We start from the raw sequence: 133,819 nt of genomic DNA, 5'->3' as shown, positions 1-133,819 counted from the left end.
TTTTGACATTTTTTTTTTTAATTTGTATTGAATGAAAGCAAAAAATGTTGAAAATAGCATCAAATTTTAGAATAAGCTTAGGTTTGTTCGAATTGGCCACCCTTTGGCACGAATTTTGGCCTTCAAACGGCCAATGAAACCGTCACACGATCTGCGGTATTTTGGACCATTCCCGGCGAAACGCTTGCTTGAGGCGATCGACACTTTGGTATTTTTTAGTGCCAACCTCGCTTTCCAAAATACTCCACACACAATAGTCCAACGGATTGGTATCCGGAGATTTTGGTGGCCATTGTACGCTGGAAATGAAGCGAGGAACCTCATTTTCTAACCATTCTTGGGTGGCGCGTGCTGAGTCCTGTTGGAATGTCCTTGGTCTACGGCCAAAATGTTTATTACACCCTCCCGAATATTTTCGAGATAATATTCGGCATTTATTCGCCCGACCGGGACGATTAATACAAGCGACCATCGGCTGCTATGGCGGCCCACATCATTACCATGACCGGCGCTTGAGTTCTCGTGCACATTTTCAGCTGACCTCTTTCACTACTTTTGGCCAAGCGTTGCAACTCGTTAGCTCTTTTGAGTATATTTTTTTTCTCTTGCGATGTAAGTTCTTGCACTTTTTTGAATTTCAATGGTTTTACCTCGAGCTCATTTTTCAATATTTGCCGAATGGAATATTGCGATATGTTCAGCTCTCGAACCATTTTTCGGCGACTGCGCGGGTTTCGATCAAGTCGAACCATTTCTGCTGATGTTGCTGTTTTCTTCCGTCCACTTCACGGTAACGTCATAATAATAATGAGCTGTCACTAATAATAATTTAATAATTTGGCCAAGAAATGACAGCAGTCTGAAATTGGTTGCAGTTTTTTCATCCCACTCCTTGCCATATTAAATTTATCAAATGAGTTTACCTTTATTGTTCTGGGATACCTTTCAAGGGGAATTTGTTTTATATTCTCAATATTTCTCAGTTTTCTGTTTAAACACCTTTGATTTCACTCCATTACAAGTATGCAAATTACGATCGACTAAATTTTCTCTTGCCGTCGAAACTTAAGTGCTACGAAAATTTTCCAAAGAGCTATTGGACAAACTCCTGCTTGAATCAATAATTGATAATAGTCATACGCACTGTGGTACTTGGAAGCAGAACAATTTTTAATGATAATAAATTATTCGTAATAATTTTAAGTTAAATAAATTTCAATGAAGGTCATTTATTACATTCTATAAATTGAACATAAAAACTATAAGTTTTGTAAATTAAACACACAAATAATTGTTCAAGTCAACAAAATTTCCTTTAGTGTTCATCCAAATCAGTCCTGGTCAGATTGGTTTGTTATGGATAATAGAATGAAGTTGAATGACGCTTAAAATACCATTTCAATATTAATTTGTAACTTTAATCTTTATTGTCTCTATAATAAAAAATAATAATACAAAATAAAAAAACTTTCAAAGAATAATAGATCATTAAATTCTGGAGGTTTAAAATATTAAAAATTTTGTTATACTTCTAAACTTTTTTAAAATTTTCCTTGAAATTCCGTCATGTTCCACTTAAAAAGGTGCACAAACATACAACCACTTGTTTTATCTTACATTTGTCATCTAAACTAAGTCTCTACGACAATTTTTCAAAGAGATATTGAATAAAACCTCGTTTTACCCAATAATTAATATTATTCATACGCAATGTGGTACAGGAAATATGTTTCCAAAATACAAACATTTTTCCTAAATAATTTGAAAAAAAAAAACCTCATGTTTTATTTTTAAACATTTAAATCGTTAGTCTTATCTTTTATTTGCCAACAAATCTAAGTCTCTACAACAATTTTCCAGAGGGCTATTGGTCATTTTAGCCAATAATTAATATTAGTTATACGCCACGTGGTTCAAGGGGTTTATTATTATAATACAACACAGGTTGTCAAATAATTTGAAATAAGATAATTTATACATTAAGTAACTACAGTTTTTATGTTGCATAGCGTATATCACTTCTCATTGAATTTTTTTGACATATATAGTTTATACAAATAAGTCCTGGTCACACTTTTTTTGTAATGAATAATATATGAAATTTTAATGAAAGTTGAGATGCTTTGTGACTTTAATATTAATTTTTTTCCATATTATAAAAAAAAATTATCAACAACAGTAGGTACTACAATTCTGGGGACTTAAAAAATAAAAATTTAATATTCATCAATTTATTTTTCTATTTTTTTTTTTCTGAAAAAAATCCTCATGATTTGCTTGAAAGGAAATAGAAATATTATAAACACCAGTCTTATCTTTTATTTGCCATCAAAATCAAGTTTCTATGGCAATTTTTTAAAAAACTATTTTATAAAAAGTCATTGTACCCAATAATTAATATTAGTTATACGCCCTATGGTCCAAGAAATTTATTTTTTAAATTCAACGCAAGTTCTCAGATAATATGAGTTTAAATAATGTTTACATGCAATCTATAAAGTTCTTTATTTGTTTAGCTACATTAAAATTTGAGAATTCGCGTAACATTACATATGTCAGCACTCATCATATTCCTGAAATAAGTTGTTCATCCAAATCAGTCCTGGTCAGATTTTTTTGTAATGAATAATGAAATTAATGAAAGATGAGACACTTTTTCAACACATATTTGAAACTTTAATCTTTATTTTTTTTCCTATATTGTAATTAAAAACACAATTATCAAAGAATAATAGATTATAAAATTCTGGAGGTTAAAAAAATAAAAAATTTCCATTCTTTAATTTCATTTTAATTTTTCTGTTAAATTTCCTCATGATTAGCTTGAAAAGAAGAAGAAACATTATAACCACTAGTCCAATCTTTCATTTGCCAAGAAAATCAAGTTTCTACAGCAATTTTCCAAGGAACTATCAAATTAAAAGTCATTGTACCCAATAATTAATATTAGTTATACGCCATATAGTCCAGACCATTATTTTATAAATACAACACACCTTCTCAAATATTTAAATATTTGATAAATAACGTGTTTTATGAAACTACATTTAAAATTTAATTATTAGTGTTAGATAGAGTATGCCAGCACTTATTAAATTCCAGAAATAAATATTGTTCATCCAAATCAGTCCTGGTCAGACTTTTTGTTATGAATTATAAAAAGAAATTTTAATAAAAGTTGGGATACTTTTTCAACACTAATTTGCAATTATTATTTCTACTTTCCAAATATTGCTACTAAAAACAATTACCAAACAATAGCAGGTACCAAAATTCTCCGGGTATAAAAAATATAACATTTTGTTGCTCTTCAATTTTTTTTTTTTTTTTTTAATTTTTTTAGTAAAATTCCCTCATGTTTTCCTTGAAAAGAAACATTACAACCACTAGTCTTATCTATTTTATTTGCCAGGAAAATCTTCTCAAATATTTTGAATTTAAATAATTAAACATCTGATAAATAACATTTTTTATGTAACTACATTTAAAATTTGATTATAAGTGTTAGATAGAGTATATCAGCACTCAAAAAATTGCTGACATAAATATTGTTCAGCCAAATCAGTCCTGGTCAGACTTTTTTGTAATGAATAATAGAAAGAAATCTAATGAAAGTTGAGATACTTTTTCAAACCTAATTTGTAAGATTTATTTTTTATTTTTTCTCATATTGCTACTAAAAAAATAATTATCAAAAATTCCGGAGGTTTTAATTTTTTCTTCAATTTAATATTAATTTTTCGGTAAAATTCCCTCATGCTTTGTTTAAAAAAGGTAGGGACGTTGTAAACACTACTCTTATCTTTCATTTGCCATCTAAACTAAGTCTCTACAACAATTTTCCAAATAGTTATTGGTTAAAAAGTTAAATTACCAATAATTAATGTTATTTATACGCCATATAGTCCCAGAAATGTATTTTTATAAATCAAGAAAACTTCTCAGATGGTATGAATTCTAATAATGTATTCATACAATCAATAAACCTTATTTTTTACTAATATTCCAAATATTAGTGATAGATAGATTATACCACTTTTCATTAAATTCCTAGAATACATAGTTCATCCAATTCAGTCCTGGTCAGACTTTTTTGTTATGAATTATAGAAAGAAATTTTAATGAAAGTTGGGATACTTTATCCACACTAGTTTGAAACTTTAATCTCTTATTTTTCCAATATTGTTATTGGAGAAAAACAATTATAATACAATAGGTGGTTTTAAAATTCTGGTGGCTTAAAAAAATATAAATTTGTTATTCTTTAATTTTATTTTGATTTTTCGGTAAATTTCCCTCATGATTTGTTTGAAAAAAGTTAAAAATATTATAACCACTATTCCTATCTTTGGTTTGCCATCCAAATCAAGTTTCGACGACAATTTACCAAAGAGTTATTGGATAAACAGTCGATTTACCCAATAATTAATAATAATTATACGCCATATAGTCCCAGAAATTTATTTAAAAAATACAAGAAAACTTCTCAAGTAATTTGATTTTAAATAGTTAAATATGTGATTAATCGAGTCTTTTGTGTGTTTGAATTTAAAATTTGAGTGTTGGTGTTAGATAGAGTATATCAGAACTCACTAAATTCCTGAAATAAGTATGGTTCATCCAAATCAGTCCTGGTCAGACTTTTTTGTTATAAATATTAGAAAACAAATTAAAGAGGCTTTTTCAGCCATAATTTGTACCTTTGATTGAGATTTTTCTAGGGCTTCCAATTTACAAAATGGTATTGCAAAAAGTCTAGTCTATCACTTCTCACTGAATTTTCCAAAAAAGTTCAAACAAATCATTCCTGGTCAGAATTATTTGCTATGAATTATATAAGGATATACAATGAGATATGATGATATGCTTTTGCCATAAGTTTGAATGTGTATTTTCTCAAATTTCGGTCAACCAATAACAAATATTTGCCAGCAAAAAAAAATTATAAAATCATGGTTAATGTAAATATATATACATATTATTATATCATTAAGTAGAAAACTTAGAATTTGTGTTGGACAAAGTTAACCTGGAACTCTGGGCTAAAGTCCAATGTCATTGATTACGCTAATATTTACAAACTTTTTTCAATAACATTTTTTTAATTCACTTGATTTTTGGACTTTCCTCTTTACTTTTATGAACTGGTCACCCGTTTTCCTCCTTTCTCCTTAAGAATAAAAGGCCTTTCTTTCAACATAAAGAGGCTTTAAATCGTTTTTTTAAATAACATAAACTAAGGCTCAAATTGTAATAGAACAAAAAAATTTAAAATTGACAACAACAACAAAATGTACAACATTTTTAAAGGAAAAGAACCAAAAAAAATATTTAAATAAAAACGTTAAAGAAAACAGTAAAGTTTGATAAACTAGAACTGCAATTTAAAAAATAAACAAAAAAAAACAACTGCTAGACATTATACATTAAGTTATGCTCAAGAATATATATTTACCATAGAAGCAATATAGATTTACATATATAAAAAATTTATATACAACTAGAATTGATTAGATTTTATAACAGAATTAGCAAAACAAAAAACATTTTACTCCTGCGGCCATTTGAAAAGATAGAAACTTTAACTAAAAACAACAACAACAAACGATATAATTTATATAAAATATATAATTATATATTGGTGCTTTATTATTGTAAACAAAAAATAACTAGAATTTAAAATAACTATTAAAGCAGCAATACAAATTAAAAACAAACAATGCTCAGTTTTAGATTTAAAAAAGTAATGAAAATAAAAAAAAAACAGAAAAATGGTTCCTTTTAAGCTAAACGCAAAATGTAGTAAAACAAAAACTTAAAAAAGGAATAAAAATAAAATAAAAGCCTAAATCAAAAAGAAAATGCTTTTTTACATACATTTATGAACAACAAATATTTACGGGAAAATTGAGAAAAATCCAAACAAAACTATAAAATGGTTACTAAACTGCAAGAAATTTGTACATTTGTTAACAACCACAACAAAATATTAGGAATCTTAGGACTACAAAAACTAATTTATAAACAAATATGAACTATTTAAACAACATTAGGTTTAGAACACAAAAGCAACAATACATACATAACAATGAATACATATATACATAAATAATAAAATAAATAAAGAAAAAAAACAAAACTTGAAAAAGGCAGAAATCCCTAAAAGATAGTAAACAGACAATAGTAGTTTTTAAAGCAACAAAACAACAACAACAACAAAACCAATTAGTTACTATTTATATATAAATATATATACATACCTAATAACAAGAATAAAACAACAACATACATTAATAATAATAATAATAAAACCAATAACAAACAGACATATATAAATAAAAAATATATATATATTTATATTGAATATATACATACATACCTATCTATATATACAAGAACGGCAACAACAACAACAAGAACAAAATTACCATATAGAACTTATATGTATATCATAAATCAAGCAAGGCATGTAATTTTTACATGATTATATACATATACTACTATACATAAAATAAAATGAAAATGAAAATAAAAATATTGATAATAACAACCAAATAACTTATACAAACACTTGGAGTATTTCGAAATTGAACACAACTCCATCAAAAATTATGAAAGAATGAAAAAATCGTAGAGAGACATTTTTGAAAACAAATAGAAATAAACAACACAACTACAACTACAGGTTATTCAAAACAAGTTAACCCCATTTTTTATTATTTTTGAGTTTTTGTTTTAAGCACCAACTTTTCGGATTTCCAATACAAAGGAGTTTGCATCGAAGAAAAACTGAGTTTTTGAGAGAGAGTAATTAAAAAAAGTTTTTCTTTTAGAAATGTTTCATACTCTGAGACTCGAGTTAATTATCCAATGGAAATTACATTACTATTGTTAAGTAAACATAAACAATTACAGTACAGTGGAGGAGAGGAGAGAAGAACTCAAAATTCAAAGAGAAATAATATATATTTTTATACCCTCCACCTTGTAAAGGAGGGTATATTAAGTTTGTTATTCCGTTTGTAACATCCCTAAATATCCGTCGTGGACCCCATAAAGTATATATATTCATAATCAGCATAAAATTCTATGTCGATTTAACAATGTCCGTCTGTCTGTTGAAATCACGATACAGCTCACATAATTTGACATAGAGCGTCAAAATTTAGCAGAACAATTTATATTGTTTCTAGGATGGTCGGTATTGAAAATGAGATATATCGGTCCACGTTTTAGTATAGCCCCCTTAAAAGGTCATCTTCCAATATTCGGTATTTTGACGATTTTTTCTACATTTTTTCACGGATTTGTCTGAAAATTGGTATTTGTAGGTCACAATGGGTCCTAGTTCGTGTGGTGAAACATTGTATGTATAGGTCCACGTTTTGGTATAGTCCCCATACAATGGTGCCTCCCGATATTCGGTATTTTTATGATTTTTGACACATTTTCCCACGGATTTGTCTGAAAATTGGTATTTGTAGGTCATAATGGGTCCTAGTTCGTGTGGCGAAACATTGTATGCATAGATCCACGTTTTGGTATAGTCCCCATACAATGGTACATCCCGATATTCGGTATTTTGGTGGTTTTTTGTCACATTTTTTCACGGATTTGTCTGAAAATTGGTATTTGTAGGTCATAATGGGCCCTATTTCGTGTGGCGAAACATTGTATGCATAGGTCCACGCTGTGGTATAGTCCCCATACAATGGTACCTCCCGATATTCGGTATATTTATGATTTTTGACGCATTTTCCCACGGATTTGTCTGAAAATTGGTATTTGTAGATCATAATGGGCCCTAGTTCGTGTGGCGAAACATTGTATGCATAGGTCCACGCTGTGGTATAGTCCCCATATATTGGTACCTCCCGATATTCGGTATTTTTATGATTTTTGGCACATTTTCCCACGGTTTTTGTCTAAAAATTGGTATTTGTTGGGCATAATTGGTTCTAGCTCCGGTGGCGAAACATTGCATATATAGATTCTATTTTATGGGATTATTGTCAAATCTCATGCGTAATGTCATTCTATGGCGTAATTTTAATGTCCCCCTTTAAGACCGGCTGATTACCAAATTAAATGTTAAAATGCATTATTGTTAGATTATGCACTCTCCACTTACCCAGTTGCATTCGACGCTTTTCGGGATAAGATTTATGAACTTTGTTTATACCAGTCAGGCCCGTAGTTTTAGTATTTAATAGCATAAACATTTTCAGCCAGAGGTTTTGATTTGAGAGTTTAAAACCTATTAAATCACATGTATTAAAATGTATACATTAACTGTTTTTAATAGCCATCTACCCCCAAATTTGCCTTAACACACTTTTTAGGCGAAATCGATTCGAAAATATGATCAAAAAAATTTTCGCGAAGAGGTCTTCTACCCCCTTAGAAGCTAAGATGCCAAATAAGGGGAAAATCAGTTGAAAAATGGGACCAAGACCCTGGAAATTGCCGAAATCAGCGGAAACTTTCATATAAGGGTTATACCAAAACATGGTCCTATTCTTATAATTATTTGAAAAAATTTGTTGTTCTTCCTAAATTCTCAAATTACCAACATTTGAGGAATTTGAAAGGGGCTACATTATTTGAGGGACTACATCAATTTAGACCGACCTGATATATATTTTGAACAATTTGTCCCCTAGGACAAATTTAAAACTCTATCGTAACTTTTGCGATGTATAGAGCAAAATATTTGAGGCCCTTTGTGTTTGGTTAAGCTATATAAAATGGACCCTAAAAATGTTTGACCCGAATCCCCTTTTTGGTATTTTTATCTACCAATCAAACAATTTTCCAAGTGTAATTTCCCACAGTGTAATTACTGATGATAGCGCATCGTTACATGAAAGTTAAGGTTACTTTTAACGTTTCCGAAGACTTTTCCGAGGATATGAATTCTTTTCTTTCTAAATTTTCAATTTGCTCCACTGTTTTGTATAGTCCGCATATAACAGTGCTCTTTATATTCGGTATTTCACTGATTGCAGTCCCAATGAATTTTGCATTTTAAGTTCTAATTGGATGGATTATTTCCATATCTAGTCAATTTCCATTGAATTTTTTTTTTTTTAGATTTTTCCCGATTTTTCCCGATTTGAGAATTTTTTCCATGAGATCTCTTTTTTCGTGTTTTTTTTTTTAGCGATTTTGAAAAAGTAATTATCTTTTAACTTTGGTGCGACCGCGTTAAGTTATTTCGATATCATCTGACTGACTTCCATGCAACCCGCCATCAATTTCAGTTCTCAAGAAATCAAGTCAATTAAATAAATTGGTATTAATATTCGAATTTAAAAAAAAAAACACTACAAATGTACATTAGAAAAAAGTAAGTCAAAATGGAAAAAAATCATGCAAAATAAAACATTACTATTGTAAATTTCAAAAGTCAAAATGAAAATGTTAATCTATCACATTTTTACGCGATTTTTTTGAATATTATCCTTTTCCGAAAAGAGACAATTCCGAATTTGTATGAATCGTTAAAATCAGTTCAACGGTTCTTGAGTTATAAGCGTAGTAACTAACACAACTTACATTTATATATATAGATGACAAGGAACGACACCTAGATGTATTTTTCTAGACTTCCTTAAATATTAAATATAGATGCTGATGAACATTATGTCCAATTCTACCGTCGCTAAAACTTCAACTAGTTGGCGTAAGTTTACGAAGACTGATATATCCCTACTAAGCTCTCTTTTATCGGGTTCTATGTGATGCATCAAAGGAGACATTGATTAATGTGTTTCTAGATTTTTGAACAGGTTATGATTGGTTGACCAATCTTTAAATGCCGATTTTTTTCAGCCTACATTTACTTTTACTCATCGCTAAGTTGAATAATTGCCCCTGCATTATATAAATTAAGACAAAGTCTTAAATGACGGCGTTCCAAATTATATCTTAAAATCTTGTGCTAGAAAAATATACTTACCTTTAGCAAAAATATTTAATTACTCCTTGAATATAGGTTATTTTCCAAGCTTCTGAAGATCGAGTTTGGTTATTCAACTTCATAAATCGGGCAATACGTTTCATACATAAATTAAAGGGCAGCACACAACGAATAGTACGAACTCTGTTATTTTCGACACACTGACTTTGTCCACTCAATCATGTGCTAAGTATTTGATCGTCATTGACACCCAACAACAACCTCCATTTTGAATCATGTCTATCACTGTCAAAAGTTCGATCGTGGCATGATCGACTCGACCATTTGCATGGTGTTCTCCAATAAAAGCTGTATGTCGACGATGTCAGCAAACCATGTCATCGATGTAATTGTGTGTCATTTGTGTATGTATGTTTAAATTGTGTGTGTGTATTACTCCGACGGTAGAGTAATTTGTGTGTGCGTTGTAAAGGGCGGCAAATGTGACATATATCTCTATTTATGCCATGGAGAGAAAAAGCTCGTCATATTATGCCCTGTTTGATCAAACGCATAACAGTACGTGACATCCAACCAAATGTTCGATGTCTCGTCATGTCGGTCAGACTCAAACCCATCTTCATAACATGTAATGACCACTTAAAGGGGATGTTGAATGGTGTGTCACACAAAAATGTTCTATCAAAAAATACCAACAATAATGAAACAATTCTCAATGAAAAAGACACACAAGTAATGAAGGCAAATCGCAATTGCTACCTGTTTTTCCGACATATGAAAAAATACATTTTTTGTAATAAAGTATTTCTTGGCGAATACTAACATACTTCAGGTACTTCGAATTGGTCTACACAAAATTTGCACCTTTCGTGGTTATTGACGAAACAATCCAAAATGTAAATTTTTATTAAAAAATAACAATGCCCTGGCAAATTTTCTAAATAAAAACACGGTTTGGTTTTTCTTATTTTGATTATAATTTCATACATTTTTGTCTCCGGTACTGAGGTTTAAATGAAAATTAGTGCTACTTCAAATCACGTAAAAAAACACTATATACTTCCATTGTTTTATTCAGTGCATATTCTGTTATTGAGTCAGAGTCATATCTCTGCCCACATACTTTCATATTATTTTACATACATACATATTATTTTATGACCAAAAATTGAGATTGTCCAATATATTTTCAATTTTTTTATTCGTTTGTTGATTTCTTTGCATATTTTGTTATGTCATCTCACCCTCATCTATTAATAATAAGAATCATTTTTATACCCTCCACCTTGGAAAGGAGGGTATATTAACTTTGTCATTCCGTTTGTAACATCCTTAAATATTCGTCGTAGACCCTATAAAGTATATATATTCATAAACAGCAAAAAAATTTAAGTCGATTTAACGATGTCCGTCTGTCTGTTGAAATCACGATACAGCCCACATTATTTGACGTAGAGCGTCAAAATTTAGAAGAGCAATTTGTATTGTGTCTACCACGTTCTGGTATAGTCCCCATATAACGGTACCTCCCGATATTCGGTATTTTGATGATTTATGCCACATTTTTTCACGGACTTATCTGAAAATTGGTATTTGTAGGTCATAACGGGTCCCTGTGCGTGTGGAAAAACATTGCTTGTATAGGTCCACGTTTTGGTATAACCCCCATATAAAGATACCTCCCGATATTCGGTATTTTAATGTTTTTGCCACATTTTTTCACTGATTTGTCTAAAAATTGGTATTTGTGGATCATAATGGGTCCTAGTCGTGTGGCGAAACATTGTTATTATAGGTCCACGTTTCTGTATAGCCCCATATAACGGTACCTCCCGATATGCGGTATTTTAATGGTTTTTGCCACAGTTCTTCTAATGTTTCCTTTACCCTAAGGTGAAGGGTATTAAACGTTTGGCCCGGCCGAACTTAATGTTTTTTTACTTGTTCATAATTGGTTTGGTACTCAATTTTATATTTATGCCGTGTTTGTTACTTCAAAATTACAGCAAACACAAAAACACATCCTCACCATCGAAAGTAACACACACACACACATTCTCAATTTAAGCACACGGTCACAAATGACACACAATTATGACCACGACATGGTTCGATGTCATTGTCGACATGCTGCATTTATGGAGAACACCATGCAAATATTCGAGTCAGCCATGCCACGATCGAACCTTAGACAATGGCACACATGAATCAAAATGGCGGATGTTGTTGGTTGTCATTGCCCATCAAATACATAGCACAGGATTGACTAGACAAAGTCAGTGTGTCGAAAAAAGCATAATTCATACAATTCGTCTTGTGCTGGCCTTTAGTGCGTTGTTATTGTGAAGCAATAAACATTTTGAAATATGTAAAATGAAGTACAAGTTTATATTTTTCTTGTAAACTTGCATATTCTTGTAATTTTTGGAGAGAGATCTGACACTCACTGAAGAAAAAATGCTGAAAATATCAATTTTGTTGCCATCTTTATAAAATACTGATCATAAAACAGTTGAAGTCATTTTTTTCATTGCTACTCTGTGAATCTTCTTATTTAACTGAATTGAAGTAGATTTCTTTTTAATTTGTACCAGAGGTATACGTTTCGTCAAATGCTCTGTTCCAGAACCTGCAAGAATCTACTAATTTTGCAATTTTGTTGATAATAGCTTTTTCACTAAGAATTCATAGCGCGATCTATAAGCAGGTGGCGTTGGTTTCCCTCCTCATTATGTGAATGACCGTTTTCAATGCTAATTGTCGCTAGAAAGAACACATTTGTATGACACACTATTCAACAAACAAAAAAGAAAATTCAAAGTTCAAAAGAGAATGACAAAAATTGCTGCGATTAAACGCTTCTAGTCTAAATCAGGACTAAGTACAGAAATTGTTATTATTAATTATTTTCAGTTTCATATAAATTATTTGTGATGGTTCTTGAGTAAGTGTACACAAAATAAAAATAATTAATAATCGAGTAATTCATAATGAAGACAACCTTCTCGGACAACTTGAATTATGTTTGCGATAATTGATTGCCCGATTTTTAAATTGAAATCAGGCATAGATCTAAAAAAATCATATTTCCGAATATATATTTATGTATATGCCAATAGCAGTTGTCAGTTTATCTAAAACTTCTTCCAAAAATCGCCAAATTAAAAATTAAGTTGCCACACGCAATGAAAAATCACCACCTTTGGCGAGAAAACGCCATATCTGCATTTGGTTGGATGTCATGTACTTTTGATCAAACAGGACATAAGATGAGCGTTTTCTCTCCACGGCATAAACAGAGAAATATGTCGCATTAGCAGCCCTTTAACATAAATATAGATATATTGCTGAGTTAAGTGTCATTCCTAAATTCTTTGAACTTTTAGTTATACAACGGGTGTCACAATTTATAACAAGTTAAAAATCAGTAAGTTCGGCCGGGCCGAACTTTGAATACCCTCCACCATTTGGAACGAATTTGGAAATTTTCAAAAAATAAAATCCTTAAAAAATTCTGTTAAAATTTGAAAAATACCGAATATAGCCATTATATTTGGGTCTATACGACGTGGACCTACATAGGCATTGTTTGCCATTAGCCATTACCATATTTTAATTCGAAACTTGAAAAAAACGGTGAATAATTTAACTAAAAACATCAAAATATCATATATGGCCCAGCATAGACAATTTTCTATCACAGGCTATAGCATCCATTACTAATGTCAAATATGATATCTCAAACAATTTCGGTGGGTATTGTAAATAAACTCGTCAAAATACCGAATAAAGAGAGGTAATGATATATGAGGCCTATACGAAGACCTGGACCTGCATAGGCAAATTTCTGTCACAGACTGTAGTTACCATTACGAGCTCCAAATACGTAAATTGAAACAATTCCGGTGAATAATGACGCTAAAATCATCAAAATACCGAATTTTGGGGGCTATACGAAGACGTGGACCTGCACCGACAAATTTTGGCCTTATGCTGTAGTATTCATTACGAACTTCAAATACCAAATTTAAAACAATTCCGGTGAATATGTCGCTAAAATCATCACAATACCGAATATCGGGAGGTACCGTTATATGGGGGCTATATGAAAACGTGGACCTACATGACCCATTTACGAACTTAACCTGCCTACTGGAAAAATAAACACGTGTGCAAAATTTTAGCCTTCTATCTCAATTCGTTCGAAAGATAGCGTGATTACAACAGACAGACGGACATGACTAACATCTTATTTAGAGGGTTGTATCCATTTAGTTCATTTCAGTGATTCGTTTTCCAATAATATTGTTGTTTCCTCTGGTGTACCACAGGGTAGTCATTTGGGTCCTTTACTTTTTGTTCTGTATCTCAATGATCTCCCTCCCGGATCACATTCGATTCTTCAAAATACTAACGTTTGCAGATAAAGTGAAGCTTTATTGGCATTGACATTCCCTTGATGATTTAAATGTCTTAGAGTACGATTTACATTCCCTTGTGAACCGGTGCAGGGCAATATGCCAAAAATGTTCCTTCTTTAGATCCCAGCCAATATACTCTAACTACTTTAACTACTCATTGACCTCGGCGTTCTCTTAGATCCTAAACTACGTTTTCATTTACACACTGACTAGTGTTTTAATAAAGCCAAGACTTTATTAGGATTATTTTTACGCTGGTCTAAGTAGTTCGATGATCTTCATATCACCAAAAGATTATTTGTTAGCTTAGTATTAGAACACAGATGAATTCTGAAGAGTTCTTTTCACAAATACTATTCGGATAAAATCGATTTTTAATTTTTGATCTACAGAGCTTTAACTGGAACCCTTCAGAATTACTTCCTCAGTGTGAGAGTTGCTGAGAGTCGAGACGATTAAAAGATTTAATACGCGGTTTGATTGATGCTCCTTTCCCATAAAATCAATACGTTAACCTTTAACTGACGAGGTGAAATTTTAGGTCGTATTTTATGACGTAGTGTTCATTTATTTTGATACTCTCCACCATGCTATGGAGGGTATATTAACTTTGTCATTCCGTTTGTAACTCCTCGCAATACTCATGTCAGACCCAACAAAGTATATATATTCTTGATCAGCGTAAATGAAGCGAGGAACCTAATTTTGTAACCATTCTTGGGTAGCGCGTGCTGAGTGCGATGGTGCTGAATTCTGTTGGAATGTCCAAGGACTGCAGCCAAAATATTTGGCTTTAATACACCCTCCGGAATACATTCGCGATAATATTCGGCATTTATTCTGATGTCATTAATACGCGCGGAGAGCGACCATCGGCTGTTATGGCCAACCGAAGGTGCACATTTTCAGCTGACCTCTTTGGCAAGTAAACACAGTCATTTTGCTTGTTTACAAACTGCTGGAAAACGAATGTTTTCTCATCGATGAAAACCAAATTCGGCAGTTCACCACTTTCGGCCAAGAGAAGCTCTTTTGAGTCTATTTTCTTTCTGTTGTGGTGTAAGTTCTTGCGCTTTTTGGATTTTCAATGACTTTACCCCGAACTCAGTTTTCAAAATTTGCCGAAAGAAATATTGCGATATGTTCAGCCACTGCGACACGGGTTTCGATCAAGTCGCTTCTTTACTTTTCGAACCATTTTTGCTGATGTTGGCGTTTTCTTCCGTCCACTTCCTTCACGTCGGGCTACTCTACCAGTATCACGGTAACGACATAAAAGATTACGGGACATAAAAGATTTTTTTCACATTTTAATGATGGAGCTTTCGGACGAGTGGCTTAGAAATGACAGCAGTCTGAAGTTGTTTACAGTTTTTTATCTCAGCCTGTACGTATAGCCTTTTAAACTGTTTCTTCTGCGACGGAACTTACTCAATTTATATTCATTTTAATTTAGAAACTTGTAATTGGACTTCCATTCTGTTACCCTGTTTAATTCTTCTCCACAGTACTGGACACCTAATAGATCCGAATTTTTTCAACCTATATATTTGGTTTTAAATTTATTACACACAAACATAAACAAATAATAATATATATAATAATACCTAATAAAAATAATTGAACAAAAAACATATATTGTTAGGGTGTTAATGTGCCTAAGTTTTAAAAACAAAACAAAAAAAAACGAATCTAAAAATGAAAAAAGTTAATAAAAATACATTAATTGATAAATAGAAAATAAGTTATACACACAACATAAGCGAATGAATAAGAATAAGATAAAATATAACATCAACATAACTAAAAATTATTAACTAAACATGAATTAGTGAACATAAAAAAAAAACAAAACAAAATACAAACTGCAATTGTTTAGAGTCAAATTAATTGGAGACAGTAGCATTTTCAATGAAAAAAATCTATCCTTACATACATACATATTTTACAAAACATAAACATTTTTACAACGAAAAGAATTGAATTCTTTGAAATCTGAAAAAGGAGATATTTCTTAGTTCTTATTAGGACTTATTTATGGCTTCAATTTATAATTTCGTAAAGAATTTGCAGGTTATTTCAGCTTCGTTGAAGTAATAATATAATGATATATGTACAGCCTTTCTGATATCTTCTATAGAGCAAAACTTCGCGTGGGAAATTGTGTTTCAGAATCTCCGTGTTTTTTGTCGAAACTGTTTTCGAAATATTGGCAAATCCTTTAAGAGATTTCCTGTTATTTCCAAATACGATTGGGAACGTGGACCTGGGTAGTACCGTTATACTGGGAATATAGACAAAAAATATACCTATGTTGCAATTTGTCTGTAGATTAACCAACTGGGTTTACTAAATTCGAAACGTAAAAAAAGAAATCGATCAATAATGTAGCTAAAATCATCAAAATACCGAACATAGGGTGGTACCATTATATGGGGGCTATACCAAAACGTGGACCTGCACAAACAATTTTCTGTCATAGGCTGTAGTATCCATTACAAACTTCAAATACCAAATTTGAAACAATTCCGGTGAATAATGTCGCTGAGATCATCAAAATACCGAATATCGGGAGGTACTATACGAAGACGTGGACCTGCACGGACATTTTTCTGTCATAGGCTGTAACATCCGTTACGAACTTCCAATACGAAATTTGACAAGGTAAATTACAGAAAATGCAGAGCTGGGAATGCTAATTTGAAATGGTGTTACCTTTATTTCATTGTACCATGCTTTTAGGCTTTCTTGCTACTTCTAATTAACTTATTATTCGGATTTTCGTCCAAACAACTTCTTCGAGCAACACCCATTGTAAAAAGGTAAATAATAAACCGACAATTTATAATTTGAAAAAAAAATAATTTGCAACAACAAAATTATTTATTTTCCTTTTTTATATTCACTGCTTCGCAAAAGCGAAGCCTTCTCGGAGCTTATTCAAATTCTTTCCCAAAGTTCAATTAAAATCCCTTCTCTAGCTGGTGACCTACGTTAATGTTTAATCGTTTACTATTAATATTTATTTAAAGGCATAATGTTCTTTCTTTTCTACATCCATGTTATATAGGGTGAGATAAAAAAATGCAACAAAGTCAAACGCCATAATTTTTATTTTTTTTTTTTTAATTTTATTGAATAAAAGCAAAAAAATGTCGAAATAGCATCAGATTTTAGAACAAGTTTAGATTTGTTCCAATTGGTCACCTTTGGCACGAATTATGGTCTTCAAACGGCCAATGAAACCGTCATTTTTTACTGCCAACCATGTTTTCCAAAATACTCTAGACACAATAGTCCAAAGGATTGGTATCCGGAGATTTTGGTGGCCATTGTGGGCTGGAAATTAAGCGAGGAACCTTATTTTGTAACTATTCTTGGGTGGCGCGTGCTCAGTGCGATGGTGCTTAGTCCTGTTGGACTCCAACAGTTGAAGTGTCCAAGGTCTGCGGCCAAAATGTTTGCGTGCCCAAGGCTTTAATACACCCTCCAGAATTTTTTCGCGATAATTTTTGATATATACGAGCGGAGAGCGACCTTTGGCTGTTATGTCGGCCCACACCATCACCATGGCCGGCCCTTGAGTTCTGGTGGTCAACCGAAGGTGCATATTTTCATCTGACCTCTTTGGCATGTAAACATGATCATTTTGTTTGTTTACAAACTGCTGGACAACGAATCAATTATCGGAGAAACCCAAATTCGCCAGTTCACCACTTTCTGTCAAGCGAAGCAACTCTTTAGCTCTTTTGAGTCTAATTTCTTTCTGTTGCGGTGTAAGTTCTTGCACTTTTTGCAATTTCAATGGCTTTATCCCGAGCAATATAATTAGTCGTCACTGGAATAATTTTAACATCTGTCGGACGAGTAGAAACATTTTAAAAGCAATCATTGCCACAAACACCTCTTTTATCTAAACCCCTTGAAAGAACCTGCAAATTTATATTTACTATTTATATGTTATTATTTTAAAATTATAGATAATTTTTTTGTCTCTACTGGTGTAAAATTAAAACAAATTCTTTTATTAACCATTTTATCACAAAAATATATTGTATTGCATAAACTGGTCGCTTGTGCAAAAATAATATAAAGATTTTTTTACTCGAATACGAAACATAAAATTGTAATATAATTTTATAAAAAATTGGCTGTGAATACTTTATTTAAAAAGTAAAAAATATTAAGCGAAAAATAACAGTGAAAACCTAAATAAATAAAAACAAAAATAAGACGCTAACAGGCATTACCTAAACAATTAGCAAAAAATAACCTCAAAATAATTCGTAAAGATGAAAAATTCAAAATGCTAATATTTATAAGACAAACAATAATATTTAATAATTTATGATTTTAGTTTACATAAAAAGGCCCCATACAAAACAAGCGCAATAGTTAAAAATACAAGCTTTAATATAATTTTATGTAAACAAAATAGAAATAACAGCAGAAATATATTTTTCAAGGAAAATAAATAAGAAACAGATGAAAAAGAAGAACAAGCTAAATAATTATAAAAAATATTCTCATTTTTTTTTTTTTTTTTTTTTTTGTGGAGCTCTAAAAATATGATTTTTCATAAACTCATAGTAACTCTTTACAACTGGTCATTGCAAAGATTTATTGAGTTTCCCCGTTGAATAAAAAAATAAATCACATATTTATGGCTCCACTATCATTTTTTTCTTTAATTTTTCATACCTGAAAAACTTTTTACAAAAGCAATTGGTTTCAAAATATACATCACTAAACTCCATTTCTATAAATCAAACGAAAATAATTTACTGGCTTCCTTTTCAATTTCCTTCTATATATTCGATATATTCTAGTACTTTTATTTAGTTATCTTAGTTTACTTGTATATTTTTTTAATTAATCGTTAAATACATTAAGCAACTACTAAACACACACAAAATGCTGTACAATGTGCAATAAAACTCATTTAAATTACAAAACAAAATAATGAAGAAAATTACGACTTATTGAAATCTCCATTAAATGCAGAGTTGCATTGGAAAGATTTTTCTCGAACAACAACTCTGTTTTTATTGGAGATTTAAAACCGAAAAAAACAACAATAATAAAAAATAAATAAAATCAAACAAAAAAAAACTTTTTACATTGCTACTTTCAAGGTTAAACGTTTGATGAAGGTAAGTAGGAACAAGTAACAAGTAAATATGCTGTAAGTTTGGCCGGGCCTATCTTTGAATACCCTCCACCATTTGGAACGATTTTGGCAATTTTCAAAAAATAAAATCCTTTAAAAATTCTTTTTAAATCTTAAAAATACCGAATTTAGCCGTTATATTAGGGTCTATACGTCGACGTGGGTATAGGTATATAGTATATAGGCGAGATACTCGAAAGAATTCCACAAGATATTGTGACAAATAATAAAAGAAACCCATAAGGTTTCGTTCTCTAATTTTCGAATAATATCAACTTAAAGTAATTTGCTCATTTCCAATTTATCGGTAGATATTGCACGTAAATGGTCTTCCTAGATCTGGAACCAAGATTTCCCAAAGACCTATAATCTCTCAGAAGTGGCAAAAGATTAACATTTATTATTGGTTTTTGACTGAAACGCATCTATATGAGATACAGACATTTGACTATATTCTTCAACGAAATTAGCGTTAACGAAATAGTCGGAAGTGCGTCTTTTCTGTATTTGTGAATTCTCCAAAAAGTCACTGGAATGGACATTTTCGTATTTTGTCTACAAAAGTTGGCAAACTATTCACACATTGAATATTTTTGGATGGCCATCCGAAACTGCTTGGCTTTTGCAATGTGCGGTAACCCCCATTCAAATGTGCGTGAGGATCGGCCGATAATTACGACCTGCTGAAAATTGTGCAGTTTTTTGGTCCATTTCAACCCCTAAATATATGGCGATCATCTCCAAAAAGAGTAGGCATCTATTCTGATCTTCATCTTATCTCCATGGAAAATTTCGTAAGGATCGGGCCATAAATGCGATGTGTATATGATATCCTGATATCCTAACTACTTAGTTTTGTTAGCTGTAGAAATATTACCAAATGTTTAATTCAAAATGAAAATATGCCAAAAATATGACAAAATTGAAAAAATATGAGAAAATGTTACAAAATCAATATTTTCATCTTTAGAGAGATATTTTTATGCGATTTTTTAGACGTTTTTTGTTTCCTGCCAAGAGGCCATTCTGAATTAATGAGAACTGTCGAAATCAGTTCAGCCGTTCTCGACATATAAGAGATCTTTCAAGCATATCTTCTTTGATAGACATATATATCACACATATCTTGCTATATATCCGATTTGTTGGATGTTAACATCAATGTAAAGGACAGAAGTAACCTTGTCATGGCTTCGTGATTTCGCCGGGATTTAAAATATTCGCGGTTTAATGAAAAATGTTGAATTTTTTCAACACAAAAGATATGGTCTATTTTACCCGCCAAATATTATCCGATGACCACCCTAATTAGTAGGCTTCTTCCCGCCCTAAACTCTAGCTACATACGACATTTTGCGTCGATTGGTCTATAATTGCGACCTGTATAGCTACTGCAAAATCCGATATTTTTCAGTATTTGGTCCATTTCAACCCCTAAACATTTGGCGATCATCTCCAAAAGAAATAGGCTTCTATTCTAACCCTAACACCACCTCCATTTTCAATTTCGTGAGGATCGGACCATAATTGCGACCTGTAGAGTGATTACAAATTAACATGGACAGACGGAAAGACGGACGGACGGGCATACATAGCTAGATCGACTAAGCTCGGCGAGCTAGGAAGATCCATATATACTCTCCTATATGGAAAACTATATTTCGAGGTGTTACATAAATTCTGGCCCAATCAAACTTATAATACCCCCAACACATAGTGTTGTAGGGTATAAAAATGGCATTTTCTTTGCATTTCTTTCTTTACTTCTTCCGAACTTTTTATGATTTTGACATTTCATATCGTTTCTTTATTGTAATTTTTGATGCGTTTCTTTTATTGTGATGTGATGTGTATAGTGAATTATATGAAAATTAATTGGACGTTTTAAAAAGTAAACAAAGAAAGTTAAAATAAAAGTTAATAATTTTAATAAATATGTGGACCAGATCGACAATAAAGCTCATGTTGGTGCTGTATGTGCAGCATGAAAATCTTTACAATGTTCGGCACCCACATTATAAAGACCGCGTAAAGCGATGTACCTCGCTGTTTGCCATACACAACAAAAATGAAGACACATCGGACGACAGCTCTCTCATTAGCAAGGAAAATGATCCTCTGTTCTGTCGCTCCTGCCTCCATGTTTTTATCCACTGCTTCCTTTGGTTTTTATAAGCATATTGGCCACTGTTTCACAACACTCTAATAGCCCCAAAACAATGCCGACATCAAGCTCATTACTGAAATCTGAGCTTTCCACTGCAATATTTAACACCTCAATAACTTTTTCCATTATTTCTTCTTTAGATTCACACATTTAATTTTAAATCACTTATTTATAAATATCTGTTACAAACAATTAGCACAACAATACAGATCTATACAAAATACTGAATAAAATAAAATGTCAGAAAAAATGCCAAGCACTAATATCGTAAAATGCCACCGTGTAAAGCGCAAAGATTTACGCAGTAATTTTAAAAGAGAATTGATAAAAATGCCATCTAAAAATGCCACCGTGTAAAGGCAGTGTTAGTTTGAATTTGTTCAAATTGGTCACCTTTGGCATTCACACGGCCAATGAAACCGTCACACGCTGCCCGAATGTTGCTCTGCGGGTTTTGGCCCATTCCCGGCGAAGCGCTTGCTTGAGATGATCCACACTTTGGTATTTTTTAGTACCAAACTTTCTTTCCAAAATACTCCAGACACAATGGTCCAACGGATTGGTATCCGGCGATTTTGGTGACCATTGTGCGCTGGAAATGAAGCGAGGAACCTCATTTTGTAACTATTCTTGGGTGGCGCGTGCTGAGTGCGATGGTGCTGAATCCTGTTGGAATGTCCAAGGTCTACGGCCCAAATCTTTAATATACCCTCCAGAATATGTTCGCGATAATATTCACCATTTATTCTGATGCCACGGTCGATTGATACGAGCGGAGATCGACCATCGGCTGTTATGGCGGCCCACACCATCACTATAGCCGGCGCTTTTGTTCTGGTGGCCATCCGAAGGTGCACATTTACAGTTGGTCTCTTTGGCAAATAAACACGATCATTTTGTTTGTTTACAAACTGCTGGACAACGAATGTTTTCTCATCGGAGAAAATCAAAATCGGCAGTTCACCACTTTCGGCTAAGCGAAGCAACTCTTTAGCTCTTTTGAGTCTATTTTCGTTCTGTGGCGGTGTAAGTTCTTACACTTTTTGGAATTTCAATGGCTCTACCCCGAGCTCATTTCTCATTATTTGCTGAATGGAATATTGCGATATGTTCAGCTCACAAGCCATTTTTCGGCCACTGTGACGCGGGTGTCAATCAAGCCACTTCTTTACTTTTCGAACCATTTCTGCTCATAACCATTTCTAACGGTAACGAGACTACTAATGGTACGAGACACAAAAGATTTATTCACATTTAAATGCTGGAGTGCTCTAACGATAGCCACTTGTGGTTTTCCAGCCAAATATAAAGAAATCACACTATCACGCTTGAAATCCACCGCGAATAACTTTTTTGCTGGAAAATTCTCACCAAAATGCATTTGTACACTTGTTAACAATATAATGAGCTTTCACTGGAACTTAATTTTAACAGCTGACGGACGAGTGGCTTAGAAATGACAACAGTCTAAAGTTGGTTGAAGTTTTTTCATCCCACCCTGTATATATATAAAAGAAAGTTGTGCTACGCTTATAACTCTAGAATCGCTGGCCTGCTTTTAACGATTCAGACAAATACGCAATTGTCTCTTGGCAGAATAGGATAAAATCGAAAAAAAAACGCTTAAAAATGTGAAATTTGAAAATTTTTATTTTGACTTTTGAAATGTACAGATGTAATGTTTTATATTGCATGATTTTTTTTTTTTTTCATTTTCACTTACTATTTTCGAATGTACATTTGTAGTGTTTTTTTTTTCTTTTCGAATGCAAATATAATGTGTAGTCTTTTTTGGGCAGTATTAATAAACAATGGACAAAAGTGATATTTTATAGATTTTAGGTATTTATTGGGTAAGTGGAGGATAAGATATGAACAACATCAATTGATTGTTGAATTGACTCGATTTTTTGAGAACGGAAATTGCAGGTGGTTTACATTGAGGTGTATTACCGAATTATGTGGTGGCGAAACTGAATAGATGATGTCGAAATAATTTAACGCGGACCAAAGTTAAAGGATAGTTACTATTTTAAAATCGCTAGAAAATCACAAAATTGCAAAAATTCTAAAATCAGTGAGCAAATCGAGAAAATTCTTTCAATGGAATCGAATTACTATTGGCAAACTTCGTAAGAACCTTTAAACATTTGCTGTAAAAAATGAGTTTTGAATTCTGAATGAAAGATGAAGAAATGAAGGTGCACAATACGATATTAAATGGACCTACATCGTGTTTCAGCTGGAAGATGCGAACACATTCAAACATACGTGAACCTACTTCTTTCATGTGACAATAATCCGTACAATGAGAACTCCAAATGCAAAATTAATGGGTACTGCAATCAGTCACATACCGAATATACAAAATGGTAGAGGGGGAATTCTAAATGGATAGCATTCGGTTAGCAAATAAAATCCCAAAAGGGTTTTGGGTTTTCAGGCCACACTTTTTAGGGTCCATTATATAGCCTTCACCAAAGGCTAAAGGATCTCAAATATTTTGCTTTATGCTTCGCAAAATTTACGAGATGATTTAAATTTGATACAGTCTAAATATGGGTCATGTCGGTCTACGATTTGTTATAACCCCCATAAATTGAATGCCCCGATTTCAAGTTTATTCCTATATATAAAAGAACATTGCATTAGTTACTACGCTTATAATTCAAGAACGGCTGATCTGATTTTGACGATTCAGATCAATCCAATTCAAAATAAAATCCAAATCCAATCGCGTAAAATGTAAAATTTTTAATATTTCCTTTTGACTTTTGGAATGTATGTTTTATTTTGCAAGAATTTTTTCATTTTGATTTACTATTTTTGAATGTGCATTTGTGTCTTTTTTTATTCTAATGCAATGGTAGTTGTGTGTGTGTGTGATTTTTTTTTTTTTTTTTTTTTGTATAAAGCTGCAATGGACAAAACTTTTATTTGTAGATTTATATATATAAAATAAAGTTATGTTAATTACTACCCTTAAAACTCGAGAACAGATTTTGACAATTCACACCATTTTAAAATACCATTTTCTGTCTTATTCAGTATTTTGATGATTTTAGCGACATTATTCACCGGAATTGTTTCAAATTTGGTATTTGAAGTTCGAAATGGATACTACAGCATTTCGAACTTCAAATACCAAATTTGAAACATATCGTATAGCCCCCATATAACGGTACCCCCCGTTATATGGGGGCTATACGATATCGTGGACCTGTATAGACAATTCTCTCTCAGGGGGTAAAGTACTCACAAGGAACTACTTGTGTGGATTTTAAGACAATTCCATTGAAAAGTGTGGCTAAGATCATCAAAATACCGAATATCGGGGGGTACAGTTGTATGGGGGATATACGATATCGTGGACCTATAGACAATTCTTTTTGAGGAGGTAAAATGCCCACAAGGGACTCTTTTTGTGGAATTTCAGACAATTCCGTTGAAAAATGTGGATAAAATCATCAAAATACCAAATATCGGGGGTACCGTTATTGGGGGCTATACGATATCGTGGACCTATATAGATAATTCTCTGCCGAGGTATAAAGTACCCACAAGGAATTACTTGTGTGGATTTTCAGAAATTTCCATTGAAAAAGGTGGCTAACATCATCAAAAAACCGAATATCGGGGGTACCTTTACATGGGGGCTATACGATATCGTGGACCGATATACCCCATCTTCGAACTTAACCTGCCTGCAGACAAAAGAGAGATCTGTGCAAAATTTTAGCTTCCTATCTTAATTCGTTTAGACTGTAGCGTTATTACAACAGACGGACAGACGGATGGACAGGACTAAAACGTCTTAAAATTTTACGCTAATCAAGAATATATATATACTTTGTTGGGTCTAAAATGATTATTTCGATGAGTTACAAACGGAATGACGAACTTAATATACCCTCCATACTTTTTGATGGAGGGTATAAAATGCTACTCAGAGCAACATAATACTTAAAATCTGCAGATACCGTTATACTGAGGTTGTGCCTAAAAGAAAACCATTGCACCGAATTAGTCTGGTAAGTTTTCAAATACTTTGTTTGAAAAAAAATATATATTTTTTTGTCTTTTGGGACCGCCGAAATAGTCGGCTACATCGGTGAGCCAATGTTACACAATTATTGAGGAAACAGATTTCTAAAATCCAAATGTGACATAAATACTTGGAAATACCAATTTAAAGTACCAGTAAGCAACATTTTTATTCAATACTAAAATAGCCTACGAACAATTTTCTTCAATGGGAAGATTGTATTTGGTTTTTACTTTTTGTCATTATAGGCTAAGCATCAGTTTTATTATTGGCTCCTGAAATTGGTTATGTATTCTATTTGACTTTTTGAAGTTTTTCCTCTCTTTTTGGAAATAGATAAATAGACCTTTTCTGCTCTTGGTTTTCAAATACAATCATATTTACTGTTCTTAAAAAAATCTCCCACAAAAGTATTTTGTTTAGAACGCTAGATTTTGTTTGTGAATTGCTAAATGTCGGATTATTTTACAAGTTAATTTAAATATATTAACTTGACATAAATTCACAAATTCTTCGTCGCGAAGAAGTATTTCCCATAAATGGGAAATACTAAAACTAAGGGCCAGCAACGTTGGCCGGGTCAGCTAGTTATTTATATACCGATTTACATCATTTAGAAATACATTTTTCAAGCTTTAGCTGCAACTCAAACATTACCAAATTCAAGTGGATATCGTTCATAATTGTTACCTTCTCGAAAATACGTTCTTGCATGTGTTATCCTTTTTCTTTCGGTGATATTGGAAACTCTGTTGAATTAATTCTTTCGGACTCATTTTCTGTCTAGAGTATTTGGTAAATGCTATTCTTTAATGTTTATATGTTATATGTCTCGTCAAGTCCAGAGTTTGTTTTGGTTTAAGGATGCGCCGCTACACGCTCGGCAACCTTCGATCCATTGTGTTCATTTTGGAAGAGGAACGTTGTTGAGATAGGCAAGATATAGAAGAAGAAGAAAGAAAAACAAGTAAAAAAGCTGTAAGTTCGGCCGGGCCGACGAACGAATTGGCAATTTTCAAAAAAAAAAACCGTTAAACCGTTAAATTCTTTTAAAATCTAAAAAATATCAAATGTAGCCGTCACATTAGGGTCTAAACGACGATGTGGACCTGCATAGGCAACTTTTACTACAAGCCATTACAATATTCAAATGCGGAACTTAAAAAGAATTGGTGACTAATGTAGCTAAAATCATCAATATAGGGAGGTACTATTATATGGGGGCTATACAAAAATGTGGACGTGCACAGAGAATTTTCTGCCTTATGCTGCAGTATCCATTAGGAACTTCAAATACCAAATTTGAGACAATTCCGGTGAATAAAGTCGCTAAAATCATCAAAATACCGAATATTGGGAGGTACCGTCATATGGGGGCTATAGAAATACGTGGACGTGCGCACAAAATTTTTGTCTTAGGCTGTAGTATTCATTACGAACTTCAAATACCAAATTTGAAACAATTCCGGTTAATAATGTCGCTAAAATCAACAAAATGCCGAATATCGGGACGAACCGTTATATGGGGGCTTTAAGAAGACGTGGACCTACAATACCAAAAGTCCTGCGACATGATATACATTTGAAGAAAAATTTTTCAATCTGCTTCATTTCGTTCGGAAGCTAGAGTGATCTCCACAGACGGATAGATGGACGGACATTGTTAAATCGACATAGAATTTTATGCTGATCAAGAATATATATACTTTGTGGGGTCAAAAATGTATATTTCGAGGTGCTACAAACGGAATGACAAACTTAAAAAAAAGGATTTGTAGAGAGATGTATAGTTAGCAGGGTGTTCTGCCTAGCCAAAAAATATATGTGCATTTATATTTAAACGAATCTCCAGGTCCAGTAACCTTTTTATGGTCTTCACCACACAGGGAGGGAGGCTAGTCGGTCTGCAGTCTTTAGGTAATGTGTGACTAGGTTCCCCGACTTTGGAAAGCACAACAAGCCTTTAAAGTCTTCTGTAAGATAGTCAACACTTACTCAGATGCATTTAGCAACAATACTCATATAATCGCATTAGGATCAGGATACTTGAAGGGGTGAAAGGTGTTGATCGACAATAAAAAATTGAGGTACCTTATTATCCTTTCTGAAAGTCTCTTATCTTTTGCTGTGCAATGATTACTTACTATCACCTACATCGGGAAACCTGAGACCAGAGTTAGTTCATGTACCATCATCTCCCTGGGATCCTTAGACAGTATTTTACGAAATCTAGGTGTATTATCAACTCCCTATACCACACACTCACAATAGCTTTTCCAAAATTTATCTCACTTTCCTCCCAGGGTAGGTGATTAAACAACATTTCGCATGGCTTTTACGAAGGACACATATGACAACATTCACTGCTCTCTCTACATGGATGACCTAAAATTGTTTCCCAGTCTGTCCTCCTTAAGTTCCTATCAGATTTCTGTCTGACACCGCATCTAGCGACGTAGAAGATGATCTTTAGGTCTGAGAAGGAGCCGGTACCTTCCAATTGGTAATAGTAGAGTAGCCATATTGAAGAGGATGCTGTCAATCACTTTCCCTTTACACTTTTCTGAAATGTCGAAATACCCTTATTTCATATTCTAAGATTATTGTTGAGAATTAAAATGAATACTGAATCACCTCTAACATTCTTATCAATGCTCCCCCAGTAAAAGCGATGGGCGATTGCGTTAGATTCTAGGATGATATCGCATGCACTTCTCATTGCCTTTTAGGTTCATGATATCCTTGTGTGGAGGGTCCGGATCTTCATAAGGCATGTAGACCTCTACCATCCAATCTATTGAATTAATTGTGTTATTATCGTTTACTAACCTCTTCGATTTAAAAACTTGCAAAACCATCTAGCTCAACCAATCTTTCTTCAACAGTGCTGAGGACGTCAACTATTAGTGGGATGGTTCCTATTCCGGATATCTCCTTTTTCAAATTTTTAAGTTTGGTCAACGCTTTTGATTTTATGTCTTTTCTCTGTTGAATCTTTTGTTCTCAATATAGAGTAGCCAATACAAAAACATTTTATTTATCTGAACTTGATTGCTTCACCTAAATTCCTGTCCTCCAGGATCATTTGCAAACACTACAACAGCTCCCACGGCGGCCGGTTCTATGTACCGGATTGACTCGGAGGCACATTTCTCCGACCAGGGGCCGCCAACCCAGCAAATACATGTTCGTGTTCGTCCATTTTTCTGATGTGGGAGCAACATTACCCGGAATGTTTGCTCCGTATTCTCTTGGTCCGAGCCGGGATCGAGACCAACCCCGGACCATGGTTCTGCTCCGTTTGTCGTAATCGCATCCACCACAGATCGGTTTCGGTGAGATGCAACGGATGCATGGAGTGGGTGCATTTCCGGAATTGTTCCGGCCTAAACCGGATACAGGAGTATAGCGATAGGGACTACATTGCTTCCTGCTGCGTCAATGTAGACCCCAGTGAGTCTTCATCTTCGGCGTCCTCATCGTCGTCGCAATATGAGACTCCCCCGCAATCTCCTCAACAGCAATCTACGCAGCAGTTGACGCCACACATTGCTGTTCAGGTTCCGGATAATGCATCATTTCTCCAATTTAATTGTGATGGTCTCAGAGGTAAGATCAACGAAATTGTAAGCTTTATGAGTCGGAAGAATATCAAGGTCGCAGCGATCCAGGAGACGACGCTGAGTACCACCTGCACGCTTCAAAGTTGTGATGGATACAACGTACTGAGGAAGGATCGCTCTAGAGGTGGAGGTGGAGGTGGAGGATTAGCGTTCCTATTGCACCACTCTGTCCAGTACAGACCTATCTCGCCTGAGCTTGACTCTAGTGACCCGTACATGGAATGTATGGGGGTAGCGGTCAAGTGTGGAACCGCCGAGGTAGAGGTGCTCAACGTGTACATTCCGCCGTTAAATAGCTGTGCCCCACGTTATATGCCTAATATCAGTTCACTACTGGTAGACAATAACCGTCTGGTGCTAGGGGATTTCAATGCCCATCATGAATTATGGCATTCCGTCCTAGGTAATGACCAGAGAGGCATGGCGATGGCTGAGCAAATCGATAGCTCCACGTTTTGCACAGTGAATGAGGACGCGCCCACCAGAATAAGGGGAGACTGCCACAGTTCTCCGGACATATCCATCGTATCCCCAAGAATGCCAGCAAAAGTGATGCATACAGGCCGATATCACTTTTGTCACCAGTAGCAAAGACGCTTGAGGCTTTACTCCTCCCCAGCATAAGAGAGTGTTTCCCAGTAGCCGATCATCAACACGGATTCCGGAAATTGCATAGCACAACAACAGCTTTACACGCCATTTCCACACATGTCAGTAGAGGTCTCAACCAGAACAGGCCGTGCGATAGAACAGTTATGGTGGCACTTGATTTATCAAAAGCCTTTGATACAGTCAATCATGCCACACTGTTCGAGGACATTGAACGCACCACCCTCCGGCCAAGTTTGAAACGTTGGATAGTAAACTACATGTGTGGACGCCAGTCGTACGTGGAATTCAGAAACAAGAAGTGGAGCATCCGTAGAGTCAAACAGGGAGTTCCCCAAGGTGGGGTGAGTACTTGGGGAGCAGTACTTGGGGAGCAGCTAAGGAAACCTTGTTGACCTCTTACAACGCGATAGGCCGGTCTGTGGTAAACTTTGCGGCTCCGGTGTGGTCCGCTAACGTCAGTGCTACGCAGTGGAAAAATGTTCAGTCCTGCCAGAATGCCGCCCTTAGAACCGCAACAGGGTGCCTTCTCATGACACCTGTCGATTACATGAGGAGGCGAAGGTCTTACCGGTGCGACAGCATAACAAAATGCTGTCAATGCAATACCTGCTTGGGTGTTATAGACAAAGCCATCCAAATCACCATCTTGTGGATAGGCAACCTCCGCCCAGGCACGTTAGGAAAGACCTTCATGATCTAGAGAGAGAGGTACAGAGGTATAAGAGAGAGCCTCTAGTTCACCAGGCCTATCAAGCGGGACTGAATAGTATTCACTCTAACGCGGTCTCAGAGGCCATTGAAGGATATAGAGTGAATACTGTGCTAGGAAACCATCCCCCTCCCGTCGCAGCTGAAGAACGAGAGCTACCCCGACAAACCCGAGTAGTCTTGGCTCAATTACGATCCGGATGGTGCAGCCGCCTAAATTCCTATTGGGCCCGGATCAACGGTGACGTGCAGAACATCTGCCCAGCATGTGGCACAGGCCCACATGACACGCTGCACTTATTTCGCTGCCCAGCCAAGCCTACTCACCTAACTCCAGTCTCGTTATGGACACAACCCATACAGGTTGCATCCTTTTTGAGACTGGACTTAGAGGCAGAACCCGATTGAACTGAGTCAGAAAATGGAAACCGAACGAACACAGATGTATGAGCTGCTACAACAACAACAACAGCTCCCAACAACTCAAAAGCAAAATATTAATATATCACAAAAAATTTAAATTTAAATTAACAAGAGCAACATTTGATTGGATTTGACAAGTTTAAAACCATATGATTGTCAAATAACCCTATCGTTCGACTATTATTATTTATTAACATTTAAAGTTTATTATAATTGTAGTACAAAAAAGGTTTAGTTATAAACTAATGGGGACTGGTTTTTGTATGACGATACGAAAGTAAAACTGCAGAAAAACACCATCACCACCAACACCATAAGTTTTATGTATTTGTTTTTTTTTTTCACTTAAGCCCAATTTGGAATGGAGTTTGTCTTTCACATTCGTCATACAAAAACCAGGACTTCATATGTACTTATATCTTATTTGATTTAAAAAGACATAAATAACATATATTGTTCTTATTCTCCATTCAACTACCAATAAAAGGATTTGATGCTGTATCGGCATTATTTCGGTGCGTTCTCAAATGCTGCGTAACACCAATTCTATTTTTAAACATTTTACCGCAAAGTGTACATGGATGATTGCGGCTATCTTCATGTATTGTTTCGTGGGCTCGCATTGTTTTTTTAGTTTTAAAGGCCTTTCCACAGATGTTGCAAACGAAACTTCTCGAATTTGAATGTGTTAACAGATGCATATTTAATCTTCGTTTGCTAAAGAACGCCTTGGAACAAATTGAACAATGTTCTTTATTTTGGGCACTGTGTCGCTTCTTGTGTTCGGTCAATGACGATGGCATAGTAAACGAAGAGCCACATATTTCACAGAAATATGGCTTAATGCCATTGTGTCCACGCATGTGGGCTGTAAGATCTACAACTTTTATAAATGTTTTCCCACAAACTCTACACACTTCACTGGTATCGTTCATATGTCGTCGGGCATGAAATGTATAAGCCTGAACATTGGTATAGGTTTTGACACAGAGAGGACACTTTAAAGGTTCCAGACCATGTGACAGAGATTCATGTACTTTTAACTGCAGAGGATTCTTATGTTTTTTGCCACACTCCGAACAATAGAAGGGGCCAACATGCTCATCTAAAAACAACATATGCTCGTAATATATCGATATGTCTTTGGGCGATGTTTTCTTGTGCAGCATTTTGGCCTTCTCGGTGGTAAAGTGGCCATGGATGCAGTACAAATACTTCTTGAGGGCTACATCATCCACCTGCAATGATAATTCTGACTGTAAGGCCTCGATCATTTGACTTAGAGCTTCGTCGCGTTTATTTGTGCAGACATTTTCTACGAGATTTGTGTTCCACAAGTGTGGAAATCTTTTATAAATCTCTAGAATTTGTATAATTTCTTCTGTCTCCAATGGTTGCCGTTGTACTCCAATTTCTACAATGGAATAATTGTTCAGAAATGGTTCTAGAAATTGCATCTTGTTAAAGTACCACTGAGGAATATTCCTGCTTTTAAGTGTTCCACCACGCTGCTCATATGACTTGAGGCGATTCAACTTAATGGCATAACCATTTCGAATTCGTCTTATTACTGCTGATACGTACTTGCAGGTAATCTCAATGTTTAAATTATTTCGGATTTCTGCGGCAATTTGCGACCAATATTTTTCACGCTCTTTACTAGAGTTAAGCTTTGACGGATATTGCTTCCAATTCCATAGACGAGGTTGCTTTTTGTAGGCCTCTATAAATGTTAGGAAATTTTTTTCACATTTCAAGAATTGACTCACGAACACCTTAGTTTTGTTGTCCTCTGGTTCCCACTGTAATCAAAAAAAGAGAGAAGTAATAAAAGGTTCACTATCCTTAAAGTTTAACAAGAATAATAGATCTGATAGATTATAACTGTTATAATTTTTAGCCATTTTGATCACAAAAACTTCGAAACCATTTTGAAGACAGAGATATAGAAATAGATTCTTTAAAAAATACTACGGTATCGTAACCACGGAAGTTGGAAACTATCCTGAGAGACAATGAATATTACCATTTTTAGTAGTCCTGCTATAACAACAATTGTTACATAAAAATTTAAGGCTTAAAACATCAAATAATGTTAGAAATTGAAAGAAGTTCATTTCAGAATAAAACTTATGACCAATATTCTCAAAGATTCTAAGTAATTTCAAGTCGTTTAAGACTATATTGTCCATATTGTAGTTATCTAGTAAATAATTACCTCAGCTTCTGATTCAAAACATGCGTTATCGTTGTCTTCATCATTAATAGGATCTTCTGTTCGCTCACACTGTGGTTGATCTAAAGGGTCCTGAAATGCCAATTTTTTATATTATGAATAATTTTCTAATATATCGTTTGACTTACCGTCTCATCATCTCCGGCCATACCTTCGCTTTCAAATCCTTTAAACCCTTCCTCGTCATCAATTTCAGATTTTGTACTGCCATCATCCATATTTTTATCGTGTGTTTGTGTTTCGCTGTAGCTTGTTGGAGACAGTGGAGGTGCTACTTCACAGCCATCATTCGAATGCTCCGCCTTGACGGATAGCGGTGAATATATTTCTAAATATTCCTCATTGCATTCCACTTCTGAAGCAGGTGATGATGAAATATTTTCCAGATCATCAACACTGTGGTCCGATTGATGATGGGCAATAAACTCGTCCAATGTTGAATAGTATTCACTGCATTCGTTGCATTTCAGGCAGTATTGATCTTTCGAATCTATCGCAGGTGCTACTAATATTTCTCCACAAAGAATATATTCAATATATTCCTCCATTATTCATTGATAAATTCTCATTGAAGGATGGAAAATAAAGCTTGTAATTCTTAGATAAGGATGCAATCCAACCAGATTACAAAAATCCAAAAGTTTGCTGCTGCCAGATACCGTCGTCGTATAAATAAGAAACAAACAGAAAACTGTAAGAACGATAAAGGTTAAAATCAAAACAAAAACAAATAAACATTTAGAAGAAGAACAATAAATAGAAGAGTTATGCGGTTCGAAAAAGAACTGAGTTATTACACTTAACAGCGTTGCCAGTTTGGTTTTTTTGGACGACTTTTCAAAACAGCGACAAAACTCTAATACTTAGTACGTATGGCACGTGGTTCATTGTCTACTCGCTTAACGATTAAAAATTTACTTTTCAACTTTTTCTAGGTGAACAACAATGTTTGTCCTTTTTCCATTCAAGTTAGAATTTCCGCAAAAACCGATAATTATGAACTGTTCCGTATGAACGGTTTTATTCGTTTACATGGTTTTGAAAGGTATTAACCAAATTTCTGTGCACTGCTCCAGAACCTGCAAGAATAGACAAGTTTTGCCATTTTTGTCGATATCATAAGAGAAAAATAATATATTCTTGCAGTTCTGGAACAGAGCACTTGCGTGTGTATAATCATGGTACAAAAAAAAGGCAAGGTAGAGCTCCCAGCTGATTACAATTTCTAAGTATCCCCGACTTCTGACAATTTTGTGTATGTATTTGTTGTTTTGAAAAATAAAAACAGAATATTTCAACATCAATGATTGGAAGAAACTTAAACTGCGGAGCGCACATTAATAACATTAACTAGATTTGCCATGGAAATGAAAGATTGAACACCTAGGATCATATTTCTGAGAAAACAGCCAAGCATTTCATTTATCTTTCGCGCTATTTGACTCATTTTAGAAATGAACAAAAAATACCAAATAAATAAAAATAACTTGATGCCTATAAATGTGAACAATTCTGACAGAAAGCAAGCATAGCCTCAGGGCTGTATTTCTGTAGTTTTATGAAGCTGTTCTACCTCCTTATTGTACCATGTGTATAATATTTGTTTCGTTCCAGAACACCAGCAAGAATATACTAGTTTTGTTAGTTTAGTTAGTTTAGTTTTTTTTTCGATATCATAAAAGATAAATTGGTATGATAAAATTAAGAAGGTAAAGTCATTTCTAATAAATAATTCTCTGTAATTTACCTTGTCACATTTCACTACATAAAAAACAGGTTTCCATCTCTGATTTGAGTTTGTACAATGGATTTAAAAATACCAATTTTGACAATGAGATGTTGTCAAATGAATATTTTTTGATTCCTTGATTCTACCGTGTAAATTGGTTATAGTATAATAATTTTTAATTTCTTGCAAAAAACTAACAGTCTGTTTTTTAACTATATTTTTGCCAATAGTTGGCAAATTTGTCGACTGAAAAAAATATTTGGGTTTTTTGAAGCCAACGCTTTTTATGTCAGTGACATACAAACAGAAAAAAACGATAGGCAAAAAACAATTGGCGTTTTGTTACAGAATCACGCTGAAATTGTAAGTGATAATAGAAAATTAACATATAAACTGTTTTAACATAATAACATTTTGCAGGCGCATCTTGCAGGACCATATTTTTCAAATGTCTTATTGACATTGTTTTATTCTTTTTTTAAATTTTGATTTTATTTGCAGCACAACTCCGAATAAAATTAAATCGAAATCTTCAAAATAATGGTTATGAAAACACTGACATATCAAAGCTTTTCGGAAATGGACTAAAATGGAAATTAAAAAGAATACTTTTGAATACGAACGAATCGAGTGAAAGCAAACAGAAAAACAGGCTGTAAATGCAAAGTTAAAACCTGTCAACATTAACAAAGCGTCTATTGTTTTCAAAACAAAAACCTATGTTGTTGCCATTAACTGTCAAAATTATTCTGCGTAACTTGCAAAAATAAATGTATTAAAAATACTTTTATATCGTAATTCCGACTATAAACCATTTTTGAACTTATTATGAATATGCAACATTTTCAATTTGAGAGGGAAATTACTTTTATACGATTTCCCAGTGACTCCTTGAAGTGCTACAATATTTGTGCTTGCAGCTGATAACTATGCATTGAGAGGAATTGTAGCATTGATTAATTGTTCTGCAATGTAAACCCCATGGCAGAAGAATACAGGTAGATGCATCAACGCTTGGGAGCATTGATATGTCAAAAAAAATTAAATGTTTTTTCAAATATAAGTAGATTTTCATATACTTTCATATACTACGTCATTCGGAGGGTATTATAATTCGTGTTTTTCAACAATTTTTACAAATTTAAATAATTTTTCATTCAACATTTTCAATTCTAAAATTGGTTTGACAGTTCATTGTCCAAGCAGCTGTGTCGACGCATCTACCTATATTCTTCTACCATGGTAAACCCTGAGTTTCTATTTATAAATAATAAGCGTCCTCTGCTTTATTTTTGGAATTCATTAAAACAAATAGCTATTTATTTTCAAGGTGAATAACTTCGCAATCAAAAATGAAAAAAGTTAAAAACTATATGATTGTCAATTACATCTTGTTAAATACACCAATGCACAAGAACACATATTTTTTTGCATGTTGAAAATGGAACACAGCTATGTTATAAAACCATATTTGCCATCTGGTCAGACCCTGTGAGTGTGGCAACACTCTTTAAAACAAAACAAATCAATTGTGGGAAGCTCAGGGAGAGCAAACATTACATGTTTCATATTGTGCAGGATCGGAAAAATTAATATGTGTGACTATATGGAATATATAAAATGCGGAGAAATTCTGTTGTCACCATCGTTGGATTACAAGGACCAGTACATACTTAAGTGTATAGAATGTGAGGACTGTTATACGGATATGGACATGTTAATAGAGCATTGTTTAGGCCACTATCAACAAAACATTGCGGAGCTCGATGAAAAATCCTCAGTTTCAGCATTGATTGATGATATGTTTGATGGCGAAGTAAACGATGGCTCTAATGTGGAGGAAAAGGTCACTGTCAAATATGAAATATTATCCGAATTGGAACCAGAAGATATGGTATGAATACTCTTACATTTCATCTGTATAAATAGTAAAATACTAAGTACTGTCCATTTTCAGGACTCCATATCTGTAATTGATATCGCAGAAGAGTATCTTGATGAGAAGATCGAACATCTTAATAGCTCCAAGGATGAACCAGATGATGAAGATGAATTAGAAAAGGGATCTGATGAAAATCAGGCCGAGGAAGAGTGTTTGCTTGAGTTGGGGGAGTCTGGAGATGAAGTAGATATCATACATAATCATATGATAATTTTTAATTCAGCACCCTTCTTTCATAGTGTACCGATGATGGTGAAGACAGTAAAACATCAATGTTTGTACGAAATTTTATGGGTATTAAACTGAATGTGACCACAATAATCGCTGCCTACAAGAAACAACCATACTTGTGGAACAGCAACAATCCTCCTGATGTACGCGCCAAAGAACGCCCGAAATGTCTACAGAAAATTGCCGATGAAGTCAAAGACAGAATAAATGTTTATATGACGACTAAGGAAGTTGCTGCGGTTATAGCACGCCTAAGACATGACTACAGAGAACGCTTGAAGCGAGAAAACGAGTTTGGAGCCGAAAACAGCAAAACCAAAAATACACGGTCTTGGTTTTATGAGCAAATGGATTTCTTGCAGCCCTATATGGAGAACTGTTCCATTTTTAATTTAGATTCTAACCAACCGCCACTGGAAATTGAACAAATCATACATCTCTTTGGAATATATAAACGGTTGCCAGTTCTGTGGAATTGTGAACTAATTGAAAATGTCTGCACTAACAAACGTTCGGAAGCCCTATCACAAATGCAGAAAATGATAGATAACGAAATGGGCATTAAAGTCAATATAAATAACATCAAACGTTATTTACACACAATTCATGCGTTCTTCACTAAGGAGAAGCGCAATAGTACAACAAACTTTCGCACCACAAAAGAGAGATTTGATTTGTACAAGCATCTGGTATTTTTAACAGATCATGTTGGACCTTTTAAGTGTACAGATTGCAATCGTTCATTCCTCAGTCCTCTCAATTGGAAGGTACACATGGCTGAACACGATGGTACAATACCTCTAACGTGTTCGCTATGCAAAAAGGAGTACAAAACTACAGATGCCTACATGGCCCATGCTAGAAGACATATGAATGACTTGCGCTATGAATGTAAAGAATGCGGCAAAAAGTTCTCCAGGCCCGCCGATCTGGAAATTCATTTACGCTGCCACACAGGCTCCAAACCATACTGCTGTGAAATTTGTGGAGCCTCATATCGACACAGTCAGGCATTTAAAACCCATAAAAGACGACATCAAAAACAGTATTTACATCATTGTCCTGTGTGTTCGAAAGGTTTCTACAAGAAGGATCAGCTGAATAATCATGTACGAACCCACACCGACATACGGGACATTAAATGTGATATATGCGGCAAAGGATTTAAGACAAAGAAGACTATGCTGCAGCATAAGTTTACACACGAGGAAGGCCGCAATCATGTCTGTCCGTTCTGTGACAAAACTTTCAAAAACAAACTTGGTTTGGCTCAACACATAAAAATTCACCGCAAAAATGATATACTTGAACTGGAAATTAGTTCATAATAAAGATTCCAAAATATTGCCTCAATAGGAATGTGTACATAATTTTTGTTTTTTTTTATGTGTCTTTTATAAACTTTTAATAAAATAAATATTTAGTTAATTTTAGCCAAAATTAAATACCCACCACACGTTTGTAGATCTGATGTTTTTCGTGTGTTCACCAAATACTGGTAAACAGCTTGAATCCTGAGCATTTACCATATGTGTGAGCTGATACTAACCTTTGAAAGCTATTTGATTGTTTTTTTTTTTTTCTAGAATCACATAGGATGTATGAGTGTATCTACGTTCTCGATAGTTTGTTAAAAAACACCTGTTTGTGCTACAACAACAATTTTTTTCAGTTAAACTTTCTCAACTCATTTACTGTACTTTTGAGTGAACAGGAAAAATACGCAAGAAACGCAGACACATAACATATTTTAAAAGCTAAATATAAATGAAATTCACATACATCAGATTAAACGCGTTAATCGTCACAAAACCATCAACATTTTCTTTTTAACCACAATATCGAAAAACTTGTTTGAAACAGTCTAATTATGACAATTTATTATTTTCCTGTTGTTTACAAAAGACAAATTGTCTTAGGTCAGGATGGTATTTTACTACAACTTTTTAAACTTAGATATATTGTCTATTATAAACCCAATACAAAATATTTGTGAAATGAAACTATATAGATGCTAAAGCTTTATCCGAACCAATCTGTATCTCCCTAACTCATTTTCGAGTTACGGACAAAAGTCGGTCAAATTAAAATACATATAACTTCGGCAACTAACAAAATTTTTCGGAACGACACCAACGAAATGAAAGTAGTCGTTAATACCTACCGATAAATACCAATGTTGTTAATTTTAATTTCTTTTTATACCCTCCACAATACTACGGAGGGTATATTAACTTTGTCATTCCGTTTGTTACTCCTCGAAATACTCATGTAAGACCCAACAAAGTATATATATTCTTGATCAGCGTAAAATTCTATTTCGATTAAGCGATGTTCGTTTGTCTGTTGCAATCACGCGATCTTCTAAACGAATCAAGATAGAAGGCTAAAATATTGCACACATGTTTATTTTGCAAGTAGGCAGCTTAAGTTCGTAAATGGGCCATGTAGGTCCACTTTTTCATATAGCCGCCATATAACGGTACCTCCCAATATTCGGTCTTTTGATGATTTTAGCGACATTATTCACTCACAAATTTGGTATTTGAAGTTCCAAAGGGATACTACAGCCTTAGACAGAAAATTGGTTGTGCAGGTCCACGTCTTCGTATAGCCCCCATACAACGGTACCTCCCGATATTCGGTATTTTGATGATTTTAGCTACATTATTCACCGTTTATTTCAAATTTGTGGTAATGTCTATGGTAATGGCTTATGACAACAATGCCTATGTAGGTCCACGTCGTATAGACTCCAATATAACGGCTATATTCGGTATTTTTAAGACTCTAGTATTTTTACGGGTTTTATTTTTTTGAAAATGTCCAATTTTTTTCAAATGGTGGAGGGTATTCAAAGCTCGGCCCGGCCGAAGTTACTGCTTTTTATCTTGTTTATATCAAAATTTTGGGTTTTAAATTTGCCGATTCTTGTTGTTGACTCAAAAAATGACTTAGAGAATCCCACTACTGAACCAAAACTCAATACATTTTTACATTTTTAAATGACGTTGATCAACATGTACTGTAGCTGATTATGATAAAAAGTCTTCTCTACAAGATGTACATGCCTTTTATACTTTCCACCATTGTATGGAGGGTATAAAGTATAAGTTTGTCATTCCGTTTGAAATACCCCGAAATATACATTTTAGACCCCACAAAGTATATATATTCTTGATCAGCATAAAAGTTTATGTCGATTTAGCGATTTCCGTCCGTCTGTTCCACGTCTTCGTATCGGCCCCATATAACGATACCTCCCGATATTCGGTATTTTGATGATTTTAGCGACATTATTCACCGGAATCATTTCAAATTTGGTATTTGAAGTTCGTAATGGATACTACAGCCTATGATAGAAAATCTGTGCAGGTACTTCGTATAGCCCCCATAAAACGGTACCTCCCTGTACCGGTATTTTGGTGATTTTAGCTACATTATTCACCGATTTTTGTTTAAGTTTCGCATTTGAATATTATAATGGCTTTTAAGATTTTTTCAGAAGTTTTAACGGATTTTATTTTTTCCTTTTTACTTGTTATTAATTAGATTAATATAAATATATCAAAATATAGATCAATTTGGTTACAGAATACATTCGGCAAATGTAAGCGATTTGTGATGCCTCAAAGTAAATGCATGAAATAAATAAAAAAGAAGTAAAAAAACATAAAGTTCGGCCGGGCCAAACTTTTAATACCCTCCACCTTAGGGTAAAAGAAACATTAGAAGAAATGTGGCAAAAACCATTAAAATGTCGATTATGGGGAGGTACCGTTATATGGGGGCTATACCAAAACGTGGACCTATAATTACAATCTTTCGCCACCGGAGCTGGAACCCATTATGACCCACAAATACCAATTTTCAGACAAATCCGTGAAAAAATGTGGCATAAATCATCAAAATACCGAATATCGGGAGGTACCGTTATATGGGGACTATACCAGAACGTGGACCGATATATCTCATTTTCAATACCAACCATCCTAGACACAATGCAAATAGCTCTGCTAAATTTTGGAGCTCTACGTCAAATAATGTGGGCTGTATCGTGATTTCAACAGACAGACAGACGGACAGACGGACATCGTTAAATCGACTTAGAATTTTATGCTGATTATACTTTATGGGGTCTAAAACGAATATTTAGGGATGTTACAAACGGAATGACAAAGTTAATATACCCTCCTTTCCAAGGTGGAGGGTACAATAACAAGGTCGAGTTCGTCAGAAAAGAGTTGCTATATTAAAATTAGCAAATGAGTTTACCTTTATTGTTATGCCGTGTATATAACTTTATTTACAAATCACTTATATAAAAAGAAATATACCCTTCCTTCGTTCCAATTTAATTTACAACATCTTCAACAGTTATGAAAAAAAAAATTGACACTTTTGAACAAAGCATGATTCGTAAGTTCATAGATAGGAATATGTACACAAGGTGTTCGAATATTCTATTAATATTTTAAGAACATTCATTCAAAATCATCAATATTTCGTGTGGAACGTGATGTGGGCATTTTTGAATTCCGACGACCAGTTCAGACAATCAAATACGAATTATTTATCATCGATTGCTACATTGAGGGAGACAATTTTTCTTCTCCAACTTCCGGCATTCACAGGGTTAGGATTATTTAGTTTGTAAGTTAGTTGTAAGTAAAAAAACTTGTAGAATTACTCAACAAAAAACTTCATATGCCAGGAACAAGCTTGTTATTTGCCTAAATAGCAGAAATTTTAATTTATACGTTATCTCACTTATAACAGTTTGTTAACATTTGCGTATTATTATCATTAAAATAATAACAGAACCGTTAGGGGTTAAATGCGAGATTCTTATCTCTTGGGACGTTTAAAATGGGACGATGATAAAGCTTGGAAGTTGGTACTCCAATCCACTAGTTACACATATTTAAACCAACTCTAGCACGTATTATTTCTAACAATTTTGTCAATAACCGTTTAAAAGCATTAATTATGCTCCATAGAGTATAGTAGAGGACAAATTTGCTGATAAATTAAAGTAAAAAAGTAAAGTAAAAAAAATTAATGTAAAAAAATATACATAAATTTTCATTACAAAATTAAGCTTTTGTTTTATTTTGCAATTTCGTTTTTGTGCCAACATTTGAGCGATGTGTTCTCAAATGCTGGGAAACGCCGATTTTATTCTTGTACATTTTTCCGCACAGTGGGCATGGATGGTTACGGCCTTCCTCATGTGTAGATTTGTGTGCCTTAAGTGTCTTTTTGGCTTTAAATTTCTTGCCACAAATACCGCATGCATAATTGCGTATATTGGTATGTGTGGTCATATGTTCTCTCAACTTTTCATCGTAGTAAAATCCCTTCGAACAAATTTCACAAAATACTTTATACAGCTTTTCGTGGCGACGTTTGTGATCAACTAACGCTGAAGCTGTGGTAAATACAGAACCACATACTTCACAACAATATGACTTTATTCCGGTATGAGTATACATATGTACTCGCAGATCGGCATGTCTTATGAACATTCCACATTCCTTGCATTCGACCCGTAAGTCATTCATATGGCGTCTGGCATGTGCGACATAGGGTTCCATCTGCTGATAAATCTTGTTACACATTGGACATCGAAGCGGATCGTTGCGATTATGTTTCTGATAGATGTGCACCTTTAAATGAAGTGGGCTTCTATTCCTTCGCCCACAAATGCCACAGCAAAAAGGCCCAACATGATCGTGTAAAAACTTCATGTGATCATAGTACATGGAAATGTTTTCATTATTCTTATTGTTTTTGAGAAGCATGGTCTTCTCTTTGGATAAATGTGCATGAATACTATCCAAATATTGTTGCAAAATACTAACATTAATTTTTAAGCCCATTTCTTTGTGAATTGGCTTCAACATTCGTTCGAGAGCCTCTTGTCGTTTGTTGGAACAAACGTTTTCAACCAATGAAGTATTCCATAGAACTGGGAAGTTCTTGTATATCTCAAGTATTTGTATGATTTGCTCCTTTGTCAGATTTGTCCGCTGTGAATCCAGTTTGGTTATTGTAAAATGATCCATCATTGGCTGCAAAAATGCCAATTGCTTAAAATACCAGCCAGGTACAATTTTGTTTCTTTCCGCTGCCTTGCGTTGCTCAATTGTTTTGTAACGTCGCAACTTAACACAATAGGTATGTCTGGTTACCTTAAAGTTTGTAACAATTGTTACAAATTGTTACTGGAAGTCGTCTGTTAACCCAAAAGTTCTGCAAAAGAGAGCGGTTGGAGAGAGAAATTTTGACAGTTCTTTCAGTGAGAGTTTGCAAATTCTTGCTGGAAAAATTTCTTCCTGCAATCTCTTGCAACTCTTCTTCTTCTCATTCATCGACATTCAATCAGATGTTTTCTATTGTTTACTTATTTCTTTTTGTGCTTTTAATTTGAAAATATTGTTTTGGAATTAACAAGACTAATTGTTTTTGGAGAACAACTTTACAAAATGTGAAAAACATAAATATTAATATGTTATAAGAAAATAAAAGACTATTTCCAACATTTTTAGACAAATGCCATTAGCAACTGGTTTAAAGGATTCCGCGGAACACATCAAATCTATCTTCCTTTTATTGCTCATACTTTTATTTTATTGCCAATTTCCTTTTTATTTATAAAACTTGTGAAATTGGTGGTGGTTCCTTTCGTTTAATTCTTTTAAAGGGGGACAAATTGGTTTGTTTTGACAAATCAGCTGATTAGTTGCAAGCTTGTGCAGGAATACCGTCTGTTTACTTTTCGCAATTTCCTTGCAAAAGAGAATAAAACTACCTTACTCTCTCAGAAAGATGTTGCTGGACAATTCCTGCAGGGAAAGTAACCAGACACACCTAATATTCCTGTCGTATTCGAAGTAGGATGTGACCAACCATGCTCGTGTCCAATTCAATGTTTCGTGCAGTTTTCAATTCCAGTGCAATGTTTTTCAGACATAAATTCCGTTCATCGTTGTTTAACTTGTTTGGAAATAGATTTCGATTCCAAAGGCTAGGTTGATTTTGATAAGCGAATAAAATTGCTTTATAGTTAAGATCACATTTTAAGAACTCCTTGACAAATGATTTACTATGTTCGCCCATCAACTGAAATGTTGAAAATGGTAAGGTAAGAACTATAGAATAACTGCAAACTTTGGTTACCTCATCGCCACAGTCCGAAAAAGTTTTTTCAATTGATTTTTCAGCATGGCAAACATCGTTGTTACTATTTGTGCCCTGCAGAGTTTTTTCTAGAGGATCCTGTAAGTAATGAATGGAAGACACCATGATTGTTTCCAGATGCTTATCTGATGAAGTCTATATCTGTAGGTAATAGTTAACATTTAAACTATTTTTTAATGTGTAGAAAAAAATAACAATCTAAGTTGCGGACTCAATGGAAAGATTTAAGGGTGAACACCGTTCGCATAGCAATTTCTTGCAAGTCAATGAAATATGAAATAGATTATCTTTAAACTCCTTTAAACCAATGGTAAAATATACAAGAATATGGAGATAATAATAATTTTAAAAATCTAGAAAAAAGTTTTACAGCCATTCTTTAGCTCATTATTTCTCAAAGTATGGGTTGCGAGAAAATAATAGATGTGTCCATAAATGTGGGATGAATTAAATCCTTCTTTGGCCACATACAACCGAAAGCCCAAATAGACTTCTGTGTTCTTAAAATATCCGCATACAACAACCAACGATGGGCCAAGGAATTTCTTTTTCGAATATTTTTACGACTCTTGTTAGACCTATATTCGAATATGGTTTTATTGTATGGGACCCTGAATATGCAACAGGTTAAAATTAATTTGATTGCCTAAACTAAAAATCAGACGTAGGAAGCTATTCGGTATTTTGTTGATTTTAGCCACATTTTCTTATAAAATTGTTTGAAAATCCACACAAGAAGTTTTTCGTAGTATTTTAGCCTCTGGAAGAAAATTTTTTATATATATGTCCACGATATTGTATAGCCCCCATACAACGGGGCCCCCGATATTCGATATTTTGACGATTTTAGGGACATTATTCACGGGAGTTGTTTCAAATGTCGTAGCTAGAATGCGTAATGGGTACTATTGCCCATGACAAATAATTGGGTATGCAGGCCCACGTCTTCGTATAACGTCCCCAAATAAAGGTACCTCCCGGTATTCAGTATTTCGATGATTTTAGCGACATTATTCACCGGAATTGTTTCAAATTTTGTATTTGAAGTTCGAAATGGATACTACAGCCTAAGAGAGAAAATTGCCTGTGCAGGTCCACGTCTTCGTATAGCCTCCATATAACGGTACCTCCGAATATTCGGTATGTTGATGATCTTAGCGTCATTATTCACCGGAGTAGTTTCAAAATACGTATTTAGAGTTCGTAATAGGCACTACAGTCTGTGACAGAAAATTGTCTATGTAGGTACAGGCCTTCTTATAGGACCCATACATCAGTACCTCCTTATAATCGGTATTTTGATGATTATTCACTGGATTTTTTTTTTTTCAAGTTTCGTATTTGAATATTTTAATGGCCCATGACAAGAGTTTCCTATGCAGGTCCTCGTCTTCATATAGACCCTAATATAACTGCTATGTTCGATATTTTTAAGATTTTAACAGAATTTTAGCGTATGTTATTTTTTTTAAATTTCCAAATTCGTTCCAAATGGTGGAGGGTATTCAAAGTTCAGCCCGGCCGAACTTACTGCTTTTTTACTTGTTCATCAAACTACCGAATATCTGGAGGTACCGTTATATGGAGGCTATACGAAGACGTGGACCTGCCAAGACAATTTTCTGCCTTAAGTTGTAGTATTCATTACGAACTTCAAATGCCAAATTTGAAACAATTCCGGTGAATAATGTCGCTAAAATCATCAAAGTACCGAATATCGGGAAGTACCATTTTATGGGGGCTATACCAAAACGTCGACCTACATTTCTCATTTTCAATACCAAACAAAGACCTAAAATGGTAAAGACTGAACAAAATGCATAATTGGAAAATAGTTAATGTGAAAAAATATATAGGGGCGCTGCTCACAACTGTGACATGTTAGCATAAAAATCATAGTTACAGAGCAATTTTACGAATAACATTTTTTGTAAACCAATAATCTGGACTAACAATTGCATTCCATTGACTTTTTCAATTAATTAAAAAATTGCATTTGCTGTTAAATCCGTTTAACATTGGAGAATAATTTGTTATGATATCGTAACAACAGTATTTACACCTGGTGACAATATTTTGACTTTGTCTTGTCCCAAAATTCCTGCAGACATAATATACATTTGAGTAAAATTTTCAACCTACTTCATTTCGTTCGGAAGCTACAGTGATTTCCACAGGCGGAAAGACGGATTGACGGACGGACGGACATCGACATAGAATTTTATGCTGATCAAGAATATATATACTTTGTGGGGTCTAAAATGTATATTTCGAGGTGTTACAAACGGAATGACAAACTTAATATGCCCTCCATACTTTGGTGGATGGTATAAAAAGACAAAACATTGACATGACAAGAAAGGACAGTTACATGTTAGCATATCGCCCCTGTCCACGACTGCATATGATCCTAAATCTCAAATTTTTGCATATTTTAGTTTGGTTTAGCCAACGGGCCCAGAACGGCATTTTTTTGTTGGACGTTTGCAGATTGTACAGGACATGGCGAGCCAAAATATTGTTGTTACATTTCGAAAGAAAAAAAATTCTTCTGTAAAAAATGGGTTGATGCGACGGTATTTGGGTACAGTCTAACATATCGAAAATAAGAAACATAACTCATTAAAAATATGTTTTATCAAGAAGTTATGAAATTCTACTCTGTTGTCCCATACTTTCTCACTCTCTCTGGAAAACAACGATCAGAATTTTTGGTCAAAGATGTATGGTCATAAAGTTTCAATATTTGTGATGAAATTCAAGCGTAATGGTGTGATTTATTTATATTTGACTAGAGCACTCCAGCATTTATATGAGAATAAATCTTTTGTGTCTCGTACCATCGCTCGTTACCGTGATACTGGTAGCATAGCCTGACGCAAAGGAAGTGGACGGAAGAAAACAGCAACATCAGCAGAAATGGTTCGAAAAATGGCTCGTGAGCTTAACATATCGCAATATTCCATTCGGCAAATGTTGAAAAATGAGCTCGGGGTAAAGCAACTGAAATTCCAAAATGTGCAAGAACTTACACCGCAAACAGAAAGAAAATAGACTCAAAAGAGCTAAAGAGTTGCTTCGCTTGGCCGAAAGTGGTGAACTGCCAAAATATTCGTTATCTAGCAGTTTGCAAACAAACAAAATGATCGTGTTTACTTGCCAGAGGTCAGCTGAAAATGTGCACCTTCGGTTGGCTACCAGAACTCAAGCGCCGGTCATAACAGCCGATGGTCGCTCTCCGCTCGTATGTATCGACCGTGGCATCAGAATAAATGCCGAATATTATCGCGAAAATATTCTGGAGGGTGTATTAAAGCCTTCGTCACGCAAACATTTTGGCTGCAGACCTTGGACATTCCAACAGGATTCAGCACCATCGCACTCAGCACGCGCCACCCAAGAATGGTTACAAAATGAGGTTCCTCGCTTAATTTCCAGTGCACAATGACGCCCAAAATCTCCGGATACCAATCCGTCTGGAGGATATTTGGAATGCAAGGTTGGCACTAAAAAATACCAAGGTGTTGATCACCTCAAGCAAGCGCTTCGCCGGGAATGAGCGAAGATAACGCAGAGCATCATTCGGGCAGCGTGTGACGGTTTCATTGGCCATTTGAATGCCATAATTCGTGCCAAAGGTGACCAATTCGAACAAATCTAAACTTGTTCTAAAATTTAATGCTATTTCCGACATTTTTTGCTTTCATTCAATAAAATTAAAAATCGAAAAAACATTACATGCTATCGAAACGTTTTTTTTTTTAATGCAGTGATTTATTTACAAGAAATACAGTTTTAACATTTAATTTTTTTACTAAATACTCATTATTATACAAAATTCTGTACAGACATTTAAAAAACTATTCGACATTTTTTTCAAACAAAAACGCCTACATTGTAAACGGACTCAATACGGTCTCCATATTCTTACGATGAGTTCTCAGATGATGCGTAACTCCAATTTTATTTTTAAATAATTTTCCACACAGGGGACATGGGAACTCACGCGAATCTGCATGAGTGGATTCGTGTATTTTTGTGTGTCTTCGCGTCTTAAAAGCTTTGCCGCATATGCTGCAGCAATATTTGCGTATATCCGAATGACAAATCTTGTGCCTGTTCATTTTGGCTCTTTCATAGAATCCCTTTGAACAAATGTCACAAAAAAATTTGTAGACTTTTTCGTGGCGACGGCTATGCTCAGTCAGAGAATAACGTTTGGTAAACGATGCTCCGCATACATCACAAAAGAATGGTCTAACACCGGTATGGGTACGCATATGTGTTCGGAGATCGGCAAGTCTTATGAAGCGCTTACCACATTCCTTACATTCGTCCTGCAAATCATCCATGTGTCTTCGAGCATGGGCCACGTAGGGCTGAACGTGTTCATATTCCTTGCTGCATATTGGACATCTTAATGGGTCATCGCGGTGGTGCGACTCATAGATATGTACCTTTAAAAACAGCGGACTTTTATGCTTCCGCCCACAAAACTCACACATAAGAGGACCAACGTGATCATTCAGGTATTTCATGTGATCGTAGTATAACAACTCGCTTTCCGGCTTCTTGTCTTGGTTATCAAGCAGCAAGCTCTTCTCTTTGGCAAAATGGACATGCAAACTTTGCAAATATTTTCTTAAGGATGTCTCTTTGATTGTCAAGCCCATTTCACGGCGTATTACTTGGGACATTTCCCCAAGTGCTTCCTGTCGTTTATTGAAACAAACATTTTCGGCCAAGTTTGTGTTCCATAGATTTGGAAATCTTTGATATATTTGAATAATTTGCAAAATTTGTTCTTTTCGTAAATGCTTTCGTTGTGAATCAAAATTGACGATAGATAGCTGTTCCAGGGTCAGTTCTAAGAATGCGTATGCCTCAAAATACCATTTAGGCACAATTTTGTTCTCAATTGCATCGTGACGATCCTCGGCCGTTTTAAAGCGGTTTATTCTGATTCTGAAATGTTGTCGCACACGAACTGTTGTAAGACCAACAAGGTTTGTATCAAGCTCTATGTTTCGTTCACTTTTTATTTCGTTTGCAATTTTCTGCAGATATGCATTACGTTCATCGTTGTTTAATTTTTTTGGAAATAGTTTCGGGTCCCATAGTTGTGGTACTTTTTCATATGCTCTCATAAAGGCTTTCCAATTATCGTCACATTCTAGGAATTTACTAACAAATGCACGGGCTTTCTTAATTTCCTCTTTGTGAGTGTGGGCTAGAGGATCCTGTAACAATCGGATAAAAATTCAATTCAAGCTAGAATCTGTATCAAGTGAAAATAAAGTCATGAGACGGAAGTGTAGTAACCACAAATAATAGGGAAAATGTACCTAGTCTTAATACATTTATCTTCAAAGAGTGACGTATATTAAAATTATAAAAAAAATTGCAAGAGCTACTGCTTATTACACACATTACATATATCTACACACATTTATTTGTAAAACAAGGAAATGAGTGATTTTCGGTTAAAAAAATAAAAAAATTGTTGACTCAAAAATTAATTTTAAGGAGGACATTGATTTTTCTACTGCGACGCATACGCTTTTCAGCCTCGAAGGCATTCTTTAAGTCTTCTTAAGTCAAGACGTGTTAGAATTAAGATAGTCGATGTCTCTGTTTAAAAGTCATTGCAATTGCAAATCTATTTCTAGTTGTTCAATACATTCTCAAAATTTATAACTCTTACGTTCTGTATGTATTTAAGTTACGTCGTTGTGATGGAGAATTGCGATTTTTATTAAATTGATTTTAATATATAAATATTAAAGTATTGAGTAATGGATTTAAGAAAAAATCTTTATATTCCTTTATTCTGCTGCTTGGTTTTGTGGGTTAACATCGATATGGTTATGATGCTTAAAACTTTTCACGTTGGCTACGCGATGTTCATGAAGGTGGACTAAAATGTTTATGTTGAGATCAATATTTTCTGTAATGTTTGAAAGAAAAATGGGAGAATTTTATGCAATCTTTGCAACAGAGTCGGCATGTTCATTACCAGATATACCAATATGTCCAGGGTTCCACCAAGTAAGTTTTATTTAATTCTTGTTGAATGTAAGTAAGTAAGTCTATGCAAGCCCATTTAGTATTTGATATATTCAGTATTGATTTTATACCAGATAAGCCGACAGTAAAAATCGCAGTTTTTTCCTTATATTGTTGTGCTATAGTAGAACTCCTGCTACTACGACGGTAAAAATGGAATAGTAGTTATTTGTAATTTTAGAAGCAAGCATGGTACAATGAAGAGAAGGTAGGTCAACTTTGAAAAAATTGCAAGTATAGAGGTCTACCTGTTTGGCTTGTAATGTCAGAAATAGTATCAAAACAATAACAAAATCAAACAACTTGTTGCATTTATTTTGAATAAATAATTGAAAACCGCGAAAACTGAATGAAAGGTCAACACTTCTTTTCAAAACCAGGTTCTATATATCTCTAAAGGATTATTTCGCTACAAAAACTCTAGATTTTGTCGATGCATACGATGAAATAAACATTTTGAAAACATCCGAATTTGAATGTTTTCTGAACAATTTTTTTGTTATTGAAAAGAAAACACATACATAAACAAATAAAGATGACATATTAAGCCAAGAAAATAAAAAAATTGAAATCATATGGTATCATAGCCCTACCTTGATATCATTGTACCATGGAAGCAAGCATGGTACAATGATATCAAGGTAGGGCAGGGATGCTCAAAACAAAAAATGAATGTGTATTGGTGCGAGAGAGTGAACGTCCACTCAAAGAAATTTCATGAGTTGTTGGCGCCAACTAATGCATAATGATATTATTATTATTACAGTGTATTAGCATATTATAGGGGGAAATGTTATGTTTTGTATAAATAAAAATATATAAATTTAATTTTATTTCAACTTAAAACATAAATAAAAAAATTAAATTAAATGTAAAAAAAACAACTCACTGATTAATTTAAAAATAATCGATACAAAAGTAGTTAAATAAAAAATGGAGATTTAAGGCTTTTGAAGCAGGGAATACTTAATAAAAATATTAATATTTAAATTAAAAAAAATGTTAAAATGACGTCTCAAAACGTCATATTTTTTATTTTGCCACATAAAATGCATTGAATATTATCAAAAGCATTTTTAACCATAAAATATGATTGTAGCATTCTGGCATGTAGTTAAGCTGAAATAAAATAATGCAAATGAAATTATTGTTTCGCTAAGTGCATCAACGGTAGCAATGCGTACAGCCACACACGTCTTCATTCGTCGGTGTCTCATCGACGACTGATTCTTATTCTCATTGCGAGTTCGTGTTGGTTTGTTTATACTTTTTCGTCCAAGGCTGCCCATAGCTGAGGTAGGGCAATGATACCATATGATTTCAATTTTTTTATTTTCTTGGCTTAATATGTCATCTTTATTTGTTTATGTATGTGTTTTCTTTTCAATAACAAAAAAATTGTTCAGAAAACATTCAAATTCGGATGTTTTCAAAATGTTTATTTCATCGTATGCATCGACAAAATCTAGAGTATTTGTAGCGAAATAATCCATTAGAGATATATAGAATCTGGTTTTGAAAAGAAGTGTTGACCTTTCATTCAGTTTTCGCGGTTTTCAATTATTTATTCAAAATAAATGCAACAAGTTGTTTGATTTTTTATTGTTTTGATACTAATTCTGACATTACAAGCCAAACAGGTAGACCTCTATACTTGCAATTTTTTCAAAGTTGACCTACCTTCTCTTCATTGTACCATGGAAGCAAGTATCTTTTCAGCATTATTTACAACTGCATATGCGGTTGTAAAATCATTCTTGGAAGCACCAGTAAAGAGTATTGACCAATCGGCATGTTGCGTAACTACTTGTTGAAAATGTGAGACACATATCTCGTTGGGGGTGTTGTCCTTTATTATTAAAAAAATCCTATTGATATTGTTGTGCATACAGGGTGAGATGATAAAACTGCAACCAACTTCAGACTGCTGTCATTACTAAGCCACTCGTCCGACAACTGTTAAAGTTATTCCAGTGACAGCTCACGTTTTGTTTACAAACGTACAAAAACATTTTGGTGAGAATTTATTCAGTTATTCGTGCTGGAATTCAAGCGTGATAGTGTGATTTTTTTATATTTGGCTGGAAATCCACAAGTGGCTATCGTTAGAGCACTCCAGCATTTAAATGTGAATAAATCTTTTGTGTCTCGTAACATCGCTCGTTACCGTGATACTTGTTGCGTAGCCCGACGTCAAGGAACTGGACGGAAGAAAAAATGAGCTCGGGGCAAAGCCATTGAAATTCCAAAAAGAGCACGAACTTACACCGCAACAGAAAAAATAGATTCAAAAGAGCTAAGAGTTGCTTCGCTTGGCCGAAAGTGGTGAACTGCCGAATTTGGTTTTTCTCATTTCTCAAAATGAAAATGTGCACCTTCGGTTGGCCACCAGAACTCAAGCGCCGGTCATGGTGATGGTGTGGGCCGCCATAACAGCCGATGGTCGTTCTCCGCTCGTATTAATCGACCGTGTCATCAGAATAAATGCCGACTATTATCGCGAAAATATTCTGGAGGGTGTATTAAAACCTTGGGAATGCAAACATTTTGGCCGCAGATCTTGGACATTGCAACAGGACTCAGCACGCGCCGCCCAAGAATGGTTACAAAATGAGGTTCCTAGCTTCATTTCCAGCGAACAACGGCCACCAAAATCTCCGTATACCAATCCTTGGGACTATTGTGTCTGGAGTATTTTGGAAAGAAAGGTTGGCACTAAAAATACAAAAGTGTTGATCACCTCAAGCAAGCGCTTCGTCGGGAATGATCCAAAATACCGCAGAGCAACATTCGGGCATAGTGTGACGGTTTCATTAGCCGTTTGAAGGCCATAATTCGTGCCAAATCGAACAAATCTAAACTTATTCTAAAATTTGATACTAAAAATTATGGAGTTTGACTTATTGCAGTTTTTTATCCACCCTGTATATCATAAAATATTTTAATTGGTGTTGTACGGAAGGCATATAAACAGGATCTGAAGCAGTCGTGGTATACAGATTTAATGAATTTTAGCGATGAGTTTGGGCTGTTTCTAAACATGTGAAATCCATAATCAATTTTATTTAGTAGTAGGGTTTTCATTAGTAACGTAAGTGTGTTGATATGTGCGTAGCAATAGGGAATCTGGGAATTACATACTACATAATAAATTATATCACTTAGGAGACCCCAAAGTGTGTATGATCGATGTTCATTCATGATAGGTTGCACCTTATTTTTTCTAAGGGATACGAAATTTATATACATGATTTTGCACATTCGTTGAAGAACATTAGCCTCATTCATTGGGTTCATATGTGTGTTAAAACTGCTGGTTGGAGGCTAATTTTATTTGACCTAATTTCGTTTTTGGAAGTTGCATTATATTTATGTAGTAGTTGTAAATTATAACATTCTTATAATATTCGTTAACTTCTCCAAATTGGATTAACTTTGGTTGTATTATGTAAAATCAGATAAAAAAATTAAAGCCAGAATTATAACTGCTTTTAACAATGAAAAAGCAGAATAGACAATAAAACAACATATTTGAGTTATTGTTCTTTACTGATAGGAATCCGTTCGACACACAATGACTTTTTTATTTGTAGTAACATCTACATACAAACCATATTAGATTAGTTCTTCTGAAAATATATATTTAATGCGTATTTCCAACAATGCAACTCAGCAAATCTTTAGCTTTCAAAAGGGTTCGATGTTATCTCAATTTGTTTGCGATGCGTCCTCAAATGTTGTATGACTCCAATATTATTTTTGAACATCTTTCCACACGTCGGACACGGATAAAGGCGGTTATCGGCATGCGTAGTTTCGTGCGTTTCCGAGTGTCTCTTGGTCTTAAAAGCTTTGCCGCATATCTTGCATGGATAATTGCGGACGTTGGAGTGCTTGATCATGTGTCGTGTCAAATGGAATTTTTCATAAAATCCCTTTGAGCAAATATCACAGAAGTGTATGAATTTCTGTTCATGGCGACGACTGTGTGTAGTTAGAGAGTGCCGTTGCGAAAACGAAGCACCGCACACTTCACAAACAAACGGCTTTGCTCCCGTATGGGTGCGCATATGCATTTGCAGATCGGCATGTCGTATAAATCGTTTCCCACATTCCTTGCATTCATCATGTAAATCATTTAAATGTCGTCGAATATGGGCCACGTATGGATTCACCTGCTCGTATTCCTTATCACATATTTGGCATTTCAATGGACCGCCGCGATGATGCGACTGATGAAGATGCAACTTAAAGTACAGCGGACTTTGGAGTTTCCGACCGCAAAATTTGCAAATAAATGGACCAACGTGGTCATTAAGAAATTGCATATGATCATAATAGAAAAGTTCTTTGTCCAGATTCCTTCCTTTGTTTTCCAGTGCATATCCCTTTTCCTTGGTAAAGTTACTATTTAAATTCTCCAAGTATTTTTTTAAAGAGGTTTCATTTATCTTCAAACCCATTTCATGGTATATTACTTCGGTCATTTGCTCACGATCTTCCTGTCGTTTGTTGTGGCAAACATTCTCTGCCAAGTTGGAATTCCACAGATTTGGAAATTTCTTATAAATCTTTATAATTTGCAAAATTTGATTCTTTTTCAAGTGCTTCAGCCTTGAGTCATAATGTTCCATTGATGTTTGTTTAATACTCGGCTCGAGGAACGCAAGTGCCTCAAAATACCACTTTGGCACCATTTTGTCAGCTATGGCTTTTTTTCGATCTTGGGCCGTTTTTATGCGACTTAAAATGATTCTTAAATGTCGTCGCACACGGACACTTATAAGACCAACCAGTGTGGTATCAAGTTCCAAGTTTCTTTCCTGGTTTATCTCCGTGGCTATTTGCTGCAAATAGGCGTTTCGCTCCTCACTCTTTAACCTTTTTGGAAATAGTTTTGGATCCCACAATTGAGGAACTTTCTCGTAGGCCGTCACAAAGGCTCTCCAATTTGCATTCGACTTTAAGAATGTACTAGCAAAAGCTCTGGTGTTTGTAGATTCCTCTTGCTTGGCAGTTCGAGCTAAAGGATCCTGTAACAATCGAAACAAAATGGGTTTTGCTGTTTTATAAAAAGAATAGATAAGCTCGCGGATCTCCTTGTAATTATTCCAAAAAATATTGCTATTTATGTTTATAAATAAGTAGGCATCACAATTTTACAATATACAGGTTGGAGGGCTATGTTTCGACATAAATATTACTTAGAACAAACAATAGTATTCATTTTATGTAAATACGTAGCTGCATTGAAAAGATAAGTTTTCTCTAGACTTTCAATTTGATTAAAACTAGGATTATACAAAATGCTGAAATTGGAATATAAACGATTTACCTAATTCCATAAATTACTCGCAATTGTTAAGTTAAGCAAATTATGTTAAATTATTCATTTTCCATAGTTGTGATAAACAAGCGTACAAAGGCATTTTGGCGAGAATTTTCCAGTAAAAAATTATTCGTTATGGAATTCAAGCGTGATAGTGTGATTTCTTTATATTTGGCTGGAAAACCACATGTGACTGTCGTTAAAGCACTCCAGCATTTAAATGTGAATAAATCTTTGTATCTCGTACCATCGCTTGTGACCGTGTAACTGGTAGCGTAGCTTAACGTCAAGGAAGTGGACGGCAGAAAACAACAACATCAGCAGAAATGGTTCGAAAAGTAAAGAAACGACTTGATCGAAACGCGCGTCAGAGTGGTCGAAAAATGGTTCGTGAGCTGAACATATTCGCCAAACATTGAAAAATGTTCTTGAGCTACAGCTATTGAAATTCCAAGAAGTGCAAGAACTTACACCGCAACAGAAAGAAAATAGACTCAAAAGAGCTAAAGAGTTGCTTCGCTTGGCCGAAAGTGGTGAGCTGCCGAATTTGCTTTTCTCCGTCTCCGATGAGAAAACATTCGTTCGTTGTCCAGCAGTATGTAAACAAACAAAATGATCGTGTTTACTTGCCAAGAGGTCAGCTGAAAATGTGCACCTTCGGTTGGCCACCTGAACTCAAGCGCCGGCCATGGTGATGGTGTGGGCCGCCATAACAGCCGATGGTCGCCCCTCGCTCGTATTATTATCGCGAAAATATTCTGGCAATCATTTTTGGCCGCAGACCTTGGACATTCCAACAGGATTCAGCACCATCGCACAAAGCGCATGCCACCCAAGAATGGTTTCAAAATGAGGTTCCTCCTATTGTGTCTGGAGTATTTTGGAAACGAAATTTGAAAAAAAAAATAAATTTGGCAAATTATATTGAAATCGGTTCAGATTTGGATATAGATCCCATATAAATTATCGGTCAATCTCATGTATTTGATGCATTATACACGCTGTGTACTCCACATTTCAATGAAATTTGGAAAGCGTGGTGGAATCTGCCTATTTTTTTTTTTTTGCCAAATTATATTGAAATCGGTTCAGATTTGGATATAGTTCCCATATACAAATTCGGCCGATTTTATGTATTTAATTCACCAAACACGCTATGTATTTCCAATTTCAATGAAATTTGGAATGTGTAACGGAATTTAAAATCAACATACATTTGCTAAATTATATTGAAATCGGTTCAGATTTGAATATAGCTCCCATATATATTTTCGACCGATTTCGTTTATTTGATTCACCAAACACGATATGTATGTTCGATTCCAATGAAATTTGGAATCTGTGACGGGATTTGATCAGAAAATAAATTTGTCAAATTATAATGAAGTCGGTTCAGATTTGGATATAGCTTCCATATATATTTTCGACCGATTTCGTTTACTTGATGCACCAAACATGATACGTATGTCGGATTCCAATGAAATTCGGCATAAGTGACTAGATTTGGTACAAAAATATGTTTGCCAAATTATACTGAAATCGGTTCAGATTTTGATAAAGCTCTCATATATATGTTCGATCGATTTCGTTTGTTTGATTCACCAAACACGATATGTATGTTCGATTCCAATGAAATTTGGAATCTGTGACGGGATTTGATCAGAAAATAAATTTGTCAAATTATAATGAAATCGGTTCAGATTTGGATATAGCTTCCATATATATTTTCGTCCGATTTTACATATTTGATGCACCCAACGCAATGTGTTTGTCCGATTTCAATGAAATTCGGGCAAAGAGAATTTGCTACCAAAAATAGTCAAATGTGGAAGGTGTGAAGGAATTTGGAATAAAAGTAAATTTTGTCAAATTATATGGAAATCGTTTCAGATAGAGATATGATTTTATTAAGAACCATTGACCTTTGGCTTTGTAATGGTATTAGACTAACAGTGAAACACTACACAATTTGATCTGAGGATACGATTATTACGGTCGATTATTATGTCACTAAACTTCAAAAGATTGCAGTTTCTTGAACGCTTGGCATTTGCTATGCAATTAATAAATCCGAAGGACAAAACCTTCGTGTATGGGGACTAAATTTAACATGTTAATACTTTTCTCATGGTCAGCTGTTTCCGGCATGTTCACGCGTTAATAGTCCGAACTATATGTTTGTTTACGCACTAAAGTATTACATTAATTACGTTTTGTTTTTTTTTTTTTTTTGTAACTTTTTTTGTGTATAGTTTTTTTTAAACTTGATAGATTTTGAAAGTTTATGGAAAATTTGTTTTTATATTAGAACTAGCTGGCCCGGTCCGCGTTGCCGGCCCGTCCTTTTAGTCTTTAATGCGTATTTTTTAAAGCCTAATAAATCACAGATCTCACTTATGCAAGCGGCACAATTTTGATTTTAAGTAATGACTTCATTATAATGACTCCAATTTTGATTATAAGTAATGACTTGATTATAAGCCAATGACTCCATGACTAAATAGAAATAAATTTTTGTGTTAAATACCTATGTGATAAAGAACATCTATAATAGGCCCATATGAAAATTCAGCTCAATTTTGTATTGTTAAAAAATTAACATTCCCATTCAAATGATCTATAATTTGGAATTTGTATTTCCAACGTTTAAAATCCTGTACTACGTGGTATTTAGTTTTGTCCACCACATACTTGAAAGCAGAATGTTGTCAGAATAGCCAAAAAATTACTCTTTTGCTCCCATTGCCATAAGATGGGCATTAATTTTTTTGTCATTGTGCGGTGGAGATCCAATAATGTCCGCATTTTTCACCATAGTATAATTCAATGACGATTAAAAAAATTTTCGGTCCCGCGTTACTTTCTAATTACGTATTTTTTTTTTTTTGATGTTTCTGCTACAATTTCCGACATTTCGGAGTTTATTTCCTATAGACGTACATCCCAAACCTACGTTCCCAACCAATATTCTCTTGGGGTTTACAAATTCAATAGAATACCAAATTTTCTTTTCTGACCACACATTGGTTGGGAAAGTGGACTTGGGTGTATACTAATGTGGGGACTATACTTAAATAAATTCCTATGTGGATAATTATCTGTAAGAAGGTTTTCTACCCCAGGGTTTTTTACACCAGATAGCCTCAAGACTGAGATGGGCCCTTTTCCGAAAAATAAAAATTTTGTGAGAAGAGGTTTTCTTCCCTCTAGAAACAAAGATGTCAAATAAGGGCCAAAAAAATCGAAAAAGTGGCCAAGACCCCGAAAATACCTTAAATCATTTGATGGTGATACCAAAACGTGATGATTTTTTGCAAGGATGGTTTTTTTCTTAAATTGTAGAATATACTTGAAATCGGGTTGTTCCGTTATCGGGGGTTATGACCCATATCATGACCTGCCAAAGCGATTAAAGGTATCTTGAATGTTTAGGAAGAATTTCTGGAAGGAATTCGCTCTACAATTTTGCGTCCTTTATAGTCGGTATTTCACTGATTGTAGTCCCAATGTATTTTGTATTTTGAGTTCTTATTGGACGAATTATTGCCTTATGAAAGAAGCAGGTCCACTTTTTGAAATGAACCCCATAACGCTTTTTCGGTAATTTTCATCTTCCAGCTGAAGGTCCTGGAGTTGAAAGCTAGATGCCAATTTTATACATGTAAGATCGCCATTTAACATCGTATTGCACACTCATTTCATTTTTTAATATTATTCATTAAGAATTGAAAACAATAAGAAATGTACACTTCAAAATTTTAAGAGGTCCTTTGAAAAATTTTCGATTTTAGAATTTTCATATCTTATTCTCTTCTGAAAAGAATATTATTCGTATTACCCAATGAATACATAAAATCTATGAATAACAGTTTTATCCGTTGTCGCTTTATACTACCCAAAAAACCTACACATCATATTAGAATTCCAAAAAAAAAAAACACTACAAATGTACATTCGAAAATAGTAAGTCAAAATGGAAAAAAAATATGCAATAAAACATTACTATTGTACATTTTAAAAGTCAAAATAGAAATGTTCAAATTTCAAATTTTTACGCGATTTTTTTGGATTTTATTCTTTTCTGCCAAGAGGCAATTCCGAATTTGTCTACATCGTTAAAATCAGACCGCCGGTCTTTATGTTATAAGAGTAGTAACTAACACAACTTTCTTTTACATACAGAGAGATAGATTTAAAAGTAGGCGCGTTCCTCAGCCCCTAAATAAGTACTTAGGGTTGGATGGAAAGCCAACGGCATCTCGTGTAATAATTCTCAAACCGATATCTTCACTATTTTGGAAACTATAAAGATTTTAGATAAATCGTAATAGTGGGCGTAAAAGGACGCGTGGTCAATATTTTTTTCTTTTTAAACCTAACTCGGGGTATGACGAACGTTTGTACAAAAAATTATGCAAATCGGTCCAACCGTTTCCAACTGATTCCGTTACCAACAAACAACAATTGATTTTTATATATATAGATATCGTAACTGCAAACAAATGGTTTGTATTTGAGGGCATCATAAACTCAATGTACTATTTTGTTGATTTATGTTCAACTCCTCGAGCTCTACTGATATCAACAACAATAAAAACGCATTTGTTTAATTATGCAACTCAATATGTATAATAAAGACGCCAACGAACTTTTAATTAAAATTTTACTTTTACTGCTTTTTTGTATCATCATATAAAAAAGAAAGTCAAAACAACTGAACTTGATGTTCAAATGGATTCAATGTTGTTTCCATATGTTTGCGATGCGTTCTCAAATGTTGCGTAACTCCAATTTTATTTTTAAACATTTTTCCACACAGAGGACAGGGATAATTGCGAACATCGGCATGTGTAGATTCATGTATTTCAGAGTGTCTCTTGGTCTTGAATGCTTTGCCACATATGCTGCAGGAGTAGTTGCGTACATTGGAATGACTGGTCATGTGTCTGGTCAAGTGGGATTTCTCGTAAAATCCCTTTGAACAGATATCACAAAAGAATTTATATTTCTTCTGATGGCGTCGACTGTGCTCAGTTAGAGAATACCGCTTCGAAAACGAAGCCCCGCACACTTCACAAAAGTACGGTTTGACGCCGGTATGGGTGCGCATATGCATTCGGAGATCGGCGAGTCTTATGAATCTCTTTCCACATTCCTTGCATTCATCCTGTAAATCGTTCATATGACGTCGGGCATGAGTGACATATGGATGAATTTGCTCATATTCTTTGCTGCATATTGGGCATTTGAGGGGATCATTGCGATGATGAGTTTGATAGATGTGTACCTTTAAACATAACGGACTTTTAAGTTTACGGTCACAAAATTCACATAAAAATGGTCCAACGTGATCCTTAAGAAACTTCATATCATAATAATATAATAAATCAACTACTTTGTTCTCTTTGTCATCGAGCACTTGTGCTTTTTCTTTGGTAAAATGCGAATGTAAACTCTGCAGATATTTCTTCAGGGAATTTTCTTTGATTGTCAGGCCCATTTCTCGCCGTACAACACTTGCCATTTGTTCCAGGGCCTCTTGGCGTTTATTAAAACAAACATTCTCTACCAAATTAGTATTCCATAAATTGGGAAACCTCTTGTATATGTTGATTACGTGTAGAATTTGTTCATGTTTCAAATGTTTTCGTTGAGAATCAAAGCTGGCAATTGATAAATGTTCCATGCTGGGTTCCAGAAAAGCGAGCGCCTCAAAATACCACTTAGGGACAATATTTTTTTCGATTGCATCTTGTCGGTCTTCAGGTGTTTTGAAGCGATTTAATCTAATGCGAAAATGTTGACGTATACGGACTATTGTAAGACCGACCAACATTGTGTCCAGTTCTATATTAAGGACACTTTTTATTTCCTTCGCGATATCCTTAAGGTGAGAATTTCGTTCATCATTGTTAAGTCTTTTTGGAAAAAGTTTCGGATCCCATAATTGTGGTACCTTCTGGTACGCTACGATGAAAGCCTTCCAATTTTTGTCAGATTCCAGGAACTTGCTGACAACGGCCCTGGCTTTTTTAGTTTCCTCTTTTGTTGTTGTGTAAGTTTGTTCATCGTGAGTACTATAGCTATCAACAGTATCGCTATCTGATGTTTCGTGGTTTATGCTATCACTAGCTGCAATATCGTGATTTTCATTTCTGTAATCTGGATTATTACGATCTGCGATTTCATTATCTAATGGGTCCTGCAACAATCGAAGAAAAATTGTTTGCTGTATTTTTGAGGGAATGTAGGCTTTTTATTTGCTATTTAAACTAATTTCCAAAACGAAATTTACAGGGCTTATGCAAATTTTTCTTTAATCATGAATATGAGTTATATAATTTTGGTACCAAACGGAAGGTACCAAGCAGCTTAATAAAATTATACTTGTATAATCGCTTCCAAAAGTGGTCTTTAATTACTTTCCAGCAAAAAAAAAAATTATTCAATTTTTGTAACAAAGCTATCGAAAGTTATGCAATAGAACAAAAATTAAAATTAAATCGTTGCTCAGTCTCCACTGAGTTTCTTAGCAGTCTGTGTAGAATCATAAATATAGACCACATCGCCGAATTTAATTTTTTCACAGATAACTTTTTTGACAATTTATTTAAATGAAACTTATTAATAACACAAAACAAAAAAAAAATAATAATAAAATGTGATGTATGCAGACATTTAATTTAAGTCATATTGTCAATTGAACCGATAGCTAATTTCCGAAAACACTACAGGCTTAGATGGAAAAACTGCAAACAACTTCAGACTGATGTCATTTCAAAGCCTCTCGTCCGACAGCTGTTAATATTATTCCAGTGACAGCTCATTATATTGTTTACAAGCGTGCAAAATCTTTTTGATGAGAATTTTCCAGAAAAAAAGTTATTCGTGATGAAATTCAAGCGTGATAGTGTGATTTCTTTATATTTGGCTGGAAATCCACAAGTCGCTATCGTTAGAGCACTCCAGCAATTTAATGTGAATAAATCTTTTGTGTCTCGTACCATTGCTCGTTACCGTGGTACTGGTAGCGTAGCCCGACGTCAAGGAACTGTACGGAAGAAAACAGCAACATCAGCAGAAATGGTTCGAAAAGTAAAGAAGCGAATTGATCGAAACCCGCGTCGCAGTAGCCGGAAAAAGGCTCGTGAGTTGAACATATCGCAATATTCCATTCGGCAAATATTGTAAAATGAGCTCGGGGTAAAGCCATTGAAATTCCAAAGAGTGCAAGAACTTACACCGCACAGAAGAAAATAGAATCAAAAGAGCTAAAGAGTTGCTTTGCTTGGACGAAAGTGGTGAACTGCCGAATTTGCTTTTCTCAGTCTCCGATGAGAAAACATTTGTTGTCCATCAGTTTGTAAACAAACAAAATGATGGTGTTGACTTGCCAAGAGGTCGGCAAAAGGTTAATGTGCACATTCGGTTGGCCATCAGAATAAATGCCAAATATTATCGAGAAAATATTCTGGAGGGTGAATTAAAGCCTTGGACACGCAAACATTTTGGCGGCAGACCTTGGACATTCTAACAGGACTCAGCAACAACGCACTCAGCACGCGCCACCCAAGAATTGTTATAAAATGAGGTTCCTCGCTTCATTTCCAGAGCACAATGGCCACCAAAATCTCCGGATACCAATCCGTTGGACTATTGTATCTGGAGTACTTTTGAAAACAAGGTTGGCACTAAACAAGTAAAAAAACAGTAAGTTACCCTCCACCTTAGGGTAAAAGAAACATTAGAAGAAATGTGGCAAAAACCATTAAAATGCCGAATATCGGGAGGTACCGTTATATGGGGGCTACACCAAAACGTGGACCTATAATTACAATGTTTCGCCACACGAACTAGGACCCATTATGGCCCACAAATACCAATTTTTAGACAAATCAGTGAAAAAATGTGGCAAAAAAACTAAAATACCGAATATCGGAAGGTACCTTTATATGTGGGCTATACCACAACGTGGACCTATACATGCAATCAGGGACCTGATTGTCAGGGACCCGTTATGGCCTACAAATACAAATTTCCAGACAAATCCGTGAAAAAATGTGGCATAAATCATAAAAATACCGAATATCGGGAGGGACCGTTATATGGGGACTATACCAGAACGTGGACCGATATATCTCATCTTCAATACCAACCATCCTAGACACAATGTAAATAGCTCTGCTAAATTTTGGCGCTCTACGTCAAATAATGTGGGCTGTATCGTGATTTCAACAGACAGACGGACAGACAGACGGACATCGTTAAATCGACATAGAATTTTATGCTGATTATGAATATATATACTTTATGGGGTCTAAGACGAATATTTAAGGATGTTACAAACGGAATGACAAAGTTAATATACCCTCCTTTCCAAGGTGGAGGGTATAAAAATACCAAAGTGTCGATCACCTCAAGCCAGCGCTTCACCCGGAATGGGCCAAAATACCGCAGAGCAACATTCGGGCAGCGTGTGACGGTTTCATTAGCCGTTTGAATCCCATAATTCGTGCCAAAGGTGACCAATTCGAACAAATCTAAACTAATTCTAAAATGTTATGCTATTTCCGATATTTTTTGCTTCATTCAATAAAATGTAAAAAATATGACGTTTGACTTTGTTGCAGTTTTTTATCTCATCCTGCATTTAATCAGTAGTATTTACTCGAAAAATTTAGTGCCTCAGAAATTTGCCCATGATTGAACTAGTTAAATTCATTACTGAATTCGAAAAAAATAATAGTAATATACCTATGAAGCTCTAATTGTTTCAGAAATGTACACATATTTTAATTACATACATATATCTGATTCTTGATTAATTTTGCATCGTTATGCTATTGTGATTCGTAGACTAATCTTGTTTAAGCTTACCACAGTCTATTTACTCCTTATTATCCTGTAATTTAGACTACCCTTTAATTTTGTTAGATCAATTGCTTTATTGGTACAACATTCCAAGTCATTTACAACGCGGTTTTTAATTTAATTTAATTAAATAAGAGGGCTACTAGTTGATGTGTTCTCATTGATTCGATGTGTTCTCAAATGCTGTTTTACTCCAACATCGTTCTTGAACATTTTTCCACACAGTGGACACGGATGATGTCGGCCCTCCACGTGTGTAGTTTCATGTATTCTAGTGGTTTTTCTACATTTAAAAGCTTTGCCACATATGCTACAACGGTATTTGCGCTCATTTGTGTGAGTAGGAATGTGGCATTCCATTTCATGTTTCGTAGGAAATCCTTTCAAACAAATCTCACAATAATGTCTGTATTCTTTTTTGTGTCGTCGTATGTGCGACTGAAGTGCCGAAGATAGCGTAAATGCGGCGCCGCAAATTTCACAGCAATACGGTTTCACACCGGTATGGGTACGCATGTGTAATCTAAGATCTGCAGCCCTAATAAATCGTTTGCCACATTCTTTACATTCATCCGGTAAGTCACTCATATGTCGCCTGACATGAGCAACGTACGGTTCTGTTTTTTCATATATCTTAGCACAAATCAGACATTTTAGGGGGTCTTTTTGATGGTGACTCTGGTAAATGTGTACTTTTTGAGCCAATGGACTTCTATGTCTTCGACCACAAAATTTGCATATAAATGGTCCAACATGATCATTTAGGAAAAGCATACGATCAAAAAATGTCGAATTGGGTTTGCCTCCCTTTCCTTGATTTATAATATTAGACTTTTCGTTGTAAAAATGGGCATGAATTGTTTCCAAGTAATTTTTCAAAGAACATACTTTAATTTTTAGCCCCATTTCGATGCGCAGAGTCTTTTTCATTCGTTGAATGGCTTCCTGTCGCTTATTGGCACAAACATTTTCGGGCAGATTAGTATTCCACAAATGTGGAAATTTTTTGTATATATCGATCATTTGTAAGATTTGTTCTCGCTTTAAATGTCTACGATTTGCAGATTTGACATCAGTGCCCTCATTCACAATCGATTCCAAAAAGGATAATGATTTAAAATACCACAATGGAACTCTATTAGACTCTGCAGCAGCCTCTCGTTGCTCAGCATTTTTGAAACGTTTTATATTGTCAATATAAGTCCTTCGTATTTGGTGTATTAGAAGATCGACTTGATTTGAATTTAGTTCAATCTTTTGTGTATTTTTTATTTCCAAAGCAATCCTCTCTAGACATTCATTTCGCTCAGCGTCATTTAACACGTTTGGAAATTCTTTAGTATTCCATAGTCGAGGTTCATTCTGGTAGGCTTCTATGACAGCCTTGTAATTACTATCAGACTTGAGAAATTCACAAATAAATGACTTCGCATTGCTTCCTTCGCCTATACGCTGAAAGAGAGTTGACGAATGCAAAGCGGTAACATTATTTTCTCAGATATTAAGGTCGTGTTTACAAGTTTTCCTACTTAATGTTTTGAGGAAAATATTAGACAGAAAAATATTGCTATTTGTACGATCTAAATCACAGCAGTTTAATCAAATCTTCCGTTATGACTTTTTGTTGCTTTCTTCTAAGTGATTTAATGATACAGGAAAAGCATTACAGTTTTATATCAATACTAATACATTAAAGTATAAATTCAATTCATTATAAACCGAAAAAAAGCTTCATGAAATTTGTTTTCCTTTAAAAAGATTTTGCATTTAGTTAAATAAACGGAGATGTTGATGAAGTCTCATTGGTTCGATGTGTTCTCAAATGTTGTTTTACTCCAACATCGTTCTTGAACATTTTTCCACACAAGGGACAAGGGTGATGACGGCCCTTAGAATGTGTAGTTTCATGGATTTTGAGGGTTTTTCTATTTTTAAAAGCTTTACCACATATGCTACAGCGGTATTTGCGCTCATTTGAGTGAGCAGACATGTGTTCCTTCAGTGAGTGTTTCGTTGTAAATCCTTTCAAACAGATCCCACAATGATGTGTGTATTCATTTTTATGTCTTCGTATGTGCGACAGAAGTCCCGAAGATATAGTAAATGCAGCGCCACAAATTTCACAGCAATACGGTTTCACACCGGTATGGGTACGCATGTGTAATCTAAGATCTGCAGCCCTAATAAATCGTTTGCCACATTCCTTGCATTCATCTGGTAAGTCACTCATATGTCGCCTAACATGAGCAATGTACGGTTCAATTTTTTCATATATCTTAGCGCAAATTGCACATTTAAGGGGATCATTTTGATGATGGTTCTGGTAGATGTGCACTTTGAGAGACAAAGGGTTTTTATATTTTACGCCACAAAATGTACAGTCAATTGGTCCAACATGACCGTTTAGAAACATCAAATGTTTGTAATATATTGATTTTGTTTTACGTCTCCTTCGTCGATCCTTAAAACCTAATTTTTCATTACGAAAATGAACATGAATCGTTTCTAAGTACTTTTTCAACGAGCATTCCTTTATTATCAAACCCATTTCAATGCGTACAGTCTCTTGCATTTGTTGAATAGCTTCCTGTCGCTTATTGGAACATGCATTTTCTGCCAAGTTCGTGTTCCACAAATAAGGAAATCTCTTGTATATAGCGATCATTTTTAAAATTTGTTCCCGCTTTAGATGCCTACGATTTGAAGATTTGACATCGGGGCCATCACCCAGAAGGGATTCCAAAAAGTATAATGCATTAAAATACCACATAGGAACACGATTACACCTTGCAGCAGCTACTCGTTGCTCAGCACTTTTGAAACGTTTTAAATTTTCCATATAAGTCGATCGTATATGGCGTATAATAAGATCAACTTCATATGAATTTAGTTCAATATGTTGTGATTTCTTCATTTCCAACGCAATTCTCTCTAGACATGCATTTCGGCCAGCATCGTTCAACGCGCTTGGAAATTCTTTGAGATTCCACAGTTTTGGTTCTTTTTGGTATGCTTCTATGACAGCCTTGTAATTACTATCAGACTTGAGAAATTCACAAATAAACGACTTCGAATTACTTTGTACGCCTATTAGCTGAAAGAGATTTGACGAATGCAAAGCGGTAACATAATTAGGTCGTGTTTAGGAGAGGAAAGTTTTATCAACATATAAAGTGTGCTGTAGTTTTTCTATTGTTTTGACCAAAAATGTGGTTCAATAAAATGTTGTAAGCTTAAAAATTTGGAATGAAGGAATATCTTTGGCAGTTGTGTTAGCAATATTATTGTTCTAATCTAGTAAAACATATATTATCAAAATTGATAAAATATAGCAAAATTTACTTATTTCCTGAAATTCAAGTTAAGTGCTGTTAAACTGTTGGAAGTTCAAAAACAAATAGTCCAAATAATGTGCTCAATAATTACACAGAACTTTTTAATATTCGTCGTGTGGTGATTGAAAACAAAAATGCTATTTTAAGATACTATATACATTTTGACTCACTAATTGTATTTTCTTGGAGTTAATAATTTCTATACATATTTTTTTGACATGTATTAATCTATAAGTTAGGGGAAGAGGTCAAAACCAAATTCAAAAATTTCTCGGCAGAAGTTGTTTTCACTCAATTGCCGAGTGTTATAACCAAATCAAATTAAATGTTCTTGGTGGGAATGTTTACTTTGTCATTAGATTAAAGTTGTATAAAACTGAAAATGTCACCGGTACTTGGTTGTTGTATAAAGCGATCGTCTCCAGCGCTGATGACATCTGGTGAAATTTTTCTGAACCCCCGGGACATTGAAGATCCACTCTGAATCTTTGTAACAAAATTGTTGCATACGATTTTATTCGCCACAAATTTTCAAATTGACATTGAATAATAACAATTCCTTACTATCGAATTAGGCTCCTGATGTCTTTCATGATGACATCTCTTTGTACTACATGGCTTACCTTCATAGTTTCCTATTAATCTACAACTCATGTTACTAGATTTCAATTAAATCGGTCAATTTTATTTGAGGGATAATCAATTTAATGTAAATATACATGTCATTTATCCACATCAGTACGATGTTTTTTCAAATGTTGTTTTACTCCTATTTTATTCTTATATCTCTTTCCACATTTCGGACATGAATAATTCCGCTCCTCTGTATGTGAGAGTTCGTGTGTTTTTAAAGTTTTTCTAACTTTAAAAGATTTGCCGCATGTGCTACAGCTGTAGTTGCGTTCATTTGAATGGGTCGCCATGTGGGACCTCAATTCATCTTTCGTAAAGAATCCTTTGGAACAGATCTGACAATATGTTGTATATGCTTTTTTGTGACGCCGTATATGGGACAGAAGTGACCAGGACGCCGTAAATGAAGCACCACACAATTCGCAGCAATACGGTCTTTCGCCATTATGGGTACGCATATGTTTTCGAAGTTCAGGAAGTCTTATAAATCTTTTTCCACACACTTTGCATTCATCCGGTAAGTCATTCATATGTCGCCTTGCATGAGCAACATACGGAATCAACTTTTCGTATTTCTTACCGCATATTGGGCATGTTAGAGGGTCATTTTTATGATGATGCTGATAGATGTGGGCTTTTAAATAGAGCGGGCTTTTATGCTTTCGCTCACAATATGAACAGTTAAATGGGCCAACGTGATCAATTAGAAACACCATATGATTATAATAAATTGAGTTTTGTTTGGTTACTTTTCCTTGATTGTAATTAATAATGCATTTTTCTTTATATAGACGGGCATGAATATTTTCCAAGTATCTTTTCAACGAACTTTCTTTGATTTTTAAGTCCATTTCATTGCGTACTACCTCTGTCATTTGCTGAAGCGCTTCCTGCCGTTTATTAGAAGATACATATTCTGCTAAATTGGTATTCCACAATTGTGGGAATTCCTTGTATATCTCGAGAATTTGTATAATATTTTCTTTCTTTAAATGTGTTCTATGTGAATGGGATTGGAAGGCAGTGGCGTTATTCAAAAAAGGTTCGATAAACGACAATGCACTGAAATACCACAAAGGAACACTATTACACTCTGCTGCAGCTAATCGTTGCCCAGCGGACTTGAAGCGTTTTACATTTTTTAAATAGGATATTCGCATATGACGTATTATCATATCGACTTGGTTAGTACTTAGTTCAATGTTTTGGGTATTTTTAATGTCCAACGTAATCCTTTCTAGGCACAAAGTTCGATCATCATTGTTTAACACTTTTGGGAATTGCTTGTGATTCCAAAGTCGAGGTTCATTTTTATATGCTCTTATTAAAGCCTTGTAATTACTTTCAGACTTTAGAAACTCACAAATAAATGATTCCGATTCACTATGTTCGCCTATTAACTGAAAAAGAGGTTGGCGAATGCAAAACGGTAACGTTATTCTGTGATAATTATGTTGATACAACTTTCGTTATGGCGGTCAAATTTATGACAGAACAAATATCAACGGTTGATTTTAAAAAAATGAAACTAATGAATTTCTTACATTACAATATTACTGTTGAGAAAACATTTATTTTTAATAGGCATATGTTCCATCGCAATAATACTAAGATTATTTTAAGCCATCCACAACAAATATGCCTTATGCACCGCTTAACTAACGGCGAAACACATAGTGGTCTTTGGCGGCTTTCATTTTTCATTGCCAAGTAGTACAAATATCAAGAGGCCCTTCTCGAAAAAAACTGCTTATTGTGTCCTAAAACTTTTTTAGGTTTTATACCTATTATCTCAACTATTGTCCTAATAAATAAATTGTGAATCGTAGCATCAAAGGCGCAAATTACTTGCATATTAATCTGTTGATAAATTATTAATTAACTATTAACAATATTTTTTTTAATGTTCACTGTATTTTTAACAACTTAAAACCATATACTAATTATGTTAGTGTAACTTAACAAGAGTAGTACTTCCTAGATTATTTGAATTTAAATTAAAAATGGAGTTAGCGATAAAAAATGACTTGAAAATTTTCATTTGAAGCTATGTTGTTATAAAGAAAAAACAATCTATGGTGAATTAACTGACAGAGAAACGCTCTGAATCCATCTGAGAGCCATAATTCTGTTAATCTACCAATAAGCTTCTATGTAGACAGAACTCAAAGGAGGGTGGACGTAGATGATGCATTAGGTCTGCATGAAGAACTTACAAGTCAAATTGTTCGACCAGAATTAAAATGAAAGTCAAAGGCAAAATTTACATTATATCCTTATCTTAAAACAGTGCCGTAGATTACTAAAGACAAGAGAAGGATGAAGAAGTACTGGAGACGAGACATTGTAGATGACTCAAACTTCATAGCATCAACTATTTGCAAGGTACGATAAAGATGCACTAACCGTCTTATCGTATTCAAATAGAGGACGTGCGAGGAAACAGTTATGGAGGCGCTTGATTTATTAAAAGCTTTTGATGCATACTACACTGTTCGAGGACATCGTGCACACCGCCATCCAGCCAGGTTTTAAACGTTGGATCATCAAGTACATGAGTGGACGTCAGTCGTACTTGCAATTCGGAAATAAGAAGTTGAATATCCATTGATTGAAGCGGGGGGTTCGTTAAGGAGTGATGATATCTCCGAAACTGTTTAACTTCTACCTTTCTGGCATTTTACCTCCTCCAGGCGGCATTGAGTTCATAGAGTACGCGAATGATGCGATATATAAACCATTACCTAGTTTATCTTAACGCTTTTTTCATTGCAAGGAATACGAAAATATCTGCCAAAAAATCGAAGACCACACTTTCGTAGCTGGATGGTGTTTTAACTCCGACCACAATTACCACTTTAAGTCGTCGGCACATACCACAACTATCTGCCACAAGATTAGAAGTAGGAACAAAATTCTCAAGTCTCTGGCCGACATTATCTCTTATTATGATCTCTTACAGTGAGGTAGGTCGCCTGTGGTAAACTATGCGGCTCCGATGTGGTGCTACGTAATGGCATTCAGTGCTGTCAGAACCGCAACTTGACAAGGCGAAGGTCTGCAGCAGAATAAAATGCCGTCTAGTGTATAGGAAACCTCCGCCCAAGCAATTAAGGCTTTCGATAGAGATACATTGGTATAAGAGAGTGCCTCTGAATTAACAGGCCTATCAAACAAGACGGAATAGTATGCACTCTACGGTCACAGCAGTTAAAGCAGAATATTGAGTGAGAGAAAAAGAGGTGCTGCGGCTATCCAGAGTAGTTTTGAGACAACTGAGATCTGGATTTTGCATCAGTCTCAATTCATATTGGGCTTGAATTGACAGCAGTGCGCAGAACACCTGTCTCAGTGTGGTGCAGTGCCACGTGACACACTGCACCTCTTCAACTGCCCAGCCTAACAACAATAAATCACCGATTATACTGTTTTCCAAAAGAGATGCCAACAGTAAACTGCATAATTTCCCCTTCAATGGGAAGGGGAGGTATAAATGCCTCTCACAGTTTGTTACGGTACTCAATGGACATTGGGATGCTTCCGAATGTAGTTGATTTCCATTTAGCGGTGGCTCACCGTCAATACCATGCAAAGTTGCTTAGGGCCATCTGCAACAAAATGATCAACGCAACAAGTGCGGTAGAAAAACTCCATAAAAGCAGAGAATGTTTCCCTTATGATGTCGAATAGGTATGTAATATATAATAAGAAATACCTCTTTACATTTGTATAAGTTCTTCAACTACTAGTGGCTATTAAATTTGCAAGACCTTCATCCGCGAACTCGATTTGTTATTTGTAATTACATATTCTTAAAGTTTGTTGTGCAGCTCTAACATGGAAAGAATATTTCCAATACATAGAGTGTTCCTAATTAACTTTTCCAAGCAAGAATTAAAATATATACTCACTTCGTCATCATTGTTAGATGTTTCAATCCTATCAAAATCTTGGGATCCTTCATCGTCGTATTCCTCTTGGCTATCGTCGGCGTCCTGCAGTAGTTCGTCGTCATCGTCAGCTTTGTCGTTTTCTTCGTCATACATCTCAATTTCAGCATCTTCATCAACTTCATTATCATCAATTTCATTATCACCAATTTCATTATCATCATCACCACTTCCATCCTCTCCCTCACTGTCTTTAAAGTTGTGAACTTCTTCCTCCCCAAAATCCTCGTCGATATTATCTTGACTTTCATTGACCAACGCATATTCAGCTTCATAATTTTCTTCATTTTCATCCTTGACTTCTTCAACATCATTTTCTTCATGGATGTCACGATCTTCCTGGCATTCATCTGCATACTGTATATCCACTTCACGTTGATATTGGGCGTTACTCGTGTCGGGAGAATGCATTGTCATCTTAAATTTATCATTATGACAGTACTGATAATGCATTATAAACTCTTCCAACATCGTAAAATATTCATCGCATTCCAGGCATTTCAAGAAGAATTGCTCCTTCGCATTGACGGAAATTGGAGCCAGTATTTCCCCGCACACAAGGTACTCCAATTTAACAACGTCATCCATAATGGGAGTATTGTATTTCGTGCTGTTCCCAGATATATTATTAGATTAAATTCCTTCATAAACCAATTCTATTTACAGTATTATTTAATTTTGTATTATTTCAGATAATCAGCGTATTTACTATCCAATATATATACAAGGTCCAACCAATGTCCAATGCGTGTATGTCACTGAAGCTCTATTCGCTTTGCTTGTGAAGTGCGTGTGGGAAACAAAAATGAAAGACGTCCCCAACGAAACAAATACGAAATCAAAAAGGAATGCCTGATAAAAAGAACGAGAAAGCAAAATCCCCGAGGAACCTCTGTTGTTTACGAATGAGACATGAGGAAATTGAACCGCTGGACACATTCATTAAATGAACCGCGGGAGTAAGTTCCTTCAACTCGAGGAAGAAATCGGTCGGCTTTAGGTCGTCATTTTGAACCCGTTAAGAATATTAAACTGAGTACAATTAAAAAAACAACTAAAACATTTCTATCTTTTAATTCTTTTAAATTCATTCACTTTTATTTTGATTGTTGAGAGAACTCCTATACTACTCCTATACTGACTACTCTAAACTATTCATAACAGCCTTAATCTTAAAAATCTAATTTTGGAACTGCAATTTTTAAATGAAAAATTATTCAAATTTGTAAAAATTATTTTTATTTGGTAGTTTCTAAGATACGGGCCTTGAGAATTTCGGTATTACGGACGTACAAAAAATTTTACCATAGTGGGAAAATTGAATATTTTATATTTTTATAAAAGTTAAATATCATATACACAAACAATATGAAAACCATGGTACAATAAGAAGGTAGAAAAGCTTCGCAAAGTTTAAAAATACAGCCCTAATGCAATATCCACGTCCTGCCAGAATTATTCAAATTCAGATGCAACAATTTGTTTTCATTTATTTCACATTTTCTTCATTTTTAAAATGAGTAAGAAAAGACGACTGAAATACTTGGGTGTTCTTTCAAAAATATGATCTAAACTGTTCAATCTTTCAAGTCTATACCAAAACTGATAAATATTTTTAATACGCACCCTGCAATGTACGCGTCAGAAAATATTTTGTTTTTATTTTTCAATGTAATCAATAACATACACAAAATTGGCAGAAGTCGGGCACACTTAAAAATTTTTAATCAGTTGACAGCTCTACCTTACACTTTCACTGTACTATGAATAACAAGTTGTCTTAATGACAAATACACAATTGAATTTCCATTTTTTATATTTTTATTTGAAATAGCAAATTTTAATGGTTTCTCAATTGACGAAGCCAATTGTTAACAAAGTATTACCACATCGTTTTTTTCTTGAAAATAACTTTTATCTTCAAACAAAAATTTGAAAAAACCAAACAATGTGGTATTACGAATAATAAATTAATGCAAAGAGAAAAAACAAAACAAAAAGAATGCTCAAAAAAGAACTTTGTACAAAAAAGTAATTATCATAAAATATGTGAAATATGTATTGTGGAATGTGGTTTAATAAATTAATCATTATTTCATATTTTAGATTTTATGGAGAGCCACTAAGACCTAGCGTGGAGCTATGTCAAAAGTGATCGAGTGTTTGCCGAAACAAGTTGGTCACAACTTGCCGAAAAACTAAATTCCTCGGAACCTCTTACCAAAGATTGCAATGAGTGGAAAAATACATAGTCATAATGGTCAGTATACTTTAAAAAATTGTGTCACAATAAAAAAGAAAATGCAAAAACTGGTGGTGGTTCTTTCAACAAATATGTGCTCAGTGTGCTTGGAATCAATTGCAATGCTTCTTTTTGCACCAAGGTAGATCTAACAGGTAACCGCATCGGCGAATTGCTACAACAAAGCAACTTTTGTGGTCCCCTCAAATGTCAAAATTGGCATCGGCAAATTTGTTTCAACCAATCAGAAACGAGGTGTTTGTTTACATTTTATTTTGTGTGCCTCTCGTCGTAAACGAACGTTGCAATAATTTTTTTTATTGTAAAACAAATAAGAGTAAAATAAGTATTAATTGTTGTATTGCGATAGTTTTAAACCAAGAAACTTATAATGACTATATTTTACTGGTTTAAACCGAAAGTTTTCCGGAACTGCAAATGACAAATGTCGAATTCTTGCACTACTTCCCGTGATGTGCTTTGGGAATCTTAGATGTTGAGGCTAACTTAATTCTTAAAGCTTCACTCCATTCTAACCTCCTTCCTTCACTTTCTTTTAATTTTTTTACTGGTTTCACTCTTAACTTGCTCTTAAATTATTTGAAATATTATAAAAAGGTATTTTTAGGGAAGACAACATAAACAAATTTGTTGTTGCATTCATTTAGGGCGAATTCTTCATTACAACAATTTGTTTTGACATTTAATGGTGCCGTCAGCTGGGCTGATGCGATTACCTAGTACATCTACCTTGTTTTGCACTATAAAACACTTCGAAACAGAATATTTACACTTCTACAATGTTTCTAATCATCGGTTTTGTTTTGATTCCTCATTCATTCGTTCTTTCATTCCCCTAATGTTACCATATAATGTTGCCATATTTACACTGAAATCGTAGTTCACTAAATCGTAAGAAAACTGAAGAATCTAAAACAAAAATGAACGATTTTGAAATACGAAATTCAAACCATTTCGATACGATTTTGTGACATGTCTGTATGTTTGTCCCATGTTTGTATCTATACTGAATAGTACAAGTTTTTTCTTAAAATGTCAATTATAGCGTCACAAAATTTTTAAAATGTATTTTGCAAAACTAAGTAGTTTTTTATATGTGTTCTTATACGACGCCAATCTAAGGGTGCAAGTACATAAAAAGCTTGAAGTCATGGCTAGGCATACTAATGTCAAATTATAATGGAAAACGACGGCAGGATTTAGTGCGGCTCTGTAATCTCTTTGTGAAAGCTTCTTATGTACTTAGCCCTTAAGGGTGCAAGTACATAAAAGGCTTGAAGTCAAGGCTAGGCATATTAATGTCAAGTTATAATGGATAACGACGGCAGGATTTTAGCGCGGCTCTGTACTCCCCTTATGAAATGTTACAAAATATGCCTAGCCATGACTTCAAGCTTCTTATGTACTTGCAGCTTAAGGTTCAACAATTTTAACTAATTTGGATATTTTTTTATTCAAAATTTTCAATTTCAAAATTGATTTGACAGTTCATTGTCCCCGCAACTGTGTCGATGCGACAACCACAATTCTTTTACCATGAGCTTGACTTAATTTCTTACTAGAAAAGTTAAGAGTCACACCTAATGTGAGATTATAAGGAACATTGACGCCAGAATTTGAGTGTGACTCTGTAGTCTCTTCATTATTACCAGATAACAGCAAGACGGCGAAGCCAATCTCTTTATCTCCCATTACTATTATTGGTCATGAGAATGGTTTTCTAGTAACTTTTTATATAAACAGTTCATTGTTGCAAGGACAAAAAATAGTACATTGTAATAGCTCTTTTTGTCAACAGTGCCACCTATGTTTTCGCTGCATCGCCGCCATCGAAAAATCACTCGGCCTTGTTATTTAGTCACCACATAAACAAAGAATTGTTTTCAATTGACCCATGTTCCAAGTCCCCTTCCAGCTCAGCTGATTACCACACGAACTGTCAATTAAATTTGAATTCGCTGCAACCAAAACAAACTTCAAAACTATAGTACAAGAATATAGGTAGTCACATCGCATAGCTGCTTGGACAATGAACTGTCAAACCAAGTTTTAAATTGAAATTATTAAATGAAAAATTATTGAAATTAAAAAAAAAACTGAAAAATTAATATCAACAATCTACGATTGGTGTTATATAAGAAGATTTATAAAATGTACTTATTAAAAAAAATTAAAAAATTTTTACATATCTTCATTGATATGTCAACAAAATGTTAAAATGTTTTTTTTTTAATAATTACTTTTTTAAGTTTACTTATACGACACCAATGTATTTTTCAACAGTTTTTAAAAATATCAACATTTTTTCATTCAACATTTTTAATTTCAAAGTCAGTTTGTCAGTTCATTGTCCCAGCATTTGCGTCTACCTGTATTTTTCTACCATGTGTTACATACAAAAAATTGACAGCAAACTGTCAAGGCGAAAATTTTTATTTTCGCCTCAAGCATTAATTTTGACATTTCATCTGGTAAAATAAAAGCTGCTTTTAGACTAATTCGCTCGAAGGAAGACCTTATAATTGGGCCATGGAATTTTGTTTTCAATTGACCATTTAGATCCAAATATAAATTTTGTTTTTTGAAAATGGATAGTAAATACGCCGATTATCTGATCTGTGGAGAGATTTTTAAGTCGCCTGCTCATTCCAACAAAACCCCCTATATTTTAAAGTGTCATCAGTGTTCCGATATATTTCTACTTTTGGAATCATTCATTTTTCACATTGAGGACTATTGTAAGCCAATCGTGAAGGCCGAATCAACAATACCAAAGAACGTGAAGGCTGAGAAGCTATTGCCACAGAGCAGCTTTACCATTCTTGATGTAAATAGTTTCTAGAGTAATGTCCTAGACTATAACTACAATTCTATTGTTTTCAGGATACAGCGGTTGTTGTGAAAAATGAGCCTATAATAGATGTTGAATTTGAGGCCACCTCAATGATGAGAAAAGAAACAACCGTGAAAGGTCTAACAACAAATCTAAATGACACGAATAAAGTCTTAGATGAGTGTACTGGATTTCTGAAAGTAGAAACAAATGCAGTACCAGAAACGGGAGATGGCAGTAGTACCGATGAAGCGGAAGAAGGCAACGATGAGATGATGGAGGTCTACGAAGTTGTGGAGGAGTGTGAATCCGAGGATGATGATGACGTAAGTATGGATCGGAGATCACTGATAATGCTATTATATTCTTTCCAAAAATAGGGCACTACTTACTACTCATGCATGTTATCGTAGGTATATAACTGTTATATTCTAAATGTATTCCAAATGACTTTGTTATGTTACAATTTTCAAACAATGAATACTTTAACAGAAAACATCATTAAAAAATACATAATTCAATTTGCTCTTACAATGTCCGGCCGATAAATAATAAAACCAATACTCTTCATTTACAGAAAACGACAACAGATGACTCCACACCTTCATTTGTGGCAAAATTTATGGAATCGCGAACACATGTAATTGCCCTGATAACTTCGTACAAAAAACTTTTACAGGAAAAAGGTTTGAAGGGGCATGCAGAGGATAACGGCTTAAAATCCCTACAACAAAGTGATTGGAATAAGCTGACGAGGGATATTAATAGCAAATGTCATTTGAATGTATCTTCAGAAGATGTGGCAAACATACTCGAATATTTTTATCAGCAGTATAGAGAATATCTGATGTGTCTTACCGATACCAAAGCAACGAAATATAGCAAACCGCGTTGGTACTTTGAGTATTTGGACTTTCTGGATACACCAAAAGAGGGCAACATATTGCAAATCGACGAGCACCCCTCTATTTTGTCCCAGGAAGAAATTATCGAAATAATAGATATTTATAAAGGATACCCTTTTCTTTGGAATACAGACTTGGCTGAATATTGTTGTACAAATCCCCGTCACGAAGCTCTGGAAAATATGTTATGGACCTTAGAAGTACAATTAAAAATCAAAGTCAGCCAAAACGCCTTAAAAAAGTATATAAGATGCCTACACAATTACTTCCAAAAAGAAAAACTAAGACGAATGAGAAATACTAACTTAAAACATTTAACGGACGTCCTTTATAACAAAATGGACTTTCTTTCGAAACACATTGGCCCCTTCAGATGTTCCGAATGCAACCTCGAAGTAAAATGTCCATTTACATTAAAAATTCACAAATTTGGCATTCATGGAGGTGATTTACCCTTCACATGTTCCACATGTCACACACAATTCCGCTCACTAAACTCATATGTTTTTCATGCTAAGAAACACGTGCAGGATCTTAGTATAGAGTGTAAAATTTGTGATAAGAGATTTCTCCATTCATACGAACTGAAAAAACACATGTTTAGCCACAATGAATATAAAAGTAGTTCTAATGAAAAATACAAATTAAGTCCAGCCAATGTTGTCCCCAATAGACGATTAAAAACAACAGTAAGCATAAGTAGCCCTACAACAACTGCAATAAAACCAGCAGTGGAACCATCAACGTCAACATTTTTTGGACCTCTTATGTGTAAAATATGTGGCATACATTTTAAGGCTAGAAAAAGTTTAAATCAACATTTGAAAATGCATCAAAATAAATAAAAGTGTTATAACATTACAATAGTATAAGTTTTTAACTAATAAGTCATGTAAATAAAATTATCTCAATAAGGAAATGATTTAAAAAATTGTACATTGTTTCCATTTATTTCAGGGGATATCGAAATATACTTAAACGCAGCATGGTGTGAGCATCAATACACCTATCCTCCCGTTTAAAAATATTATTTTTTGCATGTTAAAAGCACAAGTTTCATTATGAGTAAATTCAAAGGAAGTTGATATGGATGATACGGCAACCAACGTGGTGGTGTGATTTTTAAAATGGTACTTAACATACCGTAGGTCACGTAAGCCGGGTTATGGAGCATATGTGTTTAAAAGAAACTTAAGAATAACGGTCGGCTATTACTTCATCAACTGTTACAACATTTTTATGACTGCCTATCCAGCTGATTTGTTTTTCCAACATACATTCTTGGTTTGTTGTTGAAACAAACAAACGTTATGCAGCATTTTAGAAAATTTGAATAAATGTAAATCTCATCAGATATTAGCGAAAAACAATAGGCACTTAATAAATGCAGTCATAAGTTGCTGTATGACTTGAAGATGGCTGCGTTAGTGTTTCCATTCATTTGGTATCGTTTGTATAGATAGTCATGCCATTCAGATGAGGTTCCCCACCATTTTAGATGTAGTTTTTCTATTGCATCGAATTCGAAGAAGATTGTAATTAATAATCGATGTAATTACCTACACGTGTCCTGAGAAGAGTAGCCGGCCTGCCACCCAGACCAAGGGGATGAAGATTTTGGATCAAAGGAAAGAAGGGGCAGATATCTTGGCCATCGATTCACTAGTCAACAGAACCGTTCCAGTGAATATATTTTGCGATAATAAGACGTCCCCGAGAACTCTGAGCACTTTTAAATTCGAGGCGGCATTTAAGTACATTCGGTTCGGTTTGGAGACACTGTAATATTAATGATAACGAAGATAACTCGATCAAGCCGTCTCTATGTCACTTCGTTCGGCCGATAGACAAAGACTATTTCAATAGTCAAATGCAATATCTCAAAATCAATTATCCTATCCCTAAATTAAACTAGTGGCGATAATTTGAAAGGTCACTATGCTTAAACAGGTATTCTATCAAATCCAAGAAATACCTGTTTTATCGAAGATATTGGAGGCTCCCTCTGTCGATTTGAAGAAAGTTGTTAAGGTGAAACTACGGTTTTGGAGCGTTAGTTTCTGAAAAATGTGAACTTAGATTGGTTCTTAAAATCAAAAAAAGAGGTAAGACTGACTGCTTTATATATCTCAGGAAACGTATTACATTTAGCCCTTGCGAATTTCAAGGCTTGGTTAAATAGATCTAGATCTCATTCTATGTCCGCTTCCTGTCAGAATTATTTAAAATTATAAATTATCATTTATGTCATATTTTTTTTTTTCATTTTTAAAATAAGTCAAATAGCACTAAAGATGAATGAAATGCATGAATGTTCTCTCAAAAATATGATTCTGAGTGTTTAATCTTTCAATTTCATGGCAAATCTGGTTATATATTAAATTATTAATGTGCGCCCCGTAATTTAAGATTCTTCCAATCATTGATTTTGAAAAAAAAAAAAAAATAGTTTTTATTTTTCAAAACAACAAAATTGGCAGAAGTCGGTCACACGATGAAAAAAATTGCAATCAGCTGGTAGCTCTACCCATGGTATAATGAAGAGAAGGTAGGTCAACTTTGAAAAAATTGCAAGTATAGAGGTCTACCTGTTTGGCTTGTAATGTATCAAAACAATAAAAATTCAAACAACTTGTTGCATTTATTTTGAATAAATAATTGAAACCCGCGATAACTGAATGAAAGGTCAACACTTCTTTTCAAAATCATGTACAAAGGATTATTTCGCTAAAAACTCTAGATTTTGTCGATGCATACGTTGAAATAAACATTTTGAAAACATCCGAATTTGAATATTTTCTAAACAATTTTTTTGTTATTGAAAAAAAAAAAACACATACATAAACAAATAAAGATGACATATTAAGCCAAGAAAATAAAAAAATTAAAATCATATGGTATCATAGCCCTACCTTGATATCATTGTACCATGGTTCTACCTTACCTTTTTATTGTACAATGAATTATCCTATTTAAACAGGGTACCATTTTTTGTCATCGAATGCAAATAAATCGATAAATAATTTTGACACATCTTTTATGCTTTGTTTACAATATTGTTTATTTCTGCTTTGATCTTTATTCATAACAAAAGATTTTGTTTATTCTTGTATTTTTTTATTGGGCGCTCTCTTTCGTTTGTTTTTCTTCAACTATCTCCGAACGACGCCATCTCAATGTGATATATTGTTTTATTTCTAAGACACAAAAACATTAAGAATTGGGACCTCAAAAACATTAAAACTTACCATGACGACTTTGAGCAGTTTGGTTGACTACAGCATCTATTCCAGTTACAACAAGTGTGGAGAAATCTTAAAATCGCCCAGCATCGACGAAAAACAACAGTACTGCATCTTGTGTTTATTCTGCCATGAAATTTGTTTGCAATTTAAAACATTTGTGGTTCACATTGAGAAGGAGCATCACCAGCAGGATCACATACTAAAGGATGAACAGACTAGTGATGAAGACGATCAAGTTAATGCACATTTCAGTAGTATCCAAGAGTTTGAAAATGAGGACAGTGGGGAAGACGATAAGAAGGTGGGTGTTATCTAGTTTTTAATTGTATGAGCTTCAGTTAATCATATTTATTAAAGGACTTCCTTTTGGATCCATTGGAAGAACCTGAAGTTCAGTTAAAAGAGAATCGTAAGCACAGAGAAAAGACTAACACGAGTTCAAAACCCCAAACAAGACAAGCTGCAAGTGAAGGTAGAAGGAAATCAAATCAGTCCAAGAAGCAGCAGGACAAATTAATTAAACAAGAACCTGACGAGAATGGCGAAGGAAATAATATTATAGACAGTCCAAAAGTGAGTAGATGTTTGTAATTGTATCCACAAGGAGTAAAACTTTCATTCTCTAAATATCGAATAGACTCTAAACCTTATTTGCAATGCTGAAGAAAAATGTGTTATGAAAGAGGCAGTCGATAAAAAGGAGGAATTGCAATTGGAAAAGTTAAAAATCAAAGCCGACACTACACAAAAACCCACAGTTTACAATGAAGATATTGACTACGACTATGAAGAGGACGATGATGACTTCGTGCTTCATGACAACTATGATGACGAAGATTGCGATCTGGATGACGTCAAGGTAGATGATGACGATGAATTGAAACCGTCCCCCGCCAAAAAGTCCAAAGTTAAATTGGACGATGGCTTAGACATTGATGAATTTATGAATAACAAAGAAAGTGTAATTGCATTTATAACTGCCTATCAAAAACAGGACGAACTGTGGGATGCCACTAGACCTCCAAAACTAGTAAATCGGTGTCGAAAGAAACGCGATGAATGCTTGAAACAAATATGTCAAGAACTGGAACAGGTAAACGTCCCCATGACAATAAGAGATGCTGAAAAGTGCATAAAATACATGAGAGTGCGCTACATTCGTGATGTACGCATACGTATGAACTATACAAAAAACAAAGATAAGGACTATAAACCCTTGTGGTTCTATGATAATTTGGAGTTTCTTAAGCCAACTCTAAGCTTTATTCAAGAGGTAAATAAATGTATTTCCATGCGTAATTAATAGCAAATAATTTTGTGGATATTTTAGTTGCAGGAAGAACAGATGCTGGCCAAACCCAAGCTAAATGATGATCAAATTATCAGAATAATACAAATTTATAGGAAATATTCATGTTTGTGGAACGAACAGGACATATTCTACTATTCCGAGCAAAGAAGACAGACAACATTGCAATCGATCATAGAAGAAGTTTGTAAAGAGCTACAACTAAACTATTCCGGCGAAGAAATGGAAAATACAATTGAGTTTATACATAAAATTGTAAAAAAGGAGAAGGAAAAGAGCATTGATTTTTCGTCTAGTAAACCTTCCAAGGAATACAAATCCACAAGTAACTTTTATGAGCATATTTCGTTTCTCCTACCACATTTGGGCCCATTTAAATGTCAATATTGTCCAAAAGTGTTAATGAACATTGCCACATTTCGAATACACACGGCCAAGCACGATGGCACAAAACCATTTAAATGTTCCATTTGTAACTATGAATTTACTCAAAAACCTGGGTACGTCATACATCTAAGAAGGCATACCCAAGATTTTCCTTTTGTGTGCAAATACTGTTCCAAAGGTTTTCCATGTAAAAAGGAACTTAAATTACATTTCCAAAATCACCCGGAGTATGAGAAAGAGTTTATATGTGACATTTGCGGCGAAGGATTTACCCAGCAGAAATTATTAAATTGGCATCTCAAGGCGCACAATAATATTCGAGATTCCATATGCAATATTTGTGGTAAAGGATTTACCAATTCCAAGCTATTGTTTCAACATCGCACGGTGCATAGCCAAGAGAAAAGCGTGTGTAAACTTTGTGGCAAAACGTACGCTCATTATCGTGGTCTCTCTCGGCACATGACAAAAGATCATGGGACGACGGTGGCGGCCGTGGCTGCTGTTATGGGTGAGAAACCCAAAAAGCGAGTACTTACAATAAATGAAATAAGTTAAGTGTGTATATTTTAGTTGCAATGTTAAGATCTTGTATTCATAAAATATAATTAAATTTGTTTGATAATGGATATTATTTTTGAAACAAAAGCAGGAAATGGATAAAAAGGATAAATTATAATCAAAACTATAGGAAAAAAGTAAGGTAAATCAAGGTACCTTTTTAACGTGAAGTTGTGAGGACAGTTTCTTCAAGATTTAGCTCTTCTTTGAAATGGATGAGGGACAAAAATGAGAATAATTGTAAGCAACAATAATTAAATTTAATGATTGATTGGGAGTAACAGAAAAATCTGTTAAAAAATTTCGTTAACTTGTTTCATAACCGATCTCCCAAATCGAAAATATCCACTCTTAAAATAGGTGGATAAAATTTTCTTTTTTTTACCCTTTACCATAGTATGGAGGGTATATTAAGTTTGTCATTCCGTTTGTAACACCTCGTTAAACATTTTAGACCCCACAAAGTTTATATATACTTGATCGGCATAAAATTCTATGTCGATTTAGCTATGTCCGTCCGTCTGTGGAAATCACTCCAGCTTCCGAACGAATTGAAGAAGATTAATAAAATTTCACTCAAATGTATGCTAGTCTGTAGAACTTTTGGTATTGAAAATGGGCCATGTAGGTCCACGTTTTGATACAGCCCCCATATAACGGTAGATCCCGATATTCGGTACGTTGTTGATTTCAGCAACATTATTTACTGGAATTGTTTCAAATGTGGTATTTGAAGTTCGTAATGGATACTACAGCCTAAGACAGAAAGTTGTCTGTGCAGGTCCACGTCTTCGTAAAGCACCCTTATAACGGTACCTCCCGATATTCGGTATTTTAATGATTTTAGCGACATTATTCACCGGAATTGTTACAAATTTGGTATTTGATGTTCGTAATGGATGATGCAGCCCTTGACAGAAGATTGTCTGTGCAGGTTCACGTCTTCGTAAAGCTCCCATATAACGTACCTCCCGATATTCGGTATTTTGATGATTTTAGCTTCATCGTTAATAATGATTTTTTAAGTTTTGCATTTGAATATTGTAATGGCTAGTGACAAATGTTACCTATGTAGGTCTATGTCGTTGTATAGACCCTAATACGACAGCTACATTCGGTATATTAAAGATTTTATCAGAATTTGGAATGGTGGAGGGTATTCAAAGTTCAGCTCGGCCGAACTTACAGCTTTTTTACTTTCTATTATTCAAAAGAATATAACAAACAATTTACCTCAATATTCGAAACATCACGCGTTATGCGTGTGTGCTCAGTACGTTCTTGCTTCAGTTTGTAAAATGTTAAAGAAAATTGGAATGTCAAGTTTCCATTGGGGAACAACTGGCAAGAAACTAAGTTTTCGAAGCTAAATGTGAAACCCTTCCAGTGTGTAGAAACTTGACTTATGGCTAAATATAAAATATAGCTATTCTCAAAAGGCGAACTTTTGATAATTATTTGTGCTATAAGTTTAATTACTCATTGAAATTTAGCATATTTTGTTGGAAATTATGGCAGAAATCTTTAAAATAAAGGATATCATTAAATGAGACTATGCCTATGTTAGTAGAACTTCATTGATTAATTATGGCGAGTAGCAAATTATTGTACAGAGAACCCAAATTACCTATGCTGAGATCCCGACATATCCAATTAAAACAAATTTGGAATGAAATTGGGCAGAAACCTTCAATGTGGTGGCTATGCAAAAATATTTCTTCATTCTATCCTGACGAATATTGAAAGAGTGTAGTCTCTTAAATGTTAGTGATTTGCTTAAAAATTATTATTTATTTCTCTCCAGTCATCCAATTCTATAATCTAAATGCATTTATTAAACTATCTTATATATATTGTCCCCGGTTTCTTCTTTTAGCAAACCAGTCGATAAGAAATATAGCGTCCAGCCGTCTCAGAAGAACGAATAATCTTTACAACCTGACCTCTTTTAAGACCAAAATATCTAGAGACTGGATCACCGGCCTGAATTCTCATCAACATGTTCTCCTTCAACTTGTATCGAGCCAACAGCTCTTGCTTCTCCTCAGGTGTCATGACCACATGTTCCGGAACCAACTCGTGTTCAGTGATGTTAATCAGCAATTCGGATTCCAAGAATTGTTCCAATATATATTTGGGAGCCATATCAACGAGAGATTGCTTAGCCGAGGGTGTCATACCAGCCTGAACAACAACAATAGCTCTATGAATATTCTCCTCCTGCATACGAGTACAATAGGTCTTAATTGTCTTGATTCCGATTTTAGGTTCGTCGGGGAAGAACACAAACATCTGATCGGTAGGATCATCGTTATGGGCCACCAAAACAATCAAATCCGAACGAGCCGGTCGTTTTTCACTGGGCTTGTCGCCAAACATTTCCTTGAATTGTTCCAATGTCTGATCCAATTCATCTTGTGTCACCAAATAACCTCTGTCGTGGCTTAACTGCATAATGGTTTTGCGAATACGCCACAGTTTGTAGGTCTCAGCTTCATCATCCATAATTTAATTTCGTAACTAATAAAATGCAGGAAGAAATACACGAAAAATCCAGAAATTAAATGAAAGCACGCCGACCGTCAAACAAAAAACTCAACGAGTTAGCGTCTAGGGTTGCCAATGTTCAATAAAAATATCTCAATAACCGGTAGTTGGTATGTATATATTACGTCAAGTTGGCAAATTCCTCGAAAACATCGATAGTTCCTTGATGTGGTGTTCAAACGATGTTCAATAGATCTCATGCCATGCGTTTGCAACATGGTAGAAGAATACTGGTAGACGCACCAACGCTTGGGAACAATGATATGTCAACAAATTTTAAATGTTATTTGAAATATAAATTCAAAAATTTTTACAAATTTAAATAATTTTTCATTCAACATTTTCAATTCCAAAATTGGTTTGACAGTTCATTATCCCAGCAGCGTATCAATGTTCCCAAGCGTTGATGCATCTACCTGAATTCTTCTGCCATGGTTCATATATATTTTTTGTCCAAATTTGTCTTTGTAAAGTGGTAGTTTCAACAGTTGCAAAAACGATGAAAATGTTATATATTTGTTTATTTTTCGCTAATGTATTGATCTTTTATTTTGCCCAGCATTATTCATTTGTTTTTTATCTGTAGCTTTAATGGTAAATTAAAAGGTGTGTTTAAACTACCAGCTGATTACAATTACTTTTCTGAGTGTGCCAATTTTGTTTTTGTATTTATTGTTCGAAAAAAAAAAAAAAAAACAAGTTTTCAAAATCAATGTTAAGAAGAAACTTCAATTGCAGTTGGGGCGGTAACGATATAACGATATTAATTCATCGTTTGCGTTAAAACCATTTTAAAATAGAGCAAATATATAAAATGAGTGCTCTATTCCAGAACTGCACGAATCTTAAAGTTTTTACTACGATAACCGATATTCCTTTATAATATCGAAAAAAATGCGAAACTATTGGATTCTTGAAGATACTGGAACTGAACAAAGAAAAACTCGTTGCATCCAATTTTGTATAAATGTGACGGAAAGAGGCCTTAGCCTCAGTGCTATATCTCTGCAGTTTTCCGAAGCTGTTTTAGTAGATTCTTGCAGGTTATGGAACTTCGGGTTATCTCTTTGCTTTTTTTGTATCAAGCATGGTAGAAATAAAAAGGTAAAATCATGCAATCTCGTGTTTAAAATATTTTCAAAATTATTCATTTGACAACATCTCATTGTCAAAACGTTTATTAATAAATCCATTGTACATAAATCAGAGACGGGAACCCGTTTTTATGCAGTGAAAATTGACAAGGTAAATTACAGAAAATTCTAAGATGGGAATGCTTATTTGAAATGACTTTAACTTCTTAATTTTACCATGGTATCAAGCATGGTAGAATAATACAGGTAGATACATCCATGGTAAAATTAAGAACGTAAAGTCATTTCAAATAAGCATCCCGATCTCTGTATTTTCTGTAATTTACATTGTCAAATTTCATTGCATAGACAGCAGGTTCCCATCTCTGATTTCTGTGTATACAATGGATTTATAAATATAAATTTTGACAATGAGATGTTGACGAATAATTTTGAAAAAAAGTAAACATGATTGCAATTCTTTACCTTCTTAATCATGATAAAACTGCATTGTCTTACTATTTTAGATTCAATCTTGTGGAATAACTCCAAAATAACATTAGTGTCTGGTTACCCTAAAATTTGTAACAATTGTTACAAATTGTTACTGGAAGTCGTCTGTTAACCCAAAAGTTCTGCAAAAGAGAGCGGTTGGAGAAAGAAATTTTGACAGTTCTTTCAGTGCTGCCTTTTGTTCTTGCTGGACAATTTTCTTCTTGCAATCACTTGCAACTCTTCTTCTTCTCATTCATCGACATTCAATCAGATGTTTTCTATTGTTTGTTTATTTATTATTATTTATTATTTGGAAATAGCAAGACTAATTGTTTTTGTAGAAAAACTTTACAAAACGAGTAAAACGTAAGTATTAATATGTAATAGGAAAATAAAAGACTATTTTCAACATTTTTAGACATATGACGGAAGAAGATCAGTGTGTCTCTGGAGCCAGTAGCTGCAAATTATAAAGCCCAAATATGGATTTGGATATGAAGAAAGGTAGTTATGATGGTTTCCAAATTAAGTTTTTTTATTTCAGTGTAAAAAGTAGGAATGGTACAAAATATAGCTCTGACTTTCTTCTTTTTAAGGAACAATTGTTAAGGTGGTTACTACATTGTTGATGGAATCATCCTCATCTGAAAGTGATGATGATGATGAGGTATTTTTTACGAAATATTGATAAGAGAGGACAAACTTTTCCATGATGTTTTGCATACTGCGAAGAAAAACAAAAGAAATACGGTAAAAAATACATTGAATGTATTGTGCCTATATACACGGAGGAAGAGTTTAGAAGACATTTCCGTATATCAAAAAGCCTATTTAAAAGCCTACGTCAAAGGTTATCCAACTATGCCATGTATAAAAAAATGCGTCCAGACAAGAAATTCTCAGAAGAGACGAATATCCTGGTATGTTTGGGGTTTGCCGGCCACGAGGCGTGCAGTTATAGAGACATTGCAGACCGATTCGATATATCTCTGTTTACGGTAGGTGCAATTATATCAAGGATATCTCTCTTTTTGAGTTCGATAAGTCCGGAAGTCATAAAATGGCCTACTAAGGAGGAAAAAATAAGCACCGCAATATTTTTTGACAACAAATGTTTTTTTTTTTTTTAAAGGCAATAGGTAGTACCAAATTTTCAATTGCTTAGTAAAAATAAAGATATGTTTATTTTCGCAGGTTGTATTGACGGCACACATATAGTTATTGACCCTCCCAGCTCTGGAAAGGATGATTATGTCGAAAGGAAAGGCGATGTAACTTTATGCTTACAAGGTATATGTAACCAAGAAAAGAAATTTATTAATATATTTGTTGGGTATCCTGGCTCATGCCACGACAGCTGGGTTTTCAGAAATTGGGGATTGGGGGAAAGTTTTTTAGATTACTATCTACTCGGTAATTCGGCATATCCCTGTAACCAATTTTTAATTACCCCATACAAAGATAATGGCCATTTGACCAGAGCAAAAATCAAAAATCAAAAGCAGTTCAATATTAAATTGAGTTCAGGTCGGGTATGCATTGAACATACGTTTGGAATATTAAAGCAAAGAGTCAGGCAGCTATACTACTGCAAACTTAGAGGGATCAAAAAGATTTGTCACTTTATTAGAGACTGCTGTGTATTGCATAATTTAGCAAACGAAGATGATATCGATTTCACGTCTGAAATCACTACAAATCAAATGCAAGAAACCAATGAATTGACAAATGTGTCTCAGGGTAATATTGTCAGAGACCCCATTTGTCAGTATATACAAAATAAAAGTACTTAACCAAATATTTTTTTTAGATTTCATATTAATTAAGATGTATTTATTATTGAATTCATTTTATTGAATTCATTTGATTCTATAACGAATCATTTTAATAATAAAATTCATTAAATATTGTAAAAACATGATCATTAAAATTTATTTCTTTAAGGAATTTATTAGAGATTGCAGAAGTTCTTTTTTTTTGGTCATCAATTCCTCTTTTCTCAAGGCCCTTTCTTCCCGTTTTTTCATCATTCTTTCTATTAGTTCTCTTAACTGCTTTTCACTTTCCTTCCTTTTCTTAGCATACTCCATTAAATAATCTTGGCCATTAGTCTTCCTTTTTTCGAGGTTAATGGAAGCGGGTCCAGATTTTCTGAAAATTAAAACATAGCACTCTGTATAACAGCACAGTATGGCTCTAATACCTGTTTCAGAAGTATTAAATGAATCAGCAGTTAAAAGGTCTTCCGTCGTAACCTCAGCTTTGTTGTCCAACACATATTCGGGATTTATTTTATATTAGTTCACTGTAATACAAAATAATAAAATTATTTTGCGAACATTTTTAATTGTTCAAAATGTTGGGCCTTTGGGGTCCAAGGGGTACATGAATAGATCGACTCTAAATATCCCGGAATATACCCTCTGCATCTGTCAGGCTGATTATTTGAAAAACAAGTAAAATCTGTGTTGAATTTTGCGACCTGAACTTTTTCAATTTTCATTATGTGAAAGTTTAATTCTACCCTCTACCAATGTCGGTCATCATTTTCCATGTTCTTTAAATTTTCACATCACAATAAATTTATTAGTATTAGATTAAGTGGAATATATCAGCAATCATCCAAAAAATATGACAGGTCTCATATAAAATGAAGGAAGTTTTCGATATACCTGATACCCTTTTATGCTTATATCAGGCTAATGATATTAATGGACAACATTGGCCAACTTCTTCGGAATCACCATGGGTGTGATCAAAATCAACTTTTTATGTAGTCATTAAACAAATACAAATTCATTTAAATAATCAAACATTGGCTGAGAGTATACACTTGTCCGCAAAATGACTGATACTTTTTAACTTTTTAATTAACAATTTGATTACCTTTTATAGGGACATGTCTGTCGATCACGACCAGTTTTTGAATTATGATCTTATATTGCCGCTCCAAACTATACTATTTATTTTCCACTTCCGCTATGGTAAAATCATGCCCATTCGCCTTAAGCTCCTCGGAAATCTTTGTCCACATCTGTTTTTGTTTTTTAGGGAAGCCACTTTTCCGACTAAAGGCCGAAAATCCTTATATTTGTTAATTAAAAGTTTTGTTGAGGAATCCAACCAAATGGACTTTTTGCCGTCGGGCTCTGGGCTTTGTGGTTCACAGCCTTCTTCGAGTTGGCATTGAGGCTCAAAGATCGGGTTAAACAACAGAGGCTCCTCCATGCTTTCGCGGGAACAACATTCGGCGAAAAAATTAACTCGTCACATTCCTCAATCCCCTCGATACCACTTGCTAAACTCTTTATCTAAAAGAAATACAAATGTCATTATACAAAAGTATTTTTATCCTACACAAAAAAACTTACCATTACTAACACGTTTAAAGGTTTCCGAGGAACACATCAAATCTATTTTTCTTTTAATGCTCATTTTTTTATTTTATTTCCTTTTTATTTCAAAAACTTGTTAAACTGGTTGTGTTTTCTTTCTTTTAATTCTTTATAATGGCGGACAAATTGGTTTGTTGCAAGCTTCTGCAGGAATGCCGTCTGTTTACTTTTCGCATTTTTCTTGCAAAAGAGAATAAAACTACCTTACTCTCTCAGAAAGAAGTTACTGGACAATTCCTGCAGAAAACGATAGATATAATAGACTTCTTCAGCTTGCAACAATTTGTATTGTTTATTAAATATTTTTTTTTACAAAATTGTGCGGAAATCCCACAAAACATGAATGAATGATTGGGGTTTCACCAGAAAATTGTTTTATCCCACAATTATACATTTTGTTTCCCGTTAACGTGGAAAATATACATTCTCGTTGTGTCTAAATTTGAAACCATTTCAAATTTTCTTTTTTAGCAAGTAGCTTTGTTCTACCTTCTGTAATTATGCAACAAGTAGTTTTGTTTAATTGACACTTCTTTCACAATATTCTCATTCAAGAGAATATCGCGAAAAAAAACAAATTGAAGGACGAGAATTTTTCACAATATCGAGTTCATAATACCACCACAATTCTTTTTCATCTCAAAACGCAAAAGTATCTTCCCCGCAAAAGCTGCAAATATCAATTTATATTAAATTATTTTAATTACTATTCAAAACAATACATAAAAGTACAAAAACAGTATATATGTTTTGACATTACAATGCTACCAAAAGAAAAAAAATGTATTCAGGTTATTGCTATACCCTACAATGGTTCCGAGTAAATAAAAGGCTAAATATAGTTTGCAATAAAAACGAAAAATTACAATTTATTAAAAACATAAGTAAAGGTGTTAAGTAAAACGATCGTTCGGTAATGTCCCTGGCCAGCCGATTTAAAAACAATTCCAAATATAAATCTATATGTCCATATCCTCAACACCATGTGCCATTGCTTGTTCGTGTAGACATTTACAATACTCCTCAGCAGCCTCACAGTGGTCATCGGATACACTTAGCTTGGCGCATGAATCAATAATTTCTTGAGCAATTTTCATTTTATCTTCAGCTCCTTCGGTATACATCTGAGCATGCTTGAGAGCAACAGCCGGTGCGAATTTACCATTTGCATCGATCTACAGAATAAACGAAGTATTATTAATGTTTAATTTAAATGGTTTGTCAATCATTACTGTGGGTATTGATTTATTTAACCTACCACTTCATATTTCTTCATAATACATGCACGCAAACATTTTCCCTCGGGTGTTGAGGCTGGCTTTTTCCCAATTATTTCACCAAGATCAGCTAAAAATATGAAAAGAATAAAATAGCTTTTAGAGTCTTGAGCTTCTTTTTTATAAGTTCTTAAATATTTTTCTTTTTATTTAATATGGCTCGAGGTTAGTAGAATAGTTTTTTTTATTTCGATTAGCATTGACGATCATCATCAGGGATTGAACTTTAAAAACAACATGCATTTTAATATTCCATAAACAATTAAGAAATACAGTAATTACATTTGTTCATATTCTCAAAATAATTTTACTTCCACATCAGCTTAAAGAGATTTCAGACTAAATTTTTCGGTGTCTTTTTATCGTGTTTCTATAAATATGTGCACAGTGTTCTGTGTCTGATTTATAGTTTACTAGCTGAACCCGGTGCGCTTCGCTACCCCTTTTAATTTTATATATGTTCAAAATTTTATTTACGAATATATGTTGGATAAAGAAAAAACAAATTTAAAAATTAAAAAAATATTGCACTAATTTAATGCGTTAATAAACAAAATCATTACAAAAGCAGTAACATGACATGCATACACGAAGGGTTTGTCCTTCGGATTTATTTATTTCATAGCAAATACCAAGCGTGCAGTAAACTGCAATTTTTTTTAAGTAGAGTGGCATTTCTATTTCTATTAGTGAATTCGAGATAGCAACATACTTCGCCGTAATAAGCGTATTTCAAATCAATTGTTGTGTTGTTTTTTAGTGTTAGCCTAAGGCGTTGTGGGTCAATGGTTCTTATTAAAATCATATCCCAATCTGATCCGATTTAAATATAATTTTAAAAAAATTACTTTAACATCAAATTCCGCCACACGTTTCATATTTTATTGAAATTGGTGCGTCAAATATGTGAAATCGGCCGATAATATATATATGGGAGCTATATCCAAATCTTAACTAATTTCCAATTAATTTGTCACATTTATTATTGTAACCAAATTCCGCCACACATTTTGAATTTCATTGGTATCGGTCATATATATCATATTTGGTGCATAGCATGTATGAAATCGGCCGAAGTATATATGTTAGCTATATCCAAACCTCAACTGATTTTAATATAATTTGGCAATTTTTTCTGGTGCCAGATTTTGTCTCTCTCGCTTTGGGTGCATCAAATATGTGAAATCGGCTGAGTATATATATGGGAGCTATAATCAAATCTGAGCGTATTTGAATATAATTTGTCAAATTTATTTTTGTACCAAATTTAGCCACTCATGTCGAATTTCCTTGGAATCGGATCTACGTATCGTGTTTTGTGCATCAAATATGTGAAATCGGCGGAAAATATATATGGGAGCTATATCCAAATCTGAACCGATTTTAATATAATTTGACTAATTTATTTTCTGATCAAAATCCCGATACATATTCCAAATTTCTTTGGAATCCAACATACATATCGTGTATGGTGCATAAAATACATGAAATGGTTCGAAAATATATATGAGAGCTATATCCAAATCGGAACCGATTTTAATATAATTTGACAAATGTATATTTGTTTTAATTTCCGCTACACATTCCAAATTTCATTGAAATTAGAGATACATAGCGTGTTTGGTGCATCAAAAAAATGAAATCGGTCGAAAATATATATGGGAGCTATATCCAAATCTGAACCGATTTTAATTTAATTTGACCAATTCATTTTGGCTCCCAATTCCGTTACTTATTTTAAATTTCATTACAATTGGAAATACATATCGTGTTGGTCCACCATACATGAAATCGGTCGAAAATATATATGGGAGCTATATCCAAATCTGAACCGATTACAATATAATTTGGCAAACTTATTTTTGTTCCAAATTCCGTTACGTATTCCAAATTTTGAGACTGTATCTTCAACCAATCAATAGATATGTGCATATAAAATCTAAATTTTTGGGAGGTACCTCCGAATCTGATGCTATATCTCCAGTTCCAAGTGGAAATTCAAAAATGTATATAGCCTATGTTACTTTCAGGTGATGTTGCAGTATATATGGAAATTTTCAGGAAAATCTATTCAGCGGTTTTCGAGTCCATAAATTACAAACAAACAAACAAACAAACAAACAAACAAACATACAAACATTTTCCTCTTTTATAGATATAGATTTTCAAAATCAGCGACGAAGAAACGTAGATTGTGGGGCGCGCTTTGATGATATTAACCAGTTTAGCCATGGAATTGAAAGAGTGGATACTCCGGATCATTTTTTGAAATAAAATCCAGGCACTTCATTTATCTTTCGCTTTATTTAAGTAATTTTAAAAATGAGGAAATTAGAACATGGTGCCAAAATTGAACTAAGTTGACCTTAAACTCCTTTGTTCGTCTACGAGGAAGCCCGTCGATGACTTAAGCCAATCAAAACCAGTAAAGAAAGTCCTAAAGTCGGGCGGGGCCGATTTTATGGTACCCTACACCACTTTGCTAATTTAGTTGAGCTCCTCCATTCTATCATACACCCTATGATTATAATTATAATTTAAAATTCAAAGGACTAAATATGCCGAAGCATTTGAATCTTTTAAATTCGGACTTGTATTGCCCATTTGGTGCAAAATTAATTTGAAATCGGATAAAGATATATATTGGAGCTATATCCAAATCGGAACCGATCTCGATAAAATTTGGCAAAGATATTTCTGAGCTGTATTTGATAAACTTCCCTGAATATCGTTGTTACGGAGTGCATATTACGGCTGTGGGTAACAAATACAACAAATCGGATGAACAATATATATGGGAGCCATAGCTATATCTGAACCGATCTCAATTCGGTCGTATGTGCCAAATTCCATCCCATTTGGGCAAATATTAGACGTTTGGTGCACAATAAAAGGCAAATCGGACGAAGAGATATATTGGAGCTATATCTAAATTTTTACCGATTATCTCCAATTTCAATAGGGTTCGTCCTTGGGCCAAACAAATGTTGTTTGGAAAATTTCATCTCAATCGGATCTGCATTTTGTTCACAAGAATACATGGACAGACGGACGGATGGACGGGCAGACGGACTGACATGCATAAATCAACTCAGAAAGTGATTCTATGCAGATCATCAAAAGGAACTATGGGTCTATCTCGTTTCCTTTTGCCTGTTACAAACAAATGCACAAAGACATAATACCCTGACCACCTTGTGGTGTAGGGTATAAAAAGGCGTTTTATGTATTTTCACATTTACACTCTTAAAATTGCCTTAAGGTTAGAATACATAAAATGCTTTTTTACTGGCTTAAGTCATCGGCTGGCTTCTTCGTAGAGGAACAAAGGAGGAACAAGATTTCTGGTCGATATTGACAAAAATATTAAGAGAATTCTACTAGTGACTCTGTATGTTTGACAATGTGATTTTTTCCCACTGGCTTACCATCATTTGCACCAACTTCGGCCTTGCATGCCTCTCCTTTCGACATAAAATCGGCTATCACTGCACTCTTATCGATTGCACCACGTACTATAACAGCTCCGAAAATGCACAGGACAGTAAGTGTAAATAAATATTTTGCCATTTTTATTTTGTTATGAGAACACTGAATGTTTCTATTTAGACAATTCAATTCAAACTCGTTATATTTTGAAAATTCTGATGGCTATTTATTAGAAGAAAATATGAAATTTATTTAGCCGTTAAATTATAAGGTTCTTCATTTAAAAATATATTCAATGTCAATTAGACAGAGTTTAGTCAGACTGTTTGTATGTTAATCAATATACATTGTTAGAATAATTTAGAAACAATCATTAATTAACCATTAATTGAATTATAATATCTATTAATTTAATTGAATGTTTATACATGAATGCACATAAATATGATGGATCATTTCATACAAAAGTTGGATGAGGTCAATGCACTGCTGAAGTGTTCGGATGGGCGTAATATTCGAATTCGCATTTTATAAAAGATTCCGAGGCTTGCCATGTTCCTATTGGAATTGAAATGTGTTGTTCGCACTCAAAATAGTGTACAAGGTTCATACGATGCGATTCGTAATTCAAAGTACCATAAATCCTTTTTATACCCTACACTACAAGGTGGTCAGGGTATTATGGCTTTGTGCATTTGTTTGTAACAGGCAAAAGGAAACGAGATAGACCCATAGTTCCTTTTGATGATCTGCATAGAATCACATTCTAAGTCGATTTATGCATGTCCGTCCGTCCGTCCTTCTGTCCGTCTGTCCATGTATTTTTGTAAACAAAGTACAGTTCGCATTTATTGCCCTATCCAGATGAAATTTTGCACAAAACAAAGACGAACACTATTGAAATTGGAGATAATCAGTAAAAATTTAGATATAGCTCCCTTCGTCCGATTTGCCTTTTACTGTGCACCAAACGTGTAATATCAGTCCGAATAGTATGAAATTTTGTACGTACGATCAGATTGGACCTCAAAATAAGTATGCCTAATTTGATCGAAATCGGTTCAGATATAGCTATAGCTCCCAAATATATTGTTCATTAGATTTGTTATTTTTGTCCTCCACAGCCGTAATATGCACTCTGTAACAACAATATTTGGGGAAATATATCAAATACAGCTCAAAAATACCTTTGCTAAATTTTATCGAGATCGGTTCAGATTTGGATATAGCTCCCATATATAACTTCGTTCGATTTACCTTTGATTGTGCACCAAACGTCTAATATTTGCCCAAATGGGATGAAATTTGGCACTTACGACCGAATTTAGTCTAGAAGCTGGTATGCCAAATTCGGTGAAGATCGGTTCAGATATAGCTATAGCTCCCATATATACTGTTCATCCGATTTGTCATATTTGTTATATATTTTTGTCAGGGAAATACACCTCAGAAATATCTTTGCCAAATTTTATCGAGATCGGTTCCGATTTGGATATAGCTCCCACATATAACTTCGTCCAATATACCTTTGATTGTGCACCAAACGTCTAATATTTGCCCAAATAGGATGAAATTTGGCATTTACGACCGAATTTAATCTAGAAGCTAGTATGCCAAAATTGGTGAAGATCGGTTCAGATATAGCTATAGCTCCCATATATACTTTTCATCCGATTTGTCATATTTGTTATATATTTTTGTCAGAGAAATATATCAAATACACCTCAGAAATATCTTTGCCAAATTTTATCGCGATCGGTTCCGATTTGGATATAGCTCCCATATATATTTTTATCCGATTTCAAATTGATTGTGCACCAAATGGGCAATACATGTCCGAATTTAAAAGATACAAATGCTTCGGCATATTTAGTCCTTTGAATTTTAAATTATAATTATAGTCATAGCGTGTATGATTGAATTCTCAAATAAAGACTTTTAATTGTTATGAGCAGTTCTACTAAATTAGCAATGTGGTGTAGGGTATCATAAAGTCGGCTCCGCCCGACTTTAAGACTTTCTTTACTGGTTTTTTAATATAATGCTTCTCATGCACTTTATAGCAATTTTATTTGGTATGCAATACTAAAATGTCTCCAAATTAAGTGAAAATAGATTCAGAATTGGAAGTGCCTCCCATAAAGCCAAATGTTGATTGGTGGTATGATCTACTTCAAATAAATTCATTTTTTTACGGGAGCTCTAATAAATATGCATAGTGGTGTAGGGTATCATATGTCGACCCCGCCAGACTTTTGACTTTTCCTTACTGGTTAAGTAATTGCAATTGTTTTAAGCTTAACATTCTATTCATGTTTTGTGACTGTTCTTTAATATAAAAATTTTGTGAAAAAAAATGTAAAATAAAGAATACCAATTGTTGCGTTTTTAAAAATTCTATTTGCTACAATAAGACTATGTGCTGAATTGCAGGTTTCCGAGTTCTTTTAAAATTATTCTACCCTTCTGGTTGTGCCATATTTAACATTGAAATTAAAAATAAAGAGCGATATAAATATGTAATTTGCAGAAAATTTCTCTAAAAATTATCAATATTCTAAAAATTCAGTTATTTCTGGGAAATCTATTCGAGACTTCCATCATTAGATCCATGCTCAATTACAATTTGAATTGCGTTAGCCCACGATCCGCAGCCTTTTTCATTAAGCATTTGCTGTATTGTTCAGCAGCTTGGCAATGGTCAGGCGATACTTTAATCCGAGCGCAGGATTTTACGATTTCTTTGGCTTTCTTTAGTTTTTCGGCATCGCCATCAGCGTATCTTTCAGCGTATTTAAGGGCAATGTCAGGGACGAATGTGCCATTGACAGTCATCTGTTGGATGACAAATTATGTGAGGTTTCAGTGATTTCATATTATTTTTACTTGAATAGAAATCTTACCATTTCGTATTTTTTCATGAGGCAAGAGCGCAAACATTTCCCTTCAGCTGTTGATGAAGAATTTTGTGCCACAATTGCTTTGAGATCAGCTGAAAGTTTGAGAAAAATGAATTTTATGTGGGTATTTTCGTTCGTGGAAATTCACAAAGAATGGTGGAGGAGCAAAAATTGAAGATCGAGATCTACATTAAAGATTACAAGTATCTGCTAGTTCTGCATTTTTTCCTTTTTTTACTCAAAGTCCAACCGATCTTGATAAAACTTGACAGAGGTATTTCTGGGCTGTACAGGTTGAGATGAAAAAACTGCAACAAACTTCAGGCCGTCACTTGTCCGACAGCTGTTAAAATTATTCCAGTGACAGCTCATTATATGGTTTATATGGTTTACAAGCGTACAAAAGCATTTTGGTGAGAATTTTCCAGAAAAAAATTATACGTGATGGAATTCAAGCGTGATAGTGTGATTTTTTATATTTGGCTGAAAAACCTCAAGTGGCTATCGTTAGAGCACTCCAGCATTTAAATGTGAATAAATCTATTGTGTCTCGTACCATCGCTCGTTACGTGATAGCCAGACGTCAAAGAAGTGGACGGAAGAAAATAGCAACATCGGCAGAAATGGTTCGAAAAGAAAAGAAGCGACTTGATCAAAACCCGCGTTGCAGTGGCCGAAAAATGGCTCGTTAGCTGAACGCTATATTTTATGCAGCAAATATTGAAAAATGAGCTCGGGGTAATGCCCTTGAAATTCCAAATAGTGCAAGAACTTACACCGCAACAGAAAGAAAATAGACTCAAAAGAGCTAAAGAGTTGCTTCGTTTGCCCGAAAGTGGTGAACTGCCGAATTTGGTTTTCTCCGATGAGAAAACATTCGTTGTCCAGAAGTTTGTAAACAAACAAAATTATCGTGTTTACTTGCCAAAGAGGTCAGCTGAAAATGTGCACCTGTGCATCGATGGTCACTCTTCGCTCCGCTCGTATCAACCGTGGCATCAGAATAAATGCCGAATATTATCGTGAAAATATTCTGGAGGGTTTATTAAAGCCTTGGGCACGCGGCACATTTTGGCCGCAAACTTTGGACATTCCAACAGGACTCAGAACCTTCGCATTCAGCACGCGCCACCCAAGAATGGTTACAAAATGAGGTTCCTCGCTTCATTTCCAGCGGGCCAAAATACCGCAGAGCAACATTTGGGCACCGTGTGACGGTTTCATTGGCCATTTGAAGGCTATAATTCGTGTCGAAAGTGAAAAATTCGAACAAATCTAAACTTATTCTAAAATTTGATCAATAAATAATTTTTTTTTTCAATAAATTTTTAAGAATTTGTAAAAATTAATGTAACCATAGTTACAGTGTGCTACAATTATTTCAAGGTAGTCTCATTAAAAATAACGATATCCAGCTCTGCATTTTTCAGTAATTTACCTTGTCATTTTTTTCTGCATAGAAAGTTAGTACCCATCTCTGTCACTGGTGTCATTTGATCAATCACAATAAATACAACGTATGTTTTCGATAGTTAACATTAATCGGGATAAAACTCATGACAGAGAGGACGGCAAATATACGAATCATTGTAATTTAATTATTTAAAAACAAGTTAAAAAGCAGTAAGTTCGGCCGGGACGAACTTTTAATGCCGTCCACCATTTGCAACGAATTTGGAAATTTTCAAAATATAATATTCAAATTCGAAACTTGAAATAAATGGTGAGTAATGAAGCTAAAATCATCAAAATATCGTATATAAGGAGGTGCCGTTAAATTGCGAAGATCTGGACCAGCATAGACAATTTTCTGTCACAGGCTGTAGCATCCATTATGAACTTCAGATACCACATCTCAAACAATTTCGGTGGGTATTGTACTTAAAATCGTCAAAATACCGAATATAAGAGGTACTGATAAATGGGGCATATACGAAGACCTGGACCCGCACAGACAGTTTTCTGTCACAGACTGTAGTTCCCATAACGAACTTCAAATACCAATTTTGAAACAATTCCGGTGAATAAGTCGCTAAAATCACCAAAATACTAAATATAGGGAGGTACAGACAATTTTTTGTCTTAGGGTGTAGTATCCATTTTGAACTTCATGTACCAAATTTGAAACAATTCCCGTGAATAATGTCGTTAAAATCATCAAAATACCGAATATCGGGAGGTACTGTTATATGGGGGCTATACGAAGACGTGGACCTGCACAGACAATTTTTTGTCTTAGGGTGTAGTATCCATTTTGAACTTAATGTACCAAATTTGAAACAATTCCCGTGAATAATGTCGTTAAAATCATCAAAATACCGAATATCGGGAGGGGCCGTTACATGGGGGCTATATGAAGACATGGACTTGCACAGACAATTTTCTATCTTAGGGTGTAGTATCCATTTGGAACTTCAAATACCAAATTTGAAACAATTCCGGTGAATAATGTCACTAAAATTATCAAAATACCGAATATAGGGAGGAACCGTTATATGGGGGCTATATGAAAACGTGGACCTACATGGCCCATTTACGAACTTAACCTGCTTACTGGAAAAATAAACATGTGTGCAAAATTTTAGCCATCTATCTCAATTCATTCGAACGATAGCGTGATTACAACAGACAGACAGACGGACAGACAGACGGACAGACAGACGGACATCGCTAAATCGACTTAGAATTTTACGCTGATCAAGAATATATGTACTTTGTTGGGTCTGACATGAGTATTTCGAGGAGTTACAAACGGAATGACAAAATTTATATACCCTCCATAGTATTGTGGAGGGTATAAAAAGTAGTAATGAATTAAAAAATTGTACATAATTACCATCTGTTGCTCCAGCTTCAGTTTTGCACGTTTCCATTTTAGACATTAAATCATCCTCCGTCTCTTGTTTCTCCAAGGATGCAGCAATTCCAAAAATGCACAGAACTGACAATGCAAATAAATATTTTGCCATTTTTTTTTGTTTCGTGCGAGGTTAAAAGCTCGAGGTGTAATGATGTGAAGAGAGATGGTCGTGAATATAGGGTTGGTGATAAATGATGACTATACTCCAGTTTAGTTGTTCTATTTATATGAATAGTTTTTGGGGAGCTGTAATTGTCATCTGTGAAATTATGTCATAATTTGTTCAAATTATGAACAAACATAGCAGATTTGATGATGGCATGACGGCTTGTTATTGATTTAATTTACTTATCTCTAAAGTTTAATTATTGCAAAGTGGTAATTCCTGTTTGACTCATAAATATGTAGGGTAAGTGTACCAGTAGTCGGCACTTTTAGGATTTTCGCGTTTTTAATCGCTCACCATTCTGAGTGTAACTTTACAATTATTACAACGTTAATTTATTCAGATTCGAAACTTTGTATAGTTTTTGCAATAATAAATAATGTTTTAACAACTTTTTATTAAATTTCATAAATTTGTAGTTTTATTAAAACAATGCTTTTTTGCCAGTAGTCGGCACCCGTTGTCAATTGTCGGTATGGCATTTTCCAACAGTCGGCATACCATTTTTTGTAAGAATAATTAATAATAATAATAAATTAATTCATTGAAATATAATATTTTTGTTTAGTTAAACTGATTCGACGTCTTTATTGTACTTTTCTTAAGAATATGGATTGTTGAGGACCTTCATAGACAAAAATTTAATTTTTATTAGAATAAATGATCTTTTCTCAGCGAAATTGTACACCAAGATAGCTGACAATATATTTGAAGTAAACAAAATATATTTAGTTATAATAGTTTCATTTATTTGGGCTTAAAAATAAAAAGTGCCGACTACTGGGACATGCCGAACTTAGGCACACTTACCCTACATGGTATATGTGCATAAAATAGTGATTAGAGTAAAACTTAAATCGCAAAGAAATCCCAAAGTGCAAATACATAGAAGGTTTTTTATGGCTTAAGTTATCGATTGGCTTCTTCGTTAAAGACAAAGGAGCATTAAGTTGAGAATACATAAAAGGCTTTTTTTGACTGCCTTAAGTTATCGGCTAGCTTCTTCGTAAAAGAACAAAAGGAGCGTAGGGCTAACAAGTATAAGTTATGGACTTAAAGTGAACTAAGTCAACCTAAAGCTCCTTTGTTCTTTTAAGAAGAATACCAGCCGATAAGTTAGTTCACCCCGCGGGGAAATAAATTGGTTTAAAATTAACTTAAAACTAGTTTAAAACAAGCTATAAGGCTGGAAATACATAAAGCGCATATTTGGCCAATCAAACTTATAATACCGCCAACACATAGTGTTGTAGGGTATAAAAAACAAGTAAAAAAGCTGTAAGTTCGACCGGGCCGAACTTTGAATACCCTCCACCATTTGGTACATATTTGGCAATTTTCAAAAAAATAAAATCCGTTAAAAATTCTACTAAAATCATAAAAATACCGAATATAGCGGTATATTAGGGCCTATACGACGACTTGGATCTGCATTGGAAATTTTTGTCACAAGCTATTCCAATATTCAAATGCGAAACTTGAAAAAAGTCTGTTTATAATGTAGCTAAAATCATCGAAGTACCGAATATAGGGAGAAACCGTGGGGGTTATAAAACGAGGACTTGGGCAGACAATTTTCTGGCATAGGCTGTAGTATCCATAACGAGCTTCAAATACAAATGTGAAATAATTCCGGTAAATAATGTCGCTAAAATCATCAAAATACCGAATATCGGGAGGTACCGTTATATGGGGGCTATACGAAGACGTGGACCTACATGACCCGTTTTCAGATGGACAGACGGACAAACGGACGGGCATTGCTAAATCGACTTACGATTTTATGCTGATCAAGAATATATATACTTTGTTGAGTCTAAAATGTGTATTTCGAGGTGTTGCAAACGGAATGACAAACTTAATATACCCTCCATACTATGGTGGAGGGTATAAAAATATAAAAATTATAACTGACTTTGTTGCAGTTTTTGTTTTTGTCTCACCCTCTATAGTTAACAGAAATATTGAAATACAGGGAGTTTGATGGAAATCGCTGTTTTTTGTCCATGTTCCCTCCATTGTGAGGGAGGTACCAAAAGAAGTGAGAGAAATATTAAAATAAACCAAGTTTGATAAGAATCGCTGACTTGTCTTCCATGCTATGACATAATAATTATACAAAATGTTAACTTATTGTGGGGAAGATACACATCAGACCTTGTGTTAGGGGAAATATTGAAATGGGTGAAGCTAAGAATGGATCGAATGCTTAATTCGCATTTTGTAGGAGATATTCCAAACTTTAACCATTTGTGGGGGAAGTGCCAGAACAAATGGTCTTATATATTCCATCTTCACACCAGACGTTATTTTAGTAAAAACATTGAGATGTAAGACATTTTAAGAGTATTGGATGATCAATTCGAATTTATTCAAAATATTGGCCCTTTGTGGGAGAGGTACCAGAAGAAGTAGGCCGATATATGCCAAGTGCACACCATATCTTGTGGTAATGTACATATTGGGATGTGTGAAATTTGAAGACTATCGGAGGTTTACTTCACATTTTGTAAGAGTTATAATTTTTCCAAAAAGTTTGACCCCTTGTGGGGTGGTACATGATAAAGTCGGTCAATATTTTCATTCTCGTAACTGACATAGCACTGATACAAATATTAGGATTTACCAAGTTTGAGCCAAATCGAATGATCCCTTTTGTTTTATGCGGCAAATTATTTTCTGGGAAAATGTTGGTGTTTTGTGAGGGAGGTACCAGAAGGAGTGGACTCAACTCCGAATTCGATCCAAGTTCGACAATAATATTACGATGTACCTAGTTTGGATCAAATCGGATACTCCCTTCGAGAGTTATCGTACGCACCAGCCAGACAGACAGACGGACGAACACCCCTAGATCGACTCCAAATGTCCTGAAGGCCCAAATATACCTGGGGTCTAGAACCTCTGTAGCTATATGGCTGAGGGTATCAAAATTCCTAAAAATGCTGTAACAATAAAGTTAATATGGAGATAATTAATGTAAAAAAAATAATTGTTTATTTCCAAACATCCCAACACAGTTTCGGTTAAATTTGAAAAACTATTAAAAATGTTTGATAACAAGTAAAAAGTAGTAAAAAACAACTAAAAAAACCAAAAGTTCTACCGAGCCGAACTTTTTTATACCCTCTATAAGTTTTAAAGTAATATTATGTCTGTAAATGCCGAAATTCTAGTATTTAGGAGTATGGGTCACTTCTTTTAGTAGGAATATCAAATTCAAATTTAAAACAATTCTGTAGCAAGTAAAAAGGCATAAGTTTGTAAGTTCGGCCGGGCCGAACTTTGAATACCCTCCACCATTTGGAACGAATTTGGCAATTCTCAAAAACAATAAAATCCTTTAAAAATGCTGTTAAAATCTTAAAAACACCGAATGTAGCTGTTACATTAGGGTCTATACGACGACATGGACCTGCATAGGTAACTTTTGTCATAAGCCATTACAACATTCAAATGCGAAACATAACAAAAACAACCGATTTTGGAATTGAAAATCTTGAATGAAAAATCTTTAACATTTGCAAAGATTGTTGTTCCCAAGCGTTGATGCATCTACCTATATTCTTCTACCATGCTACAGCCTAAGACAGAAAATTGTCTGTGCAGGTCCACGTCTTCCTATAGCCCCCATATAACGGTAGCCCCCGATATTTGGTATTTTTATGATTTTAACGACATTATTTACCGGAATTATTTAAAATTTCGTATTTGAAGTTCGTAATGGATACAACAGCAGAAAATTGTTTGTGCAGGACCACTTTTTATAACCCCCATGGTACCTCCCTATATTCGGTATTTTGATGATTTTAGATACATTATAAACAGATTTTTTTCAAGTTTCGCATTTGAATATTGTAATGGCTTATGACAAAAGTTACCTATGCAGGTCCATGTCGTCGTATAGACCCTTATGTAACAGCTACATTCGGTGTTTTTAAGATTTTAACAGCATTTTTAAAGGATTTTATTGTTTTTGAGAATTGCCAAATTCGTTCCAAATGGTGGAGGGTATTCAAAGTTCGGCCCGGCCGAACTTACAAACTTATGCCTTTTTACTTGCTACAGAATTGTTTTAAATTTGAATTTGATATTCCTACTAAAAGAAGTGACCCATACTCCTAAATACTAGAATTTCGGCATTTACAGACATAATATTACTTTAAAACTTATAGAGGGTATAAAAAAGTTCGGCTCGGTAGAACTTTTGGTTTTTTTTAGTTGTTTTTTACTACTTTTTACTTGTTATCAAACATTTTTAATAGTTTTTCAAATTTAACCGAAACTGTGTTGGGATGTTTGGAAATAAACAATTATTTTTTTTTACATTAATTATCTCCATATTAACTTTATTGTTACAGCATTTTTAGGAATTTTGATACCCTCAGCCATATAGATACAGAGGTTCTAGACCCCAGGTATATTTGGGCCTTCAGGACATTTGGAGTCGATCTAGGGGTGTTCGTCCGTCTGTCTGTCTGGCTGGTGCGTACGATAACTCTCGAAGGGAGTATCCGATTTGATCCAAACTAGGTACATCGTAATATTATTGTCGAACTTGGATCGAATTCGGAGTTGAGTCCACTCCTTCTGGTACCTCCCTCACAAAATACCAACATTTTCCCAGAAAATAATTTGCCGCATAAAACAAAAGGGATCATTCGATTTGGCTCAAACTTGGTAAATCCTAATATTTGTATCAGTGCTATGTCAGTTACGAGAATGAAAATATTGACCGACTTTATCATGTACCACCCCACAAGGGGTCAAACTTTTTGGAAAAATTATAACTCTTACAAAATGTGAAGTAAACCTCCGATAGTCTTCAAATTTCACACATCCCAATATGTACATTACCACAAGATATGGTGTGCACTTGGCATATATCGGCCTACTTCTTCTGGTACCTCTCCCACAAAGGGCCAATATTTTGAATAAATTCGAATTGATCATCCAATACTCTTAAAATGTCTTACATCTCAATGTTTTTACTAAAATAACGTCTGGTGTGAAGATGGAATATATAAGACCATTTGTTCTGGCACTTCCCCCACAAATGGTTAAAGTTTGGAATATCTCCTACAAAATGCGAATTAAGCATTCGATCCATTCTTAGCTTCACCCATTTCAATATTTCCCCTAACACAAGGTCTGATGTGTATCTTCCCCACAATAAGTTAACATTTTGTATAATTATTATGTCATAGCATGGAAGACAAGTCAGCGATTCTTATCAAACTTGGTTTATTTTAATATTTCTCTCACTTCTTTTGGTACCTCCCTTACAATGGAGGGAACATGGACAAAAGACAGCGATTTCCATCAAACTCCCTGTATTTCAATATTTCTGTTAACTATAGAGGGTGAGACAAAAACAAAAACTGCAACAAAGTCAAACGTTATAATTTTTATATTTTTATACCCTCCACCATAGTATGGAGGGTATATTAAGTTTGTCATTCCGTTTGCAACACCTCGAAATACACATTTTAGACTCAACAAAGTATATATATTCTTGATCACTATAACATCGTAAGTCGATTTAGCAATGCCCGTCAGTTTGTCCGTCTGTCCATCTGAAAACGGGTCATGTAGGTCCACGTCTTCGTATAGCCCCCATATAACGGTACCTCCCGATATTCGGTATTTTGATGATTTTAGCGACATTATTTACCGGAATTATTTCACATTTGTATTTGAAGCTCGTTATGGATACTACAGCCTATGCCAGAGAATTGTCTGCCCAAGTCCTCGTTTTATAACCCCCACGGTTTCTCCCTATATTCGGTACTTCGATGATTTTAGCTACATTATAAACAGACTTTTTTCAAGTTTCGCATTTGAATATTGGAATAGCTTGTGACAAAAATTTCCTATGCAGGTCCAAGTCGTCGTATAGGCCCTAATATACCACTATATTCGGTATTTTTATGATTTTAATTGAATTTTTAACGGATTTTATTTTTTTGAAAATTGCCAAATATGTACCAAATGGTGGAGGGTATTCAAAGTTCGGCCCGGTCGAACTTACAGCTTTTTTACTTGTTTTTTATACCCTACAACACTATGTGTTGGCGGTATTATAAGTTTGATTGGGCCAAAAATTATGTAACACCTCGAAATATTAATTTCCCACATAGGAAAGTATATATAAATCTTCCAATCTCGCCGAGCTGAGTCGATCTAGCTATGTATGTCCGTCCGTCCGTCTGTCCGTCTGTCCATGTTAATTTGTAATCACTCTACAAGTCGCAATTATGGTCCGATCTTCACGAAATTCAGAATAAAGGTGGGGATAGGGTCAGAATAGAAGGAGATGATCGCATAATATTTAGGGGTTGAAATGGACCAAAAACTGAAAAAATTCCTGATTTTGCAGTTGGTCTACAGGTCGCAATTATAGACCAATCGACGCGAAAGTTAGCATGGGGCTAGAGCTTAGGGCTGGGCAGAAGCCTTTCAATTTTGATGGTCATCGGGTAATATTTAGTGGGTGAAAAAGGCTATGACATTTGAGTTAAATAAAATCAAATTTTCCATTAAACCGCGAATATTTTTAATCCCGGTGAAATCACAAATAAACGAACAGGTCAATCCTGACCGTTAAGTAGGTGCCGATAGTAAATATTTCGGATATATATAGCGTAATATATATAATGTATATATACAAAGGAAGGGGATGTTAGCTTAAATGCTTATATCTTAAGAATGGCTGAACCGATTTTGACAAATTTTGTCAATCCAAACGCATAAAAATACGCCTATAATGATGTTAATATAGATTATTTAGTATTTTGTGACATATTTTTATTTTTTCATATTTTTTATCGCATGCGATTTTTTCAATTTGACTTATAATATTAAAGTGTATATTTTGTAATATTTTTTCACCTTACCACACTGGTTGGGGATATTGTATAGTATTGCAATTATCGTCCGATCCTCACGAAAAGGGTAGGGTTAGGCTCAGAATGGTTAGGCCTATTGTTTTCAAAGAAGTCCGCAACATATTCAGGGATTGAAATTGACCAACAAAAAATGTTCCTGATTTTGAAGCCGTTATAATACAAATAGAAACCAAAGGATACAAAATCTCACATGAAGTTAGAGTTTAGGACTCTGGGTAGAATGGACTACTACTTTGTGTAAAAACTACCAGCATTACTTACAGGCGATATCCGACTATAGCCAAATATCGTAGACAAGAAAATCATTAGATCAGTCTAAATTTGGAGATTCAGAGGGGCCTCTGGCTTTTGGAGGTGGTTCAAACGAGCCAAAAACGAAAAAAAATCTTGATACACAATTGAAGCCAATAGACATGCCTTGGAAGAGCGATAAGGACAGGGAAGAATTCTAGCATTTTTGCACAACAACTAACAACACGACATAGTTCGTAAATATTGAGCAAATGTCCCTGTTCAAAATGCTAAAGGTAATATCTGAGCAGTGCTCCGTGACAAGCGAAATCTTCCAAAATGGATTAGGACATAATAGGGCTTCTAACATGTTGTAGTGTTGTAGGGTATCACATGGTCGGCCCCGCACGACTATAGCCTTTGCTTACTTGTTTTTTTTTTTAATTTTATTGAATGAAACCAAAAATGTCGGAAATAGCTTCAAATTTCAGAATAACTTTAGATTAGTTCGAATTGGTCATCTTTAGCACGAAATATGGGCTTCAAACGGCCAGTGAAACCGTCACACGCTGCCCGAATGTTGCTCTGCGGTATTTTAGCCCATTGCCGGCGAAGCGCTTGCTTGAGGTGATAGACACTTTCATATTTTTTAATGCGAAACCTTGCTTTCCAAAATACTCCAGACACAATAACCCAACGAATTTGTATCCGGAGATTCTGGTGGCCATTGTGTGCTGGAAATTAAGCGAGGCACCTGATTTTGTAGCTATTCTTGCTGAGTCCTGTTAGAAAGTCCAAGGTCTGCGGCCAAAATGTTTGCGTGCCCAAGGCCTTAATACATCCTCCAGAGTATTTTCGGAAAGCGATCATCGGCTGTTATAGCGGCCCACACCATCACCATGGCCGGCGCTTGAGTTCTGATGGCCAACCGAAGGTGCACATTTTCAGTTGACCTCTTTTTGCAAATAAACATGATCATTTCGTTTGTTTACAAACTGCTAGACAACGAATGTTTTCTCATCGGAGAAAACCAAATTCCAAATTCAGCAGTTCACCACTTTCGGCCAAGCGAAACAACTCTTTAGCCCTTTTGAGTCTATTTCCTTTATGATGCGGTGTAAGTTCTTGCCCTATTTGGGCAATGGCTTTTCCCCGAGCTCATTTTTCAATATTTGCCGAATGGAGTATTGCGATATGCCATTTTTCGGCCACTGCGACGCGGGTTTCGATCAAGTCGCTTCATTACTTTTCGAACCATTTCTGCTGATGTTGCTGTTTTCTTCCGTACACTTTCTTGACGTAGGGCTACGCTACCAGTATCTGAAAGATTTATTCACATTTAAATTCTGGAGTGCTCTAACGATAGCCACTTGTGATTTTCCAGCCAAATATAAAGAAATCACACTATAACGCTCGTATTCCCTTAGGAATTTCTTTTTTTTCTGAAAAATGCTCACCAAAATGCTTTTTTACGCTTGTAAACAATATGATGAGCTGTCACTGGAATAATTTTAACAGCTATCGGACGAGTGGCTTAGAAATGACAGCAGTCTGAAGTTGTTTGCAGTTTTTCATCTAACCCTGTAGTTGTAATAGATATTTCGGTCCACCAATCAACTGTTGGCTAAAAACTATTCCTTTAGAATTGTGAATAAGTGTTCGTTTTTTCTTAAATTTTGAACATCCCAACTTGCCATATATACATATGAAACTAAGGTCAGATACGAAATGTTCAGTATTGGCCACCCCTTCGGAACCTCTCCCATAAAGGGTGATAAGCTTGAATAATCATAACGCAAGTCAACATCTGTCGGCAAAACCAACAGATAGTTTTTAACTTGTTTACTTCTTATTCGGTTGTGTATGTTTGTTTAAACAAACATCCTTTTGTAGAAATGTCTTTGCAAATATTTCAATCTTTTTACTTCGATAGGTTAACGTCGATCAAATTCCGCATGGACATAACAACGATCAGTCGTGGCTACAAAAAAAAAAAAAAAAAACGATAAACAAAACGTTTTGCTTAATACTGGTTAATCAACTTTTCAGTAACATCATTTGTTTAATTTTACGGTTCAGATACGCTCTCTAACAATCAAACAAAAACATATCCAATTAGAACCAATTAAAATATATTATTTCCCCATAAGGCAACAAAAAACCTTTGTTTGGAATAATCACAGAAGTTTCCATTAGGGTACAAATTAATGAAATAATACGTGTAATTATGATTCCAAAAAATGATCTAATTTGCGAATTTGTCCGAAAATAATTTAGGAGAAATTTGGTTTGTTGTTGATTGGAAATAAAACAATTTTTTTAATAGACTATGGAAAGAGTCTGAGTAGATCAAATGTTTAGTCTTTAGTTGCCCAAAATACAGAGTGAGATGAAAAAAATGCACCCAACTTCAGACTGTGGTCATTTCTAAGCCACTCGTCCGACAGCTGTTGAAATTATTCCAGAGACAGCTCATTATATTGTTTACAAGCGTACAATAGCATTTTGGTGAGAATTTTCCAGAAAAAAAGTTATTCGTGATGGAATTCAAGCGTGATAGTGTGATTTCTTTATATTTGGCTGGAAAACCACAAGTGGCTATCGTTAGAGCACTCCAGCATTTAAATGTGAAGGAAGTGGACGGAAGAAAACAACATCATCAACAGAAATAATTCGAAAAGTAAAGAAGCGACGACGGCGAACCAGGTCGCAGTGGTCAAAATGGGTCGTGAGCTGAACTTATTGCAATATTCCATTCGGCAATTATTGAAAAATGAGCTCGGGGTAAAGCCATTGAAATTCCAAAGAGGGCAAGAACTTACACCGCAACGGAAAGAAAATAGACTCAAAAGAGCTAAAGAGTTGCTTCGTTTGGCCGAAAGTGGTGAACTGACGAATTTGGCAAAAATACCGCAGAGCAACATTCGGGCAGCATGTGACGGTTTCATTGGCCGTTTGAAGGCCATACTTCATGCCAAAGATGACCAATTCGAACAAATCTAAATTTATTCTAAAATTTGATGCTATTTCCGACATTTTTTGCTTTCATTCAATAAAATTTACAAAAAAAAAAAAAATGTAAAAATTATGGCGTTTGACTTTGTTGCAATTTTGTTATCTCACCCTGTATAATAAGTGTTTCTTATTCTGTATTTCAATTATTTTTTACAAACAAGACACAAAAGTGCAGATCCGTCTAGGTTTTTAAAATAATTTTGCCGACTTTTATTATTAACAATTAAAACTGATAATTTTCATTGATTCCATGAGCATTGGCTTGCTGTTTGAAGCACTTGCCATAATCTTCAGCAGCTTGACAATGATCCGATGACACTTCAATGTCGGCGCAAGCGTTGATAATTTCCGAAGCAACTTGCATTTTATCAACAGCACCGTCGGTTACTTTTTCGACATGTTTCAGGGCAACATCGGCCACAAATTTGCCCGAGTCATTCATCTGAAAGAAAAACGTAAAATGCGATATTTGAATACATATTTTTAATTCTATTTAATAAACTGCTTACCACTTCGAACTTTTTCATCAGACATGCTCGTAAACACTTTCCCTCCATAGTTGAGGCTGGTTTTCGTTCAATCAGTTCTTCCATATCGACTGTAAGATTTTTTCAAATACATCTTATCAAATTGAATTGTTTTTAATTTTTTCTAAAACGATCCCTTACCATCTGCCGCACCAACATTCGTTTTACAATCACTAGCTTTAGTCATGAACTTGGCAATAGCTTCCTTTTTGTCGAACCCTCCTTGAACCACAACAGCTCCAATAGCACACATAACAGCGAGGGACATCCAGAATTTTGCCATTTTGGTATGGTTTTGCGCTACTAGAAATTAAACGAAAGAATATTTCAATTTATTAAATTCAACTGATATCTACTTGATTTTTTTTCGGTTATTTATATGAAAATTCTTCTGAATGGTACTTCCTATTCTTTTATAAACTGCAATTCATCCATGAAATTATGGGTTACATTCTTAAAAATAACTAAATACTATTAACTAAATAAGAGTGTTTGAAGGTAATGTTGTAGTTGTCCACATTTGTTTGTTACTGCGTCATTATACCCTCAGCCATATGGCTACAGAGGGTATATACAGGGTGAGATGAAAACCTTGGACATGCCACCCAACAATGGTTACTAAATGAGGTTTCTCGCTTTATTTCCAGCGCACAATGGCCACCAAAATCTCCGGATACCAATCAGTCGGGCTATTATGTCTGGAGTATTTTGGAATGCAAGGTTGGCACTAAAAAATACCAAAGTGTCGATCACCTCAAGCAAGCGCTTCGCCGGGAATGGGCCAAAATACCGCAGAGCAACATTCGGGCAGAGTTTTAAGACCATAATTCGTGCCAAAGGTGACCAATTCGAACAAATCTAAACTTATTCTAAAATTTAATGCTTTTTCCGACATTTTTTGTTTTTATTCAATAAAATTAAAAAAAATGTAAAAATTATGGCGTACGACTTTGTTGATGTTATCGGTCCACTCCTTCTGGTACCTCCCCCACAAAAAGGTCGAAATTTGCAATTCCTAATATTTCATCAGTGCTTGGTCATGTGCGAAAATGGGCAATATCCATCAAGTACCTCCGCCACAAAGCGTCAAAATTTTGAAAAGTTATAACTCTTATAAAATGTGATGTAAAAGACCGATTACACACTTCACAATATTTGTATTAACCAAAAGTCTGATATGAAGATGGATTATATCGGTCCACTCCTTCTTTTACCTCCCCACAAAGGGCTAAAATTTTGAATATTCATGTGGCTCATACAGTACGAAATTCCACTCAGACTTGGCACATCTAAAAATTACAATAAACTCAAGATCTGCTATAAATATGGTAAGGATTCGATCATTCCTTCTGGTACCTCTTCCACAAAGGACCAAAGTTTTGAATAACCAAAATTTCGAATATTCATGCAGCTCATAAAACACGAAATTAACATCCGATTTCATTCACACTTGGCACATTTGAATATTTCCATCAACAGAAGATCTTCTATAAAGATGGTAGAGATCGGACCATTTCCTTTGGTACCTCCCCCACATACTGCTCACTATTTTAAAAAACAAAACGCTCAAAGAAAGCGAAATAAAATATTTCTCTCAACCAGAAACCTGAGATGAATATAGAATTAATAATTTCGCATAAAATTGGATATAAATATTCGATTTGCTTGCTTACCAATTTTTTTTATCTGTATTAAATGATATATGATAATGGAATACTTCGGTCCGTTATATCTGTTACCTCACGTATATTTCCACATTTTCCAAAAATTGGCACATATCTCAAATAAAGTGAAGGAAGTAGTCGATATAGTCCAAATCTAGCACGTTGTAGTATTTATATCAGTCTTAGGTAAGATACAAATTGGTCAATATTGGCCAACTGCTTCGGAACCTACCCCATAAAGGGTCAACAGTATGAATAATCATAACTCAAGGCTGAGGGTATACATCTGTCGGAAAAACCAACTGATACTATTTTACTTGTTATACCCTAAACCACAAGGTGGTCAGGGTATTGTGTCTTTGTGCATTTGTTTGTAACAGGCAAAAGAAAACGAGATAGACCCATAGTTCCTTTTGATGATATGAGTCGATTTATGCATGTCCGTCCGTCTGCACACGTTTTTTGTAAACAAAGTACAGGTCGCATTTATTGCCCGATCCAGATGAAATTTTGCACAAATTATTTGTTTGGTCCAAGGACGACCTCTATTGAAATTGGAGATAATCGGTAAAAGTTTAGATATAGCAATATGCAATATCAGCCCGAATAGTATGGAATTTTACACATACAACCAAATTAGGCCTGAAAATAAGTATGCCAAATTTGATCGAAATCGGTTCAGATATAGCTATAGCTCCCATCTATATTGTTCATCCGATTTGTCATTTTTGTCCTCCACAGCTGTTATATGCACTCTGTAACAACAATATTTGGGGAAATATATCAAATACAGCTCAGAAATACCGTTGTTAAATTTTATCGGGATGGGATAAGATTTGGATATAGCTCCCATATATAATCGATTTACCTTTTATTGTGCACCAAACGTCTAATATTTGCCCAAATGGGATGGAAATTGAAACTGCCAGCCGAATTGAGTCTAGAAGCTAGTATGTAAAATTTGGTGAAGATCGGTTCAGATATAGCTGTAGCTCCCATATATATAGTTCATCCGATTTGTTATATTTGTTCCCCACAGCCGTAATATGCACTCTGTAACAACGATATTCAGGGAAATATATGACATATAGCTCAGAAATATCTTTGCCAAATTTTATCGCATATATGTCTTTATCCGATTTCAAGTTAACTGTGCACCAAATGGGAAATGCCGGTCCGATTTTGAGAGGCATATTTAGGCCTTTGAACTTTAAATTATAATTTTAATCATAGCGTGTATGATTGAATTCTCCCATAAAAACTTTTAATTGTTATTTGGAGCTCTACTAAATAAGCAAAGTGGTGTTGGGTGTCATAGGGTATCATAAAGGCGGCCCTGCCCGACTTTAAGACTTTCTTTACTGATTTTATTTATTTATTTTTTTTTTTTTGACATTTGGCAGAGTAATTTTATCGATATTAAAGCATCACATGAATCTTAAAGTATGATCATACTTCCTAAATCGAGTAGATTTCCACTGTCTATTCCATTGAGGATACATCAAACGTAGACGATAAGTGGATTTGTGTCGGAACGTGTTATTTTACATAAAATAGCAGCACAACTTAAAGGAGAGACATTATGATATTTTACTATTTTTACAATTTTTACCATTTTGAAAAGAAGTAAACAAACCAAATATCAAATTTCAAAAACCAATATCCAAATAAAAGAACGCAATAAGAAACTAATGTCGATAACTAAAAGATAACTTTTAAACGCTTATAATTAGTGAATGGTATTTAGTTTCGATAAAGATGATAACTAATAATTTTACGCATGGATTACTTTTAATTAAAGAATGTGAAACAATCTTTGGAGAGCCAATTTCATATAAATAACGAAAATATTTGGAAATAGGTAACAGTTTAAATTTATATTAAATTCAAATTTAATTAATTTACCGTCAATATCGTATTACAATGACAAAACTCGTAGCAACACTTGCAGTCGTGTGCATTGTTGGAGCGGTTGTGGTCCAAGGAGAGTTCGACAAAAAGGAAGCTATTGCCAAATTTATGACCAAAGCTAATGAATGTAAAACTGAAGTCGGTGCAACAGATGGTGAGTAAAAATATACTAGAAATATGGAAAAACAATCCATTTTAGACATTCAACGCATTTTACAGCCGACATGGAAGAAATGCATCAATGGAAATCATCCTCAACTATGGAAGGAAAATGTCTACGAGCATGTCTAATGAAAAAGTACCAAGTGGTTAGTAGTTTCGTTATATATTTAGAGATATTTATCTTTGAAAACATTTACTATTCCCATTTTCTTTAGATGGATGATTCGGGTAAATTTGTTGCCGATGTTGCCATGAAACATGCCGAAAAAGCAACTGATGGTGCAGCTGATAAAATGAAAGTGGCCGCAGAGATCGTCAACGCTTGCGCTGGAATCGAAGTCTCATCGGAACTTTGCCAAGCAGCTGAAGATTATGACAAATGTTTCATACAACAGGCTAAGGATCATGGCATCGATGAAAATTATTTATTCTAAATGTTGCTACGATAAAGTACCATTTATTCGATGAATTTCTGGAAATGAAAAATTTAATTTTTATAAAGTATTTTGTGACACCTTAAAATTTTAGTAGTTTTTATTTCTGTTGTCATTTAGTCATTAATCTATATGAACTTGGGATTTTTCCGCATTATATTTTAGCTAACCATATCCAGAATTAAGATATTGTATGTCATAAATTGTATTATCTTATTTATTTTAATATGTGACATACTGTATTTCAACACACTGGATTTAGTGGATTTTTTTTTGAAAACAGTTAAAAAAGTTATAAGATTGGACGGGCCGATCTTTGAATATCTACTATGGTCTATACGACGACATGGACCTGCATAGGTAACTTTTGCCATAAACAATTACAATGCGAAAATTGAATAAAAACTTCGGTGAATAATGAGCTAAAATCATTAAAATACCGTATTTCGGGAGGTACTGTTATAATAGTTATATACGAAGACGTGGACCTGCAGAGACAATTTTCTGGCCTGCAGTAGCCATTACGAACATCAACCACTAAATTTGAAACAATTCCGGTGAATAATGACGCTAAAATCATCAAAGTACCGAGTATCGGGAGGTGCCGTTATATGGGGGCTATATGAAGAGGTGGACCTGCACAGACAGTTTTCTGTCATAGGCTGCAGTAGCCATTACGAACTTCAAATACCAAATTTGAAACATTTTCGGGGAATAGTGTCGCTTAAATTACCACAATACCGAATATCGGGAGCTACCATTATGTCGGGGCTATACCAAAACGTGGACGTAAATGACCCATTTTCAATACCAAAAGTCCTGCAGACATAATACACATTTGAGTAAAATTTTATCAACCTATCTATAGACGGATAGACGGACAAAGAATTTTATGTTGATCAAGAATATATATACTTTGTGGGGTCTAAAATGTATATTTCGAGGTAGTACAAACGGAATGGCAAACTTAATATACAGGGTGAGATAAAAAAAAACTGCAGCCAACTTCAGACTGCTGTCATTTCTAAGACACTGTTGATAAATTTATTCCAGTGACAGGTTCGCTCCGTTGTCTAGCAGTTTGTAAACAAATAAAATTATCGTGTTTACTTGCCAAAGAGGTCAGCACCTTCGGTTGGCCACCAAAACTTAAGCGCCGGCCATTCGCTCTCCTCTCGTATTAATCGACCGTGGCATCAGAATAAATACCGAATACCAATCCGTTGGGTTATTGTGTCTGGAGTATTTTGGAATGCAAGGTTGGCACTAAAAATACCAAAGTGTCGATCATCTCAAGCAAGTGCTTCGCTGGGATTGGGCCAAAATACCGCAGAACAACATTCGGGCAAGGTGTGCCAAATTCGTGCCAAAGGTGATCAGTTCGAACAAATCTAAACTTATTCTAAAATTTGATGCTATTTCCGACAATTTTTGCTTTCATTCAATAGAATCAAAAAAAAAAAAAAAAGGTAAACATTGTGGCGTTTGACTTTGTTGCAGTTTTTTTATCTCACCCTGTATATATATAATAAAAACAATGTAGCCGAATAGATTATACTACAGTTCGATGTTTTGATTTGTATTAAATCATGTATGTGTGTGGACGCCAATCGTTTCATGGATACACAAGAAAAAGTTCATGTCTCGTAAAGTGAAAATTTTTAGAATACCACGTCCTCCAGACCGCCTAAATTGTTATATTTGAGGAAGTTTGTATGTTCATTTTCGTAAGGTCTATCGTTGTTGGCTGCATGATTAGAATGCAACAATATTGTAAATTCCAGCAAAATTTTTATTCCGAATTAAATTTGAATCTCAGCACAAGTTTTCGATTCAATTCGTTTTTGATGACGAATTCTGATGCCGTCGATATCGGTGTGTTACAGTTAAAAGTATTAATATTTTTTTGAAGGAAAGCGATTGGAATTCGAATAAAAAATTGTCCAAAGAAAATATGTTTTTCATTTCAAAGTCTCACAGAACGAGAATGCTGCTAATGGTCTCCCGTACGACATCACCACCTGTTTGCAACGATAGTTAAGGAAAACAAGTGAAAAAGTAACAGTCGGTTTTGTCGACAGATATATATCCTCAGTTTATATCAGATAATAAAATAAATTTTGACTTGATCAACGTGGGAGTGGGCCAATATTTTCTATTTCCCATATGACGTAAGTCTGATATAATTATTGCGACGTGCCAGGTTTGGACTATATCGACTACTTCCTTCCCTATATTTGAGATAGTTTTGCATATTTTTTTGGACATGTTGAACTTTTGTGGAGGAGGAAGGAGAAAAAGTGGATTATTAAAACAGATAAGACTAATACTGATAAAAATGTTGAGATTGTGAAGTGCGCCTCTTAAAGGGTTAACCATAAAAATAAATGGCAACATTGATAAGAAGAGTATTGGCAACCGTTTTTAGGAAACAGCTGAGTATTCCAGTTGCCTAAGTGTCAACAAGGGGGAAAATAAAAAGAAACCAGTAAAGAAAGTCTTAAAGTCGGGAGGGGCCGACTTTATGATATCCTACACCACTTTGCTAATTTAGTAGAGCTCCACATAACAATTAAAACTTTTTATGGGAGAATTCAATCATACACGCTATGATTATAATTATAACTTAAAGTTCAAGGGACTAAATATGCCGGAGCATTTGTATCTTTTAAATTCGGACTTGTATTGCCCATTTGGTGCAAAATTAATTTGAAATCAGATAAAGATATGTATGGGAGCTATATCCAAATCTGAACCGATCTCGATAAAATTTGGCAAAGATATTTCAGAGTTGTATTTGATATCGTTGTTACGGAGTGCATATTATGGCTGTGGGTAACAAATGCAACAAATCGGATGAACAATATATATGGGAGCTATAGCTATATCTGAACCGATCATCACCAAATTTGACATTCTAGCTTCTAGACTCAATTTGGTCGTATATGCCAAATTTCATCCCATTTGGGCAAATATTAGACGTTTGGTGCACAATCAAAGGTAAATCGGACGAAGTTGTATATGGGAGCTATATCCAAATCTGAACCGATCTCGATAAAATTTACCAAATGTATTTCTGAGCTGCATTTGATATATTTCCCCAAATATTGTTGTTACAGAGTGCATATTACGGCTGCGGAGGACAAAAATAACAAATCGGATGAACAATATATATGGGAGCTATAGCTATATCTGAACCGATTTCGATAAAATTTGGCATACTTATTTTCAGGCCTAAATTGGTTGTATGTGCAAAATTCCACCCTATTCGGGCTGATATTACACGTTTGGTGCACAATCAAAGGCAAATCGGACGAAGATATATATGGGAGCTATATCTACATTTTGACCGATTATCTCCAATTTCATTTCGTCCTTGGGCCAAACAAATGATTTGTACAAAATTTCATCTGGATAGGGCAATAAATGCGAACTGTACTTTGTTTACCAAAATACATGGACAGACGGACAGACGGACGGACATACATAAATCGACTCAGAATGTGATTCTATGCAGATCATCAAAAGGATTTAAGGGTCTATCTCGTTTCCTTTTGCCTGTTACAAACAAATGCACAAAGACATAATACCCTAACCACTTTGTGGCGAAGGGTATAAAAAGCTTAACTCTAACTATTCGACATACTTACCTGTTGGGAAGAACCTCCTAATTTTTCTCGTCCGTCTGTTGCGGTGGAAAGAAGATTACATTTTTAAGTAATTGGCAAACTGAATTTATTCAGTTTTTGGCGCGCTAAACGCCAGCACACCGGCAACGCCACTCAATCATCAACACAGCGATTTTTCATTCATTTTTTCTTGGAACACGGTTGTTACAAGATGTGCAATAATTACTTTTTTCCAGCTTTGTGGGATCAATTGGTAATTAACATTTCTTGTATTTGTAGGGGAGAAGAAGTGGACATTACATCTATGGCATGTAGAAATATTATTATTTTACCCTTTGTGGGGGAGGTACATGAAAGAATGGGCAGATAAGTTCCAAATTCAAACTAGAACTAATTTCGATGAAGGTATTGCATTGTGCAAAATTTGAAAAAACATCAAATAATTATTTTTAATTTTATGATACTTGACTTATTTAAAATTCTGACCCTTTGTGGAGGAGGTATCAAAAGAAGATCTCGAGTTTAGTCAAACATTGAAATATACGTGATATAACTATTGGGGTGTGCCGAGTTGGAATGGTATCAGATGTTCATTTCCGTTTTGTAAACTTCATGGTTATTCAACATTCTGACACCTTGTGGAGGAGTTACTAGAAGAAGTGGGCCAATATCCATACTATATGCACATCGGATCTTGTGTTTATAGAAATGTTGGAATGTATGAAATTTGCAATGAATTGCCTGATTATTTTGCATTTTATGAGAAATATAATTATTCAGAATTTTTAACCGTTGTGGGGGAGGTATCAGAAGTTTTGGTCCGATATAGTACGTCTTCACACAAGAGTTTGTGTTGGTGGGGAAGTGTGAAATTTGAAGACAATCGGACTCTTATTCCACATTTTAAATGACTTATATTTAATAGGCAATTTGTGAATGAGGTACTTGATGGAGTAAATTATTTCTATGAAAATGTTATCCTTTTGTGGCGGAGGAATGGACCGATAATGCCCATCTCCGAACTCGTTTGACAATAATATTACAATGTACCATGTTTTGGATCAAATCGGATATTCCTTTGGAGAGGTATCGTGCGCACCAGCAAGACAGAAATACGGACGGACAACCTTGCATCGACTCCAAATATCCTGAAACGCATTTGGTTTAAAAAGACCTAGGGTCTGAGAATGTTATTTCAAATCAAATGATATATACTCTCTCTAGCCATATGCTACAATTTTAATAGGTACCGATAAAAAACCGTAACATTTTTTCCCACCTGACAGGGTAGTAAAACCAAATACAAATGTCCAAAGCGGTCACTTTTTTTGGTTATTTTGAACATCATGCTCCATTATGTCACAGATGAATAACTCTTAATTACACATGGCATCGAAACTAAAATGTAAGTTAGCTATTCCCATAAATAAGTGGGAAAATTCGAAATTGAATACAGTTGGATATCAGAATCCAAATATTTAACACCTTGCTTTGTATTTACTTTACTCCAAATAATAAAAGACAACAAGTAACCACAATGGCAAAGTTTTTGGTGGTATTGGCAGTTGTGTGTATTGTCGGAGCCGTTGCAGTACGTGGTGAATTCGACAAGAAGGAAGCCCAAGCCAAGCTTAAGGCTAGAGCCGGAGAGTGTAAAACTGAAGTTGGTGCTACCGAGGGTAAGTTAAACGTTTAAAAATATGAAATGGTTTAAATTTTGATTATTTTTTCAAGAACTCTGATTGCAAATAGATTTCAGTTGACAATTTTTAAGGAATTTATCAATATTTATAATAACAAGTTAAAAAGTATCAGTCGGTATTGCCGACAGATATATACCCTCAGCCTAAGTTAGATTATTTAAATATATTTTGGCTAGTATTACGATTATTCAAACGTTTGACCCTCCATGCAGCAGGTTCCGAAGAAATGGGTCAATATTGTCCATTTCGTATTTTATGCCAAATCATAAAAACAGATAAAATTATTGAAAATTGTGACACTATGTGGGTGAGGTGCCAGAAGGGCTTCGAAGATATATACAAATTTTGTGTTAGCAAAAATTTTGTATGTTTGAAATTTGCAGAGATGCTTATTTCGCTTTATTTGACCGATTTTTTTTCAAAATCTTGAACCCTATGTATAGGGGAGGTACCGGAAGAAATGGTTCGATCTACACCATCTTTATAACAGATATTGTGTTGATAGAAATATTCAGATGTGCCAAGTCTAAATGGAATCGGATGTTAATTTGGCGTTTTATGAGCCACATGGGTATTCAAAATGTCGACATTTTGTGGGGGAGGTACCAGAAGGAGTGGACCGATATATTCCATTTTAACACCAGATCTTAGGTTTATAGAAATATTGGGGTGTGTGAAATTTTAAGACGTTTGGTTCCTTACATCACATTTTATATGAGTTATAATTATTCAAAATTTTGACACTTTGTGGTGGAGGTACTTGATGGAGTGGACCGATATAGTCCATTTTCGCACCTGACCTAGCACTTACGAAAATATTAGGATTCGCAAAGTTCGCGCAAAATCGGATCATCCTTTCTCTTTCTGTGCAGAAAATAATTTTTTTGCAAATTTCGGCCTTTTGTGGGGGAGGTACTTGATGGAGTGATCCGATATTGTCCATTTTTGCACCTGACCTTGCGCTGTTAAAAATATTAGGATTTGCAAAGATGGGGCAAAATCGGATCATCCTTTCTCTTTCTGTGCAGAAAATATATATATATATATATATTTTTTTTTTTTTTTTTTTGAAAATTTCGACCTTTTGTGGGGGAGGTACCAGAAGGAGTGGGCCGATGTATTCCATCTTCACACCAGATATTACGCTAATAAAATTATTGGGATGTGTGAAATTTGAAGACAATCGGACTCTTACTTCACACTTTATAAGAGCTGTTATTATTCAAAATTTTGACCCTTTGTGGGGGAGGTACTTGATAGAGTGGACCAATATTGTCCATTTTCGCACATGACCTAGCACTGACAAAAATATTAGGATTTGCAAAGTTGGAGCAAACCCGGATCATCATTTATCTTTCTGTGCAGAAAATATATTTTTTGAAAATTTCGAACTTTTGTGGGGGAGGTACCAGAAGGAGTGGACCGATATTGCCCATCTCCGAACTCGATCTAAGTTTGACAAAAATATTACGATGTACAAAGTTTGGACCAAATCGGGTACTCCCTTCGAGAGTTATCGTGCGCACCAGCCAGCCAGACAGACAGACAGACAGACGGACGGACGGACGGACGGACGGACATCGCTAGATCGACTCCAAATGTCCTGAAACGGATTTGGTCCAAAGAGACCTAGGGTCTAAAACCGTTATTTCGACTAGGCACGTTTTGACCGTATCAAATGATATATACCCTCTGTAGCCATATGGCTGAGGGTATAAAAATATTCGGTGCATAACTTTTTGTGCGGACATAACATAAAATGGGATCTACATATCCCATTTTAACACTAGTTCTAATGTTAGTACAAATATTGCAATGTGCGTAATTTGCGGGAATATTTTCGAATTTTATGAGAGATATGATTATTAAAAATTGTATATCATTGTGGGAGGAGGTGCCAGTAGTAGTGGATCCATATTACCTATCTGCGAACTCGAATTCAGTTTGATAAAATTATTAAGCTGTACCAAGTTAAGAGAAATCGGATGCTCCCTTCGCGCATCTTCCAGCCACGGACACACATTGCCATATCGACCGCAAATCTCATGAAATGAATTTTGTTTAAAATTTCGAGGAGACACATTTTTTCCGTATTTAATGATATATACCCCCCTGAGGGTATAAAAAGTACACATCAATTTCAAACAAGTTAAAAAGCAGTAAGTTCGTCGGGGCCGAACTTTGAATTCCCTCCACCATTTGGAACGAATTTGGAAATTTTCAAAAAATAAAGTCCTTAAAAAATTCTGTTAAAATTTTAAAAATACCGAATATATATGTCATAAGCCATTACCATATTGAAATTCGAAACTTGAAATAAATGGTGAATAATGTAGCTAAAATCATCAAAATACCGTATATAGGGAGGTTCCGTTATATCGGAGCTGTGCGAAGACCTGAACCAGCATAGACAATTTTCTGTCACAGGCTATAGCATCCATTACGAACGTCAAATACGAAATCTAAAGAAATTTCGGTGGGTATTGTACCTACCGAATATCGGGAGGTACTGATATATGGGGCCTATACGAAGACCTGTTCCTGCATAGACAATTTTCTGTCACAAACTGTAGTATCCATTACGAATCTCAAATACCAATATTGAAACAATTCCGGTGAATAATGTCGCTAAAATCATCAAAATACCGAATATCGGGAGGTACCATTATATGGGAACTATACGAAGACGTGGACCTGCAAAGACAATTTTCTGTCATATGCTGTAGTATCCATTACGAATCTGAAATACTAATTTTGAAACAATTCCGGTGAATAATGTCGCTAAAATCATCAAAATACCGAATATCGGGAGGTACCGTTGTATGGGGGCTATACGAAGAGGTGGACCTGCCCAGATAATTTTCTGTCATAGGCTGTAGTATTCATTTCGAACTTCAAATACCACAGTTGAAACAAGTCCGGTGAATAATGTCGCTAAAATCATCAAAATACCGAATATCGGGAGGTACCTATATATGGGGGCTATATGAAAACGTGGACATACATGGCCCATTTACGAACTTAACCTGCCTACTGGAAAGATAAACACGTGTGCAAAATTTTAGCCATCTATCTCAATTTATTCGAAAAATAGCGTGATTACAACAGACAGACGGACAGACAGACAGACAGACGGACATCGCTAAATCGACTTAGAATTTTACGCTGATCAAGAATATATATACTTTGTTGGGTCTGACATGAGTATTTCGAGGAGTTACAAACGGAATGACAAAGTTAATATACCCTCCATAGTATGGTAGAGGGTATAAAAGCTAATTTAAATTTTATGGACCTAGTTAAGTAGAAGTTCTATTTTTCGGTTGTAATTGTATACAATTAGATTAACTGCAACTAAAATATAACCAATTTCATTTTATTACAGCCGATATTAAGGAATTGATGGAAATGAAACCCGCATCAACAAAGGAAGGAAAATGTTTGCGTGCATGTCTCATGCAAAAATATGAAGTGGTAAGTAATACGTGTTTAAATTGACTAAAGGTCTATGTTCAATTGACCTTGCCTCACTCTCTTAGATGGATGCTTCGGGAAAATTTGTCACATCAGTTGCTCTAAAGCATGCCGAAAAAGCTACCAATGGATCCGCGGATAAAATGAAACTAGCTCTGGAAATTATCAATGCCTGTGCCAGCACTCAAGTGTCGTCGGACCTTTGTCAAGCAGCTGAAGATTATGGAAAGTGTTTCAAACAACAAGCTACTGCCCATGGAATCGATGACAACTACCAATTCTAAATTTTAATGATTGACCATTACAAATGTTTTGAACGGATTAGGCATTGACTGTTTTGCAAACTTAAAATTAAAATATAATTATAGAAATCAAATCGAAATTTTCTATTTAATAGTATATTTGTTGTTACTTCAATAGAGATAAGGAGAGAGAGAGAGAGATTCTTTCAAATTCCGGTTTTTGCATAACAATGTGCAACCCAAAAAAAAATATCAGGAAAAATCCAGCGAGCTTAAAACAGATTTTTGGCGTTTTTAAAGTATTCATCGCGAAATTACCTATATAGAGGGGGGCAAGTTCCTTCCTCTTCTTTTGAAATTTCAAGGGAGTCAACAAAGCGTTTGGATCTTCTTTTTTTCGAAATATTGTTAAAAACTTCGATTAATAAGGAATGGGCAGCATATTTTTTCGAAATATTGTTAAAAACTTCGATTAATAAGGAATGGGCAGCAGGTACAAATGTATTTGTCATAAATTTCTAGAATACACCAAAAGTCTAAATCTTACCTAAACGCCAGGAATTTACATAAATGATAAACTCATTTCAGGGTCAAAGACGTACCTTTTGTGAGCTTATGCAAAATTCTCCGACAAAGCGTCATTTTAGAAGGGTGACGTCAAATACAAAATTATTCGTCTTCAAATTTCAGTATAAGTTACCAAGGAAAATAAATTTCTATTTCAATTTCATCTCAAGGAAATATTTGCGTCGATATTCAAAAAAAAAAAAAAAAAAAAAAACAAGTAAAAAAGCTGTAAGTTCGGCCGGGCCGAACTTTTAATACCCTCCACCATTTGGTACAAATTTGGCAATTTCCAAAAAATAAAATCCGTTAAAAATTCTGTTAATATCTTAAGAATTCCGAATGCTTATACGACGACGTGGGCCTGCATAGGCAAGTTTTGTCATAAGTTATTACAATATTTAAATGCGAAACTTGAAGAAAAATCTGGTCTCCCGTACGACATCACCACCTGTTTGCAACGGTAGTTAAGGAAAACGAGTGAAAAAGTAACAGTCGGTTTTGTCGACAGATATATACCCTCAGTTTATATCAGATAATAAAATAAATTTTGACTTGATCAACGTGGGAGTGGGCCAATATTTTCTATTTCCCATATGACGTAAGTCTGATATAATTATTGCGACGTGCCAGGTTTGGACTATATCGACTACTTCCTTCCCTATATTTGAGATAGTTTTGCATATTTTTTTGGACATGTTGAACTTTTGTGGAGGAGGAAGGAGAAAAAGTGGATTATTAAAACAGATAAGACTAATACTGATAAAAATGTTGAGATTGTGAAGTGCGCCTCTTAAAGGGTTAACCATAAAAATAAATGGCAACATTGATAAGAAGAGTATTGGCAACCGTTTTTAGGAAACAGCTGAGTATTCCAGTTGCCTAAGTGTCAACAAGGGGGAAAATAAAAAGAAACCAGTAAAGAAAGTCTTAAAGTCGGGAGGGGCCGACTTTATGATATCCTACACCACTTTGCTAATTTAGTAGAGCTCCACATAACAATTAAAACTTTTTATGGGAGAATTCAATCATACACGCTATGATTATAATTATAACTTAAAGTTCAAGGGACTAAATATGCCGGAGCATTTGTATCTTTTAAATTCGGACTTGTATTGCCCATTTGGTGCAAAATTAATTTGAAATCAGATAAAGATATGTATGGGAGCTATATCCAAATCTGAACCGATCTCGATAAAATTTGGCAAAGATATTTCAGAGTTGTATTTGATATCGTTGTTACGGAGTGCATATTATGGCTGTGGGTAACAAATGCAACAAATCGGATGAACAATATATATGGGAGCTATAGCTATATCTGAACCGATCATCACCAAATTTGACATTCTAGCTTCTAGACTCAATTTGGTCGTATATGCCAAATTTCATCCCATTTGGGCAAATATTAGACGTTTGGTGCACAATCAAAGGTAAATCGGACGAAGTTGTATATGGGAGCTATATCCAAATCTGAACCGATCTCGATAAAATTTACCAAATGTATTTCTGAGCTGCATTTGATATATTTCCCCAAATATTGTTGTTACAGAGTGCATATTACGGCTGCGGAGGACAAAAATAACAAATCGGATGAACAATATATATGGGAGCTATAGCTATATCTGAACCGATTTCGATAAAATTTGGCATACTTATTTTCAGGCCTAAATTGGTTGTATGTGCAAAATTCCACGCTGTTCGGGCTGATATTACACGTTTGGTGCACAATCAAAGGCAAATCGGACGAAGATATATATGGGAGCTATATCTACATTTTGACCGATTATCTCCAATTTCATTTCGTCCTTGGGCCAAACAAATGATTTGTACAAAATTTCATCTGGATAGGGCAATAAATGCGAACTGTACTTTGTTTACCAAAATACATGGACAGACGGACAGACGGACGGACATACATAAATCGACTCAGAATGTGATTCTATGCAGATCATCAAAAGGATTTAAGGGTCTATCTCGTTTCCTTTTGCCTGTTACAAACAAATGCACAAAGACATAATACCCTAACCACTTTGTGGCGAAGGGTATAAAAAGCTTAACTCTAACTATTCGACATACTTACCTGTTGGGAAGAACCTCCTAATTTTTCTCGTCCGTCTGTTGCGGTGGAAAGAAGATTACATTTTTAAGTAATTGGCAAACTGAATTTATTCAGTTTTTGGCGCGCTAAACGCCAGCACACCGGCAACGCCACTCAATCATCAACACAGCGATTTTTCATTCATTTTTTCTTGGAACACGGTTGTTACAAGATGTGCAATAATTACTTTTTTCCAGCTTTGTGGGATCAATTGGTAATTAACATTTCTTGTATTTGTAGGGGAGAAGAAGTGGACATTACATCTATGGCATGTAGAAATATTATTATTTTACCCTTTGTGGGGGAGGTACATGAAAGAATGGGCAGATAAGTTCCAAATTCAAACTAGAACTAATTTCGATGAAGGTATTGCATTGTGCAAAATTTGAAAAAACATCAAATAATTATTTTTAATTTTATGATACTTGACTTATTTAAAATTCTGACCCTTTGTGGAGGAGGTATCAAAAGAAGATCTCGAGTTTAGTCAAACATTGAAATATACGTGATATAACTATTGGGGTGTGCCGAGTTGGAATGGTATCAGATGTTCATTTCCGTTTTGTAAACTTCATGGTTATTCAACATTCTGACACCTTGTGGAGGAGTTACTAGAAGAAGTGGGCCAATATCCATACTATATGCACATCGGATCTTGTGTTTATAGAAATGTTGGAATGTATGAAATTTGCAATGAATTGCCTGATTATTTTGCATTTTATGAGAAATATAATTATTCAGAATTTTTAACCGTTGTGGGGGAGGTATCAGAAGTTTTGGTCCGATATAGTACGTCTTCACACAAGAGTTTGTGTTGGTGGGGAAGTGTGAAATTTGAAGACAATCGGACTCTTATTCCACATTTTAAATGACTTATATTTAATAGGCAATTTGTGAATGAGGTACTTGATGGAGTAAATTATTTCTATGAAAATGTTATCCTTTTGTGGCGGAGGAATGGACCGATAATGCCCATCTCCGAACTCGTTTGACAATAATATTACAATGTACCATGTTTTGGATCAAATCGGATATTCCTTTGGAGAGGTATCGTGCGCACCAGCAAGACAGAAATACGGACGGACAACCTTGCATCGACTCCAAATATCCTGAAACGCATTTGGTTTAAAAAGACCTAGGGTCTGAGAATGTTATTTCAAATCAAATGATATATACTCTCTCTAGCCATATGCTACAATTTTAATAGGTACCGATAAAAAACCGTAACATTTTTTCCCACCTGACAGGGTAGTAAAACCAAATACAAATGTCCAAAGCGGTCACTTTTTTTGGTTATTTTGAACATCATGCTCCATTATGTCACAGATGAATAACTCTTAATTACACATGGCATCGAAACTAAAATGTAAGTTAGCTATTCCCATAAATAAGTGGGAAAATTCGAAATTGAATACAGTTGGATATCAGAATCCAAATATTTAACACCTTGCTTTGTATTTACTTTACTCCAAATAATAAAAGACAACAAGTAACCACAATGGCAAAGTTTTTGGTGGTATTGGCAGTTGTGTGTATTGTCGGAGCCGTTGCAGTACGTGGTGAATTCGACAAGAAGGAAGCCCAAGCCAAGCTTAAGGCTAGAGCCGGAGAGTGTAAAACTGAAGTTGGTGCTACCGAGGGTAAGTTAAACGTTTAAAAATATGAAATGGTTTAAATTTTGATTATTTTTTCAAGAACTCTGATTGCAAATAGATTTCAGTTGACAATTTTTAAGGAATTTATCAATATTTATAATAAAAATATTCGGTGCATAACTTTTTGTGCGGACATAACATAAAATGGGATCTACATATCCCATTTTAACACTAGTTCTAATGTTAGTACAAATATTGCAATGTGCGTAATTTGCGGGAATATTTTCGAATTTTATGAGAGATATGATTATTAAAAATTGTATATCATTGTGGGAGGAGGTGCCAGTAGTAGTGGATCCATATTACCTATCTGCGAACTCGATTTCAGTTTGATAAAATTATTAAGCTGTACCAAGTTAAGAGAAATCGGATGCTCCCTTCGCGCATCTTCCAGCCACGGACACACATTGCCATATCGACCGCAAATCTCATGAAATGAATTTTGTTTAAAATTTCGAGGAGACACATTTTTTCCGTATTTAATGATATATACCCCCCTGAGGGTATAAAAAGTACACATCAATTTCAAACAAGTTAAAAAGCAGTAAGTTCGTCGGGGCCGAACTTTGAATTCCCTCCACCATTTGGAACGAATTTGGAAATTTTCAAAAAATAAAGTCCTTAAAAAATTCTGTTAAAATTTTAAAAATACCGAATATATATGTCATAAGCCATTACCATATTGAAATTCGAAACTTGAAATAAATGGTGAATAATGTAGCTAAAATCATCAAAATACCGTATATAGGGAGGTTCCGTTATATCGGAGCTGTGCGAAGACCTGAACCAGCATAGACAATTTTCTGTCACAGGCTATAGCATCCATTACGAACGTCAAATACGAAATCTAAAGAAATTTCGGTGGGTATTGTACCTACCGAATATCGGGAGGTACTGATATATGGGGCCTATACGAAGACCTGTACCTGCATAGACAATTTTCTGTCACAAACTGTAGTATCCATTACGAATCTCAAATACCAATATTGAAACAATTCCGGTGAATAATGTCGCTAAAATCATCAAAATACCGAATATCGGGAGGTACCATTATATGGGAACTATACGAAGACGTGGACCTGCAAAGACAATTTTCTGTCATATGCTGTAGTATCCATTACGAATCTGAAATACTAATTTTGAAACAATTCCGGTGAATAATGTCGCTAAAATCATCAAAATACCGAATATCGGGAGGTACCGTTGTATGGGGGCTATACGAAGAGGTGGACCTGCCCAGATAATTTTCTGTCATAGGCTGTAGTATTCATTTCGAACTTTAAATACCACAGTTGAAACAAGTCCGGTGAATAATGTCGCTAAAATCATCAAAATACCGAATATCGGGAGGTACCTATATATGGGGGCTATATGAAAACGTGGACATACATGGCCCATTTACGAACTTAACCTGCCTACTGGAAAGATAAACACGTGTGCAAAATTTTAGCCATCTATCTCAATTTATTCGAAAAATAGCGTGATTACAACAGACAGACGGACAGACAGACAGACAGACGGACATCGCTAAATCGACTTAGAATTTTACGCTGATCAAGAATATATATACTTTGTTGGGTCTGACATGAGTATTTCGAGGAGTTACAAACGGAATGACAAAGTTAATATACCCTCCATAGTATGGTAGAGGGTATAAAAGCTAATTTAAATTTTATGGACCTAGTTAAGTAGAAGTTCTATTTTTCGGTTGTAATTGTATACAATTAGATTAACTGCAACTAAAATATAACCAATTTCATTTTATTACAGCCGATATTAAGGAATTGATGGAAATGAAACCCGCATCAACAAAGGAAGGAAAATGTTTGCGTGCATGTCTCATGCAAAAATATGAAGTGGTAAGTAATACGTGTTTAAATTGACTAAAGGTCTATGTTCAATTGACCTTGCCTCACTCTCTTAGATGGATGCTTCGGGAAAATTTGTCACATCAGTTGCTCTAAAGCATGCCGAAAAAGCTACCAATGGATCCGCGGATAAAATGAAACTAGCTCTGGAAATTATCAATGCCTGTGCCAGCACTCAAGTGTCGTCGGACCTTTGTCAAGCAGCTGAAGATTATGGAAAGTGTTTCAAACAACAAGCTACTGCCCATGGAATCGATGACAACTACCAATTCTAAATTTTAATGATTGACCATTACAAATGTTTTGAACGGATTAGGCATTGACTGTTTTGCAAACTTAAAATTAAAATATAATTATAGAAATCAAATCGAAATTTTCTATTTAATAGTATATTTGTTGTTACTTCAATAGAGATAAGGAGAGAGAGAGAGATTCTTTCAAATTCCGGTTTTTGCATAACAATGTGCAAAAAAAAAAAAAAAACAAATAAAAAAGCAGTAAGTTCGGCCGGGCCGAACTTTGAATACCCTCCACCATTTGGAACGAATTAGAAAATATTCAAAAAAATAAAATCCATTGAAAATTCTGTTAAAATCTTTAAAATACCTAATATCGGAAGGTGCCAATATATGGGGGGATATAAGCTATTGTGGACCTATATAGACAAATCTATGTCTGGGGGTAAAGTACTCACCAGGAACTCCTTGTGTGGATTTTCAAATAATTCCATTGGGAAATTTGGCTAAAATCATCAAAATACCGAATAACGGGGGTACCGTTATATGGGGGCTATACGATATCGTTAACCTATATAGAGAACTCTATGTCAGGGGGTAAAGTGCTCACAAAGAACGCCTTGTGTGGAATTTCAGACAATTCCGTTGAAAAATGTGGGTAAAATCATCAAAATACCGAAAATAGGTTAGTACTGTTATATGGAGGATATACGATATTGTGGACCTATATAGACAATTCCGTTTCAGGGGTAAAGTTCAGACAATACGATTGGAAAATGTGGCTAAAATCATCAAAATACCGAATATCGCATGGTACCGTTATATGGGGGCTATACGTAATCGTTAACCTATATAGAGAATTCTCTGTCGGGGGGTAAAGTGCTCACAAAAAACCCCTTGTGTACAAAGAATCCCTTGTAACCATTCCATTGAAAAGTGTGGCTAACATCATCAAAATACCGAATATCGGGGGTACCGTTATATAAGGGCTATACGATATTGTGGACTTATATAGATAATTCTCTGTCGAGGCGTAAAGTATCCACAAGGAACTCCTTGTGTGGATTTTCAGACATTTCCGATAAAAAATGTGGGTAAAATCATAAAAATACCGAATATCGGGGGGTACCGTTATATGAGGGATATACGATATCGTGGACCTATATAGACAATTCTCTGCCGAGGTATAAAGTACCCGCAAGGAACTCCTTTTGTGGATTTTCAGACAATTCCGTTG

General features: G+C 34.7%; 12 protein-coding genes and 1 long non-coding RNA gene across 15 annotated transcripts; 7 read left to right on the top strand and 6 right to left on the bottom strand.

Moving 5' to 3' along the window:
* Positions 1–31,324: 31,324 nt before the first annotated feature.
* LOC101893369 (uncharacterized) lies at positions 31,325–73,558 on the bottom strand. Its single transcript, XM_020037065.2, has 8 exons — positions 72,578–73,558; positions 48,326–49,672; positions 44,412–44,510; positions 44,142–44,354; positions 42,368–43,423; positions 33,456–33,869; positions 33,310–33,399; positions 31,325–32,893 (listed from the first exon to the last, which is right to left on the bottom strand). Exons 1-8 carry the CDS (start codon positions 73,202–73,204, stop codon positions 31,562–31,564), a joined length of 5,178 nt encoding a protein of 1,725 aa, XP_019892624.2. The 5' UTR covers positions 73,205–73,558; the 3' UTR covers positions 31,325–31,561.
* On the top strand, positions 36,553–38,635 carry LOC101893704 (zinc finger protein 722). The gene is made up of 3 exons (XM_005184447.4): positions 36,553–36,950; positions 37,014–37,181; positions 37,238–38,635. Exons 1-3 carry the CDS (start codon positions 36,651–36,653, stop codon positions 38,555–38,557), a joined length of 1,788 nt encoding a protein of 595 aa, XP_005184504.1. The 5' UTR covers positions 36,553–36,650; the 3' UTR covers positions 38,558–38,635.
* On the bottom strand, positions 42,322–44,105 carry LOC131800834 (zinc finger protein 676-like). The gene has a single exon (XM_059118596.1). The coding sequence runs from the start codon at positions 43,298–43,300 to the stop codon at positions 42,326–42,328; it is 975 nt and encodes a 324-aa protein (XP_058974579.1). The 5' UTR covers positions 43,301–44,105; the 3' UTR covers positions 42,322–42,325.
* Positions 73,559–77,347: 3,789 nt separating the features above from the next.
* LOC131800833 (transcriptional repressor CTCF-like) lies at positions 77,348–79,548 on the top strand. The gene is made up of 3 exons (XM_059118595.1): positions 77,348–77,706; positions 77,763–78,038; positions 78,290–79,548. Exons 1-3 carry the CDS (start codon positions 77,467–77,469, stop codon positions 79,460–79,462), a joined length of 1,689 nt encoding a protein of 562 aa, XP_058974578.1. The 5' UTR covers positions 77,348–77,466; the 3' UTR covers positions 79,463–79,548.
* Positions 79,549–81,705: 2,157 nt separating this feature from the next.
* LOC101893025 (zinc finger protein 615) lies at positions 81,706–84,187 on the top strand. Of its 2 annotated transcripts, XM_020037066.2 has the most exons (5): positions 81,706–82,163; positions 82,220–82,435; positions 82,500–82,721; positions 82,857–83,135; positions 83,193–84,187. In XM_020037066.2, exons 1-5 carry the CDS (start codon positions 81,867–81,869, stop codon positions 84,114–84,116), a joined length of 1,938 nt encoding a protein of 645 aa, XP_019892625.1. In that variant the 5' UTR covers positions 81,706–81,866; the 3' UTR covers positions 84,117–84,187. The 2 variants fall into 2 exon arrangements, with proteins under 2 accessions (XP_019892625.1, XP_005184500.1); XM_005184443.4 differs by having other exon boundaries at positions 82,500–83,135.
* A 1,689-nt stretch (positions 84,188–85,876) lies between these two features.
* Positions 85,877–86,750, bottom strand: LOC101892048 (DNA-directed RNA polymerases I, II, and III subunit RPABC1). Its single transcript, XM_005184437.4, has one exon. It carries the CDS (start codon positions 86,622–86,624, stop codon positions 85,992–85,994), a length of 633 nt encoding a protein of 210 aa, XP_005184494.1. The 5' UTR covers positions 86,625–86,750; the 3' UTR covers positions 85,877–85,991.
* Positions 86,751–88,517: 1,767 nt separating this feature from the next.
* On the top strand, positions 88,518–89,322 carry LOC105261863 (uncharacterized). Its single transcript, XR_009341525.1, has 3 exons — positions 88,518–88,600; positions 88,653–88,738; positions 88,831–89,322. It is a non-coding gene; the product is annotated as an uncharacterized LOC105261863 (long non-coding RNA).
* A 3,169-nt stretch (positions 89,323–92,491) lies between these two features.
* Positions 92,492–96,526, bottom strand: LOC101891874 (general odorant-binding protein 28a). The gene is made up of 3 exons (XM_005184436.4): positions 96,335–96,526; positions 92,888–92,976; positions 92,492–92,804 (listed from the first exon to the last, which is right to left on the bottom strand). The coding sequence occupies exons 1-3, from the start codon at positions 96,474–96,476 to the stop codon at positions 92,589–92,591; spliced, it is 447 nt and encodes a 148-aa protein (XP_005184493.1). The 5' UTR covers positions 96,477–96,526; the 3' UTR covers positions 92,492–92,588.
* Positions 96,527–98,743: 2,217 nt separating this feature from the next.
* Positions 98,744–102,315, bottom strand: LOC101892855 (general odorant-binding protein 28a-like). The gene is made up of 3 exons (XM_005184442.3): positions 102,072–102,315; positions 99,239–99,327; positions 98,744–99,170 (listed from the first exon to the last, which is right to left on the bottom strand). Exons 1-3 carry the CDS (start codon positions 102,202–102,204, stop codon positions 98,955–98,957), a joined length of 438 nt encoding a protein of 145 aa, XP_005184499.1. The 5' UTR covers positions 102,205–102,315; the 3' UTR covers positions 98,744–98,954.
* Positions 102,316–112,623: 10,308 nt separating this feature from the next.
* Positions 112,624–113,273, bottom strand: LOC101896603 (general odorant-binding protein 28a-like). The gene is made up of 3 exons (XM_005190107.4): positions 113,084–113,273; positions 112,925–113,013; positions 112,624–112,857 (listed from the first exon to the last, which is right to left on the bottom strand). The coding sequence occupies exons 1-3, from the start codon at positions 113,223–113,225 to the stop codon at positions 112,639–112,641; spliced, it is 450 nt and encodes a 149-aa protein (XP_005190164.1). The 5' UTR covers positions 113,226–113,273; the 3' UTR covers positions 112,624–112,638.
* Positions 113,274–116,241: 2,968 nt separating this feature from the next.
* Positions 116,242–117,204, top strand: LOC101896786 (general odorant-binding protein 28a-like). 2 transcript variants are annotated; one of them, XM_059118452.1, is made up of 4 exons: positions 116,242–116,467; positions 116,546–116,671; positions 116,737–116,825; positions 116,895–117,204. In XM_059118452.1, the coding sequence occupies exons 2-4, from the start codon at positions 116,626–116,628 to the stop codon at positions 117,111–117,113; spliced, it is 354 nt and encodes a 117-aa protein (XP_058974435.1). In that variant the 5' UTR covers positions 116,242–116,467; positions 116,546–116,625; the 3' UTR covers positions 117,114–117,204. The 2 variants fall into 2 exon arrangements, with proteins under 2 accessions (XP_058974435.1, XP_005190165.1); XM_005190108.3 differs by lacking the exon at positions 116,242–116,467 and having other exon boundaries at positions 116,492–116,671.
* Positions 117,205–122,184: 4,980 nt separating this feature from the next.
* On the top strand, positions 122,185–126,265 carry LOC131800445 (general odorant-binding protein 28a-like). Its single transcript, XM_005190109.4, has 3 exons — positions 122,185–122,421; positions 125,831–125,919; positions 125,985–126,265. Exons 1-3 carry the CDS (start codon positions 122,280–122,282, stop codon positions 126,201–126,203), a joined length of 450 nt encoding a protein of 149 aa, XP_005190166.1. The 5' UTR covers positions 122,185–122,279; the 3' UTR covers positions 126,204–126,265.
* A 3,961-nt stretch (positions 126,266–130,226) lies between these two features.
* LOC131800764 (general odorant-binding protein 28a-like) lies at positions 130,227–132,685 on the top strand. Its single transcript, XM_059118451.1, has 3 exons — positions 130,227–130,463; positions 132,249–132,337; positions 132,403–132,685. The coding sequence occupies exons 1-3, from the start codon at positions 130,322–130,324 to the stop codon at positions 132,619–132,621; spliced, it is 450 nt and encodes a 149-aa protein (XP_058974434.1). The 5' UTR covers positions 130,227–130,321; the 3' UTR covers positions 132,622–132,685.
* The last annotated feature ends 1,134 nt before the right edge of the window (positions 132,686–133,819 follow it).

This window comes from Musca domestica, unplaced genomic scaffold, assembly GCF_030504385.1.
Source record: "Musca domestica strain aabys unplaced genomic scaffold, Musca_domestica.polishedcontigs.V.1.1 13, whole genome shotgun sequence".
Lineage (NCBI taxonomy): Eukaryota > Metazoa > Arthropoda > Insecta > Diptera > Muscidae > Musca > Musca domestica.
Note: the sequence above shows the minus strand (reverse complement) of the source record. Positions and strands in the feature narration are given on the sequence as shown.

Excerpts from the sequence above, each read along its gene's own strand:
- LOC101892855 (XM_005184442.3), bottom strand. The coding sequence starts at position 102,204 with ATGGCAAAATATTTATTTGCATTGTCAGTTCTGTGCATTTTTGGAATT. Across the intron at positions 99,328-102,071 it reads TGAAGCTGGAGCAACAGATG|CTGATCTCAAAGCAATTGTG; the intron begins GTAATTATGTAC and ends TCAAACTTTCAG. Across the intron at positions 99,171-99,238 it reads TCATGAAAAAATACGAAATG|ATGACTGTCAATGGCACATT; the intron begins GTAAGATTTCTA and ends GTCATCCAACAG.
- LOC101893704 (XM_005184447.4), top strand. The coding sequence starts at position 36,651 with ATGTGTGACTATATGGAATATATAAAATGCGGAGAAATTCTGTTGTCA. Across the intron at positions 36,951-37,013 it reads AATTGGAACCAGAAGATATG|GACTCCATATCTGTAATTGA; the intron begins GTATGAATACTC and ends GTCCATTTTCAG. Across the intron at positions 37,182-37,237 it reads TGGGGGAGTCTGGAGATGAA|TGTACCGATGATGGTGAAGA; the intron begins GTAGATATCATA and ends CTTCTTTCATAG.
- LOC101896603 (XM_005190107.4), bottom strand. The coding sequence starts at position 113,225 with ATGGCAAAATTCTGGATGTCCCTCGCTGTTATGTGTGCTATTGGAGCT. Across the intron at positions 113,014-113,083 it reads GAATGTTGGTGCGGCAGATG|TCGATATGGAAGAACTGATT; the intron begins GTAAGGGATCGT and ends AAAATCTTACAG. Across the intron at positions 112,858-112,924 it reads TGATGAAAAAGTTCGAAGTG|ATGAATGACTCGGGCAAATT; the intron begins GTAAGCAGTTTA and ends TTTTTCTTTCAG.
- LOC131800764 (XM_059118451.1), top strand. The coding sequence starts at position 130,322 with ATGGCAAAGTTTTTGGTGGTATTGGCAGTTGTGTGTATTGTCGGAGCC. Across the intron at positions 130,464-132,248 it reads TGAAGTTGGTGCTACCGAGG|CCGATATTAAGGAATTGATG; the intron begins GTAAGTTAAACG and ends ATTTTATTACAG. Across the intron at positions 132,338-132,402 it reads TCATGCAAAAATATGAAGTG|ATGGATGCTTCGGGAAAATT; the intron begins GTAAGTAATACG and ends TCACTCTCTTAG.
- LOC101893025 (XM_005184443.4), top strand. The coding sequence starts at position 81,867 with ATGACGACTTTGAGCAGTTTGGTTGACTACAGCATCTATTCCAGTTAC. Across the intron at positions 82,164-82,219 it reads GTGGGGAAGACGATAAGAAG|GACTTCCTTTTGGATCCATT; the intron begins GTGGGTGTTATC and ends TATTTATTAAAG. Across the intron at positions 83,136-83,192 it reads CTCTAAGCTTTATTCAAGAG|TTGCAGGAAGAACAGATGCT; the intron begins GTAAATAAATGT and ends TGGATATTTTAG.
- LOC101893369 (XM_020037065.2), bottom strand. The coding sequence starts at position 73,204 with ATGGATGACGTTGTTAAATTGGAGTACCTTGTGTGCGGGGAAATACTG. Across the intron at positions 49,673-72,577 it reads CATCTAACAATGATGACGAA|GATCCTCTAGCCCACACTCA; the intron begins GTGAGTATATAT and ends CGATTGTTACAG. Across the intron at positions 44,511-48,325 it reads TATTGAGTCCGTTTACAATG|GATCCTCTAGAAAAAACTCT; the intron begins TAGGCGTTTTTG and ends CATTACTTACAG.
- LOC131800834 (XM_059118596.1), bottom strand. The coding sequence starts at position 43,300 with ATGATGGATCATTTTACAATAACCAAACTGGATTCACAGCGGACAAAT.
- LOC131800833 (XM_059118595.1), top strand. The coding sequence starts at position 77,467 with ATGGATAGTAAATACGCCGATTATCTGATCTGTGGAGAGATTTTTAAG. Across the intron at positions 77,707-77,762 it reads GCAGCTTTACCATTCTTGAT|GATACAGCGGTTGTTGTGAA; the intron begins GTAAATAGTTTC and ends TATTGTTTTCAG. Across the intron at positions 78,039-78,289 it reads AATCCGAGGATGATGATGAC|AAAACGACAACAGATGACTC; the intron begins GTAAGTATGGAT and ends CTTCATTTACAG.
- LOC131800445 (XM_005190109.4), top strand. The coding sequence starts at position 122,280 with ATGGCAAAGTTTTTGGTGGTATTGGCAGTTGTGTGTATTGTCGGAGCC. Across the intron at positions 122,422-125,830 it reads TGAAGTTGGTGCTACCGAGG|CCGATATTAAGGAATTGATG; the intron begins GTAAGTTAAACG and ends ATTTTATTACAG. Across the intron at positions 125,920-125,984 it reads TCATGCAAAAATATGAAGTG|ATGGATGCTTCGGGAAAATT; the intron begins GTAAGTAATACG and ends TCACTCTCTTAG.
- LOC101892048 (XM_005184437.4), bottom strand. The coding sequence starts at position 86,624 with ATGGATGATGAAGCTGAGACCTACAAACTGTGGCGTATTCGCAAAACC.
- LOC101896786 (XM_005190108.3), top strand. The coding sequence starts at position 116,530 with ATGACAAAACTCGTAGCAACACTTGCAGTCGTGTGCATTGTTGGAGCG. Across the intron at positions 116,672-116,736 it reads TGAAGTCGGTGCAACAGATG|CCGACATGGAAGAAATGCAT; the intron begins GTGAGTAAAAAT and ends CGCATTTTACAG. Across the intron at positions 116,826-116,894 it reads TAATGAAAAAGTACCAAGTG|ATGGATGATTCGGGTAAATT; the intron begins GTTAGTAGTTTC and ends CATTTTCTTTAG.
- LOC101891874 (XM_005184436.4), bottom strand. The coding sequence starts at position 96,476 with ATGGCAAAATATTTATTTACACTTACTGTCCTGTGCATTTTCGGAGCT. Across the intron at positions 92,977-96,334 it reads CGAAGTTGGTGCAAATGATG|CTGATCTTGGTGAAATAATT; the intron begins GTAAGCCAGTGG and ends TCATATTTTTAG. Across the intron at positions 92,805-92,887 it reads TTATGAAGAAATATGAAGTG|ATCGATGCAAATGGTAAATT; the intron begins GTAGGTTAAATA and ends TTTATTCTGTAG.